General features: G+C 34.0%; 11 protein-coding genes and 2 non-coding genes across 68 annotated transcripts; 8 read left to right on the top strand and 5 right to left on the bottom strand.

Annotated features, from left to right (window-relative positions):
- Positions 1–1003: 1003 nt before the first annotated feature.
- LOC112751035 (probable glutathione S-transferase) lies at positions 1004–4303 on the bottom strand. Its single transcript, XM_025800013.3, has 2 exons — positions 3840–4303; positions 1004–1601 (listed from the first exon to the last, which is right to left on the bottom strand). The coding sequence occupies exons 1-2, from the start codon at positions 4155–4157 to the stop codon at positions 1233–1235; spliced, it is 687 nt and encodes a 228-aa protein (XP_025655798.1). The 5' UTR covers positions 4158–4303; the 3' UTR covers positions 1004–1232.
- Positions 4304–13872: 9569 nt separating this feature from the next.
- On the top strand, positions 13873–18731 carry LOC112751036 (cyclin-dependent kinase D-3). Its single transcript, XM_025800014.3, has 7 exons — positions 13873–14682; positions 14980–15278; positions 15362–15470; positions 16786–16911; positions 17390–17625; positions 17719–18033; positions 18198–18731. The coding sequence occupies exons 1-7, from the start codon at positions 14578–14580 to the stop codon at positions 18256–18258; spliced, it is 1251 nt and encodes a 416-aa protein (XP_025655799.1). The 5' UTR covers positions 13873–14577; the 3' UTR covers positions 18259–18731.
- A 1328-nt stretch (positions 18732–20059) lies between these two features.
- Positions 20060–24892, bottom strand: LOC112751037 (protein DETOXIFICATION 16). Its single transcript, XM_025800015.3, has 8 exons — positions 24262–24892; positions 23010–23554; positions 22373–22459; positions 22204–22260; positions 21776–22014; positions 20689–20807; positions 20505–20591; positions 20060–20421 (listed from the first exon to the last, which is right to left on the bottom strand). Exons 1-8 carry the CDS (start codon positions 24532–24534, stop codon positions 20362–20364), a joined length of 1467 nt encoding a protein of 488 aa, XP_025655800.1. The 5' UTR covers positions 24535–24892; the 3' UTR covers positions 20060–20361.
- Positions 24893–44763: 19871 nt separating this feature from the next.
- On the top strand, positions 44764–44959 carry LOC112752399 (U2 spliceosomal RNA). The gene has a single exon (XR_003176838.1). It is a non-coding gene; the product is annotated as a U2 spliceosomal RNA (small nuclear RNA).
- Positions 44960–59724: 14765 nt separating this feature from the next.
- On the top strand, positions 59725–61657 carry LOC112747209 (phosphopantothenoylcysteine decarboxylase). Its single transcript, XM_025795181.2, has 3 exons — positions 59725–59858; positions 60367–60740; positions 61274–61657. Exons 2-3 carry the CDS (start codon positions 60387–60389, stop codon positions 61523–61525), a joined length of 606 nt encoding a protein of 201 aa, XP_025650966.1. The 5' UTR covers positions 59725–59858; positions 60367–60386; the 3' UTR covers positions 61526–61657.
- A 1172-nt stretch (positions 61658–62829) lies between these two features.
- Positions 62830–66841, top strand: LOC112751038 (probable protein phosphatase 2C 8). Of its 3 annotated transcripts, none has more exons than XM_025800017.2 (10): positions 62830–63178; positions 63390–63498; positions 64274–64310; positions 64450–64494; positions 64825–64877; positions 65009–65170; positions 65717–65800; positions 65924–66013; positions 66111–66158; positions 66461–66841. In XM_025800017.2, exons 1-10 carry the CDS (start codon positions 62931–62933, stop codon positions 66569–66571), a joined length of 987 nt encoding a protein of 328 aa, XP_025655802.1. In that variant the 5' UTR covers positions 62830–62930; the 3' UTR covers positions 66572–66841. The 3 variants fall into 3 exon arrangements, 2 of the variants coding, with proteins under 2 accessions (XP_025655802.1, XP_025655803.1); XM_025800018.2 differs by having other exon boundaries at positions 63390–63490; XR_003176163.3 differs by having other exon boundaries at positions 62844–63178; positions 65009–65195.
- Positions 66842–68824: 1983 nt separating this feature from the next.
- LOC112751040 (WAT1-related protein At3g18200) lies at positions 68825–70914 on the top strand. The gene is made up of 7 exons (XM_025800019.3): positions 68825–69064; positions 69148–69210; positions 69313–69429; positions 69575–69809; positions 69893–70051; positions 70142–70293; positions 70541–70914. Exons 1-7 carry the CDS (start codon positions 68874–68876, stop codon positions 70704–70706), a joined length of 1083 nt encoding a protein of 360 aa, XP_025655804.1. The 5' UTR covers positions 68825–68873; the 3' UTR covers positions 70707–70914.
- Positions 70915–71007: 93 nt separating this feature from the next.
- On the bottom strand, positions 71008–71203 carry LOC112752515 (U2 spliceosomal RNA). Its single transcript, XR_003176949.1, has one exon. It is a non-coding gene; the product is annotated as a U2 spliceosomal RNA (small nuclear RNA).
- Positions 71186–73363, bottom strand: LOC112751041 (phosphopantothenoylcysteine decarboxylase). The gene is made up of 3 exons (XM_025800020.2): positions 73184–73363; positions 72110–72499; positions 71186–71648 (listed from the first exon to the last, which is right to left on the bottom strand). Exons 2-3 carry the CDS (start codon positions 72470–72472, stop codon positions 71406–71408), a joined length of 606 nt encoding a protein of 201 aa, XP_025655805.1. The 5' UTR covers positions 72473–72499; positions 73184–73363; the 3' UTR covers positions 71186–71405.
- A 17838-nt stretch (positions 73364–91201) lies between these two features.
- Positions 91202–97186, top strand: LOC112751042 (uncharacterized). Of its 42 annotated transcripts, none has more exons than XR_011872421.1 (9): positions 91202–91493; positions 91608–91893; positions 93309–93402; positions 93867–93967; positions 94561–94636; positions 94711–94770; positions 95629–95758; positions 96492–96618; positions 96749–97186. XR_011872421.1 is itself a non-coding variant. In XM_025800021.3 (7 exons), exons 2-6 carry the CDS (start codon positions 91686–91688, stop codon positions 96606–96608), a joined length of 519 nt encoding a protein of 172 aa, XP_025655806.1. In that variant the 5' UTR covers positions 91202–91493; positions 91608–91685; the 3' UTR covers positions 96609–96618; positions 96749–97186. The 42 variants fall into 42 exon arrangements, 6 of the variants coding, with proteins under 6 accessions (XP_025655806.1, XP_025655808.1, XP_025655810.1 ...); XR_011872427.1 differs by having other exon boundaries at positions 94570–94636; XR_011872437.1 differs by having other exon boundaries at positions 94570–94636; positions 96780–97186.
- A 7827-nt stretch (positions 97187–105013) lies between these two features.
- On the top strand, positions 105014–108869 carry LOC112751045 (uncharacterized). Of its 3 annotated transcripts, none has more exons than XR_011872453.1 (3): positions 105014–106843; positions 107693–107931; positions 108444–108845. XR_011872453.1 is itself a non-coding variant. In XM_025800031.3 (3 exons), the coding sequence occupies exon 2, from the start codon at positions 105338–105340 to the stop codon at positions 106835–106837; it is 1500 nt and encodes a 499-aa protein (XP_025655816.1). In that variant the 5' UTR covers positions 105055–105195; positions 105290–105337; the 3' UTR covers positions 106838–106843; positions 108444–108869. The 3 variants fall into 3 exon arrangements, 2 of the variants coding, with proteins under 2 accessions (XP_025655814.1, XP_025655816.1); XM_025800031.3 differs by lacking the exon at positions 107693–107931 and having other exon boundaries at positions 105055–105195; positions 105290–106843; positions 108444–108869; XM_025800029.3 differs by lacking the exon at positions 107693–107931 and having other exon boundaries at positions 108444–108869.
- Positions 108870–110208: 1339 nt separating this feature from the next.
- LOC112751047 (uncharacterized) lies at positions 110209–114564 on the bottom strand. 11 transcript variants are annotated; one of them, XM_072217083.1, is made up of 11 exons: positions 114043–114564; positions 113676–113791; positions 113518–113577; positions 112685–112804; positions 112301–112599; positions 111993–112072; positions 111662–111723; positions 111496–111564; positions 110995–111299; positions 110751–110905; positions 110209–110552 (listed from the first exon to the last, which is right to left on the bottom strand). In XM_072217083.1, the coding sequence occupies exons 2-6, from the start codon at positions 113781–113783 to the stop codon at positions 112036–112038; spliced, it is 624 nt and encodes a 207-aa protein (XP_072073184.1). In that variant the 5' UTR covers positions 113784–113791; positions 114043–114564; the 3' UTR covers positions 110209–110552; positions 110751–110905; positions 110995–111299; positions 111496–111564; positions 111662–111723; positions 111993–112035. The 11 variants fall into 11 exon arrangements, with proteins under 11 accessions (XP_072073184.1, XP_072073185.1, XP_025655825.1 ...); XM_072217084.1 differs by having other exon boundaries at positions 111496–111567; XM_025800040.3 differs by having other exon boundaries at positions 111662–111787.
- Positions 114565–128823: 14259 nt separating this feature from the next.
- On the top strand, positions 128824–132525 carry LOC140179380 (uncharacterized). The gene is made up of 4 exons (XM_072218243.1): positions 128824–129177; positions 129632–129697; positions 130757–131201; positions 131549–132525. Exons 1-4 carry the CDS (start codon positions 128824–128826, stop codon positions 132523–132525), a joined length of 1842 nt encoding a protein of 613 aa, XP_072074344.1.
- The last annotated feature ends 11200 nt before the right edge of the window (positions 132526–143725 follow it).

Below are 143725 nucleotides of genomic sequence, written 5' to 3' on the forward strand. Positions count from 1 at the left end.
GGAGAAAGGATTTATGTAGTATTGAGTGTATTCAAGTTATTTGGAATGATACAATATAAAAGGGTATTTATAGGTACTAAGAGAATCGTAATAATAAAGACTTAATATTCTATAATAAATATTCAAATATACTAAATAATTCTAATGAATGCTAATTGATCCTATTATATTCTAACATTACTCTTGAAAGACTCATCCATTGAAGGAAGTAACCAAGAGATGATGTTATAATCCTCTTGTCTCAATCTTCTGTAAATTGTTGAAAGATCTTCATCATTTTAAAACTGTAATAAAACTTTTTCTAGATCTAGATGATCTTAAAGATCTTGTCCAAAGATAGCTGCTAATGCTTGTTGCTGCTAGGTCTTATGATTCTTTTCATTGAATTTGTTTCCAATTAGATTATCAAAAGAACATAGGTTGAAAACAGCAAGTGAGGACGATGAAGAGAGAGATGAGTTTGAATTTGCAATACTTAAAACCATGGATCATCAAAATAACAAGACTCTTGATACCATGAACTAAGAATGGTATGAACCATAACAATGTACTGAGAATTTAGAACAGTAGCACAGAATACTAAGAGAAGAGAATACTGATATCAATATTAGAAAAAGAATTTTACAATAACTCACATATCAAGTAACCACACTATGCTATCAAATATATAGTACTCCCAGTGAAAAAATTATATCAAACTTTCAAAATCAACTCTGCACATACACCAATTAAGTGTAACAAATCTTTAAAAATTAAACTAGAATTCAGACTTTTTAATTTCAGCTCTATCATCAATTTTTTTTTTTTTTTTTGCAGATATCTACTCTCTTTTTTACATATAAGAACAAGTTAGATGCGTGATTTCAATTTCTTCTAAATTATCATATTTTTGTGTAAATGTATGTCCACCTCATCATACTTAAATTTTAGTAGAAAATTGCTAGATAGCGCAAACTAACTACCAGAATTTATGCATTGCTTAGTATTAAACAAGTAAACAGCATTACCAAAGAAAGAAAAAGTGGCACATTAGTCTGGGACATTGTAATTTCTTAGTACAATCATACTCCATCCAACTCTCAAATTTAATAACACTGAATCACACCTTGGTGGAATTGAACAATAATCTACCCATCGTCATAGCATACAACTTTTACTACTATTACAATACATAATATCAACAAAACCATACGATCAAATCAATGCATTATTTCTTCAAAAGTTTTATACCATCATGCTTTATTGGCTGCCATGGAACGCACATAATTGATGCCAAAGCTGAAATAAGCAATCACATCTTCTCTGGGTGGAATGCAATCTTTGATAGGTGAAGTGTTAATGAAATTCTTTCCCCATTCATGAAGACATGGGAACCTCTCAGCATTAACAAGTTCAATTTCTCCAAGTTCTTCAAGAACACTTAGCCAATAGGATAACCAACCAGCTACAATATCAAGGTACCCTATCTTCTCTCCACCAAAGAACTTCTTCCCTTTGATTTGCTTCTCAAGATGTGAAAGTGTCTCAATGGCACCTTCTACAGCTTTCTCTTTCTCTTCTCCTTCTTGGGCCACACAAGCTCCCCATACACTTATCACACACTGTTTTTAAGCAAAATAATAACAAGCTTATATATTAAGGCCAATTCTCTTGTGTCTTATTATTTGTGTGTCAAATCTGTCCAACTTATCTTTTAAAATAAATATTAAATATTTAAAATTTATTAGTTTTGTATTTTTGAATTAAACATTACTATTTAACCTTTTTTAATAAATTAAGCACTATATCTTTAGGGATCATAACAAACACCAAATATTAATTTCACATAATAAGCTAAAGTCATGCATGCATCATATAGTTTATATAACAAAATTTTTAATAATTTTTTGTTTAATTATTCTCTTCATTTTTATAATTTCACTGAATTATTTATTAATTAAGTACTTATCAGTAATTATCTTTGAGAAAAAAAAAACGCAAAAAAATATTAGAGTATTCACTTCTAAAATATTTTGTGATCTATTACATCAAATACAAAAACGATTAACAAGAAGCTAATAATAAAAAGTTTTATCTATATAAAGATTTAATTACAAACTTTAAACAATCAAATAAAGCTAATAATTAAACCTAATTTATCATCATGATGTTGTGACCAAACAATCAAATAAAAATAAAAGTTAAAAATTCACATACAGATATTTTTTGTGTGAAATTAATAGTTAAAAATTATTAGATAATTTAACATATTTAACTAAATTATCATTTAATAATTCTAAATCATTAACTCCACATTAAAATTCACGTGAGTTTTTACCAAAATAAAATTAAAATACTAACAGACATTTATGTATTATAGAAGTAGAAATAAGGGAAGTTCTATATATGATTTCTTATGGCAAATCCATATATAGGGTGGCAACACCACCCGAACTCGCGGGTACCCACCCTGTTCCTATCCGTTTGGGGCGGGTAATTACTCGCCTCCTGCACCGGGGCGGATTCTTGGGCGGGGCGGGACAGGGTCAGGTTTAGAGTAAACCCGTCCCTACCTGCCCCGGTATATATAATATATATAACATATATAAAATAATTAATAAATGATTAATAATATTATATCATATATAAATTTTTACTTTAATTTATGTTATGTATGTAAATGGTGGTTATATAATTTTTAAAATTTTATTTTATTTGTTGGATTTAATAATTATAATGGCGGATAGGAGCGGAGCGGATACCCGCAGGAGCGGGTTAGGATTTAACATTTTACTACCGGCGAGTAGGACGGGGCGGGTTTCATGCAGATTTTTTGTCGGACGGGGCAAGATCGGGTAGAATAAAAACCCGCCCCTACCCGCCCCATTGCCACCCCTATCCATATATATTGTAATATCAAAATTTGACATTAAATTATTTGGTTTGCCATTATATACAGAAGGGGAAAGAAAATGACTAGTTATTGATTTCTTCAGAGCTTATGTTTTGGAGGACGTCTCTGGTTTGCTCTAAATGAAAAACTGGAAATAAAACATTATAAACATCTACTGATTTATGATTTAATTACTTTAATAGTATATAATTAATTAAGGATAAAGTATATTTTTTGTTTATGAAGTTTGGCAAAAATTTTAAAAATATCCCTAAGTTTTATTTTGTTTCAATTTTATCCCAAAAGTTTTTTATTTGCATCAAATAGATCCTCAACGACTAAATTTTCAAAAAATTTAAGATCAATCTAACAATAATGCATAAAAAGCATGCTTGATTTGCTTGTGTTGAGGAATTATTCTTATGAAATTGTTGTTGAATCGGTCTTAAATTTTTTGAAAAATTAGCCGTCAAGAGTATATTTGATGCAAATAAAAAACTTTTGAAATAAAATAAAACTTAGAGGTATTTTTAAAACTTTTGTCAAATTCTAGATAAAAAAATATATTTTATCCATTAATTAATTATATATTTTTATTTAAGAAGCAAGCAATCAAATTTCATTCAAGTAAAAACTTCTTTTTCTTATTAATTAGAGAAAAAATCATTGAAAAAGAAAATCCATATATAAGAAATATTGTATGATAAATGAAAATCATCTATTAAATCAACTATTATATATGTCATAATAAACAAAATAAATAATTTTTTTATAATAGATAATATCAAATATATATCATTAAACCAATTATTAATACATAATATATATTAAAATATAAAATATACATTAAAAATAAATAAAATAATATATTTATTTATACACAAATATTTAACGACAAATTTAGTAATTAATTAATTTTGAGTGACACAATAGCTAGTTAACAATTGATTTGTGTGTGAGAGATTACCTTCTCATCAATAAAGCGAGCCCAGAAGCGTGCGAGTGCTCTCTCATAAGGGTCCTGTGGTAGCAAACAGTGGCCGTTGTTGTCCTTCCATGTTTCATCTATGTACTCAAGAATCACAAGTGATTCAGCAATTGGCTTTCCCCTGTGAATAAGAACAGGGACTTTCTTGTGAACAGGATTTGACTGAATAAGCAAATCACTCTTATTAGACAGATCCTCTTTTAAGTACTCATATTCTACGCCCTTTATCTTCAGACCCCATTCTATTCTTGCACATGGGAAGCTTTGGTGTGTGCCAATCAGCTTCACTTCTCCCATTATTGTGTTTCAGATACATGTACCTTTGTCATTCACTTCTCCGTTGACTTTTTATAGGGATTATTTCTCTTGGGGATTAGTTATTCATTGAGAAGCAGTCAAAGATGGTAAGATTAGAATCATTTTTTTATTATAAATATATAATTATTTTGTTAGCAAGGAGATTTAGAATCTATTTATTGAGGTAAATTTGAGTTTATACTAAATAAGTCTCTAAGAAATTTTTTATTGGATGTTTTCAACTTTTGTTTTTAAAATTTTTTTATTACATTGATGTTTTTATCTATAAAAAATAAGTCTTATTTTTATAAAATTTAAAGATCTCAATGTAATAATTTTTTTTAGAACGAAAATATTTAATGCCCAAACTTTATAGGAACCTATTTAAATATATACTCTAGATTAAATGTGTTTTCTTTAACGGATGATATTTATCTTTTTAAATTTTAGTGATTTTCAATAAGAAAAATTTTAAGTAAATAATTATATTTATGAATCTAAATAATTTTGGTTATATAGCAAAAATATATAAAGATAATTTTGTTTAGTATACATATATTTAAAATTTGAAACTAAAACTATATAAATAAAATTTTTGAAAATTTATTATTAACATAATTAAATATTATTTTTTATATATACCCTCAAATGAAGCAAATGAAGAGGATAAATGGCTAGATTTCGTTTTTTGAAAAAAAGAAAATTGAATAGTATTAATTTAAATATAAAATAAAAAAATATTAGTTATTTAATCGATTTAAGTGATAAATAGATGCAATACCATCATTGCAATTATAAAAGTATTCATAGTTGCAATAATATATATTTTTTATTTTTTATTAATAATTAGTTAATAATATTAAAATGTATTAACTAATAATATGGCTTTTTTATGAAAATAAATACAGAATCATTTTTATTTTTCAAAATATGCATAAATCAAGTCACCAAAAAAATACGCATAAATCAAAACCTTTTTTAAAATGTGCAGCATTAAATAATGGAAATCACCTACGAATTAGAAATAGCCTATATTTTAATATTGGCGCCCATGAAATGGTGGCAGAAATTTATCTTGTATATTTTGATTCCTGCCACTATTTTATGGACACCAGCGTTGAGATGGAAACTATTTTCAATTTGTGGATGCTTCTCATGATTTAGTGCTGCGCATTTTAAAAAAAAAAAATTAATCCATGCGTATTTAGAGAAATAATGATTTTTCTATATTTATTTTAATAAAAAATCCTAAAAATATAATATTAAATTATTAATTAAAAATATTGATTAGTATAAATTAAATTTGCTGTACTTAAAGTAGATATATATATTAAAATCAAGCTAGCTAATTAATTCCAATTTCCAACCAAAGTTGGTCGTTGAAATGTTCTCTGCATACGCAAATGAAATAATCAACAATGATAAAATATCTTTGAAGTTTTCCGCTGACTTCTAAATAACACATCAAATTGTAGTTGTAAAAATCGAATTGATTTAGTTAGTCACATTAAAAAATTAGTGAATTAATTAAAAATGTTTAAATTTAAATTAAATTATTTATCCAATTCAATTCAAATTTAAAATCGATTAAAATGGTATTAGTTTGGATTTGATTGTATTATATTTTTTACAAATCGCATAAATTAAATTGAATTTCGGATCTATTTTTCAAAATCGATCCAATCTAATCTAAACCGCACAATGTGTTATAATATTATCATTTTATTATTATATTTACAATTTTGTTTATAATATGTTAAATTTATTATACATTTTTATATTATTCATATATTATTATTTAATAACTATTTTGTGTTCAAAATATTTTTATTTATTTATTTTAATTAACTTATACTTTTATTTTTATTGTTATATTATTGTTGATTTTTCAAGATATTGTTAAGATTTATTATGTTATTATTGAATTAAGCCTTAAAGTGGTCTTTGAAATTGCACTCGAACCTTAAAGTGGTCCTTGAAGTTAATAATTACTCAATTTTGTCCTCAAATTTGCACTCTGAAACTCATATTAGCCCCTAAAACACTTTCCGTTCATGGAAACACTGAAAACGACGTCGTTTTGTATTTATTAAAAAAAAAAAAGTGGTCCCCTTCCCCAACCCGAGGCCCTTCTCCTTTCTCTTTCCCTTCCCCTTTTCCTTTTCCTTCCCCAACTTGAGGCCCTTCCCTTCCCCTTTCCCTTCTCCTTCCCTAACCTGAGACTTTTGCCACTGCCTTTCGCTGGCTTCCGTTACGGTGCCACGCTACTCCCCCCCCCCTTTTCAACCTAGTCTCTCTTCTCTGTCTTTTCTCTTGTATGGGTTCTTTTTTTCAATTTTTTTTACTGCAATAGAGTTTATTCTGTCACTGGTTGCATAAAATTTTGAACTTGATAAATGAATTTTGTGATTTTAGTGGAAGATGATTTTGAATTGAGTTTGTTGAAATGGTGTGTATTGATGAATAATGAAAATGTTTAGTTAATTCATCTGTGAAAATTGATAGTTGGTTATGTATAAAGAAAAATAAAATGCGGTAATGGAAAAATTAATTTTGGGATCAGGGAGGCAGAGGGAGACAGAGAGGAGACAAGAGAAGAGGGAGAGGCAGAAAGAGATAGAGAGGAGACAAGAGTGTAAGAGACTAGGTTGAGGAAGGGGGCATGCGGCACGGCGCCGTGACAGAGGCCGCAAGAAGCGGCAATAGAGAAAAAGGGGAAGGGAAGGGGAATGGGCTTGGGTTGGCAAAGGAAAAGGGGAGACTCAGGTTTTTTTTATAAATATAAAACGACGTCGTTTCAGTGTTCCGATGAACGAAAAGCACATTAGGGACTAGTATGAGTCCCAAAGTGCAAGTTCGAGGACAAAATTGAGTAATTATTAACTTCAATTACCACTTTTAGGCTCGAGTGCAACTTCAGGAACTATTTTGAGACTTAACTCATTATTGTTGGTTATTTAAAATTTAATATTGAGACTTGTTATATATATTTAACTTTTTTTTAATTTACAAAACAGCAAATCAAATCCAATCCAATCCAAATTGCTTGAAAATTGGATCGGATTTCTTTAAAAAAACATCCAATCCAAATCGCACTGTAAGTAAAATTAGTATTCGGATCGGATGAGTTTTTGATTCAAAATCGATTCAAACCGCACCACGAACACCCCTAAAACTAATCATAAAATCAGTCTGAGTAGAGTATAAAATCGGATAAAGAGAAGAACCAGTTTATTGGTTTGATCCAGCCAATTTTGATAAAAATCGGTGAACCGACGGGTTAAAAAATTTGAACCGATTCAATTTCTTTTTAAAACTCCCTTCAAAACGACATCGTTTTGAATTTAAAAAAAATAAAAAGTAATTACCCAAATCAGTTCCTGAGATTTTTAGAATCAGATACTTTAGTCCCCCAACTTTTAAAATACACAAAAAAATTCTCCCACTTTTAATTTCGGTAGATAAATCAGTCCCTAACTTTATTTTTCCATCGATAACAAATGAAAAAAACTAACATGGAGGTTTGGATTAGCACACGTGGCAGTCAATTGTCCACATGTGCCAAGAGGACAAATTAGTCCATGTGCCTTGAAACCCTCAAAACACAGGTGAAGGTGAAAGATGGATTCCTTTTTCGCATGCCTCCAAAACACTATTGTTTACTCACCATGATTTCTAGATAATTCTAAAATATAGAGAGGACATTATGGTCACAATGTACCAAGTATCTCCCTCCTAAAAATGCATATTCTAGTTCTTCACCCTTTCACCTATGTTTCAATTTTTTCCGTTCACACTCAATCCTCGCCAATTCCAATTTTCAATCCCAAATCCCTAATTTCTTGAAGCCCATATATTCCATTCGCATCACGTAGTAGCTTCTCCAATTTTCATTTAGTGTGAATCCATAACCGCTGGAACAATGGCCACTTTCGTCGGAGCTGTGATGCTCATGTACCTCGTGCTCAGCAAAAAGCTCATTACTAAAAGAAAGAAAAAGGAGGAGAAGGAAGAGGAGGAGGAGACATGGATTTGTTGAGACCGAGTAGATCGATAAGGAGGATGTTTTCTTGGAGGCCAGCTCAAGTACCAATGAATCTCTTGGAGTCGATCGTGACGCTGTCAGAAACTCTGAGGTTCACGTACTCAGAGACTCTCGAAAAGTGTATATGGAGGGAGTACTATGTGGAACTGAAAGAGCGTGAGATAATTGAGTTGAATGTGGGTGACGTCGGAGGTGACACGGTTGAATGTGGGTGACCAGGGGGGTTTGAAGGTGACACGGATGAAAGTGGTTGATGGTGATGATGTGGTTAATGAAGTGGGGGTTTAACGTTGCAAGTTGTTAGGGAAGTCTGTAAAATGAAGAAGATAGAACAAGGTTTTGTATACATGGTGGGTAGTGCATATATACAGAGCATTCTTAAAACGCTGCGTTTTGAGGGTTTTAGGGCAAAGAGACTAATTTGTTCTCTTGGCACAAGTGGATAACTGACTGCCACATGTGCTAATCCAGGCCTCCATGTCAGCATTTTTCATTTGTCATTGACGAAGAAAAAAGTTCAGGGACTAATTTGTCTACCAGAGTTAAAAGTGAGGGAGCTTTTTGTGTATTTCAAAAACTAGGGGACTAAAGTGTATTGTACTGAAAATCTCAAGGACTAATTTGGGTAATTACTCAAAACCAAAACACCCCCTAATCCCAGCCTAGGATCCCCCTCCCCACCCACTCTCACTCTGAAAGTTTGAAACGGGTAAGGTTGGCAAGAGCACCCGAATTCGTGGGTATCCGACCCGCCCTACCCAGTGTAGAATGGGTACTAACCCGACCCAGTGCGGGATGGGTTTTGTTCAGGACAGGTGTTCGAGCGAGACGGCATGGGGTCGGGTTTATGGTGTACTTGCCCCTAAGGTTTGACTCATTTGTGCCTCCATTGCAGATCATAGCCTCCCCTGAGTCCATACCTGGAACCAAAGTCTCCTTCTTCTCCGCAGCCCAGTCTGGTCACCGTCGCTTAGCCCCTTGCCAGTTGTTGTTCAGCCCCTCGCCGTTGCTGTAGTGAGCCCATTTCCTCTAACTGTGTCTATGTCTTCCTCCGCGGCTGAGCCCCTTGACTTCGCTACTGAGCTCGTCACTGGTCCTTGTCGCTGTTGCTGTTGAGCCCCTTGCCATCATCATCTGTAAGTCCCCCTCTTTCTCTCTCTCTTTCTCCCCCACACTCGTTCACTCTCTCCATGAGTCTGTAACTCCCCTTTTCTCTTCTTCTTCCAAAGAGTCGCCGTGGCTGTGTTGTTGCAACTTCTTGTGTCACCATCACCGAGGCTCCTTTCCTCTGAGCACATCTTTGTCTTCCTCCTCTCTCTCTCTCTCTCTGTCTGTGAGTAAGTAAGTTCCCCCTCTCTCTTACATTATGAATGACACTTCACTGAATTTGCACTTTGTGATTTTGCTTGGTTTATATAATTGCCGATGTTGGGAGTTTGCAATAGTTTATATATATTGATTGAGAATTCTTTATTATTTTTCTTGGTTTATATATGTTAATATGTGCAGTGTCGATGTTGGGAGTTTGTAGTAGTTTATATGTGTTGATTGAGAATTAGAGTCTTTGTGATTTTGCTTGGTTTATATATGTTAATATGTACAGTGCTGATGTTAGGAGTTTATGATAGTTTATACATGTTGATTGAGAATCAGGGTCTTTATGATTTTGTTTGGTTCATATATGTTAATATGTGTCGTGGGTCTAATTGCTTGTTGATGTTGCAATGATTTGCTCAGTTTTTTTAATAGGTGATTTATATATAGTTTGCTTAGTTTTCTCAATTTTTTCAATATAGATCCTTTAAGATTATTTCATGACTAGTAGTGTTAGAGAAGACGCACAAAACAACAATGTTGCTTCTAATGATAATGGGATTGAAATTGAGAATAATGCTAATCCAACTTCAGAAATTCCACAAGCAACGGATATATTATCTTATCTTCATTTACGTTAACTTTTTACACAATACTTTAAATTGTTTTTTCTTTTGATTTTCAAGTTTAAATCTTAACTCTTTGACTTTTAATGATGACAAAGAGTTGGAAAGTTAAGAATAAGGATTGAAAACTTATTTATATCTAATGTTGTATTTTTTTTTATTATATATGGTGTTAAATTTCTAGTGATGAGACATTAGTTTTTATTTTAATTTCATGTTATTTGATATGGTATGAATTTTATGTTTGTATCTTAAATTATATATGAATTTTACATGTTTATCTTAATTTATGTATGAATATGCAAATTTTAATGTGTTATTTAATTTTATAGGGGAGGGTAGGGATAGAGTATTCTACTACCCGGGGATAGAAGTGGGGTGGATAGTAAAGAAGATGAATGAGGGCGGGGCAAGGGTCGGGTTGGGCGAAAAATCGCCTCTACCGACCCCACTGCCAACCCTAGAAACGGGTAAAGGGGAGAACGCGACGCTTCGACCTTCTCCCTCTCGCCGCACGGTTGCCATCTCGTCGCCGACTCTTCTGTTTCCGCCAGCTCCTACGCCTTCAGCTTTACTGATATCACGTTGTCTGTATCTCTGTTTGCGTCGCGTCGTCCTTGTGCCTTCATTACGTCTGCCAGCTCTCGTGCCTTCACTGCAACCGGATCCAGAAGCGATTCAAGATGGAATAAGAAGATGGCCAAGCAAGCAAAAACGAAAAGGATTAGCATGAAGTCAATGGCCTCGACTTCCCCTGTTTTCGAGGTCAGTTCCCCTTCTTTATTCAATTGAGGTTTGAGGCATGCTCCTGATTGCTATATTATAAAGAAATCATCATAAACATAACCATTTGAGACTGGAAAATAAATGATTTTATGGTTTGAAAGCTTAATTTGTTCCTTTATTTGTTATCAGGCTATTACTAATTGCAATTTTTTAACTCTTTCAATTTGTTGTCTCATGTTTCTGATTCTTTTTTTTTTTTATGATTGTCACTGTTTAGGGTTGATTGATGTTGTTTAGGGTTGATTTGTTTTAAGTAGTTGCTATTTTGTGGCCTTGTAAAAATATTGACTATTGATTGATACTTTTTTTTAGAGATGTTAATTTATATCTTACTTGATTGGAATATGCGATGGTTAGATAAGCTATGAATTGTTTATTTACATGAGATCGAGTCAATCGATTCAACCCATGATTTACCAGTTGAACTAATAACCTAGTGATCCAGTAGCCTAACCTATTCAATTATCAGTTTGATTCTGACAATTATGCATAAAATATATATTTTCATTAATAGTAAGTAAGAAATATTATAAAAACAAAATAATAAAAGAGATGGCGAATTTTGATTTTAGTTGTATAAATAAATCACATTTCTTTTATACAAATTCGCTCTTGATGAAATTATATTATTTATAGTTTTCCAAAGGAACATTTTAATTTATTGTGGAGCTACCAATTCCTAAATTCTTGCCCTAAAATCCTTTCTGGATGATAGTATATTTTGATTGTGTCTTTACCATATATGCTGCCATATTAAAATACTCTAGTATGACCTTTTACTTTGTGTTTGCAAAACTTTTATAAATTATTGAGAATAAAATAGCATTTCAAATTGTTTAAATTCTAAGATTTATCCTCATGATTTTAGCAGCTCTCGGACCTTGATATGCATTCTAATTGCTTACCGTTCATTTCTCTAGCAAATTAGTTATCTTGTCATACCTTAATTTTTTTTATTGTCTATACTCTATGGCCTATTCCTCCTTAAAAATTCTTTTTCTAGATCAAACTTAACTATACTTACTAATAAATTGTTGCTCAAATGTCATATATCCTTCTTTTTTAATAAGAGATTTTGAATTTGAGTATTTTCTAATGTAATTTGACCTCCAAAAAGAAAAAAACTATGCCAATGATAAAATGCTTACTGGCATGGCGATGGAGATAGGGAATGGGAGGAGTACCCTGTTTTGGAAAGATGACTGGCTGCAAGGTGGTCCATTGAAGGTGACATTTCTAAGACTTTTCTCAATTTCTACTCAGCAAGGATCGAAGGTAGGGGTGTGGATTTTGGGATGGACTTGAGTGGATATGGAACTTCCAGTGGCGGAGAGAGTTGTTCCAATGGGAGCTGGAACTCGTCCACCAACTTCATGAGCGGCTTAGGCAGGTGAAATTGTCAGAGGATAAACATGATAATTTGGTTTGGAAGTTTGATGGTAAAGGGGTATTTTCTACCAAATATGTTGTGCAGGTACTACAATCGGAGACTCTGTCGGATGAGATAACGAGCTACAGTTTCACAAGTTCTATTTGGAGGGGAGTGGTACCGCCGAGGATTGAGCTTTTTGGGTGGTTTGTACTTATTGGCAGAGTAAATACAAAGGAGAGATTGATTAGACTAGGCGTTCTTAGGCCCAGTGATAATATCTGTGTTCTTTGTAATAAGGAGGTAGAGTCGGTGGAGCATTTATTTCTTAGGTGTGAGCTAACATGGAAGGTGTGGTGTAGTTGTTTGAGGTATATTGGGGAGGTGTGGTCTATGCCTGGAACCATAAAGGAACTGTTTGAGCAGTGGGCCGGTAGGCATAAGCGGAAACATGATAAGAAGAAATGGCTGCCGGGGTTCTTTGCAGTTATTTGGAACATTTGGGTGGAACGCAATGCGCGGATCTTCAATAAGCAGAACACAGATGTGGAGGTCGTAATAAGAAAGACGATTCTGAGCTACAACGAATGGACTACGAGTGTTCCGTAGGGGTTGATGGCATGGCTGGAAGTTAAAAAGTTTTATGTAATTTTTTAAGTACTTATTATTTCTACTGTTGCTCCACTTCAGTGTGTTGAACTTACTTTATTTAAAAAAAAATGATCTTTTTCTATTCTTTATTCTAAAATGAATTGTTTAAAAAGTGAATATCCAATATAGTTTACAACCAATGATCTTTTTTTATTATTTTTTTTTGGATTTTCCACAGTATTTACAACCAACTCGACAGGTCAAAAGGTTGCTGCATGCACAAGGCGAGATTCAAATCCCCGTTACTTGCTTAAGTGGATAAATGAGTTGACCACTCGACCAACCCAAGTTGGTTGATATTTTTGTTATAATTTTAAATCCTAACTAATGGATTAATAACCCTTTAGTGGGCCTAGTACAAATAAAAAATTGGGCTTTGAGTTGCATCAATCAAATATTCAACGTAGATTCAAGAAATTCGAAAAAAAAAAAAAAAAAAAAACGTAGATTCAAGCCGCGGAGCGTTGTTAAAGTGGAAGAGGAGCTTACTTGAAAAGTGAGTTGTTTTAAAGTTTAAACATATATGCCCTATTAAACGGATAAGATTATATTCTTAATTAATTAAATATTAGATATTACTTTTCTAAAATTAGCGTGATTCTTTTGAAAATTTATACAACCTGTATCATCCACACATAATAAAGTTATATGCCATAGTGTTTACTATAAAATTATTTTATTCACCACATGCATATCGATGGTTATGGCGAACATCACGAAAGCTGAGAAGTGAAGGCAAATTTGATGATTTTCGGGGAAAATAAAAGTCTGTAATTAATAACAAAAAGCCGAAACCAAAATAATGCATGTGGAAACCCAAGTGGATCACATCAATTAATGGCTAATAATAAAAGGACCGAACCCAACCTCATGATAACAAAAAAAAAAGTTAACTCATGCCATGGACCACAATTTTCAGTGGTCAACATTAACATTATTGATCAAACAACATTTAATCTAATACTAATAGAATATGGAGGATTAGATTCTTAGAATAAACACCCAAATCTTTATCCATGTTAAATTGTTAACTCTATAATTATTCACCATTATTATTTAGTTTTTCAATCTTCCTTTTCAAAAATCTTAAATTCTTAATTACATTGAGACTTAATTGACTAATTAAGTTTGACTCATATTGTGAATAATAAACATACTCCAACCTTGATACTATGATAAGCGTTAGACCTACTTAAATTTGTAATAAAAAATACAAAAAATAATAACACCAAAAGCAATTTTGTGAACCCAGAAAAGAAAAAGAGGAAAACAGTGTTATTAAGGTTGTGGGCTTCTATAATTCTAGCCGTTGCGTTTCTCTCTCTCTCTCTCTCTCTCTCTCATTGGAGCATACGCTCCCTGTTCCGCTTTCTCTCTCTACCCCCACACTCAGATTAGAGCACAAATCTCTCCTTTTTGATGAAGCATTCCAAATCCCAACCCCTTTTATAAACCCTAATTGGTCCCGTAATACTCCACTTGCGTGAAGTCTCAATCTTTCTGTTGAAAGACTAAACCCTAACCGTTTTTTTTCACATGGAAAAATGGTAAATTTCCCAATTCTTTGAGCTGAATTTCAGCAGTCAATAATTGATTGGTAACATCACAGTATCAAAATTTCGGAAGAAAATGGCAGAGCTTGATCCATCCAAGAAAGTAGCTGATAGGTATCTCAAGCGTGAGGTTCTTGGTGAAGGTACCTATGGAGTCGTTTACAAAGCCATTGATACACAGGTAGGTGCCCCCCAACTTTTTCTAATTATACTGTGTACTTGTTCTGGTTTCTACATGTGTGTATTTCAATTGTCAACAGAATCTTGTGAAAAAATGCTTCTTTTTTTTTGGGTATATTTTCTGGGTTTTTGAGAATTGAGTCTGTAACTAAAATATGAAACTTGGAAGACTAGTTTCAATGTTAAAGAAAGTAAGTTATAGGATATAAATTTAGCTTCATAATTTTCATGCTTGAGTATATTCCTTGATGATATTGCTCTAGTGGTTGTAATAAAGATGTGTTCTTTGCTTGGACAGACGGGGCAGACGGTTGCGATTAAGAAGATTCGGCTTGGTAAGCAGAAAGAAGGGGTGAATTTTACAGCACTTCGAGAAATAAAATTGCTCAAAGAGCTCAAAGATCCAAATATTATTGAGTTGATTGATGCATTCCCACACAAAGGGAACTTGCATCTTGTGTTTGAGTTCATGGAGACTGACCTTGAAGCTGTGATACGGGACAGAAATATTTTTCTTTCGCCGGGGGATATAAAATCTTACCTTCAGATGACACTAAAAGGTCTTGCAGTTTGCCACAAGAAATGGGTTTTGCATAGGTAGAGTTGCTGAAATTATCAATATCCCTTTGTTATTTGCATTATGTTCTGACTGCTGAGCAAGTTTACTTCTATGCTTTCAGGGATATGAAACCAAATAACTTGTTGATAGGGTCTAATGGACAGCTAAAACTTGCAGATTTTGGCTTAGCACGGATATTTGGAAGCCCAGATCGCAGGTTCACACATCAGGTTTGCTTTGTTCTGTAGAATTCTTCTAGGTATGTGGGAGCTAGCGCTTTGATTTAGAGGGCGTCCAGAAATGAACTCATTTATTTTGATAAGCATTCGGATTAGGCTGCGAGTGCTCATTAGGTTCCTTTCCAATAAAGTGAGCAAACTTTCCTACAAGTTTGATTGTTGGATTGCAGTCTGAAAGACTAAACATGGACGTACCATGGTACCCTAAATTCTTTTATTGTCAGTTTTTCTCACACAATGGATGTCTAACAAACTAAGTGGATGAAATGGAGAGTGCCTCCGGTGTTATTTGTGATAAAAGAATACCATTTAAGCTTAAGAGAAATCTTTATTGCATGGCTATAAGACCAACAATTTGTCTAAAGACCAGATGGTAGTGATAAAAGGCCAATAAAAATGTTAGCTCAATGTTGCGGATAATGATGATGTTGCATTGGATAAGTGGACACATTAGACAAGATATGATTAGGAATGAAAACATTGTGAGAAAATTGTAAATGTCCCTACTCCCTATTGTGGAAAGCGTAATGTATCTTGCATTAAATGGTTTGGTAATGTCTAATGTGTAAAGAAGAAGGTCTATAAAATTAAAACTCCCAGTAAGGAAACTAGATCAGGTGAATGGTAGCCCAATAGTTAGAGGCAGAGGGAAATGCTGGAAAACCATTATAAAGAATTAAGTTTTAATGGTTCCATGTAGACATGGCTTACAAGAGGATATTATGGTATTGCCTAAGCCACACATTTGGTACAAGGCTTGGTTGTTGTTGTTGACTTACTAGGTTTTAGCTTCAAATATTTGTTGTTGTTTCCTGATCCTGTGCCAAGCCTAATGAGAACAAGGAAGAAAAGAAAATTTTGTAGTACATACTTGAGATTGAAATAGAACTCCGCCGAGGTTGAGTGTGTGTGGACTGTGGTTCTCTATGATAACCACGTATTATAATGACTCGGGAGTATATTACAATCTGTTGAACCACTTGCAGCTTACTTAGGACTTAGAAGTCTTTCCTCCCTTTCAGTTGAATAGTCTCTTCTAGAAGTTGGCTTCTGCATATTACTGAACACGAATGTTTAATCTTTGTGTTTTGCATTTTGCACTGTTAGTTGATCTACACCGTTGACACTTGCTAATACATGAGTAGGTATTTGCTCGGTGGTACAGAGCACCCGAGTTATTATTTGAAATAGTCTCTTCTAGAAGTTGGCTTCTGCATATTACTGAACACGAATGTTTAATCTTTGTGTTTTGCATTTTGCACTGTTAGTTGATCTACACCGTTGACACTTGCTAATACATGAGTAGGTATTTGCTCGGTGGTACAGAGCACCCGAGTTATTATTTGGTACCAAGCAGTATGGGGCAGGGGTAGATGTTTGGGCTGCAGCTTGTATTTTTGCTGAACTACTTCTTCGTCGTCCCTTCCTCCAGGTAATCAAGATTGTCATGGTGACTAAGTTACACATGGATATAATTATAACTGTGGCAAATTGTGGAAAGTGGTTTTAATTCTGAAATAGACAAGATCTCCCCCCGCCCCCCCAAAAAAAAAACCACCAACGAAAATAAATGACCATTTATTTGGAATTTTAACCATTTAATCCCCCCAAACTCCTTTTCTTTGTTGACTTTGTGAATGAAACCATTTATTTCATTTATCTAATCCACCCTTCAAATCTGTTTATAGAGCCAGATGAACACTTCAGAGGTGTTGACATTATTAGCCATCGATTTTTTTTTTCCTCTTCCATATTAAACCTGCCCTGGCCCTGATATGTTTTTGTGTAGCTGTATTTGTTTTATAATTTCTAGCAGTTTAGATGCTATCTATTGCATTGGTTATTCATTTGTTTGAGTGCTGAGACTTTATTCTTCTGGTGTTTTATTGACTGTTGTTCACATTTTGTAGGGTTCAAGTGATATTGATCAATTAGGGAAGATTTTTGCAGCATTTGGAACCCCATCACCTGCTCAGTGGCCTGATATGGTATATCTTCCTGACTATGTTGAATACCAACATGTTCCTGCTCCACCTTTGCGTTCTTTATTTCCAATGGCAAGTGATGATGCTTTAGATTTGTTGTCAAAGATGTTTACATATGATCCGAATGCTAGAATTTCAGCTCAGCAGGCATTAGAACATAGGTATGTTGCTTCGGCATTCCATTCAGAAAGGGGGGGGGGGATGCTATTTTTTATTCCTTTCTCCCGCATTGAATCTCTGCTATTCCTCTTCAGGTATTTCTCTTCCGCACCTCTGCCTACAGTTCCAGAGAAGCTTCCACGACCTGCCCCTAAGAAGGAATCTAAAGCTTCAGATGTCGATTCACAGGATGGTCCTACTGTGTTATCACCTCCGAGAAAGTCGAGGAGAATTATGCCGGGGCGTGATGGATTTGAAGGAAATTCTTTGCAGGAAGATAAGTTTGATGACAATGCCGGTAATTTCCGGCAAACAGTAGCTGATAATACAGGAAAGAATGGGCCAGCACCGATGTCACTAGATTTTTCTCTCTTCGGATTAAAACCTCCTAATAGACCTACAATTACAAGGTAAAATGAGGATATTGAACCAACTCATCTTTTCATATAGCCACAGTTTCCAATAATGGCCAATTTGACAATAAAATATACAAGTTTGCATATTGATAACCTTACCAAATATTAAAATTCTGTTTGTAAATCATGTTAATTTAGTTCTTGATTTTGCTACGCAGTGCTGACAGATCGCATTTAAAAAGAAAATTAGATTTGGAATTCGGCAACCAGAATGACTAATCCAACTTGACCAACATAACGAGTGGTCCGATGAATTTGAGGACATGCGGCGAATGTGAATCTTTTGATTGTGTTGTTCTTCCTCGAATCTGCCTACTCCATATGAAGCTACTACCGATGTGTAGATGTTTCCGAGAGTGAAGAAGTAGTAGTGGCAACACAGAAGATTAGCATCTCACTATTGTAGTTCAAAGACAAAATAACTATTATAGGGGAAAAAATGATTGTTTTATAATAACCATAATCTCTCTGTATTTTAGTTCTTAATTCTTTTGTCCACGGAAGGCCTTGAATGTGAGGGCATTTTCTTGAGCCCTTGCTTTATCTGAATGGAAAACACTAATTTGTTATATTCAACATAAATGAAACTATTGTTGTTTCACACACTTTTTGTATTGATATGTAATACTTTAAGGAGTGATTCAATTCTAGATGTTTTAGTATATACTTGATATTGTCCTTGTTTCATTGAATATTTGGTCTGCAAGTTGGTATTTTTTTTTTCTCTTCCTTTGCATAGTGTTTGCCGAGCAGTTCCTTTTTTTGGTGTGTGTCAAATTTTTGGTATTTCTTTTTGGGTAATTCACAAAAACAAATTAAATAACCCTCAATATTACACCAACTTCCTGAAAAAAGATTTGCCCCCTAAACTAGATTGGTCTAGTGGTTAGCTCACTAACCCGCTTAAACAAGTGTTGGGAGTTTGAATTCCGTCTTATGCATGCAGCAACTCATTAGGGGTTTGAATTCCGTCTTGTGCATGCAGCAACTCATTGGCCAGCGACAAACCCTTAAATGGAGCTCAATATCGCGGCGAATTAGTTTTTGACCTGTCGGGCTAAGAAATACCATGAGAAATCAAAACAAGATTTGCCCCCTAAATAAATCGGGTCTATGATTCGATTTACCTTGAAAACGAGCCAACCATACAATTTAAATTTAACCAATTGGATTTACCTAATTCATTCATTCATTTTGTATTCAAATATTGTTATAATTTTTAATTATACAAATAAAAAAATGATTTAATTAACATATGTTCTTAATGACTTGCATCATTTGCTGGAAAATATGAATCTATAAAAAATACACTGCATTTTTATAAAGTTTAAAAATTTTTATTATATAATAGATACGTAACAAAAAAATTTTATAGACTCATTTAAACTATAATGAAAATTTTTTAAACTTTATAAAATGCAATGTATTTTTTATAGACTCATATTTTCTATCAAATGATGCGAGTCATTAAGAACATATTAACTAAATCGTGTTATTTTATTTGTATAATTAAAAATTATAACAATATATGAATACAAAATGAATGAACGAATTAGGGGACAACACGTTCAGTAAATCGAAACAACTTGTTTCGAATGACATGGTGTATGATTCTCCTTTAGTTAATCGAATTTGCTAACTTCGATTTACTACTGCTTCAGCTAAATTGAATTCGATATACATAGAGTTAGTTTAAATCGAGTTTCATTCATTCGATATACATAGAAACCATTTCGGACATGCAATCTCATTTCGAACATTGGTGTAATATTGAGGGCCACTTAATTTATTTGTGTGAATTACCTATCTTTTCTAGGATAAAATGTTTTTTATCCCTAAAACTTTTTTTAAAACTAAACATTTAATTCAATTCTGTTTCTGACAATATTTGAATAAATTTTAATTTTAATTTTATCATTTAATTTTTTTTTTAAATTCTAACTTTGCCCTTATCTTCATCTGTGTCTTTTTTTTTTTTTTTTTTCAATTCTGGAGCAATGAAGAAAATCAAGAACGTTGCTAAATATAATAGGTCATAGATGTATATAACCCTTGTTTTTAGCCAAAACTACAAACCATTAATCCATTGGAATAAAATTCTCTAGAGTGAGAAGGTTGATATATAAGAAAATAAAATCTAATAATTTATTTGATTATTTTATTAATCTTTCACTTTGGAGAATTTTTTTCCAACTCAACCATATATAATTGCATAGTGAAGCTAGAATTTTCTTTTCTAAGAATGGTAACAAAGTTTGCTTTGCTTTCTTCCAAAAAATAGAACCTACAGAGAGTGTGCGTGGATATGACATTATTGCAGCTTCATGAGACTATACTGTCTGGTGTGATTGAATCAAAGACTCTATCTGTAGCCTTCTTTGCCTATAACAAATAGTTATATAGCCACATCAGCACCCATCATAAAATAAATAAATAAAAAATGAAAGGATGAAAAACTACTTAACCTCTTGGTCCCAATCAGTTCTTATAGTAATGGTCAGTAGAGAAAGTACTTGAACAATTAGTGCACATATGATCCCTAGCCATAACCCCTACACAGTATAATAAAAATCAGGTGATTAACTGATTATACATATGTGTGACAAAGGAATGAAACTTGGGTTTTTTTTTTTTTAATTTTTTTTTCACCTTGCCGCCAATATGAAACGTAAAAGCCAAGAGAATAGCTGATGGAATCCCAACTAAGTAGTATGATCCCAGATTCACATATGCGCCAATTTTCTGCCAACCACATCCTCTAGCAGTGCCTGCAATTATACAAGTTGGCACAATGAATCATTCTCCTAACTCAGGCAGTTATCATAGACTCTGTCGATTCTCTTCTAGGTAAAGACTCACGTGCAGTTGTTTTTATGTGAAGTTGATAGTTGAAAACTGTTAGATGATAATTTAGTCAAATTTGTCAAATCATCTAAAGTTCTCAAATATCAACTTCATATAAAAACATTTGAGTTTTCACCTCTCTTTATGATTTTATCTATCATTATCATTTTTTGGTATATCATTGGATCATTTATCTTGATATCTTCTATTTAGATGCATTCATCTAAGGATGTACAAAAAAAAGGGAATGCTGATAGAGCACAGTCTCACTAAAGTTGCATTCTTAATTAACATTTCACTGTAAGTTTCTTTTCAAGACTTCCTTTTTAGAAAAAATTAGATCCATTAATTTCCATTTTCTTTTTTCATAGGGAATAGAATGTGATGCCATTCATATATTTTATGCAAAATTGATTACAGAATCAAAAGAAGATCAAGTCCTAGGATTGTAGTTGGTGTTATCATCTTGTGTATTACAAAAATGATTTCGTATACCAAAATCAGCCATTAAAATTAGCCACCAATGTATTTGTGTATAAATACATGTGTGATATAATTTATTTTCAATGTGTATTCATATTCCAACATGTATTTTATACTGGTGGCTGATTTTGGTGTACACGTAGCATAGTCATGTTTATTAAAATACAAAATCACTGTAGTTTACATCTTCCTTTCTAGAATTGGTTGTTTCAAATCAAAACTTCCTTGTCCTGTTTCATTACTGAAATATGCCTCGGATTAAAAAGAAAAAAATAAAAAAATCCTAAGTGAAAATGTAAACTAGCACATGGTGCAGAATATTACTTCTTTCTTGCAATTTTCTCTTAAAAAATGTTGGGAGTCATTGACTTGTATCAACAAGATTTGGCCAAAAGAATGAGAAAAAAACCTGAAAGAACACATTGGAGCCCATCAAGAAAGTTGGATGTTGCAAGAATTGGCAGCATAACTGCAACATAATCGACCACTTCGCCTTCGTTACTATACGCATAGCCCCAAACGTGGCGAATTAATATTAGTACTAATCCAACTATGAGTCCCTCAATGATGGCCATTACTAACACAACACACACTGCTAAGCGTGCAGTCCTGGGATTACCAGCTCCAAGTTCATTCGAGACGCGAGTGCTGAAACAATCACACAACCATTACCAGGAATACATAATATGTCACGAAACTAAAAAGCTTAAGCTGATAGGAAGAGGCAAACGAAGAGTTATATCTGTAACAGTATATTAGTAAGTTGAAAGATGAGTATTTGAATATTAGTAAGTTGCAATTATCATGTGACTGTGAGATTTCATAAGAAATACTAACCTTACAGCTCCACTGAGTCCAAAGGGTATCATCCAAACTGCTGCTGCTGTATTCAAGCTAAGAAAACAAACAATGGGGTGGTCAAAACAATAATTGTTACAATAGTTAATGCAAGTTATGTGTAGTACTGTAGTATGATTGAGAAAAGTATCTGAAATGAGAAACCAACCAAATAGAAAGAACTGATGTCTCCAATTGTGGATTTGGAAGAAGACCGGAAAGGAGAACCATCATTTCAAATGACCACATTTCCAAGCTGTTCACCATAACAATGGTAACAAAAAATTGGAGTCAATAAGATCTCATCAAGAGTCAAAACTTTAATGTTTTGAAAAGGTAACAAAAAATGCATTTGGTTTTGATTTAAAAGTGTATTGTTAGAAAACTAACTTTTTCCGGTCTATCTCAGTCAATTATTTTAAAATTATTATATCTATCTTAAATTCTAAATCATAAATCATAAATACTTAATCATAATTCTAAATTATAAACCTAAATACTAAAGTCGACTAATGTTTGCTAACTAGAAGTTAGTTCTTGTATTTTTTCCTTAAAAAAATTATAAGGAATCAACTTTTAAATAGTCAACATTAGTCAACTTTTTTTCTTTTTATTGTAAATTATTTTTTTTAATCTTTGTGTTTAGAGAATTTAAGATTTAGAGTTAGAATTTAAGATATAAAATTTAAAATTTAAATTTTATGATTAAAAAATGTTGACTGATGTTAACCTAAAAAAGTTGGTTCCTTAATTGAACTACATTGAGTTATGAATGTACACAAATTCTAAAGAGTTGGATATTTTACCAAACCATAACAGCTGAAGGAATTGCAAGCCTAAGAAATGAGGGAATATTTTGAAATGCCTCTTTAGAAAACCCTGACCAAGTCCTTGCACAAGAAGGAGAAAGCTTGACATAAAGTGAGAGCAATAAAACATTGATCCAATAAGATATAGAATTTGCTATGGCAGCTCCTCTACTCCCCAATCCAGATTTGAACACCATAATCCAACAAATAAGGACATGTAGCAAAGTAGTGATTCCAGAGCAGAACACCATTGGAAACACTATGTTCTGTGTTTGCAAGAATCTGTTTAGGCACTGAAGAAGGCCATAAGCAAACAGGCTTGGAACCATTAACTGAGCATAGCTTCCTGCTTCTGTAGAAATCTCAGGATCTTGGCCAAGAAACATCAGAATTGATCTTGTGTTGATCCAAATAACCGCGAGCGGAACGCTGACAATCATGAGAATCAGCATTGCTCTCTGCATGTGTATGCCTAACATTCTGTGCTGTTTTGCTCCATATGATTGCCCACATAAGGTGTCCAAGGCACTAGCCATTCCCACCTGTTTAAAACACAAAACCAACTATGATCCATTCTCTATCTTCATTACCATCCGCAAATTTCATCCGTTTACATATAACTATCAATTTAGATAAAATATTACCTTAAATTCCTCTATCAGTCTATATAGTTTTAATAGATTTGTAATTACAAATAAGTCCTTTAGTTTAAAAATTAATCCTTAGCCTTATGCTATTTAAATTTTGTAGTTAGGTCTTTGCCGTGCTAAAAATATTAAGAGTTATCAGAAAGGAAAGGGCGTTCAACTTAGCCCGGGACAAAACGGCATAGAAACTCGATTGAAAGCTTTTAAATTAAAGGAATGCTAGGAGACAGTAACTTTTGTGATTTGTAGCCATCCATCAATGATGGTTTTAATGGTGTGAAATTAGTATGAGATTTCATCCAATGACTCACTTTTCTTTGCTGGTTGCACGCTGGCCAGATTTTAACAAAGTTGCTGGCCCATAAACTTTTCCTTTAAATTACAGAGACTTATTACAAATTTGGTGAAATTACAGGAAAGGACAGAGTAATTTAACCTTAATTTGCTAATGTACCATTTTGTAACAGTACTTGATAGACTAAGTTTGTAACACTTGACAATGTTTCTGCTTCATATTGAATCAATTTATGATCAACCAATAAAAACATAGGATCCAATTGAATATATCATGATATCAAAGATGAAAGGGAAAGAAGACTAACCAATAAGCTAAAACCTGTGACAGAGGCAAAAGAAGTGGCCATTGAAGCGCCGGAAAGCGGCAACTCGCCGAGATGACCAACAAACATGACAGATATGACTTGCAGGCAATAATTGAGCAAGCTCACAGATACCAAAGGCCCTGATAGCCATAGCTGCTTCTTCACTTCTTCAAGTACCTCACTCTTTTCTATTGATTTTGTTTTGTCCTGCTCTCCCCAATCTTGAACCAAAGGAGAATGGAGAGACGCCTTTTGGTGTTCTTCTCTCTCCATTTCCCTTTCTTGTGTCTGATGACTTGGTTACTCACTTACTTGTGAACTCAATTATATTTTCATAGAAAATCTTTGATTTTTAGAGACATTTAATTTATAGTTGGAAACATCATGGGTCCAAATGTCACATGTGGCAGAGAATAACTTTGCAGAAGATCATCATACACATGCACAAGTTTCGGTAATAGTTTACTACTAGTACATAAAAATACAAAAGTGATTATATGCTTTATTGAAAATTAAAATTCATATAAAGGACCTTACACTTTTTTTCTATGTACTTAGAAAATCTGCTCAGGTCATTAATAAAAAGTTATTTCTCAACGATTCAGAATAAAATCAATAAATGAGTCGTCATAATTTAAATTTGGGTTGTCTATTTTATATGTTAAAGATACATGTTAATATTATAAATTGAGAATATTTTTATTAAAAATATAAAAATATAAATTTTTAATGTATTTATTAAATAAAAAATTTTAAAATATTTTATTAATAATATATTTATCATGTATTTTTAAGACATATTAGCTAAATATTTTAATTTAAATTTAAATTTGGAATTTAATTTGTTTAATCTTAGTTTATTATAATCATTTTAATTTTTAAGTGAGTTAGCTAAATTCTAATTATTATTATAAGTTAGGAAAAGTTGACTTGACTGTACGTGATTTTGAAACATTTAACTAGGAATTTGTATCCACGGAAAAAATTCTCAATGCATCCATATATACTTCATAAATATTCTTTCAGCCTTTGATATTTGTTTGTCATGTTTCCTTGATGTAACCTACGCAGTAGTCAACAAAAGAGAAATGTCTATGGTATCTTGTAGAAAGAAAGATCGTTAATAGTATAAATAAATAGTATAAATGTGTAATGTTGTATGGCTGGCGTGGATTTGTGTTACATGGATGTGCCTAATACGACAAATGTGGATTAGGAAAGCCAAGTCATAGACGTATCTGTGTCGAAATGAAAAGGGAGATAATCATAAAACAAGGCATGCTTTTATTGATTAAAAAGAACCATACAAAAAAGTCCAGCACTTGGAGTAAACAAACTTGGATTTGGGTATTCGTCATTTTATTGAGAATCAGAGTGCTGACCAGATACCCTTTGTAATACGACATCTTTTGTTACTCTAAATTCAACCAAATTCAATATAATACGTTAATTCTTGGGTAAGCTATGTTAATAAACTAAATGACTCCCAAAATTAAAGATGTAGTTTGAGATTACGAGTCAACTAAGACATTATGTAGTGATAGGTATAATATGAATTTTATTAAAAAGTGTCGGGAGAATGTTGGTGAGGAGTTCAATGCAGTTGTGATGGAATTTTTTCAGTCAGATATTTTACCTAGGAATGTAAATGTTACTTGGGTTAAGGATAGAGTTAGATAAAATATTAGAGAGGGACAAAAAATATTTACACACTAAAATAAGACTAAAATAAAATTTTAAGGGTGACTAAACTGAAATTTACATATAAGTTACATGTAAAAAATTAAAATTAAGGGGGCATTGCCCTCCTTTCCTACAATGTAGCTCCGCCTCTACTTGGGTGGCTTTGGCACTAAAGTTTGTCGGAGCTAAAGATATCGAAGACTTTAGGCAAATTAGTATGGTGGGTTGTGTTTATAAGGTTATATCAAAGATCCTGGTACGGAGGATGCGGAAGATAATGCCAGGGTTGGTAGGAGAAACACATAGTGCGTTTGTGCAGGATAGAAAGATACATAATGGAGCTTTGATTGCATGTGAAACTGTGCGTGTCTGAAGTTGAGGAAAAAGAGCTCGGCAATTAGTAAACTAGACTTCCAAAAGGCTTATGATCGAGTCAAGTGGAGTTTTGTGAATATTGTTTTGCATAAGATGAGGTTTGGCCGTAGATGGAGGGAGTGGATAAAGGAGTGTGTGTGTGTTCTGAGTCTATGTCGATCCTAATAAATGGCTCTCCCTCTAAGCCCTTCAAAATGGAAAGGGGTTTACGACAAGGGGATCCTCTTTCTCCCTTTCTATTTGTTCTTGTTGTGGATGTTCTACATAGGATGATTAGAGATGTGGTGTGGAATGGACGTATTACTCCATTGTTGGTTGGAAGGGATAACATTGAATTGTCACATTTGCAGTTTGCAGATGATACTATATTTTTTTGCCCTTCTGAAAAAGACACGATCAGAAACTATAAGCGGTTGCTGCGCTGCTTTGAGATGATGTCAGATTTGAGTATCAATTTTGACAAGTACAGCTTAATCCCAGTTGATTGTGAGCAAAGTTGGGCACGACAGAAGTGTCGATTGTTGGGGTGTAAAGAGGCGTATTTACCTGTCAGATATCTTGGCATTTCTCTGGAAGCGAATTTGAGGCTGGTCAAGACATGAAAATCAGTAATTGATAAGGTAGAGGAAAAGTTAAGTCTATGAAAAGCAAAGTCTCTGAATAAAGCGGGTAAGTTGGTTCTCATTAAATCTATTCTTAATAGCCTGCCTATTTACTATCTCAACTTGTACAAAATGTCGAAGGCAGTAGCAGACAAAATAATATCCTTACAGAGACGCTTTTTGTGGAGCAAGGAGGAGGGGAGGGACGAGATGCCTCTAGTGAAATGAAAAGTTATACAGGCCCTAAAAAGGCAGGAGGTTTGGGAGTTGGTGACGCAGTAATTTGGAATACAGCGCTTCTGTTCAAGTGGTGGTGGAGATTTTCGAAAGAGGATTGTCCACTTTGGAAGAAAATTGTATGTTCTTGTAATAACATGAATCCTTCTAAAATGATTTGTGATAAGCTTGTACCTACAAGAGGGGGTCCTTAGAAGGATATTTGTCAACTATAAATCAGGGAGTCACAAGTGAGAGAGAAGATGATCAGAGGCTTGGCTATGGAACTAGGGGATGACAGGATAATCCACTTCTGGGAGGATAGCTGGTTACCTTGTGGTGTTCTGAAAGTTACTTTTTAAAGATTTTTTTTGGTCTCAAATCTTCAAGGATCTGTCATCGGAGATTGTGGGTTCTGGGATGGGTTAGAGTGGATTTAGAATTTCTAGTGGCGATGAGAGTTATTTCAGTGGGAGATAGAACTAGTAAACCAGTTTCATGCGGTTATACAATCAGTGAAACTAACAACTGAGAGAGAGGACAGAGTGATTTGGAAATTTGATAAAAAAAAAAAGGTGGTTATTCTACTATCTCCTTTGTGGAGGTATTGCAGGCAGAGGTACTTCTGGCAGATATCACAAGCTATAGCTTTACTAGTACTATTTGGAGAGAATTTGTCCCACCAAGGGTTGAGTTGTTTACTTGATTTGCACTGGTTGGTAGGGTGAATACAAGGAAAAGACTGTGGAGATTAGGTGTTATTGACCAGAATGATAACATGTGTGTTTTATGTCATAAATATGTTGAAACTGCTTTTCACTAGTTCATTAGTTGTGAGCTCACTTGGCAGATGTGGTGTGCTTGATTGTTCACTCTTGAAAGGATGTGGACTATTCCAGGTACGCTCAAGCAACACTATAAAAGTTGAACGGATATATCAACAAGAAAGATGGAATGGAAGCGGTGGTTAGTTGATTTTTGTGCGGTCATCTGAACAATTTGGCTAGAAAGAAATGATAGAATCTTCAAAAATCAAGGTTCAAGTGTGGTGAATATTATTAATAGGCCAATTCTATGGTGCCTTTTGTTTGGTGCCTAACTTTTGCCTAAATTACTTTTTATAGTAACTTTAAAATATTTAAAAATTTTTAAATTTTATACTTTTAAATTTAAAATTAATTATCTTACCTATTTTAGTAATTAGGCCATACTTTTTAGGCACTATAGCAAACACCTTATTAATATATCCTTTACAAGTTATGATGAGTGGATTGGTGGTGAACCCTGTGATCGTTGATGGCAATGGCGGAGATGGCTAGGGGTTGTTATTTTTAGCGTTATGAGTTTTTGTTTCTTTTCTTTTATTTCACCTTGTTTTGAGCTTTTTTACTTCAAAAAAAAATTACTCAAATTCCCAAAATGAAAAAGGTTACCTGAATGTCCCAAGTTGTATTTTTATATAAATTGAATTGATTAAATTCGATTTATATAAAATGGTACTAAATCGAACCCGTTAGATTCAAATTACATGCAAACGCAAATTATCTATCATCGAAGCTAATGGCTTCGAATTCTATACAAGCACTAAATCGAAACAATGAGATTCGATTTTTCTTTGCATGTAAATCGAACCAATTCAGTTCGATTTACACACGTAAACAGCAGACCATACTAAATCAAAGCCAATTTAATGGTTTATGTAAATCGAAACCCACGATTTACCATACTAAATCAAAGCCAATTTAATGGTTTATGTAAATCGAAACCCACGATTTACAAGCAACATCTCCCTCAATAATTTTCAATAAGCATAACTAATAATCATTATATTTAATAAATAATTTTTTAATTTTAAAATATTATAATAAATATAAATATATAAATTTTAAATAAATTTATATATTTATTAATATATAAAATTATATTAAATTTTTTTATTTTAATTAAAACAAATTATATATTTATTAATGACTTAGTCACTCAACATATTCTTTTAATACTTTTTTTAAATATTCTCAATATTATTATTATTATTATTATTATTATTATTATTATTATTATTATTATTATTATTATTATATATGATCAATTTTTTATTTACTTTGTCCAAAAAGAATCAATAATTCATACATAATAATCTTATTATTGAGAGTACCTAAAAAAAATACTAAAATATATTATTTTATATGTTAATTTTAATTTAATAAATAAATATTAATTTAAAAAAATTTCGTAATTAAATATTTTGTTAGTTTATTTTTTTTAAGGCATGGAATAAAATATTTTTTAATTTTTAAATTATTATTGATTAGAAAAGTATTGTATTTGAAAATTGAGTAAATATATTTTTTAATAAATTTATTTATATTATACCACAAGAAAATATTTTATTTCATGCAAAATAATTTTAAAAAAATGACTTAAGAGATGTTAGTACTATAAAAGACTTAGGTAAATATACTTTTCTGGACAAAATAAATAAAATATTTAATTATGAGATTTTTTTAAAATTAATATTTATTTATTAAATTAAAAATAACATATAAAATAATATATTTTAGTATTTTTTTTAAGTACTTTCAATAATAAGATTATTAGGGTAAAAAACAGAAATAAGCTAAGGGATGCCAGAAATTACCCAAATTCGCCAAACTGGAAATTGCTTCAAGAATGAGCCAAAGCACATTACTATATAATTCGAACCAAGGTAGCTCGAATAATGATGGAACAAGTGATGAATGTAATTCGAACCTAGTTGCCTCGAATAGTAATTCGAATTGGGCTGGTTCGAATTACACAGGTCTCCGCTATATAAGGAGTTCGAATCAGCCTCATTCGAACCACGTTTCTATTCTCATACCCCACCAAATCCCAGAGAAAACGACCCAGATTTGATCCGACAAAGACTCGAACAGAATACTCAGCCGATGGGGGACGATCCGGAAAGGCTATATCGGTTGGACGGAGTTGCTCATATAGCCGGGGTCATCAATGACGAGGTTAGTTGATAGAAAATTTTGTGGTAGTGGTTTATCTAAGTTAGTGATTTTGCATGCGGTTTTAGTAGCGGTTTATCCTAGTGGTATTGCTAGTGGTTTATTTGAGAGGTTTTGTATACGGTTTAGTTGGTGGTTTAGTCGGTGGTTTATGTTAGTGGTTTTTGTTAGTTGTTTAGCATGCGGTTTTAGTTGGTAGTTTAGTTGGTGGTTTATGTTAGTGGTTTTTGTTAGTTGTTTAGCATGCGGTTTTAGTTGGTAGTTTACTTGGTGGTTTATGTTAGTGGTTTTTGTTAGTGATTTTGTTTGCGATTTTGTTGATGGTTTATGTTGGCGGTTTATTTTGGTGGTATTAGAAGTGGTTTATTATGTGATTTTGTGTGCGGTTTATGTTAGTGGTTTTTGTTAGTGGTTTTGTTTGCGGTTTTGTTGATGGTTTATGTTGGCGGTTTATTTTGGTGGTATTAGAAGTGGTTTATTATGTGATTTTGTGTGCGGTTTATGATAGTGGTTTTGCATGTGGTTTTCGTAAGTGGATTAGTATGCGGTTTATGTTAGCGGTTTGGGCATGTGGTTTTGCAGCTAGTTTGTTATATTGGTTTTGCATGTAGATTCTGTTAGTGGTTTTCATTAGTGGTTTCTGTTGTTGGTTATTTTTGTCACTGGTGTTCTACGTGGTTCTAATAATGCGGTGCATGTAATGCGCAGCCACAGCGATGCATCAGGAGCATGCGGCGGCAGCAGGGCATGCGACTCGATGAGCGGTATGTTCCGTACTTGCAGATGGCCGGATTATACCATCTTGCGAGGCTGAACGATAGATGGTTCCGGTTAGATGAGCCCCCTTGTCAGTGCCTTCGTCGAGCGGTGGCGTCCAGAGACGCACACCTTCCATATGCCGTTCGGAGAGTGCACGATCACACTTCAGGACGTGGCGTACCAGTTGGGGTTGCCAGTAGACGGGCGTTATGTCAGCGGTTGCCTTACAGATTTCCAGATATACATCCAGGGGGCTGTCTAGCTTGGGTGTGGTTCCAGGAGTTGCTTGGAGTGATTCCTCCTCCGAGCCAGGTTCAGAAGTTCGCAGTAAACTGCACCTGGTTCCAGGAGACTTTTGGAGAGTGCCCTGAGGGAGCCGATGAGGAGACTATGCGACGCTTTGCACGTGCCTACATCATGATGTTGTTGGGCACTCAGCTGTTTGCTGACAAGTCCGGGAACCGCATTCACATCAGATGGCTTCCCTACGTAGCTAGGCTTGAGGAGATGGGGACCTACAATTGGGGGTCTGCAGCACTGGCATGATTGTACCGGTGCATGTGCCGAGTGGCGAACAGACATGTGGTCAAGTTAGCAGGCCCACTTCAGCTACTTCAGTCTTGGATCTTCTAGCGCTTTCCTAGGTTTAGGCCTGCTGGGCATGATACATGCAGCTAGCCGTTGGCCTCGAGGTACTTTAGTCATGCTTCTCTATTTCAATTTAACATAGTTAAATCCATGTACGCTTCTAATGTATTACAAATCTGTCACACTTTTAATTAGCCGTAACACCCATGTGAGATGTAGGTGGTCAGGTTACAACCCTTCCGGTAGTGAGAAGGGTCCTAGAGTGCAGAAGTGGAGACTGAGGATAGACATGTTACAGGACAGGGATGTGAGTATACTACTGCCTAAGTTTGTCTAGTAAACCAAACTTTATGAATTTGTTGCATGAGTTAGCCTGACAATGTTTAGTTCTTTGTGCAGTTTATCTGGATGCCGTATAACTTCCCCGAGGTACTGCAGGTTGTGCATCCGGAGGCGTTGGAGCCTTGGCATACGGCGTTGTGGCGGTCTGTGACGTCATTGATATACTTTGCCGTCATAGAGTGGTATCAGATAGATAGGGTTCTACCGCAGTTCGGCGGAGTCCAGCCCCGTCCGCATCCCGCCCTGAACATCGACTTTCTGATGTTGAAGGATGGCAGAGGCGGTGATCGTTGGTTCCCGTACGCTTTGCAGTCATGGCATCTCCATTGGGAGACTCGTGCGGACCACGTGCTCAGGTTCGATGTTGTTGCAGACCCTGGACCGTCACATGAGTTCCTGGAGTGGTGGGGTCAGCATAGAAAGAGGTTCTTGTATCCAGAGATGTATTTGGGAGATCTGAGGGCCGTTCCTATTCCTGTGGAGGCGTCACAGACGGGTGCTAGGTGAGTTCCTGACATGGATCGTGTTGACGACGTGCCGGACAAGCATCGGGTCGAGAGGAGAGCTCGTGTGGGAACACGACGGAGCCAGCGTGAGTGGAGGTGGCTGGACTAGGCTATGGACGAGGCTGACGGGGGTGGTCGACGTGGAGGTGGACGACGAGGGCATGGAGGGAGACGGAGAGGGCGTGCTGCGGCAGACGAGCATGGTGATCATGGTGACGATGACGACGATCAGCACGGGCCCGCGGGGAGGGTTGCTGCAGGGCATGTTGCAGTTGGTGGTGTTAGTCCCCATGATGGCGGACATGGAGGCAAGTGGTATGGGTCAGACATGGGTGACGGGGCTGACTCTAGTGATGGTTGACTTGGTTCAGGGCCGCTTGGAGATTACTTCGTTGGAGTACCAGCCCATGACCAGACCCTTCAGGAGAGTACGCCATGGCTTAGTCTGGGGACGATGTTTTTAGACTTCCTTGCATTAGATGGGCTTGATGCGGACTTCGGCGGGTCACACTTTCTAGACGAGATTACTGCCATCATGCAGGAGGATGTGGCAGCCCGTAGGCGTGGTCAGAGCTCCGGCACACAGGCACCTTTAGATGTCGATCTGCACGAGCCTCCAACGATACCTGTTGCTGACCATTTTGCATTGGGGGTACCCCTCCTTCCACATTCACTGCTGCGTCACATTCAGTTGCCGAGCCGTCTGCGGCCCCCGTCCAGCTTAGGCCACCTGCACAGCCTGTCCCAGATGATGAGGAGGATGAGATCGAGGACGAGGAGCCGCTTATCCGCAGAGGTCAGAGGACACGGGTACCCCGTCGTTGCTTCACCGGCTCGCATCTGTTTAGATGATTCATGTCTCATGTATGTTGTTTGTTCATGTTCATTGTTGTATGTTAGCCAGGTTTACTTTTGTAGTTGATGTACTCTTACGATCGAACATGTAGGAAGGTTATTTATGTTTCAGTTTGTTGTTCCGAATAATGATATTGTACTTTGAAAACGGCTGTTTAGTTTCCGCATCATGTATCTATTTAATATGTAAATTTTTGTATTACCGTTTACATTCAACGGACTTTTCGGTCAAAACTCCGGAAACAGAAAATATTCATTAATTCATGCACCATGCATAGTACAACTCATTAACATTAACAAATTAAATGACTTATCAACTACAAGTTCAGAAAGGCGTAACAATGGAATCTAAACTCGAAAGTTAAATAAACTAAGTACCAAACCTAAGAATAAACCTACTCATGGCCCGCTGTGTGTGCTGCTCCTCCGACCTGTGGGCAACTCTGACGTGTGTGTCCGGGTTGACGACAGAGGCCACATCTCTTTGGCCGGTTCGGATCTGCTTCGTCCATATTGGTCCGTATCCTAGTGGACCTCGGACGACCCTCTCTCGCACGCCTCTTGTTAGGATCCGGGATCACAGTCGACCCGTCATATGGTGGTCAGAAACCCTCCGGAATGGGTGGTGTGAATCCCATCCGATACACATTGAACACCGTACTAAGACGATACACCCGGTGGACGTAAGCGGTCCAGGTAACCCGTGAGTAGGCACAACATGCCAATGCGTGCGGACACGGGAAATGAAGTGCCTGGAAGTATCCGCAGTCACATGTCTGAGACGCAAGCGATACTCTGTAGCTACCCAATGAGAAAGAACCAGTCGGAGTGGTCTCTGCTACGGTGAACTCGGAGTTATCCCTGTCGTACAAAGTCACCGTGAAGCACCTCGCCGTCTTCAAGTTGGCCTCAATACACTTCACCAAGTACTGACTAAATTCTTGTCCGGTTCCCAACTGAGCCTCAGCCTCTCTCCCCTTGCGAACAAACAGTTCGGCAAGCCTTCCATATGTTGCCTTCACCAGCGAGCACACAGGAAGGTTTCTGACACCTTTGAGGATTGAGTTCACACACTCGGAGATATTCGTCGTCATGTGCCCAAATCTCCGCCCCTCATCACAATGCTGAGTCCACAAGGAATACTCTATCCGATTCGCCCACTCACAATCGCCAAGTCTTCAGACCGCAGAATATCAAACCAGTAATCAAACTCCACCTCGGTCTTAGCGTACGCCGCGTTAACAAGAAGCCTCCGTGCGTCTTTGCCCTTGAAGGTTAGGGTGAAATTTGCCGCCACATGTCGAATGCAGAATGCCTGGTATGCAGAAGGAGGTAACCAGCCTCCGTTAAGAGCCTCAAGCGCGGCCTTGATTCCGTTATGCCTGTCCGATATCACCAGTAGACCCGGCTGCGGTGTCACGTGCTGACGCAAGTGGGAGAGAAAGAATGACAAAGACACAGCATTCTCACCCTCGACTAGTGCAAATGCAACAGGGAGTATGTTGGAATTGCCGTCCTGTGCAATCACGACAAGCAACGTTCCCCCATACTTGCCATACAGATGGGTGCCGTCAATACTAACCAGCGGCTTGCAATGACGGAATGCCTTGATACACGGTGGAAACGTCCAGAACAGTCTGTGAAAATAAGCTTGAGACTCGTCTAGCTGTCCACCAACTCGAACAGGGCTCGTCCTAAGGACTGCAACAGTACCAGGCATCGTCAACTGGACTCCCAACACCCACATGGGGATCTCGTTGTACGACTCATCCCATTCACCATAGATGAGGGCAATAGCCTTCTGCTTCGCCAACCAGGCCCTCCTGTACGTCGGCCTAAACCTAAAGTGTGCGGCCGTGGCATTAAGGAGCACCTTGATGATGACGGAAGCATCATCCCTAACCATTGGCATAATGAATGCCGATATCACATGATAATCCAAACTTATGTGGTCGCTGGAGATGGAGGTGGCAAGATAGGTATGAGGTCCATTATACCGTTTGACCTCCCAAATGCCCTTGCGCTGCCGGAGACTCAGCCGAATCAACCATCTGCACCTATTCCCGAACTCAGAACACTTGCCCATATACCGGCGATAGTCAGACTCCACTACCTTGTACTGTACCCTTCGGCGAATGCTGTAAGTCTTCACACTTAACAGGGCCTCATCTTTATCCTGAAATTGCTGACCAACCTGAAACTCTGTCAGACCGGCAGTCCCTTCCGCATGTCTAGCTCCAAATCCAGCAGGCTACCCAGAAACCCCCTCCTGCCTCATGGCATCCAAGTCCAAAGAGGAAAAATGTGGTGGATACTGCTGTGTGCCAGAGCTAGAACCACCTCCCATCCCGGCAGGCTCACTCGCTCCAATATCATCGCCACTGTCATCATCAATCATATCCGGTTCGACATCATCGTCCTCTGGATCACCCAACAATCCCTCTCCAACCCCAGGCGGTGCAACACACTGTAAAGAGGTCGGCAGAAATTCCCCTGTTCCGACCTCATCCCCTATATTGCCATTGAGATCAACAGCGAATGAAGGGGAGGCGACAGGTTGGACGGGTGGCTCGTACGCAGGGACGGAAGAAGAAGCAACGGCAGATCTGGAGCTAGAACCGGCTGCCGTGGCTAAAGTGGTGGTATTTCGGTTCAAACCCCCTGAGATGGATACCACATCAGCCAACTTTGCCAATAGTTCTGGTGTCCTCACTTCTGGAAACTGCCGGTGACAATGAAACATAACCTGCAAGTCCTTATCACTCCCGATCGTGAAACAATCATACTTCACAGTTTCCTAGAGCACCGTGATTAGAATGCGATAGAAAAATTTTTTAACCCGCTTCACACCATCTAGACCAAGTTTCTGCAATATAGAGCTAACAAGGTCATCATAGCTCGTCGTAGGCCTCACGATAATACAGAGAGAATCCTTATCGGTGAACTTCACACCGGAACGAGTTTTCCTCTTAATCGATCCTCTGTAGTGAACCAACACTACAAAACTCTCCTCACTAGCCATCTTACCCCCTCTAATGAGAGCAACTCACGTTTACAACCATATATATACAGGTCTGGTGCTCACTAATTCGAACCAGCCTGGTTCGAAATATGGTTTGTGTAATTCGAACCAACCTGGTTCGAATTACTTTGGGAAGCTTCCACCTATATAATTCGAACTCATCTAGTTCGAATTATGTATGCTTTTAGTTCGAACCAAGCTGGTTCGAATTAGTTAGAATTTCGCTGAACAATTCGAGCTAATTCGGTTCAAATTATATACAAATGCAATTTGAACTAAGCTGGTTCGAATTGCATAGAGAAGTGCTTTGGTTGATTGATGAAGCAATTTTCAACTTGGCGGATTTGCGTAATTTCTGGCCTCCCTTGTCTTATTTCTGTTTTTTACCCAGATTATTATGTATGAATTGTTGACCTTTTTAGACAAAGTAAATAAAAAATTGATCATATATAATAATAAGATTATTAAGAGTATTTAAAGAATATGTGGAGTGACTAAGTCATTCATAAATATATAATTTGTTCTATCTTTTTTTTTGAAACAAAAAGCTCAACACAATAAGGTGGAGTATCAATGAAAAAGTACTAAACAGATAAAATAAACTAATTTCTAATTATCTTCGGCAAAAGCCATCAATAACCCAAAAGATCAAATATCACTCTACTCTTTGTAACTCCTAATCGACCTGATGACTACTCCTGCCACACCTATTTCTTGATTTATGAAGATTCTGACATTCTTTTTAACCAAGTGCTCCAAATGATAACAATAAAACCAAATTCACCAACATTCTATCAATTCGACTACACGATTGACCCATAACCCAGGATTTAGAAAGTTGTGATAGTGAGGGAAAAATATATATAAAATAATAATAATTATTTGGGTTTAAGTAACATGTGTCCTAAGGGCACATGACAAGTTTACCATTAACGGAAGGTTTTAAAATTTTATTTAATAACTGCAAAATAAATACATTAAAAATTTAAATTATTTGTATTTTCAATAAAAATATTCTCCATTTATAATTTTAATATGTGTCTTTAGGACACGAGATAGATAAGCTCTAATAATTTTTTAATAAAAATATTATATGTGCATAAAAATCAGTTATCAAATTATTCATTAATCATTATGTATTTGTGTATAAATATATTTATTGTTTAATTCATTTTCAATGTGTATTTTGTATTTCAATATATATTCTATACGAGTACTCGAGTAGTTACTTTTTATGTACATATAGCATAATTATTGCTATAATTATATTTTATTATTCTAAAATATGATTAGTCTTTAAAATATATAATTTATAAATTAAAATACTAAAATATTAATTTCAATAATAATATATAATTTAGAATTTTATTTTTTAGGTTCCATATTTTTTAAAAAAATGGAGTAATCTTTTTTTAAACAATACAATCAAAATGTCTCTCTTTCTATATATATCACTAAATAATTATTTAAAAATTCTCTTCTCACACAATCAAAAGTCAACTCTCAGTGATATTCATAGTTAAAAAAATTCTTTCAGTTGATGTAGTTGTTATAGAAAAAAATAAAACTAATTTTAGAAAAAGATAAACAATATCTTTTGAGTTTATTTTTAAGAAAGAACACCAATTTCATTTAAATTGAGAATTGATCATTCTAATAAACATCTAATATGAAATTCTTAAATTGACTATTAAGTACAAAAAATTGAGTAAAAAATTATTGTGGGGTCAAATTCAATAATTTAATATGGGCAAACAAATATTATTATCATATACTACTCAAAAAAATTTTAAATTGTAGTGGGGGCATTTGATTGCTTCGTTACCGATTGTTTGACATCCCATAGATTATGCACTCACCATAACTGCCGGATACACCAAAGGATTATCCATTCGTGTTTTCAAAAAATTCTCATGCCACTCAACCAAATCCTCAACAGCAATTACCTTTTTATCCTTGTCATGCTCTGCCTCCCGTAGCCCTTGTGGCATCATTACCACCGCATTCCATCCCAACTCCAACGGTTTCCTCTGAGCTTCTAGTTCTTCACTTCTATAGTGTTTCAAGACAATCCCTTTCTCGTTCACCTCAATATCTTTTTCTTTAATTTTTTTTATTTTGCATCAGGAGACACCTGGCACCTTCATCGTGCCTAGTGATTTTTTCTCGAACATCAATCCTCTTATATTTAGCCTCACTCACAAGTGATTCTTTTTCGGACATCAATCCTCCTATACTTAGCCTCACCCACAAAGATCTCTTTACTCCTTAATCACATTCCATTCATCTTCTTGATGGCCTTTAATGCCCCTCCTTTTGTAGTATATCTGATAAAAACAAACAGATGGATCCGGTCATACTTCTCCTTATGTGCCAAATAGATGTCATTTATCCTTCCTATCTACTTGAACATATAAAACAATTCATTCTTTGAAACATTGCCTGGTAAATTATCCACAAAAATGGTGAATGATTCACTCTCCAATCGGAGATACGCTTTCCAATTCCAAATCTGTGATCTTTCTCAACATGGGACTATCTAACTTTATCCCACTTTACATTAGATATAATTTGTTCAAATTAAAATAAAAAAATTTAATATAACTTTATATATTAATAAATATATAAATTTATTTAAAAGTTATATATTTATATTTATTATAATATTTTAAAATTAAAAAATTATTTATTAAACATAATTATTATTAATTATGCTTATTAAAAATTATTGAGGGAGATGTTGCTTGTAAATCGAATCTATGGGTTTGAATTGACATAAACTATTAAATCGAAACAATTGGCTTCGATTTACCATGAACTGCTATTCACGTGTCTAATAAATCGAAGTGAATTAGTTCAATTTACATGCAAATAAAATTCGAATCTCATTGTTTCGATTTAGTTCTTATATAGAATTCGAAGCCATTAGCTTCGATTTATAAACAATTTGCGTTTGCATGCAATTCGAATCTAATGGATTCGATTTAGTACCATTTTGCACAAATCGAATTTAATCAATTCGATTTATATAGAAATGCAACTTGAGACATTCAGGTAGCCTTTTTCGTTTTGGGAGATTTGGATAATTTTAAAAGCTAATTGGTTTATTATAATAATTTATCCTTAATTTTTTGTTTTGTATAATAATAATAATAATAATAATAATAATAATAATAATAATAATAATAATAATATGAACTTCATAAAGAAGTGTTGGGGGGAGATTGGTCAGGAGTTTACTGCAGCTGTATTGGGCTTCTTTCAGACTGCTAGGTTACCAACAGATGCTAATGTCACGTGGGTGGCGCTAGCTCCAAAATTTGTGGGGGCTAAGGAAATCAAAGACCTTAGACCGATTAGTATGGTTGGCTGTGTTTATAAGGTGATATCCAAGGTGCTGGTAAGAAGAATGCGGTTAGTGATGCCATAGTTAGTGGAGGAGACCCAGTCTGCGTTTGTTAAGGGCCGCAAAATACATGATGGTGCTCTCATTGCTTGTGAAACGGTCCAATGGCTGAAGTTGAGAAAGAAGCATGCGGCTATTGTTAAACTAGACTTCTAGAAAGCATACGACAGAGTGAGATGGAGTTTTGTGGATATAGTGCTGCAGAAGATGGGGTTTGGTATTACATGGAGGACTTGGGTGAAAGAATGTGTGACTACAACGTCTATGTCGGTGTTGATCAATGGTTCACCATCCAAGCCTTTCAAGATGGAGAGAGGACTCAGACAAGGAGACCCCCTATCGCCTTTCCTATTTGTTCTTGTTGTTGATGTGCTACACAGGATGGTGGGTGAGGCGGTAAGAAATGGAAGAATTTTCCCACTGTTGGTGGGAAGGGACAATATAGAACTGTCGCATCTTCAGTTTGCAGATGATACGATATTGTTTTGTCCACAGGACACGGAGACGCTTGTGAATTATAAGAGGCTATTGAGGTTCTTTGAGTTAATGTCTGGCCTGAGTATCAACTTTGATAAGTCGAGCATAATTCCAATCAACTGTGAGAAGGAATGGGTGACGAATGTGTGTGGTTTGTTGGGATGTGCCGAAGCTGTGTTACCTGTCAGGTACTTAGGAATTTCTCTTGGTGCTAATCCTCGGCTGGTAAGGACTTGGAAACCAATCATAGACAAGGTGGAAGAGAAGCTGAGTTTATGGAAAGCTAGATCTCTTAATAAAGCGGGTAAGTTGGTCCTCATAAAATCTGTTCTCAATAGCCTACCGATTTACTACTTAAGCTTGTATAAGATGCCAAAGGCGGTTGCAGAAAAGATAATTGGACTGCAGAGAAGATTCTTGTGGTGTAAAGAGGATGGGAATAACGGTTTACCCCTGGTGAAATGGGAGGTAGTTCAAGCTCCAAAAAAGCTAGGTGGCTTGGGGGTGGGAGATGCTTTACTTAGAAATGCGGCGCTTCTGTTTAAGTGGTGGTGGCGCTTCTCAAAGGAGGAATGCCCACTGTGGAATAAAGTTGTATGCTCTTGTAATCAGTTGGACCCAACTGTAGTGCTGTCAAACCAAACTTTGCCATCAAGAGGGGGCCCGTGGAAAGATATCTGCCAGCTTAATATAAAGGAGCAACGTGTCAGAGATATGATGATTAGTGGTTTGTCTATGGAGGTGGGTAATGGTAGAAGAACTCGTTTTTGGGAGGATACTTGGTTACAAGGTGGTTCATTGAGAGATAGTTTTCCGAGACTCTTCTCTGTTTCAAATCAACAAGGGTGTGTAATAGGGGACTGTGGGTTCTGGGATGGGTTAGAGTGGGTATGGAACCTCCAGTGGAGGAGAGAACTGTTCCAATGGGAGTTAGAGTTACTCACCCAGCTTCATGATCGACTTCGTGTTGTGAGATTGTCGAGTGATAGAGAGGATTCAGTTATTTAGAAGTTTGACAAAAAAAAGGTGTTTTTTCTACTAATTCCTTTGTGCATGTGTTGCAGCAAGAGACTCTCTCACAGGACATCATGGATTATAGCTTCACTAGCTCCATTTGGAGAGGCTTGGTGCCTCCAAGAATTGAACTTTTTGCATGGTTTGTTCTAATAGGCAGGGTCAACACCAAGGAGAGGCTAAGTAGGCTCGGCATTATTAACCATAATGACAATATATGTGTTTTGTGTAAAAAGGATATAGAATTTGTGCATCATCTCTTTTTTGCCTGTGAGTTTACGTGGCAGGTGTGGTGTGCTTGGTTAAAGTATGCTGATAGAGCTTGGGCCATTCCGGGGACCGTTAAAGAGTTCTTTGAGAGTTGGACTAGTGTACGAAGATGCAAGTCTGAGCAAAAGAAATGGCTGGTAGGCTTCTTTGCGGTTACTTGGAACATTTGGTTGGAGCGGAATAGCAGAATGTTTCAGAACTTAGAGACAAGTGTTGAAGGAGTAAAGATTAGATCGTTTTTGAGTTACAGGGAATGGTGTGGAGTTGATCCGTTTGGTTGTTGATGGCAATGCCGGAGATGACTACGGATTATACCGTTTGTGCTTCTGTCGTCCTTTTTATGCTTTCTTTTGCTCTACTTTATTGTGTTGAGCTCCATTTGTTCAAAAAAAAAAAATAATAATAATAATAGTTTTTTTATATTTATAATCTTAATTAATTAATTAATTTTTATACGTCTAATTAGTGGATTTATAGTAACAATATTCCCGTTAAAATAATTTTATCCTCAAAATTAATAAAAATAAAAATAAATAATTAAATTTTTAATTATATTTATCAAAAAATAATTATTCAAATCGATCATTAAAATTTTTAAAAGCGAATGCTATAATTTTGTAGTTTTAAAATATATAAAATTTTTTAAATATTTACTTTCATTAGACAATATTGTCTTTTTTTATTAATCATTAACGGTAATTACTGACATAAAACATTAACTCGCATACATAATTGATAAATATTCATGTGTGAGTTAGACAAATCAATTCCAAGTAAAATATAAAACCTTACTCGAAAAATTTATAAAATTTCAAAACAGTTTCTTAAAAATTTAAAAAAAAATTAAAAAAGGTCTATTATAATATTTTTAATCTTTTTCAAAAGGCAACACTTATAATATTTTTATTAATCAAATTAATAAAATATTATTAAAAAATATATAATAAATAATATATATATATATATATATATATATATATATACTATAAAATAATTTTATTTATTAACACTAAAATATCATAAAAAATAATATTATTTAATAATTAACTTATAATACCTACACTGAGATGATGTAGAAACCATAATAATAACAACTAAATTTAAGAGGTCATTGCATGATAGAGGCCATTATATACCTAAACTCCTAAAATATTGACACCAAATAAACTTAAAAAAATATTTTTAAGTTAAAAAAAATCTTTTTTTTGATATAATTATTAATTATGGTACCACAAACAACTGAACTACAAGACTTTGTGCGATATTACAACTAGTGAATCCAAAATTTTTCTAAAAAATATGAATAAAACACTTAAATTTGTTAAGACATTTATTCTTCATGTGTTTCGAAGTATTAAGAGCTTCATATTGGAATTTTGTAAATGATCCACATTGATTTTGTGGTTGACTAAAATTTACAAATTTAACTTCATAGATGACTTATTTTGCATTGTATACAAGTTTCAAAGTGTTATCTTCATAAGTATTTATACAAATATTCTCGATTGTTTATGTGAAAAATTTTATGTTAACTGAGAGCTCTCTTATCTCTTTAAACAACATTAACTTATTCTCTTCTTTATTATTAAAAAATGACAATAGAATATGATATCTACAAATTAAATTAAATTAAACTAGTATCTTGCATAGTAAAAAATAAATACGGGTCCATTTGTTTTAAAAAAAAATTTTGAAAAAAAATAGTGCCTTTTCAAAATTAATTTATAATTTATTTTGAAATTACATAGAAAATTTTTGTGTATATAAATAATCAAATTTGAGATAAATAGACCAAAAGTTTTGAGAAATTAAAATTTATTACTTTAAAAATAATTATATATAAAAATTCTAAAAAGACTACTTTAAAATTTTGAAAAATGTTCAGAAATTATTTTGAGATATTTTAAATTTTTTGGAGACTGTTTTATACTTCATTATGGATATTGATTTGTCTAACTCGTATATATAGACACTTAACTACTAAGTGTGCTAGTTAACATTCTATGTCAATAGTTATTATTAGTGACTAATGAAAGGAAATGATATTGTCTAATAGAAGTAAATGTTAAAAATTATTTTGTATATTTTTAAATTTAAAGGACTAAAATGTCCAATTTTAAAAACTTTATAAACTAATTTAAATAATTACCTTTATTAAATTTTTAGAATATAAATGAGACAACTAAGTAATCTATTCTAAAACATATTTTTACTAAAAATCCCATTGATAACGTTTTTTGTGATGGGCAGGGCCTGGAGACCCGACCCGATCCGGGAATAGACTCGAGATCACCCACAAAATTCAAACAAAAAAGCAAAAACCAACTCCCTCCCAAAAATCCCAACCACGCCTAATCATAGTCATCGCGCACGAAGAACTTCTACCTATACCACTTGCTGTAGCTGCCATTCCGGCGAGGACAGAGACGCTAAGGTCGCCGGAGTTGATGCCAGCCTTCATGACCGCTTCGATGGTGACTTGTCTCATATGATTCTCCTCGAACGATCTTCTACCGGGAAAGGGGAGCGGCTGACTGACGCTTCTGAGCACTCCTTTCCGTCGTCAGCGACCAATCCTGGCCTTCCCTAGGTGCTGACCAATCTTTCTGAGTTTTGACTATATTAAAAATAATTTATAAATAAGTTTTGAAATAACGACAATACCAAATCTACCATTAAAAAAAAAAACTTTTGAAAACAATGACAATACCGAATCTAACGTAACTCTCGCATATGCAAAATGTAATTCTTCCATATGCGAAATGTAATTCTATATCATAATTTGAGTGCAACTTTATTATTTAACTTTGTAAGCATAATTTAATTTATTTTAGTGACCAATTTATTTTTGAAAATGAATATATATTTATGTTGTCCATGAAAGTACACTTCTTGTTATAATTTTGTTTGCTCAATCCATATATAGAGAGTTTATTCGTGAAACTTTACTCACATTTCATTTCAGTTAACATGAAGGAAAAGTTTAATTTAGTTTACCCTTTTGCCTCCCATTATGACCAAAACATAAGAAAAAAGTAACTGCAGCACGTTCAAGCGCCACGGGGTCTATAAATATTAATTTAGTGTTCTTGGATATAAAGTTCTATCTTCATGGATAATTTCTTCTTCCTCAGATCAATCAAGGCTTCATAATGAGGTGTTTTTAGTTACAAGTGCCTCACCAAATATCTTGATTTTCTTCATTGCATAAATTTCAGATCCAAAAGAATGAACGATGTTGTAGATTCTTCTTCGGTTCACACATATGTATGTGTATATGAATGAAATAAGTTTTGAAGTTAGTTTAATGATAGAGTCTCACATCGATGGGTCAAGGAAGCAGTGTTGCGCAAACTGAATATAAAAGGCTAAGTAAGCAACGTTAATAAGCATACCTTTCTCGGCCTTTTGGCTAAGATCAAGTGTAGTATCTGTTCTTATCAGTTTAATATCTGATATGTGGGCCATTGGCCCACACGATATTAAATTTATTTTTTGAGGGGGATGGGCCATCACGGTAGCTTGCTACTGGGCCTGTCAAGCGTCGCCCAAGCCTTACACTGTTGCATGGGCCTGGCGCACCCCACCAAATTAAGTCTAAAATTTTTCCGTAATTCTTAATTAATTAAATGATTTAGCTTTTTTTCCTACTAAGTCATCGTTTAAAATTACTTATATTTGTATTTACTAAAAAAAATTTAATGTATGTGTGTAGAGTTCATACATATTTTAAAGAAATAGTTTTTATATTTAATTTATAAAATTAAATGATAATTTTGTGGCCTAGTTCGAACTCTGACGCACACACCCAACAGTAATTACAACTGACCAGATTCGAATGAATTACTCCCAACTGATTCGAATTTCACTGATTCGAATTTCATAGGCCAGATTCGAAAGAATTCGAATTACGGTAATTCGAATCTCTTACACACAGTAATGCTCATTTTTTTATTAAAAAATTAATAATTGATTAAAAAATTTTAAAAAATATATATTTTATTTCATACATTAAAAAAAAGTTAATAAGATTTTTTTAAAATATTAATGAACTATTAATTTAAATTTTATACAATATTTTTTTCTTCATTTTTAATAGTTCAATAGTTCATTAGTTCATGAATATTTTTCTTAAAATTTTTTAAATAAATTTATTTAAATTATACCACAAAAAAATATTTTTTTTTATATAAAATAATTAAAAAAATAGTTTAAAAGATGTTAGGAGTACTATAAAAATTTGTAATGTAGGACACTAAAGAAATACTCTACATAGTCAATAATAATTTAGAAATTAAAAAAAATATAGTTATAACCAGTATTTACCTAAATTACTAGAATATTATAAACTTTTATAGTACTCCTAACATTTTTTAAACTTTTTTTAAAAAAAAATTATTTTGCATAGAAGATGGCTTAAAATGACTTAAAATGCCTTTTATTTGCGTAAATTTTTCCCCTTGGCTTAATTGAGTGTTTTGCCCAAAAATGGGCAAAAGAGTATTGTATAAAATTCGAATTGAAAGCTCATTAATATTTTAAAGAAGTCGTAATTAAATATTTTATTAGCTTTTTTAATGTATGAAATAAAATATATATTTTTTATTTTTAAATTATTAATTTTTTTAATCAATTATTAATTTTTTAATAAAAAAAATGGGCAAAATTAAATCATGAGTAATTCGAATCTGGCCAATTCGAATTACTATGTGCAGCGTGTATGAGTGTAATTCGAATCATCCTGATTCGAATTACTGTGGGTGTAATTCGAATCAGGTTTATTCGAATTAGTAGGTGTGTGCGTGTGTGAGTAGTTCGAATCAGTGTGATTCGAATTACATGTAATTAGAGTTCAAATTAGGCTGATTCGAACTATATATAAATGACTCTTAATTGATTCATGAACCAATTTTTGGTTTGGCAGATTTCTGTAATTTTTTTCTCCCATTGACTTAATATAGTGATTTGTCCTAATTTTGTTGATATAGTATTTTAATTAGAACAAAAACCCAAATTAAATCAAATGGGCCAAAAGTCAAAGCTAAATTATTCGTGACATGGATCACCAAGCATAATTCAAACTAAGAGCTAATAAACCAATAGTAATTCGAATTATTGGTCAATTAGTTTCGAAACCAATTATTGGTCAATTCAAACTAAGAACTAAAAAACTAATAGTAATTCGAATTAACTCAACTCATTTATTTTGGAAACCAATAATTCGAATTAAGTTTGGAAGTGTAATGCATTTGAATTAGAGGAGTGCTAGGGGCCAGCAAGTTTTGTGTTTTATAACCATCAATTGGCCATCGATAGTATTTTTAATGGTGTGAGATTATATCTAATGGTGAGAGATCACTCACTTTTCTTTTGATGGTTAAGTGCTGGCCAGATTATTAAAATAGTGCTGGCCCCCTAGACTTTTCCTTTGAATTAACCCAATTCAAATTTATTTTGGAAACCAATAATTCGAATTAAGGTTGGAAGTGTAATTGAATTATGCATGCATTATGTCCCAGGTAATTCGAAGGGATAATTACTTTTTTCGTCCCCAAAGTCTGGGGTCAAAATCAAAATCGTCCCCAAACTTTTTTTTTTATTAAAATCATCCTCAACGTTCAAAAACACTTTAAAATCGTCCTTTTCTATTTTTTGGACCAAATTACCCTTAACTATTAATAAAAATTAAAAATAATATTAAAAAAAATAAAACCCCACCCCCACCCACACCCATTTCTTCGTCTCTCTCCTCTTCCCCTGACCCCAATTTCCCTTCCTCCTACACCCACCCCCAAACCCTCACTCCATCACTCCATCACACCCTCACCCCCGCCGCCCCGCGTCCATCCCGCCCCTGCCCCGCGTCCATCCCGCCGCCGCTTCTGCTTTTCTGCTTTTGCTTTCTGCCTTCTCCTTCTTCTTCTTCTTCTTCTTCTTTTTCTTCTTCTGTGAACTGGATTTTTGATGAAATTTGTTGTTGTTGATGAAATTTGTTGTTGCTGAAATTTGAATTTCTAAATTTTTGATGAAATTTGTTGTTGTTGATGAAATCTGTTGATGATGATGATGATGACCATGAAGAGAAGGGCATGAGGAAGGGAGTTGGAGGTTACGGTGAGGGAGTGGGGTGAGGGGGTGGGGGGTTACGATGACGGGGTGAGGGGGTGAGGGGTGGGGAGGGTTACGGTGAGGGAGGGGGTGAGGGGTGGGGGGGTTACGGTGAGGGAGTGGGTGAGGGTGTTGTTGCTGTTTGTTGGTGTTGGTGTTGGTGGTGGTAGTGGTGGTGATGGTGATGGTGTTGGTGTTAATGGTGGTGTTGATGGTAGTGTTGGTATTGATGGTGGTTGTGGTGGTAATGTTGGTGAGGAAGGTGAAGAAGAGAATGATGATGAGGGTATTTTGGTCCAAAAATTCGGGAAAGGATGATTTTAAAGCGTTTTTGAACGTTGAGGATGATTTTAATAAAAAAAAAAGGTTGGGGACGATTTTGATTTCGACCCCAGACCTTGGGGACGAAAAAAGTACTTATTCCTAATTCGAATTATACATGCATCTTACGTTAATGTAGTTTGAATCATACTGATTCGAATTATGCAGCAATCATATCTAATAGTTTGAACCCGGTTGATTTGAAATATGTATATATATAGTTCAAAATTGGTTGGTTTGAATTATGAAGCCCCAAACGTGTATAAGTATGGTGTGAATGTGAATTCCTCTCATTAGAGTGAAACGCAATGGCTAGTGAGGAGAGTATTTTAGTGTTGGTGCATTATAGAGGGTCAATTAAGAAAAAAACACGTTCTGGCATTAAGTTACTGATAAGGATCCCCTCAGTATTTTTTTGAAACCTACGAATTTTGCTGACTTCCTGAATTCCATAATACGAAAACTTGGACTACAAGGTGTGAAACGGGTTGAGAAGTTATTCTATCGCATTCCGATCTCAGTGCTGCGAGATGACGTGAAGTACGATTCGTTTGTTATAGGAAGTGACAAGGATTTAGAGGTCCTCTTCCATTGTCGTCGGCAGTTTCCCGAGGTCAGGACTCTTGAGCTGTTGGCAAATCTGGTTGATGTGGTCTCTAGCTCAGGTGGTTCGAACATGAATACCTAAACTGCAGGAACGGTAGCCTGTTCTAGTTCGAGACCTGTTGGTGCATCGTCATCCGTGCCTGTGATTGCACCTTAGGATGAGAATGTGACCTCCCCGTCGTTCGCCATTGATCTCAACCGCAGTGGTGGTGGTGGAGACGTCGGTATCATTGAGAGGGCGCCGATGTCATTGCATTGTGGGGCATCGACCGGTGTGGATGATGCATTGCCGGATGATGATGTCGCTGATGATGTGGAGCCGGACATCATTGCTGATGACGTGGAGCCGGACATCATTGCTGATGACAATGGTGATGACATAGCAGCGAGTGGTCCAGCTGGGGCTAGCGGTGGTTCCAACTCAGGGACTTAGCAATACCCCCCGCACTTTTCATCTCTGGACTTGGATGCGATGAGACAGGAGGGGGTTCCTGGGGAACCTATTGGATTTGGTGCCAGAGATACCCAGGGTATCAGAAGTCTATCAGAGTTTCAGGTTGGTCAACAGTTTCAGGATAAAGAGGAGGCTGTGTTGAGCGTGAAGACGTATAGCATCCGACGCGGGGTACGATACAAAGTGGTGGAGTCCGATTATCGCAAGTATCTTGGAAAGTGTATTGAATTTGGCAACGGGTGCACATGGTTGATTAGGATCAGTCTCCGCCAGCGCATGGGTATTTGGGAGGTGAAACGGTATAACGGACCTCATACTTTTCTGGCCACGTCGATCTTGAGCGATTACAGGAGTCTTGATTATCACGTGATCTCGGCATTCGTCATGCCAATGGTTAGAGCTGATGCATCCATCTGTATCAAGGTACTGCTGAATGCGACAGAAGCACATTTCGGGTTTAGGCCGACTTATAGGAGGGTTTGGTTGGCTAAGCAGAAGGCCGTGGCACAAATTTACAGAGACTGGGATGAGTCATACAACGAGCTGCCGCGGTGAGTCTTAGGTGTGCAGTTGACGATGCCTGGTAGTGTTGCAGTGTTGAGGACGAGTCCTGTTCGTGTTGGTGGTCAGGTGGATGACTCGCATGCCTAGTTTCATCGACTTTTCTGGACATTTCCACCGTGTATAGAGGCATTCCGTCATTGCAAGTTGTTGGTGAGTATTGACGGGACCCACCTGTATGGTGAATACGGGGGTACGCTTCTTGTTACGATTGCACAAGACGAAAACTCGAACATCCTGGCTGTTGCCTTTGCACTCGTGAAAGGTGAGAATGCTGAGTCCTGATCATTTTTTCTATCCTATCTCCGTCAGCACGTGACCCCGCAGCCCGGTATCCTGGTGATATTAGATAGGCACAACGGCATCAAGGCCGCACTTGAGGCTCCTGACGGAGGTTGGCTACCACCTACTGCATTCCGTACATCCTGTATTCGACATGTAGCTGCAAATTTTGCTCTCACTTTTAAGGGGAAGGATGCACGGAGACTTCTTGTGAATGCGGTATATGCCAAGACTGAGGTTGAATTCGATTACTGGTTTGATATTCTACGAACTGAAGACCCTGCCGTGTTTGACCCAGGTTGGGTGACCACCCTCGATGTACGTCTTAAAATCTATAAGGCAACCCCTAACATAATGTCCATCGATCGATAGCCTTAACTGGTACGCCATGTCCTACAATGTGATCGTGCACTCCCCGAACAGCATATGAAACGTGTGCATCTCCGGGCGCCAGCGCTCCACGAATGCACTAACCAGGGGCTCATCCAGCCTAAACCATCTCTCGTTAAGCCTCGCTAGATGGTATACGCCGGGCATCTGCAAGTACGGAACGTACCTCTCGTCCAGGCGCATGCCCTGCTGCCGTCGCATGCTCGAAATACATCGGTGGGCTGCATAAAGAATGTATCAGATTGTGTCTCGGCATCGGAACATATTGACACAACATCATTCACTAATGCATATTGTATAGCAGAACATACAACTTGTATTCTACCAAATCATGTTACACATCAAACTCTGACTAATGAGAAAATATTTTTAAAACATTTTCGTAAAAAGAGTGTACTTAATTACGATAAAAAAATTTATCCTACGAGGACTAGTCAAGTAAGCAAAAAAACATTTTCTCTAGATAACTTTTTCTACTTATTTGTGTTCACCCATAAACCACTAATATAACCACTTAACAACAATATATAATGACTACCATTATAACATACAAAAGGTCAAAATATAAAAAATAACACATTAATTCCTACTTTAAAAGGAAAAATCACACTAACCTGTTCATTGATGACACCAGCTATATGTGCGACCCCATCCAAACGATAGAGTCGATCCGGGTCATCCCCCATCAGCTGAATATTCTATTGAACACTTAGTTGGGGTCATTTTCTCTAAGATTTGGTGGGGCAGAGAGTTTGGAATAGTGGTTCGAATGAGCTTGACTCGAACTCTATTTATAGGGCAAGCCTTTGTAATTCGAATTGGGTTGTTTCAAATTACTAGGGATAGCCAAACAAGGGGTAATTTGTACCATGTTAATTCGAATTACTAGGGGCTTCAATTCGGTGTGCTAGTTCGAAACAAGCTTATTCGAACTAGTATGCATCTTATTTGTATGTAATTCGAATCTAGTTGATTCGAATTACCTTAGGAGCTCATGCAGGCACAATTCAAGTCATATTGATTCAAATTACTAGGGGTTTCTATTGCTTTGTGTAATTCGAATTAATTTGATTCGAATTACTATTGATTTGTTTAATTCAAATTTGGTTGATTCGAATTACAGAGTATATTGTTCTTGGGAGATTCACGTTGCAGTTTTGGTTTTTGTTGAATTGTGTAATTTTTTTCTCCCCTTGGTTTAGTTACATGATTTGCCCTTTTAATTATTTAATTATAATCTTGTATAAATATAATTGGTTATTTATATTATTTTAAAAAATTTTAATTTAAATTCTTATGTTATCTGTGAGAATTATATTTTATATTAAATTTTAATTTTAAAAATTCTGATAATGAATTTTTGGAGGCTAATGAATTAAAAGATGATTTTTAATGAATTTTTAGAAATTATTTATTATTCTTTTTTAAATTCAAGATCAAAAGATGATTTTTGAAGGGCTATTTACCTATATAAAATGAATGGAAGAAAAGTTTACTCAAATACAACAAATGAGAATCCCTTATCTCTTCGTGTCCTTTTTCATTTTTATGTAATCCGTGGTAACATGCCACATTTTCTCAATTGTACATAAACCGTGGAAAGTAATCACGGATTAGGCATTGAATATTATGGGTGAAAATCGTGCTAAGTTATCACGGTTTAAGAAGGAATTTTGGTCATAAAACCTGGTAAGCTACCACGGTATATGAGAGCCTATATATATACATAATCCTCGTGAACTCTTGACAAATTTCATTGTGGGTGGGCAAAAATTTTTGTGGTGAGGAGCTGAGAGAGAATCCGGGGCCATCAAGACTCTAGCGCGGTGGAGCCATGGAAGACGAAGCTCACATGTACCGATTGAATGGCGTTGCGCACTTGGCTGGAAACATCGACCAAGAGGTTAGTGAACCATTTTTTATTCTAATTTGAGATGTGTTGAATTAATTTTTTCGGAAATAAATTCTATATTTTTAAAATTTCATTAGTGTTGACATAATGTTGTCTTCCACATTTGCAGCCGACTAGGGTTATTTCATGTGTTAGGAGACAACAAAATATGCCTCGCACGAACAGATTATACCGTATTTGGAGACTGTGGGTTTGTATCACTTGGATAGGCTGAACAGTCAGTGGTTCTGGGTTGATGAGGCTCTAGTTAGCGCATTCGTTGAGAGGTGGTGTCCTGAGACGCACATATTTCACATGCCGTTTGGAGAGTGCACTATCACTTTGTAGGATGTGGCATATCAACTGGGTTTGCCCATTGATGGAGAGGCCGTTAGTGGGTGCCTCATTGACTTTGAGAATCTGACGGACAACGGAAGACCAGCATGGGAGTGGTTTCCGGAATTGTTTGGCGAGCTACCGCCACCGAATAAAGTCAAGCAGATGAAGTTTCACTTCACATGGTTCCATGAGAGGTTTCGGGTTCTCCCAGCAGATGCTAATGAAGAGACAGTGCATATATACGCGCGTGCTTACATTATGATATTGCTGTCGTCTCAGCTATTTGGGGACAAGAACGCGAACCGGGTTCACCTTCGTTGGTTGTCATATCTGGCATCGATGGACAAGTTGGGAAAATATAGCTGGGGCTCGGCTGCACTGGCCTGGTTGTATAGATTTCTGTGTCGTACGATAAACAGAAACATTGTTAACTTGGCCGGACCACTTCAACTACTACAGTTTTAGATTTTCTGGAGGTTTTCCACTCTCAGACCTAGTGGTTTTGATGTGTTTGGATTTCCGCTGGCCTCCAGGTATGGATTATTATTTTGTATGGATTACATGTGTATTTTGATGTGGAATCGTTTCTATTGAAATGCTCACAACGACATTTGTAGGTGTGCAACATATCTACCTACAACCAATGTCGGGGAGCAAAGAGTGGTGTCAGCACGCCTTTCATTGGATAGATTGCGTGATTGCGACGTGAGTCATTTCTAATTTGATCTTTGTTTAATTCAGTGCTCATACGATGCTTACATTGATGGTGTTATCTAACATTAGCTTGTCCATCACAGTTTCTATGGGAGCCTTATTCTGCCCTCGATGTGGCAGCTATTGTTCATCCGGAGATACTTGTTGTGGAGCACAGTAGGCTATGGAGGGCGGTCACATGCTTGATATATTTTGCCCCGATAGAGTGGCATCAGGTGCATAGAGTGGTACCGCAGTTTGGCGGGGTTCAGCATCTCTCCCAGCTGGCTCTGAACATAGATTGGCTCCATGCGAAGGATAGTAGGGGTGGAGATCGATGGTTTTCCAGTTATTATCAGGAAGGGCATCTGCACTGGAACAACAGGCTTTATTCAGTCATCCAGGTCGATAGAGTAGCTGATCCAGGTCCATTAGTGGAGTACCTGGACTAGTGGCATCGTGTGGCCCACAGATTGCTGTCCCCAAATGCTGCATTTCATGATCCTAGGCCGATGGTTGTGTCGGAGGAGGCTCGTCACAGAGGATCGTCCCAGGCACCTCCCAGGGTGCAAGTACCGGACAGACCTGACAACAGGCGTGTTGAGAGGCGTCAGCGAATCGGCACACGTGCCACCGACCGAGAGTGGCGATGGCTCGACGTCCTTATGGATGAAGACGAAGGGTGTACTTATGATGGAGGCCAGGTGGATCATCGTGTTCCTCGACGTCGAGCCGGACGGTATGGTCGGAGGGATGGTCGTGGACGAGCTAGAGGTAGAGGTATCCCCACTGGTGATGAGCAAGTTGAAATTTCTGCGGGTGAGGGTGCCGAAGGTTTAAACACAGGGATAGCTCATGCCACCTACGAAGTTGGTGGTAGCTCTCAGTTGTTCAGGGATGTCGGGACACATGTATTCACTGATTTGCCTACCGCGGACGTTGGCATGGACATCGGGGATCATGTCAGTGAGTCACATTTCTATATGGACATAGCAGACATGCTGAGGGACGACGATGCTACCATTATAGGCCACAGATGTCAGATGGACAGTCCCAGGTTGCCGAGTACCAGCCACAAATGCAGGATGTTCAGCCACAGATGCAGGGTGTTCAGGCTTAGTTTGGGGTGGATCTCAATAAGTCTGCAGCATCTCCATATGACCCATGGTTCACTATGGGTGGGACTCCTGCATCAACATTTAATGCCGTTTTGCCACATACATCCCCAGCAGGGCATGGTCAGCGACCGACGAGGGTGCAGCATCCTGCTAGATATGGCACCGGGTCTCACCTAATCGGTGGTTTCGACGTTGATGATGATGATACCATCGAGGATTTGGAATAGCATTCGGATTATGTATGTGTGTCTTATTATATTGTGGTATTGTGTGTGTGTGTGTGTGTTACATATATTTTATGATATTTGCTTATGAACACCTTTGTAACAACTTTTTAGCTCTTTTATGAATCTGTCATCATGCTTTAATTAAACATCATATAAAATTAAACGACTTAAACATACGTAATACAATGAACTCAACAACAACAACAACCATGAAGTCAACATCTAATATTAAACAACTTAAGCATTCGTAATATAATGAACTCAACATTAACCGTGGTAAGTCACCAAGGTTTATGTTCGCAAAGCTCTCTTGAATAAACCGTGATATGTTACCATGATTTATGTTCAAAAAGCCCCTTTATAAACCGTGTCATGTTATCACAGTTTACGTGTAATTCACTAAAACGTGGTAAGTTACCACGGATTACATAAAAATGAAACAGGATATGAAAGTAAAGGATTCTCAATTGTTGCATTTGAGTAAACATTTCCTCAATCTATTTCATTTAGGTAAATTGCCCACTTTTGAATTTTTAGAAATCCTTTATTGTCCCGTTTTAAATTTATTAGATTTTCTAGAATTTGAACTAATTTTTTTTTTGATATTTTATTTGAGTCCAAATAAGGATATTACTTTATTGACATTTATGTTTTAAAGTTAATATAGAATAAATAAATAATTAAGGTCAATTCACTTAAATAAAATATTTGTTGGAGAAGAATATTACTCAAATACAAGTGAAGGTAAGTCAAGTGAGCAATTCAACTTGAGTTCACAAGTCCTAATCAAAGACTAGAGTTAGTGAAGCTCAACCTAACTAGCAACTTTCAATCACAAACCAACAAGAGACTTTGACAATTCAAGAGTTTCCAATTTACTCAATCTAAACTAAGAACATAAAAATCTAATGTAAAATCCAACCAAACATTTTATCAAACACTTGGAAGGTATAAAATAAAAACATGGAAACTAACAAGATATAGCAAAATCTAAGACTAACAATTGCAAGAGGAAACAATAACAACAAAGTAAAGGAAGCAATCATAAACATAAAAACATAAATTGCATTAATATGGATTAAAGGAAACAGAAGAGTTCATAAACTAAATTGGCAACATAAAGGAATCAATGATAGAAGTAGACAAACCAAAGTACTAGAACAAATAAAAGTAGAAGAAAACTAAATAAAAGTAAGGTAGAAATCTGAATTTGAGAAAACTACATCTAAACCTAACTAATGTGAAAGAATGTGAAGTAAATGATTGATTCCCTTCTTCCAGCTTCACTCTACAGCCTCTAATAAGTATTCTCGGGCCTGAAACTGGGTCCAAAGGAGCCCAAAAACCGCCCTCAGTATTTTTTGTAAGTTGTAGCACGTGACGCTCTGTTACGCGTACGCATCGCTGGTCTTTTTTCCTATCCACGCGTAGGCGTCAGCCACGCGTGCGCTCGTATGCCTGCTGCGCTGGTCATGCGTACGCGTCACCCATGCGTGCGCGTCGCTACCAGATTCTGAAATACTTCAATTCTTGTATTCTTTCTACTTTTGCATGCTTCCTTTCCATCCTCTAAACCATTCCTGTCCTATAAATCCTAAAAATACTTAACAAACATATCACGTCATCGAATGGTAATAAGAGAGGATCAAAATTAGCAAATTTGAGGCCAAATAAGCATGTTTTCAATCATAACACAAAATTAGGAAGGAAAATGTAAAATATGCGAATTATATACATAAGTGTGAGAATAATGGATAAAATCCGCTCAATTCAATACAAAATAAGCCGTAAAATAGCGGTTTATCAAAGCCAGCCGCGGATTCCTCATTTGGTGTGGAGTTAGAATTTTGTTAGAGAGAGGAAATTCTAGAGAGGGAGGAGCACTTTGAGAGTGGATTCAGATTTTCTCAGCACTGACCTTCAATTGGACATCATGGCAGACAAACAGAGCTTGTACCGACTGAACGGTGTTGCCCATATTACCGGTGCCATTGTCGACGAGGTTAGCTTTGTTTTATTTTTCTGAGTAATAGAATTTTTTAAATAGAATATAGTATGGAGGGTATACTAGAATTTATAATTTAACCTTTATAGTTGAGTATTAGACTTTGCAATTTAGGATGTAGAATGTAGTAGGGGTATACATCCAAAAACCAAAATATCGTTAACTGGTTAAAATATCATAACCACATTTTGGTTAACTAACACAACAAAACAAATTTAAAACTGTATCCATGTTTTTCAAAATTGGTTAATCAGAATCAAATTTAAAAAAATCGTTTTTTAACCGATTAAACAAAACCAGAACCAAATTTTAAAAAATTTTGATTTCAAACTTTTATTTTAAATATTCGATTTTTAAAAAAGGTTTTTTTTTTAAGAAACTGGTTTTTTGATCTAGAAACCGGTTTTTGTCCAAAACGGGTTTATTTTTTATAACTGATTAAAAACCGATTTTTAAATTTTATCACCGATTGATAAGTAGTTTTTAAATTTAACAATTTGATTTCTTAATTAAATAATAATTAAATTTTTTAATTATTTCATTGTTTAGTTATGGTATTATTTATTTATTTGGTGTAATTAGTTAGGATTTTTCCGTGTATCAAGTAGAATTTAATTGTTTTGTGTATATCTTTTCTGCATGGTGCAGCCAAGTAGGTGTATCTATAGCATTCGGCAGAAACAAAATATGTCTATGCTTGAATAGATCATATCTTATTTAGAGAGGGCTACTTTGTACCACTTGGCCACGCTAAACAGTCGTTGGTTCTGGTTGGATGAGCCTATGGTCAGTGTGTTCATTGAGAGGTGGCGTCTCGAGACGCACACTTTTCACATGTCTTTTGGAGTGTACATGGTGACGCTGCAAGATGTGGCGTTTCAGCTTGGGTTGCCTGTCGACGGGAAGGCCGTGAGTGGGTGCCTGGCAGAGTTTGAAAAATTTATGGAGGATGGCCGACCAACTTGAGAATGGTTTCAGGAGTTATTCGCTATAAGACTCATTCCAATCGCCGTAGATCTATGCTACTGCCTTCTTCTTGGCCATCCAGACCTTCCTGTAGCTAGGCGTAAAACCATAGGTTGCTTCAGTTGCTACCTGCAACACCTTAATCGTAACTGACGCATTGGCTCTGACCAACAAAAAGATCCTCGTATGTATGACATGAAGCAGAATAAGTAATAAATTGAATCAAGCTGATTCAATTTACTATATATATGCTGCAGAAGTAGTAAATCAAATAAACTTGATTCGATTTACATGTAAATAACATAATATAGAGATGTTCTAGGACATGCGTGTAATAAAAATTGATTTAAGACATTTGTGTAATTTTGAACCTCGTTCAGTTTATTAATGTAAATGACCCTAGTAAATATAAGAGGTAAATATAAATCAGTATTCAAAAGATTCTGGCACTGATAAAATAGTACCTAACTTTTGTTATTAACAAAATAGTCTCTGAATGATTTTAAAATTTGACAAGCGTGTCCCTGAACTCGCCAGAGTACATCTTTGATGAGAATGCTGTTAAGCTAGCCACTATATTTTGCTGAGATAGCAACCTTGTTAATGTTAATGTATATACTTAATTGAAATTTTTAATTAAACACCCTAATCCAACCTGAAAAATCAAAACATCAAAATCCCATTTTTTTTGAAACCTTAATCCGCTCCCTCCCCAATGCACTCACTATGAGTTGCCCAAACCTAAAAAATCCAGCGAAGGATTCCCCTCTCCAACACACTAAGTTTACCTTAATTTTTCCAAATCTCTCTCCCAACGCACTCATTTATAACCATAAACCATACTGATAACCACAAACATAACAATATAAAAATTCATATTCCAATCAGGTCATCAATCTTGGTATCAAAATCACAACATTCATTAAAAAAATTAGAGAAAGAGAATGAAAAATGGAGAAAGATAGATTGATTCTCTAAGAGAATGAAAATCAGAGAAAGACGGAATGAAAATAGATAATGAAAATTTATGAATTGGACACCACAATAAAGCTTCAAGAAGAGGACGGTAGAGATGCTGGCTAGACAAAGGTGGCGAAACACGAGAAAAAGACAAATTGATTCAGTGAGAGAAACGGAGTCACGGAAACAATTCGACAACACCAGAGAGACAGACCCACAAAGACGAACTCAAGGCGGAAGAGAAGCGGCACGTAGAAGCAGAGGCGGAGGCCGAGAAGGCGAGTCACGTCGGAGCCAAGACGACAGCTTTAACACTGGCAAAGGAGGCACGGAGATGTGGTGCAGGGATGGCGCTGAGAAGACATTAGCGAAGATGCAGGGATGACGCGACGCAGAAGACCCGGCGATGAGTCGGCGACCGTGCAGTGTCGGCGACAGAGAGTGAGAAGGTTGAGGCGCCATTTCAAAGTGAGAGAGCGAGAGAGTACGTTGGGGAGGAAGAGAATTAGGGTTTTAGAAAAGGGGGTCGGTGTTTTGATTTTTCAGGGTGGAATTTTTAATTAATTATCTACGTATTTCACATTAATAAGGTTGCCATATCATCAAAATATGATGGCCTTCGAAATGAGGCGGTTTTAGAAATGAAAAGATATGTAATGCGATTGAAGCTATTAGAGAATTCTACACCCATTTACCTTAGCATCGTTCTCGTCAGAGATGTACTCCAGCGAGCTCAGGGGTACACTAGTTAAATTTTAAAATTATTTAGGGACTATTTTATCAATAACAAAAATCAGATACTATTTCATCAATTTTAGAATCTTTCGAATACTAATTTGATATTTACTTCTAAATATAAAGTTGAAGCTTTTAATTATTCTTTTAAAATTGATCGAGTTAAAACTCAACATTCTTTTGTGCAAGCTCATAACTTTTTTTTTTTTTTGGTGGATTGATCTTGTTATTATTAACAAAAATTCTCCACTAAAAAATCAGCACCCACAAAGACATTGATTTCTAATCAAAAAATAATTTAGCTTTAGCATATGCAGCACCACAAACTTCCTTGATTCACATCACCGTAGCAAAGTCTTCTTTAAGTTTTTTATTGTAATTTTCTTTTAAAATCTAAGCAAGGTACAAACCTGTAAAGTAATCATACGACAAAACAAATTTAGAATTTAAATAAGGGAATATAAACATTTTTTAACAAGGTAAAATTGATACCCGAAATGGAGTATCCATTTGGGGTTAAAATTTCTTTCTTGTGATTAAAATTTCTTTCTTGTGATTAAAATTTCTTTTTAAGGTTAATTGAATTTAGTTTTGTAAACAAAAACGTTTCTTCTTGTTTAATAAAATAAGGACCATAGTTAAATTTTTATTGTGAATTCAGCAAGCAAAGAACCCTCTATATAAACCCAACTAACTCACCATCATTTCTAATTTCTCTGTTACGAGAAAAAATATTCAAGAAGCTTATGCTGGCGGGTTTTCAATTCTCTGTTCTGTGTTGTGTTGCTTCTGATATTCAATCACCATTCCCCAACGAGAAAGCTCGGAAGGTGATGCAACTAATTCTATTATTCCTTTCTTAGTTTCATTGTTTTGAAAACTTCTTTCTTTTTCCCCCGTTTTTCTTCCGTTTGATTTTTGCATCATTTGGTGATGAATTCTCAGAGCACCCCATCAACAATGAAGCCTAAAGTTTGAGTCTTTTTATGTGAATTTTCAATCTTTTTGTATGTTGAATCGTAGGTCATCCATTTCTTGCAACGTTTGAGAGAATACGTGCCTTCTGTTTCAAGATTCAGTTATCTTTCTATTCTTCTTGTGAAGTGATCCTGAAACAGTTCATCACTTCTTTTAGCTCTGAAGTGAAGCAACTACTATTGTGTAACTAAATTTGCCTTGATTCCTTCTTATGCAAATCGAACTTTGACTTCAAATAATTTTCATCCCCCCCCCCCCCCCTCTTCGAAATATTCCATTTGATTATCATAAGGCCGTGCTCATGAACTTGTTACAAGAATCAATAAAATCTGATATTGGAAAAGATATTGTGCCTTGCAGAACAAGACTCAGATAGTGTGATGGCCTCATCATATACTGTAAGGGGAAAAACATACGCAGATGTGGTGGCACTGCCTCCAGTGGCACCGCCAAAGAAGAAGCAAATCCTACTTGCCATTTGTGGATGCCAGAGTGCTGCGAATTTTGGACAATTGATCCAAGCTTTCTTGACATGGGCCAAGGTAAAAGTCATTGTCACAAAATCAGCAAAGAAATTTGTTAGACTACCAATCCAATACGAGGTGGACGTGTATATGGACGATGATCAGTGGATCTTGTGGGAGAAAAAAGAGGATCTATGCCTTCATGCTGCGCTTTGTATATGGGCTGATGCCATGGTCATTGCTCCATTATCTGTACATGCCCTTGCAAAGGTATCAATAAGCTGCTCAATTTTTCAGATTTTATATGTAATTTAGATGAATGTGGATGTGCTATATGTGTTCTCCTAGTGTTTTGGTTGGATTTTGGTTTCGACTTCAACAGGAATGTCGATCAATCTTGTATCAAGATCTCGATTCGGAGACACGCTTCATGCTGTCCCCTAGTTGCTAGCATTCTAATTTGCTTTGACTATCTGTGTTTGGTCGAAATAATTTTCACCTCTACACCTAGTTACTAAGAATCATGTAATGTTAAGTTGGTATATATGTTTGTGTGTAAAGTTATCGTCATGTGTAGTTGATAGTTAAAAACTATTAGATGATAATTTAGTCAAACATATCAAATTATCTAACATTCTCATGAATCTTTACCATTAGTTATTTGCATGTTCTATCTTTATTACTTGTATAAAGTTGAGTTGTTATGTTAATTGTATGCATCTTACAAAGAGTTATTTGCATAATTGCATGTTTCATTTTTAACTTCTATATATAAAAGATGTGTGATATTGCTGTTGTTGTAGATTGCAGAAGGGTTTTGTGACACTTTGCTAACAAGTGTTGTGAGAGCATGGGACTGCGTAAGAAAGCCATTGTTTGTAGTACCATCCATGGATCCTTTGTGGAAGGAAAATTATACCACATTGAGAAACTATATTTTCCTTCACGAACTTGGGATCCTTATAATCACACTGTTAATTCAGAAGCAAGATGGGAAACTGCCTGAACCTGATGAGATTTCCAAATTTGTGAGAGATAATATATGGTGCATTTGAAGAATGTGAGAGTCAAATTTCAGATATATGTACTTAGAGACAAATCTAATGGATTTAGATTTGAAAACTGTAACACGTGATATGCATGTAAGCAAGGTAGCTGAATTCAATTGTTTGATGCATGGTGGATAACACATTGTTTGGGAAAGTTTTTCAACTTTCTAGATTTTACTTTGTTAATACTTCCTAGAACACATGTTTTGAACTTCCTAATCGATGTTTTTATTTCTTTGGTTGTAATCGATTCTCTTCTTATTCATTAGTGACAAGGGGATTTAAATCTAGAATTTTGCACATGTTGCCCAAAACTTTTATGACCAAATTACTTTTTAGAGGACACGTTGAACTTTTTTCTTAAAAAGAGTTTCAAATAAGGACAATAACAATAATATATTGTCTATCAACCATGCAATTAATTACTATAATTCTACCAAATTTTTAGTTAGATTATATATTTGGAGATTTATAATTAAATTCTTGGTTTTGATAAAAAAAAATTTAATTAAATCGTTATTAAAAATATTTATGCACTATAAGAATTCAATTACAAAATTTTAAATAATAAAAATTTAATTAAAAATTTGATAAAATTATAATTAAATCTTATTTTTTGTATTTTATTTTTTTAACAAAAAAAAAGAAAATTTTAAGAAAATTTTATTTTAAATGGATTCTCTTCAATTTTTCTCTCCATTGTTATTATAAAGTATGATCCTTTATTACATATTTTTTAAGTAAAACTAAAAAAAATATATAAAAAATATTAAATGATAAAAAAATCATATTTAATAAAATAATTAAAACAATTGAGAGATCCATTTTCAAATGTTATAATTTTTTTAGGATAATCCTCGAATATTATGGAGCCATCCAAACAAAAAAATCTAATAAAAGCATTTAAACTTTTAGGAAAAAAATAATATTTTCTAATTAAGTTCTAAATTATTTTTAATATCAAAATGCTTCATTCAAGAAAATATTAGAGGCTAGACTCTTTTTAGTCATTATTTTAGAATAGAAATATAAAAAAGAAAAAGTCTAGGGCCAGCAATTTTATCAAATTCTGGCTAGCATGTAACCATCAAAGAAGAGTGAGCCATTGGATGAAATTTCATATTAATCTCACACCATTAAAAGCTTTATTGATGGCTATTTGATGGCTATAAATTCCAAATGTTGCTGCCCCCTAGCATTCCTCTATAAAAAAATTGAAAGACAAAAACAAAATTTTAGAAGAGATAAATATTATTTAAAATTAAATAAATTTTAGTATTTATTTATTAATTATTACTACTGTAGACTATAGGTGAGTAGGAGAGATTGGAGATCATTGTAGTAGGCTTAGGGTTTTCACTTTTCAACGATTTTAACCTTCAAGTCGTGATTGGAATTTGTAAGAGCGAAAATGGACGAAACCACAGAGGGCAAAACCGTCACGGTGGAAGTTGAACCCAAAAAGCGCGAAGCTGATTCGGAAAGCGACGATCTTGTTGATGTTCCCTCGAAGAAGCCAAAGACGGAAGATTCTTCGGTTGTCGAAGCTTCTTTCGAAATTGATGCTGATGCAGCTGAGGATAAGGGTTCTAGGCACACAATGGAAGATGCTTCGGTTGTTCTCTTAGACGCAACTTTAGATTACCCTGGAAAATTAAGGTTATTATGATTATTATTATTATTATAGATGATGAATAATCATTTTGATTTATCACTAGTGTTTGTTCCTCTTTTATTTTCTAACAAATAAATGGTGTGATTTGTGGAAATAGGGTTGTGGATAATTTGTTGCCTGTTCCTGAAGTCAAATTCATTTCTTGATTTTTTGCTTTCTGTTCTCTACTAATGATTATGAGAGCTTGGTTTTCAGGTGTGCACATTTTGCAATTTATGATGGGCATGGAGGACGGTTGGCTGCAGAATATGCACAGAAGCATTTGCATGGGAATGTTATCTCAGCTGGATTACCACGTGAGTTGGTGTGTTTTGCTTGGTCTAATTTTATGCATACTGTAGCAAAATAATAGTTGTTCTGTATTTACTTTCTAGACAGTTAAATTAGTTACTATATGTACAGATACTAGAATCTATTAGTTCACTTAGTTAGGCTCAGTTTCTTAGATAGAGTTAACACTACATTACACACAGGGTAACTCAAACTCTTCTATTCATTTATTACAAACTTCTATGATCCTCATCAGGCCTCTGTTCTTTCTCGATTGTCATATGAGATACAGTTGAAGTTAACTACAGTTAAGGGAAACTATGCAACTGCAACCATTCTTATTGTTGGTTGACTGAATCATCAAGGAAGATGGTTATGAAGTAACAAAAATATCAGTATCATTTTGCAAAGTTTTGTTGAAAGCTGTTGAACCGTAGGGTGTGTACCCTTGTTCTAACTGAGATTTTATTTTGAAGAACATGAGGGGGCACGAGAGGAATCCATATATTGTCTGTTAGGCCTTTTACAGCAGATTTGTATAGTGAGTTGATGAGATGAGTCTCCATAGTCAATAAAACAATTAATGGAAACATGAAAGCCAGTTTTCTTGATCATAAGCTCATAAGTAAAATGGAAGTTTCTATCAAAATGAATTCTTCTGGTCTCCTTGGGAGATTTCTTTTTCTTCTTTTTCAAAATAAAAAATATATTCCTTTCAACTTCCGTATTCTTTGATATCTTTGCCCTCTATTGCTCTCAGTTTTATGTACTTTTGCCTCTAATATCTTGGTTGCTTTGCTTTGTTTCAGTTGGATGTAAAGGCAGCTAAAAGAGCTATACTTGATGGTAAGCATTCAAGTTTATGATTTTCGTTATTCAATCCCTCATTTGTATATTGCGAAACTGAATTGTGGATGAATACTTATATTCATCTATTTTTTTTGGTTACAGAATGTTCTCATATGATGTTTTTATTCTGATTTAGGTTTTCGTAAAACCGATGAGTCTCTTCTTCAAGAAAGTTCTGAAGGTACAGTTTGATTGCTTCGATTTGTTAATCTCTTGTTATAGGTGGCTGAATTGTGCTTAAATTTTGATGTTAATCAAGTTTTTACTGGGGTTTTAAAGTTTATTGGTTTGAAGTCCATGTGATTTTTTGTTTTATAATTGGTTAACAGTACAATGTACTTTTTCCCCCTTGGTATTAAAAAAAGGAAATGTATCACACTATGCTGCAGGCCACTTGCCTAGGTTTTTGAATTATAGATTTCGATACAAGTTAATTAATAATAATTAATATAATCTTTAGAGATTTCTTTCATGTTATTTATATCTTTATGAGTCTATGTACTGCTACCAGGGGGATGGCAGGATGGTGCCACAGCTGTCTGTGTCTGGGTATTGGGACAAAAAGTAAGCTTGTGTTTACTTATTCTCTATTTGCCATCCAAATAGGGTCTGCTCGTGGTTTCTCAGTATTCTGCCAAGTCATTCATAACCTGTTTTTCCCCAATTTTTTAACACTGTTTGACGACTGTTTTTAGGTTTTCGTTGCAAACATAGGAGATGCCAAAGCAGTTTTGGCTCGGTCAGCTATAAGTGATGGATCCCAAGGTAATTCTGATGGAGCCCATGCACTAAAGGCCATTGTTTTGACGAGAGAGCACAAACCTATCTTCCCACAGGAACGTGCACGCATTCAGAAGGTTCAAAATGCTTCAATGATGATTGGTTAGATCTTTGGATTTATATATAACTGTTACTTGACAGTTCTCAGGACGTGCAGTTGATCTATAACTTTTGGCTCTATGCAAAAAAACTTAAGTTACCATTTCCATCTCTTTATATAAAACTTTCCACACACTTCCAACTAATGTACCTTTTCACACATAATTGGACACAGCAACATTCTGGTATAAAGTTAAGCATCCATAATAAGAATTTTGATTTAGCATTCAGTCTTATGTTGCCAGAAGCTTTAATAACTCATGATTCACAATCTTATTAGGACCAGCTTATCTAGTAAGGTGTCAAATTCAAACTAGTTCGAAAATTGAATTAATGAGAAGCCCATGACTGTATGTCTATGTGTCTGTATATAGCTGTGCTTTGAAGAACTTTCATTAGTCCCTTGAAGCATTCATTATCTGTGATGCATTACATTTAGAATTGTTGGTTACGTGACTTATCTATGTAGGCCTGGTGTTGAGTTTCATCAATTGGTTCTCTATTCTGATCACTTCAATTTGCAGGCTGGTGGTGTTGTAAGCTCAAATGGGCGATTGCAAGGGCGTCTAGAAATTTCTAGGGGTTTTGGAGACCGGCAGTTCAAAAAGGTTTGCTGCTAACTTAGAAAGGCTTCCTTGTTCTCTTTGTCAGTTAGGCAATAAAATTTATCCATACCATGAAATAGGCCTAAAACAGGAGTTTAACGTTAAAGAAAAAAATACCATTTGCAGGTGGGTTGTAGTGCAACCCCAGATATCCATTCTTTTGATCTTACTGAGAGAGAGCATTTCATCATTCTTGGCTGTGATGGCTTGTGGGGGGTATGTTTTCTAGGATCCATCATTGTCCTATTTAGTTGTTTTGCTGGTTTGATTAACTGTTATGAAATGAAATGAAATGAGATTTTCCGGATGTCAGGTATTTGGTCCCAGTGATGCTGTTGATTTTGTTCAGAAGTTATTGAATGTAAGGAGTTTCTTGTTTGTTCTGACAACTTGCAATCTTGTACTAGTTATAACTTATACGTTTACATTTTAACTGGTCAAACTATTTCCATTAATATATGTGCCTTGCTGTATACCTGATTCTTAACATAGAGGTGTTTTAATTTTAACGTTTATCGCAGTGGTGCTTGTCTAATGTCTAATACACACAACACAAATAAGCTGGGTCACAATCTTTAGTTTCCACAATGTTCTTATTACTGCTTTTATATTTGATAAGGATTTTGTCTTACCTGAGGAAAACATTGAATTGAGCCTTTGTAGGAGGGGCTTAGTGCTGCAGCTGTGAGCCGCCGTCTTGTAAGGGAAGCTGTACGTGAGCGTCGCTGCAAAGATAACTGCACCGCAATTGTTATTGTATTCAAGCGCAGTTAACTTACTGATGACACCATCTCCATGTGTTACAATAGCTGAGGCTCAAATGGAATCGCGGTTTGTTTAGCTAATAGCTACAGCTTGAGAGTGTACAATGTGTGAATTGCCTACCACAATGCATAAGTGGTGGCTCACAAGGCATAAGTGTGCAATGTTTTTAGCTTATGCTTATGAAACTGATGCATGATTGTTGTAGTTGTGGTCATGTTTGAAGCAATGGATAATTGTGATATACATGGTTGAGTAATGGTAGTTAGTTTCTTTGTTGAACATCATTTTGTTTTGGACTCAAATGAGATCTTCACACTATGAATTTTCAAGTTTGAAGCTGATAAGTAATTTTTTGTGCAGAAGTCCATGACCATCATCACTGAAGTTACTCAAACCAAGTACAATTCAGCATGCTGAGCTTGGGAAAAATAATTGCATTAAAAATGCGTTTACAATTTATTTTTTTTTTTAAAAATGTTTAAATTAAATAGGAGAATGTGTCTCTATAAACCCCCTATCAATCAGTGAATTTATAATTTAGCAAATAAAAAATGTTTCCCCAACTGCACACAATGTATCTTCCACAAGCAGCCACTTAACTACGAATATTCTCACTTGCTAAATTTCATCTTTGCCATTTTCGTAAATTTATTTAAGACTCGTGAAACAATCTAAGGTTCATGCATATGCACATTGAGTCAATAATTTTCCTGTCACTGAGGCACTAAGATATTCCTTTCATGTTTTTTAGGTGAGCTAAGATATTCCTTTGGATGAATGTAAGATATAAATTATAATTAATATATAGTACACATGTTAAGGTTTATAATTCAAGATTAGCTTAATGATTTACTATCAAATTTACAAAGTAACATTTTGGCTCTTGAATTTGAAGTTATATCTTATTGAGCTATATTATCGTTATTGATGAGCATTTATTAAGTGGCATTTTAAGAGTTGAGAGTTGAGACCTTGAGGGGGGAAAAAGAAAAGAAAAAGAACACATTTCTCTTTCTGAATCGGTCAAAACAAAGAAATAACTAGACTTAAAAAAAAAAAAAAACTCACTTGCAAATAAATGGCAATAACCTTTTTTTTTTTTTTATGGCAATCACTTTGCATGTGCTAATGTGCTATACGCCATTTTCACTTCTAGAGCATACCCGATTTCTTTATGAATCATAAAATATGCAAAAATTATAAAGTCTTGCCTGTTTGATTCATGTTTTTATTGAATGCATTCAAAATAATTATTTGAGTCCGAAGCAGACAATGTCATTATATTATCATAAATATGTGGATTAGATTTGTGGAAAAGTAATCAAATATTCTTCTATAATGATTATTAATTTATTATGTACAGAGACTGAAAATTGTGACAACGGTCGCATTAGACATAAAGTCAGAAGTGAGATAAAGGGCTAATGGGAACATGGTAATACAAATGATGAAGGTTGGTCACTCTCTAACTGCCTGGCTAACATGATCTACCTATAATTTGTCTCCCTAAATTATTCAATCTAAGGTCAACGAGAAAAATATGAAAAAATAAAAAATTTTATGTATGCCAAAGTAAATATCAATAACTTAGGACATAAGTTTTTCTATAATTTTTTATTAAAATAATGTTCACACAATTCTTTGTGTATCTTACATATTTTTTTATGGTTCAAAAGATAAATTTTCATGGTATAAAATAGAAAATATACAAAAAAAGGTGTGTATAAAAGTAATGCATCATGTAACGTTTCTCATTTTTAAAAAAACTTTGTAAATTGCTTTTAGGCAAGTTTAGTTAGGAAAATAGAATAAAAATATAGAGATACACAAAAAGAGTGTGTTAAGTGTTAGTGATATGAGAAAATTAATAAAATAATAAAATAGATGTTAATGACTCTTGAATTTATAATGTTTATAATATGTAAGCTTCATTATCTTAATTCAATGATAATTAGATATTTATTTTTTTTATTTTACCAATTTTCTCACTTTAAAAAAATTTGATCCGACAAGATGCATTATGGGACAAATCATATTTATATATACAAATTTATGAAATGTGGATAAAATACTAAAAGATTATTGTATTGTTTTTTCGTTTCTTTTTATTTATTTTGTCTTATCTAAAAGGTCTAATTTAGACACAATCTTACTAATTGCTATTCTAATCATCAAATAACGTGCCTAACTACTTACACTAAAAACTTAAAATAAAAAACTGTATAATTTTAATATTCCTTCAAGATTTCAATCTATATATAGACAACTGCTCTATATTGTTGCCCCCATAACAAGTCTAAAGCAGAGAAAAATGGGAAGCAATATTGTAAGAGAGAAAGTGAAGCTTCTTGTGGCATTACTTGCACTGCAATTCTGCTTTGCAGGATTTCACATTGTATCAAGACTTGCACTAAACATTGGTGTTAGCAAAGTTGTTTACCCTGTATATAGAAATCTAATTGCTTTGATTTTGTTGACCCCATTTGCCTATCTATTAGAGAAGTGAGTTTCTTCCAATTTTCCTGCCATAATATTCTTTATGTTAATCATTTTTCTGACTCTTGTTACATATGTTTTGTAATTAGGAATCAAAGACCATCTCTTACACTATCTCTATTGGTTCAGTTCTTCCTATTAGCATTATTGGGGTAAGCATGTATAGATATAAGATTATATATAGTCATGATTGTTGGATTCCTATTAGTTCCAATAGTTCCTTCTGTTCTGTGATTTTTCATTGGATGTTGTAGGATCACTGCAAACCAAGGCTTTTACTTGTTGGGATTATATTATGCTTCTCCAACTTTTGCCTCTGCAATGCAAAACTCAGTTCCTGCTATCACTTTTATCTTGGCCTTAACTTTAAGGTAATCAAATCAAATCACCTCATCACATTTTACGATTAGCCTCCTCTATAGGGAGGTCAATGTAAGCGTGACGAATCAAGAGGATGCTGTGTGTAAGATCAGCTAAGCTTCTCAAAACCTTTATAGCTGTTGATTTCTTTGCCAGGCTTGAGAAAGTGAACATGGCAAGGAGAAATGGATTAGCAAAAGTTATAGGAACCATTGCAAGTGTTGGTGGTGCTACTATTATTACTCTATACAAAGGTCCTCCTCTTCTTCAGTTACAAAGCCATCAAACACTTGGAGATCATAATTCCGAAGAAATGCAACAAAATTGGAGATGGGGTTGCATATACTTGCTTGGACATTGTTTTTCATGGGCTGGTTGGATGGTTTTTCAGGTCAGATCATAATGATCATGGTTTTTTATTGGTTGGACATTTGTTTTATATATCTCATAAATGCAATAAGAATTTCTGTGCAGGCTCCTGTGGTGAAGAAGTATCCGGCGAAACTTTCGCTCACCGCGTTCACATGCTTCTTCGGATTGATCCAATTCTTGATCATAGCAGCCTTTGTAGAAACTGACTTGAGAAATTGGAAGATAGTATCATTACAAGAGCTTTTCCTCATTCTATATGCTGTAATCAATATTCCTTAACTTCCAACTCTCAAATATTAAGTACTTCTATCTATAAAATGTGAAAAGTTAATTTCAATTTTGATTACTTAGGGAATTGTATCATCTGCAATTGTCATCTTTCTTCAAACATGGTGTATCCAAAAGGGTGGCCCTGTGTTTGTTGCTGCCTTTCAGCCGTTGCAAACAGTCCTAGTAGCTCTCATGGCAGCAATAATTCTTGGTGATCAGTTATACTCTGGAGGGTATGAACAAAATTTAATTTGTTGCACCAAATTTTATTTTTATATGAAGGAAAAAAAGCTACATAAAATCTAGCTCTAATTGTAACATTTAATTCTGTGTTTATGAAAAATTTAAAATCGAATAATATTAATGAATGAAAATGGAGTGATGTGAATATTTTGAGAGTACCAATTAAATGTGTTCTAAGATTATATAAATGTTTCTGTTGAAAAGGAATGATTCATTCAAGTTTTTATTTGATTACAGGGTTATTGGTGCAATCCTCATTGTGCTTGGTCTCTACTTAGTCCTATGGGGAAAAACCAGTGAAAAGAACATTACTGAACCACCATCATCATTAACAAAGCCCTTGTTGCTGAATGAAGAGGAAGAGATTAAAGTTGATGATGCAGCTTCAAAAGACATACCATGAGAATGAGAGAGAGGGGTATCTGAACCACCAAATCAATGGTTATTTGGTTAACAACTTAGCATCAACAATATTGTTATCACATAATTATATTTATTTATGCGTAGCTGGCTAAGCTGGATTATTAATAATAGCACTTAACGTGATGATGACATTACATTCACATGTATATATATTATGAGCTTTATATATGAAAAGCAAATTTCCTACATTATTTGTTCATGTTTTGATACCATTAAATATAAACAAAGAAAAACAATTAAAAAATCTGGTAAACAATTAAAAAGATTTTAGACTTAATTTGGTGGGGTGCGCCAGGCCCATGCAGCAGTGTAAGGCTTGGGCGACGCTTGACAGGCCCAGTAGCAAGCTACTGTAATGGCCCATCCCCCTCAAAAAATAAATTTAATATCGTGTGGACCAATGGCCCACATATCAGATATTAAACTGATAAGAACAGATACTACACTTGATCTTAGCCAAAAGGCCGAGAAAGGTATGCTTATTAACGCGGCTTACTTGGCCTTTTATATTGATTCACAGAACATCACTTTTCACTGTCCAATGATGTGGTACTCTTCTTATACAACAAACAGCACAATATCAGTCACTCTTTTTTCTTGTTGATTCACCAAACAAAATGAACTCAGCTTACTGCATACCACAATTATAGACGCGTAATCTTTCATTCTTCTCAGTCTTTCACTTGATATTTATTTTCACAAATTCAGAAATGATTTCAGGATCAGGCATTTGCTTATGAGCGTTGTCTCCAGCTAGTGTGATTACATAGGGACCAAGTACACGAAGGGAATGAAGCTGTCTCTCTGTTAAAGGATTTGCCCCCATCAAAGGGTCCATCGATGGCACGACATAGAGCCTCTTTTCGTAGTCCCATACTCTTATGATAGTTGTTAGCAAATTGTCGCACATCCTTCCAAGAATCTGCAACCATAAACATGCAAATGAAACAACTCTTATGTAAGATGCAACTTAATAACAGAACATTACATTTCTTAGCAATAAGTAGGAATATAAACTAAATAGCATGATGTAGATTTATTTGAATTATTACAAAAACATCCTTAAAATTGAGTTGTTTAGTAAACAAACAAAAGGGGCATTGTTGTAAGCAAGATATGAGTTCTTGTACACATTAGTTTTGATCATATAACGCAGCATATGATTGTTTTATACACAAGTCAGGTTCCAATCATGCGAGTAATGCAAAAGTAGAACATGTAAATCACTCTAAATAAGATGCAAACATACCGATCGAAACATTACATGATTTTTAGGAAGCAGGAAAACACATATATAGTACATATAAACTCTGATAAGCAAGATCTAATTCTTCTTAGTACAAAGTAATGTTTCTAATCCTATCATGTGAGTTTATTGATTACCTTTGCAATGGTATTTGCAGAAATTGGAGCAACGACCATGACATCAGCCCATTTAGAAAGAGCAGAGGGTAAAGGCGAACCGAGTAGAGGACCTGATTCTGACCAAACCCTCCCTTGATCTACATCGGAAAACATTTGCACATTATGTGGAAATGATGATTTATCAAGAAAAACCCGTGCATTTTCTGTGACCACAGTATTTATATCTGCCCATGTCAAGAAACATTGGCAAATCTGTCCGAATTTCGCAGCCGATAGGCATCCACAAGCAGCGAGGAGAACGCGAGGCTTCCTTGGAGGAGGACAAGGCTTCGGCCATGTAAAATTTTGCCCTACACTTTCCTCAGGTAATAATGAAGCCATCACAGTTTTGTTCTACAGGTACAGTATCTGTAAATATCAGAATTGCTATTAGACTTAATAAACAAAATGCATAATAGGAAAGAGGATTATTGATTCCTATAAAAATATCATAAGCACAGCCTCATAAATATGAAAAAGAATGATCAAATGGAAAATTTCTAATGGGTGGGAATGGGAATTACTTCAAGTCAAAGTTCAATATCACATTTCCAGCACCAAAACAAGAAGAGAAAGAAGCTTGAAAAGAGACATATATCAGAAATTGTAGCATAAGCCTGTTTCTAGTTTCAAATCTTCATGCAAGAAAGAAGACAAAAGACACAAACAAATGCACGATGAGAGAGAGAGAGAGACGTTGATAGCATAATGAAGCTAAAAGAAACCAAAAAACCAAACCAAATTTGGTTACACAATGCTACGTTATAGTAGTTGCTTCCATTCAGAGCAGAAAGAAGTGATGAACCGTTTCATGATGACTTAACAAGAAGAAGAAGAGAATAACTGAATCTTGAATCAGAACGCGCTATTCTCTCAAACATTGCAAGAAACGCATGACCCATGATTGAAGATACAATAAAAAATGAAAATTCCCACAATAATAATAAAAAGCCTCAATAATGATAATCAGAGATATCATCACCAAACCAAAGGGAAGAAAGCAGAAAGAAGAAGCAAAGAAAAGAATGAATTTAGAAGGAACAGTTGTATCACCTTCTGAGATTTTTTTTTTTTTCTCTGGTGAATGAATATACAGTGAGTAGAAAACCCGCCAGAATAAGCTTTTTGAGTTTTGGCAATGGTGATGGCTGATGGGTTTACACTTTACACACTGAGTTGGTTTTATATGGTAGTGGGGTTCAAGCTTTTCATGATGAATATGAACCTTGAAACAATAACCTTTTAATTTGGAAAATTGGATTAAATTCACAGTGAAATTAACTGAATCTTATATTTATTACCTTTTACCGGATCGTCATTTTCATCGTGTCAAAAGTTTTACATTATAAACTTAAAAAAGCATTTTAATTAAAAAAGAATAATCCATTTTCATTGATCAATTTTAGCTAGTTGCAAAGGGGAAAAAACTTGTAGAATTTAATCATACTCGCTACATAATCATTCTATTAAAATTTTACTTTTGTCACCCTTACAAATTTATCTTGTCATTTTGAGATATAATTTTGGGATTTTATCAGAAATAATTATTTTTCTATATCTGATTTTGTAAACCTAAATTTAGTAATGTGATTTGTCATGGTTAATAAGTATTTGCTTCTAATTAATCTTGGTGTCTTTTTGAATATATGTGTAGCTGTCTCTGATTGTTTATGATCATTTAAATTCTGTTGATTGGCTTTAAAAATGAATTACTTATGGTTCTGCTTATGAGTTGCTGTGGTTTTGTTCTGCATATATATGGCTGCGTATAATTAAAAATGCTAATTTTTCATAAGCTGCTTATGAGTTGTTGTAGTTTTGTTGCTGGAAACAAAACTATTGGTGCTTATGAGCTGTTGTGGTTTTGTTTGCTTGTGACTTCTTCTCAATATTTTCATGAGTTTTGTAAGATTTTGCGAGTGTTCAAGGCTTCTTGTGGTAGTCGAGATCCATTACTTGGGAGTATGGCTGAGAGGATGAAGCTTAAGTATGAAAAGTACTGGGGTAACATAAAAAATATCAATATGATGATTTTTGTTGCTGTGGTTCTTGATCCTAGATACAAGTTGAAGTTTGTGAACTTTAGCTTTGAAAAGCTATATGATAAGGATGATGCTGATTTTTTGGGTGCAAAAGTGAAAGAGACCTTCTCCAAGATGTTCGAATGCTATGTGAATGCAAATAATGGGGGTAGATCTTTTACTTCAGCAACAATAGATGGTGCATCAGATGTGGGAGTACCTGATGGTGACATGGCTGGTGATTTTTTCAAGGAGGTGCATTTTCATGAGATCATCAACAAGAATGAGGTGGATTTGTATTTGATGGATGGTTTAGAGAAGCCTCGTGATCAAAATACTTTTGACATATTGAATTAGTGGAAGGTAAATTCTAGCAAGTATCCTATCTTATCACAAATAGCTAGAGATGTCTTAGCAATGCCGGTCTCGATTGTTGCTTCAGAATCAGCTTTTAGCACTGGTGGAAGAGTGCTTAACAACTATAGGAGTTCTTTAACTCCAAAGACAGTTGAGGCATTGATATGCACACAAAATTGGCTTCGTGCTTCTCCAATGACAACCGATTTTGAGGAGCTTATTGAAGAGTTTGAGAAACTTGAATTAGGTGTGCAAAAAAGAAATTTGTAGTTCCTTTCATGGTTTATGTTTATAATTTATAATCTATATTATGTTTATCATCTATATTGATTTTCTTGTTTTATTTTTGTAGAAATTGCACCAACCGGAGAAGATGAGGATGAGTCTGGTGTGGATTCAGATTAAGCATGGTGGCTGTTTGGTTTTTATTTGTTTTAAAGTGACTGTTTCGGTTTAAAGTGTGTTTATTTTTGTTTTTCTGCTAAACATTTTTAATTGTCTTTGTTTTATCTTTAATTAAGTTGAATTTGTATTGGATTTGGATGTGATATACTCTTGTTATTCTAGTTTATTAAAGGTTTTAAACTTTATTTTATGGTATTTTAAATTCTGATTATTAGGTGTAAGAAAATCGAAAAAATCGACCAAACCAAACTGCTATTGGTTCGGTTCGGTTGTTCAAACAGCAGCCAACTGAATGGTTGGTATCCTTGTAGAACCGATCAGGTCGATTCGGTTAGTTTTCGGTCCAAAACCGAACCGAACCGAACCGAGCCGATTACACCCCTAATATCGGAGAATATAGACAACAAAAGAAATTTGGGAGGCACTCACTAAGTTGTACGAGGCAAAATCACTTCATAATAGGGTATTTATGAAAAAAGGCTCTATACTTTTCGTATAAGTGAATCCACATCAGTGACGGATCACGTCAACATTCTTAATACCTTATTTTCACAATTAATAGTCATAGAGTGTCAGATTGTAGAAAATGAACATGATGAACTTTTTCTCCAAAGTTTACCAGACTTGTATGATCAACTCATCATCAACATCACAAATAACAATATTGCTGATCAACTTTGATTTGATGATGTTGCTACCGTTATTCTTGAAGAAGAAAGTAAGCGCAAAAATAAAGATGATCAAACAAAAAATTCAAATCAAGCAAAAGCTTTGTCGGTGATGAGAGGTAGATCAACAGAACGTATCTCTAGTGAGAGTCAAAGTCGTGGTAGATCAAAGTTTCGAAAGAAGAATATTATTGTTTACAATTATGGCCAAAAAGGGCAGTTGAAGAAAGATTGTTGGTTCAACAAGAAAAGCATACAAAAAACTCCTGATGCAATTACCTCACATGGTTGTGTTGCAAACACCTCTAATGATCGAGATGTTTTGTGTGTCGAAGCTGCAATTGGTCATGAAGGAAATAAACCCTAGCTAATGTCTGGCTATTGGATTGTGTAGCAACATATCACATTAATCTACATCATGAGTGATTTAGCACTTATGAAACTGTTTCAAAGGGATTTGTACTCATGGAAGATGATCATGCCTTTGAAATTGTGAAAATTGATATCATTAAAATTTAGACGTTTGATGATTTCATCCATAAAGTTCAAGGTGTAAGATATGTGAACGGCCTGAGAAAAAATTTGTTGTCCGTTGGACTGTTGGATTCTCAATGGTACAAGATCAACATTGAAAGTGGATCGTTGAAGGTGACTAATGGTGCTTGTGTGATCATGAAGGTAAAATGACTAACAGCTAATCTATACTTGCTCTTTGGAGATATAGGTCGGGACGCAGCCGCAGAGGCATTAGTAGAATTTGCAAATCAAGAAGATACAATGATGTTGTGATATCAGAAATTAGGCCACATGTCAGAACGAGATATACAAGTTTTACAGAACATAATCTCTTTCCAGGGATCAAAATGATGAATCTACCTTTTTGTGAGCATTGTGTGACAAGCAAGCAGCATAGATTGAAGTTTGAAAGATCAACTGCTAGAAGCAAACACATACTAGACTTGATTTATTTTGATGTGTGAAAAATCACCAGAATTATCACTAGGAAGAGCAAAATATTTTGTTTTCCTTTATAGATGATTACTCACGAAGAGTGTGGATGGGTATTCCCTATTAAGAAGAAGTCAAATGTGTTTCCAGTATTCAAGGAGTTTAAAGCATGAATAAAGTTTAAAACTGCGAAGAAAATAAAATGCTTGAGGATAGATAACAAAGGAGAATATATTCATGGTGATATTATTGCATTTTGCAAGCTCAAGGGTATCTAGAGACAATTCACAGTTGCATATACACCTCAACAAAATAGTGTAGCAGAACGGATGAACATAACTCTTCTAGAAAGAACCTGAGATATGTTGCGATATGCAGAATTAGCCAAGTATTTTTGTGTAGAAGCAGTTAAAACAGCCTACTACGTGATTAACTGATCGCCATCAACAACAATTGGATTAAAAATACCAATGGAGATGTAGCAAGGTAAGCCACCCGATTATTCTTCTCTACATGTGTTTGGATGTCTTGTTTATGTGATGCTCAATTTCTAAGAAAGAACAAAGCTTGATCCTAAATCAAGGAAGCGTATCTTTTTGGGATATGTTGATAACATAAAGGGGAATCGTTTGTGGGATCTCACTGCCCACAAAACTATTGTAAGTAGAGATGTTATATTCGTTGAAAATCAATTGCAAAAGGAGCATGAAACTAATAGCAGCATTGAAGAAACTACTACAATATACATGAATGACAATTCTGGAGAAAAAAGACTCTTCTAAAGCAGAACCAGAGCAAGTTGAACAAAAACCAACTGAAACTCACAGAATAACATGCGAATTAAGAAGACCATCATGGCATGCCGACTATGTCATGACTTGCCACGATGTATTTTATTTTGTTACTGAAAGTGGATAACCATCAACCTCTAAAGAGGCCATAGATGGTTCAAATTCTTCTTTATGAATGACAGTCATGCAAGAAAAAAATGGAAGCACTACACATAAAACAAGACGTGAGAGCTTGTCCCACTCCCAAATAGAAGGAAAGCCATTGGTAACAAATGGGTCTACAAAATCAAGCGTGACATTCATAACCAGATAGAACATTATTGTGAAAGATTAGTGGTGAAGGAATTTGCTTAGAAAGAATGTATTGATTTCAATGAAATATTTTCTCCTATAGTCAAGATTTCTACAATCAGAGTAGTTCTTGTTATATGTGTTATATAGGATTTACATCTAGAGCAACCACATGTAAAGACTACTTTTCTTCATGGTGAAGTTGAAGAAGAAATAACCAAAAGGCTTTGAAGAACTAAGAAAAGAAATCTTGGTTTGCAGGTTAACCAAATCTCTATACGTTTAAAGTAAGTGCCGAAATGTTGGTACAAGAGATTTGATTCTTTCATTATTATTCTTGAGTACAATAGAGTTCAGTCAGACTATTGTACTTATTACAAAAGGTCTAGTAATGATAATTTCATCATTCTATTATTGTACATAGATGACATGTTAGTGATAGGTTCCAACAGTGATCATGGCCAAGAATCAAATGCTCTTGACGAAAACAAAACCTAGAAATTGACCTCTTTTCCAGTTGGTAAGAAGGTAATAGGGTGCAAGTGGAGTTTTTGAGTAAAATACCATCCTAATGGAAGTGTTGGAAGGCATTAATAAAGCATGTCTTATGGCAAAGGAATTCGCTCAAGTTCCTGGAGTCGATTACAAATATACATGCAGCCTGATTATCAAGTTAGGTACCTTGCAAGTTGTTTTGGCGCTTGCAGCGATAATAGGTTGGCATTTAAAGCAAATAGATGTAAATATAATATTTTTGCATGGCGAGCTTGATGAGGAGGTCTATATGGGAATGCCACAAGGGTTGGAAGCAAAACCAAGACAAATATGCAAGCTTGAAAATTCATTGTATGGTTTAAAATAAGCAAGTAGACAATAGAATTGAAAACTAAAATCTGTTCTTGTAAAGTTGGAATTCAAACAATGCAAGTTATATTAAAGCTTATTCACAAAGATAACTACAATGGAATTTACTAGAATTTTAGTTTATGTTGATGATTTAGTCTTGGCAGGAAATGACCTTAGTGAAATTGACAATTTAAAAAGGACACTTGATGAAAGGTTCTGAAGTAAAGACATTAGAGATCTTAAATATTTTCTTGGGTTGGAGGTAGCAGGATCAAAGAAAGGGATTGCTGTATATTAGCAGAAATATGTTCTTGATCTTTTCAAGGAAACATGATTTAAAAATTGCAAGTCTGTTTCAACTCCAATGGAGTATGGAGTGAAGCTGAGCAAGGATGATGGGAAGCTATTGCCAATTACGACTCAATATAGGAAGATCATAGGAAAATTACTCTATCTCTCAAATACTAGACCTGATATCATCTATGTCATAGAAAAATTAAGCCAATTTCTAGATTGCCACTATTGAGCACATGCGAGCATTACAAAGAATTTTGAGATATATCAAAGATTCGCCAGCTGCTGGATTTTTTCTGCAAAGTCAAATTTGAACATCACAGGATTTTCATATTCTAATTGTACAAGTTGTCCCGATTCTAGAAGATTTATCTCCGCATATTGTTTCTATCTAATAACATTACTTGTTAGTTGGAAGAACAAAAAACAATTAACCGTCACAACATTATCCTCCGAAGCAGAGTATCGTCCACTGGCCATAGCAACTATAAAAGTGCAATGGTTAAGCTATGTTCTTCAAAATCTTGGAGCATCCATTCAAAAGGTTGCAAGCATTTATTGTGACAACAAATTAATTATGTATATTGCCACCAATCTTATTTTCTATGAGTAAATTAAGTATATTGAGGCAAATTGTCACATTGTGGAAGACAAACTACTTGAGGGATTAATTCATTGGTTGTTAATATCAACTCATCATTTGGTTTAAGACATTCTAATCAAGTCTTTAGCACCTAGTTCCTTTAAGAATATCCATAGTAAGTTTAGATTGTTGGATATTTTCATAGCCAAACTCCAAACTTAAAAAAGAGTATTTCGTGATATCCAATTTTTGTTAATTTTTAGTTAGTTGGTAGTAGTAGTTAGTTAGTAAATAGATATTTATGATACCATCATAAATATTTTCTGTATTTAATAGCTATAGCAACTAGTACTAGTTGAGTATAAATATGAAAAGTTATTAGCGTAATAGTTGAGGCTCATCATGCAATGCAAGTTTTTCATCAATTGCTCATTCTTTTTTCTAATTCTTTTCTGGTTTCTACACTTTTCGAGCACTCACATGCAATCTTCAACAATAATTATTCTTAAATTAAAAATTTAGGGTAAAAAACACAAATAAACCATGGGAGGAAACTTGTTACATGAATAAGCCAAATGAAAAAGTGACTCACGAATCAGCCAAAGCCTATTTTTATATAATTCGAACCTATTTGGTTCGAACTCCATTTGAACATAAAACGAACCTATTTGGTTCGAACTTCACAGTTATAATTCGAACCTAATTGGTTCGAATTACTCTTGATTTCGTGCCTCAACTAATTCGAACCTAATAGGTTCGAATTACTTTAAATGCAAATTGAACCAAGATGGTTCGAATTAGTAAGGAACAGAGCTGAATATGTTACGTGCATGAGATCGGAATTGATGAATATGTTCCGTTTAAGGAGTTTTAAACGAAATGTATGTTGAACACGCATGGGAATAAATTAGTCTACGAGTTAAATTAATCAAGACATGATGCGGCAATTAAATAACATCAAAATGCAAAGTACAGATGTGTTCAGAGTAACACACACATACATCTAAAGGTGGATACGAAGTAACACTGGTAACAAAATACATAGACGAACATAGGTAACATACGACTCGGCACAGAAATCATCTAAAAAGGTGCAACCCCGTGAAGCAACGACGTGGAACCCGTGTCCTCTGACCTCTCCGGATAAACGGCTCCTGATCCTCGATCTCCTCGTCCTCGTCCTCGTCCTGCGGGGCTGGCTGTGTAGGCATCCTAGGCTAGACATATACCGGTCGGGATGAGGACGGCCCAGCAACTGAATGTGACCCAGCAGTATGTGCCGAAGCTGGGGTACCACCCAAAGCGAAGTACTCAGGAGGAGGCACGGAGGGCGGCTCATTCAGATCGACATCTAACGGTGTCTGTGTCCCCGTCGTCTGACTCCGCCCAGGGACAGCCTCATCATCATGCATGATGGCACTGATGTCATCAAAGAAGGGGGATCCAAGATCCCATCAAACCCAACACCGGCAAGTAAGTCTGAAAACGTGCTGCCTGGACTCACCCATGGCCTACTCTCCTGATGTGTGTGGTCGTCAGGGGGAACTCCAACAAAGTAATCTCCAAGCGGCCCCTCCCCAAGTCCAGCCTCAGCATGGGTAGTGGGATCTCCGGTGGCGTACCCCTGTCCACTAAGGCCACCAGCCTCACCATCATCCTGGCCTGCAACGGGTGCCCTCCGTCTGCCTCCACGCCCTCGTCCTCGACGACCACCCCTACCCGCGTCATCAGCCTCGTCGATAGCCTGCTCTAGCCACCTCCACTCACGCTGGCTCCGTCGTGTCCCGACACGAGCTCTCCTCTCAACCCGACGCCTATCAGGGACGTTGTCGACTCGATCCATGTCAGGAACTCGCCCAGGACCCCTCTGTGACGCCTCGACAGGAATAGGAACGCCCCTCGGATCCCCCAGATAAAACTCGGGTGACAAGAACCTCTTTCCATGCTGACTCCACCAGTCTAGGTAGGCGTGCGAAGGTCCAGGATCGGCAACAACATCGAACCGGAGGACGTGGTTCGCACGGGTCTCCCAAAGAATATGCCAATCCGGTAAAGCGGACGGGAACCAACGATCACTGCCTCTCCCGTCCTTCGACATCAAAAAGTCGATGTTCAGGGCGGGACGCGGGAGGGGCTGCACACCACCGAACTGCGGTAGCACCCTATCTACCTGATGCCACTCTACGACGACAAAGTATATCAGTGACATGACAGACTGCCACACCGCCATGTGTCGAGGCTCCAACGCCTCCGGATGCACAACCTGAAGTACCTCGGGGGAGCTATACGGCATCCAGATAAACTGCACAAAAAAATACCGATGTTATCACGCCAACTCCCTCTACAGAAACATCTGATGTCTAGTTATTCAAATAAAAGTAACCGGAATAACACTCACATCCCTGGCCTGTAGACCCCAACTGTAGGAACCCATCTCCTCAAGCCTAGCTACGTAGGGAAGCCATCTGATGTGAATGCGGTTGCCGGACTTGTCGGCAAACAGCTGAGTGCCCAACAACATCATGATATAGGCACGAGCAAAGTGCCGCACAATCTCCTCATCGGCTCCCTCAGGACACTCTCCGAAAGTCTCCTGGAACCAGGTGCAGTTTACTGCGAACTTCTGAACCTGGCTCGGAGGAGGAATCACTCCAAGCAACTCCTCGAACCACACCCAACCTGGACGTCCACCCTCGATATACACATGGAAGTCTGTAAGGCAACCGTTGACATAACGCCCGTCCACTGCCAACCCCAACTGGTACGCCACGTCCTGAAGCGTGATCGTGCACTCTCCGAAGGGCATATGGAAGGTGTGCGTCTCAGGACGTCACCTCTCGACGAAGGCGCTGACAAGGGGCTCATCTAACCAGAACCATCTATCGTTCAGCCTAGCCAGATGGTATAACCCGGCCATCTGCAAGTAGGGAACATAACGCTCATCAAGTGGCATGCCTTGTTGCCGCCGCATGCTCCTGATGCATCGCTGTGGCTGCGTATTAAACGGACCGCATTATTAGAACCACATACAATACTGCTAACCAAAAAATAAACTAACACAATAAACCAATTACATAAACCACTTACATAAACCATCAACACAACCGCATATAAAACCACGTACAAAAAACCACTTACGCTAAACCACCAACTAAACCGCATGCAAAACCACTAAAATAAACTATTTGCAATACCACTACAACCAACCACTAACAATACCACCTAACATAAACCACTTACATAAATCATTAATAGAAGCGCATATAAAACCACTACAACAAACCACTAACAATACCACCACGATAAACCACTAACATAAACTGCCACTAAAACCACATGCAAAACCACTAACTCAGATAAACCGTGTGCACAAAGTTTTCTATCTACTAACCTCGTCATTGATGACCCCGGCTATATGAGCAACCCCGTCCAACCGGTACAGCCTTGCAGGATCGTCCCCCATCAGCTGAGTCTTCAGTTCTACTATTTCTCGAATCGAATCTGGGTCGTTTTCTCTGGGATTTGGTGGGGTATGGAAAAGGATAAGTGGTTCGAATTTGCTTGATTCGAACTCCTTATATAACCCAATTGTTCATAATTCGAACCAATTAGGTTCGAATTATTGGAGGCAAGTAATCAAGAGTAATTCGAACCAATTAGGTTCGAATTAGTTGAGGCACAAAATCAAGAGTATTTCGAACCAATTAGGCTTGAATTATAACTATGAAGTTCGAACCAAATAGGTTCGATTTATGTTCAAATGGAGTTCGAATCAAATATGTTCGAATTATATAAAAATAGACTTTGGCTGATTCGTGAGTCACTTTTTCATTTGATTTATTCATGTAACAACTTTCCTCCCATGGTTTATTTGTGTTTTTTACCCAAAAATTTATATTGAAAACTAAATTGAAATCTTTCTATATCTATTAATATATAATAAGAGAATAGTAGTAGGTTCAGTGCTTGACAAGTGTATAGGCTAAGAGAATAGTAGTAGGTTCAGTGCTTGACAAGTGTATAGGCTGATTGATCAACAAGTGTCTTATTTAAATAATTGACAAGTGTCTTACTAATTCAAAATACAAACATAAAATATAATAAATAATAAATATAAACAAAAAGCAAGCAACACAGCAACTTCTTCACGCAACTCTCACCTGCAAAGCTGCAAAAGTAATAGAAGTAGATTTGTAAATCCAAATCAGATGCATGTTGAGTGCGTTTTTTCCTTTTTAGGATTAAAATTTGAACTTGCATTGAAACCAGAGCAAGAGTAAACAAATTTCAAATCAGGATTTTAAAAATCAAATCTTTCCTTGATTCTCTCTCTCTCTTCTTTTTCGCGCTCTCTCTCGGATTTGTTTTTTCTATCATCTTCTTCGTCTGTATCGAGGAAGCTATCGAGCAGTGGTAGAAAGTATTGATTAAGTGAGAGTGTTAAAACAAACGAAGAAAATGAGAGCAAGATCTGAGAGAAGAGGAGACAGACAAAGAGAATCGAGCTTCAGGAGCAGAGGCGAAGAGAACTTTCACAGTGGAAAAGAAGCTCTCATGCCAATGTCAAATATGGTTACTGCGGTATGTGTTTCTTCTACTGCTGTTCGGTCATCGTTCTCTTTTACTATGTTATTCTTATTTAGAAGGCTCAACCAATTTGGATATAACTATTTAGGTTTCTTTTTTCCTGACCGTTGTCGATTTCAGATGCACTAAATCTTGCTGCTATCAGCCAAGAGGCAGCAGTTCGGTAGCAAAGTGGTGACGCCAGAAAGCTAACCGGTGGATATTCACCGTTGGAGATGGGAGAGAAGAATGGTGATGGATATCTTGCCATTGAAGATGTTATCGGCTGTGAGGCAAAGGTAAGCCTTTTTTTTTTTTAATTTCAAAATAAAAAACTACTGTATTTTTTTCTAATCTTCTTCTGTTTTTATTTCAAAACATTTGTTTCCCTTCTTTTAGTTTGTTTCGTGTATGTGTTTTTGGGTTTAGGTTAGATCAAAGCAAGAGCTCTTTGCAGAGGCAAGCCACTAGAGAAGTATATCTATGTCTTTTTCTTATTTCTTATGCTGATGGGATATAATGCACTGTTATTTCTTCACCTAAAATTTTATTTTGACTTTTTAAAGCTTATTTGCTTCATTTTATCTTTTCGTTTTAATTTAATTGTTGTTTTTGTTCTGAGAACGTTGCATATGGCTATGTTGTTTGCTTGCTTTATTAGTTGGTTAAACTATAAATTGTAGATCTAGCATCATATGGTTATGTTACCTTAGCTTCCTGATAATTGTGGTTAACGGATTATAGTTGTGTCCTACTTATTGATGGAGGGAAAGAACTTTTAAGATTTTCAATTAAAAGATAAAAGAACTTCTCAATGTGTGGAAGAAAGATGCTCTTTTTATTCTGTGTTTTGCGTTTTCTATCTACATGGTCGTTTTTTGTGCGAGGAAGAGATTCTTTTAGGATTTATGAGTGAATTTTGCACATGGATGATTTGAATAAACTGTGAACTATAATCTTGCAATCGTTGGGGTTTTGACCACTTCCTTTTTTGTGTATTTTGTGTATCTCTATCTGTAATTTCGTGATCACATGATTCTATTATCATTATTAAAATGATTCACTTTGAGCTTCTCATTAATAGAATAGGAAAAGTAAAGCTTGATGTACTATTAGATTTTCAAGTAAAGAAAAACCTATTGGTAGAGAGAATATTGGAGAAAAGATATTATTTGACATTGAAACTTTGTTTGTTGAAGAGATTGCTTTTGTGGTAAGTTCATTACTTTTTTAGATCCAACAATGTGTGAGCTTCTTTTTCAATCTTTGAATATTGATATATAAAAAATTCATTTTATCATTGTACAATTTCTGTAGGACGCAAATACTCAGATGTTGCATATTCAATTAGTAGAAAGTGTTTCTTGGAAAGATCTAGCATTTTTTAAGTTCTTCCATTTCTTCATGCAGAACATATTGGTGATATATCGAAAGGACTGAAGGCATATCGCAAGATTATTTTTAAAGAGGTATTATTCAAATTTTCTTCTGAACTATGGATGTTGAAAGGGTTAGACTGATATTCATTATTATCTTTATTTAAGATTAGATGTATTCGATAAAGATAATTGCACTATAATTCACTCTTCAAAAGTGAGGATCACAAAGTGGTACTTCCCCGTACTCTCAAAAGAAAGTATCTAAGAGACACACTTACCTTAAAGTATTTTTTTATTTCCTCTGCACCACTTCAGTTTATGAATGTAAACATGTAATACCTGAATCTTAATTTAAAAGAATTAAAAAAACTCAAACTACAAGTATGCATATGCAGTGAATTAATTATTCTTTTATCTTTAAATATGCATTATTTAATTAATTTCATTCAAAGAATATACACAGATAGTGATCAATAGTGAATTGCTTTATATTATGGCATTTTCAAAGAATTAGCTATTAATAAATTTTTTGCAAAGTTACCATTACAAATAAATCATTCCAATAGGCAATAATATTGATGTTTCTTAAGGTCCTTTAATGATTTGCTTTAATAAGCATTCCATACTTTGTTTGCTCTTAGCGTAATTCTAAAATTATTATTGAGAAGTTTGACTAAAGGAAACACATACACGTTTCTGTTGTTCAATCTGGAATTTCGATTTAATAGATTACTTAGATTTATACATGGTCATGTGGGAACTTCATCATGATTCGGAAAAGGCTTTATCTTTATTTGAGCAAGTGATTTAGTGTGTTTGTTGCTGTTTACTGTTTTTGTTGTTGGCAGTAGTCGCATCTCCAAACATGTTCTTGACATAAAGAAGTCAGTATTTTGGCTTGGTTGTGAAGAAGAACTTACGACAGTGATGAAAGGAAGCTCCATGGAAGGAGAAGAGGGCGGCGATGATGGAAACTGATGGAAACTCAGCTAACGCTGTCCAGTCAAATGCAATTGAATATAAATCATATAAAAAGCTCCCCATAGTATTGTACCCAAACAGAGGTATTATTCTATAACAGAGGTACTCCTGATTATTCTATTTATTTAGGTTTGATGCATGTAATCAGCAGCCCTTATTTTATAACATATAGAGAATAAATAATTTTCTATGTGACTGTTGATGCAGCTGCAAGGAGAAAGAATAGTGCCACGGTGAGTGGTGTTACGACCGTCACTAAAGAAGGAGCAGTTGGCAACAAGTTGAAACACCGGTCAAAAGAATGGAGAGTTCTGAGATCCTGTCATCCGATCCGCAGTGTGGGTAACTTTTCTTTTTTAAAAGTAGAAATTTATTTTTATTTTTCTTTCTTTTAAAAAAACGTTACAGAAAATACCATTAGGGTTCGAGATTCAAGCAGAGAGAAATCTATAACTATAACAATTTGACAATTGTATAGATTTTTTTTCACTCATTTTGTAAAACAAATAATTTTTTCCCTTTTTTTAACTTCAGAATGGGATATTGATTATGTGATGGTGCTCAATCAAGTCCTTCAAAATGATTTTTGCAGCTTATGAGTGCTCTTCCAATACTCTCATTATCCTCCAACATAAGTCTATTGTAGTTAAAGTTTCACTTTATCAGTTTGAGACACTATTTGTTCTGTTTTTTTTCTTTTTCTTTATCTGACATTGCATATCTGAGTTTGATGTGATGATATTGGGTTATTGTCAAGGTATTTTCTTTACTTTTCATGTGAGTTGTTCTTCTTTCAGAGACTAATTTTTTTCTTTTGCAACCAATATGCATATATTGACTTTGATTGCTTCAGTAGTGCAACTATACTTAACTCTAGGCATTGATTCATATTTTGACTGTGATAATTTGAGATTCTAGCATTATGAAGTGTTAAAAATGCATGAATTAGAGTATGTATTATAAGACATATATTCTTATACTGTTATACAGTGTCATGATTTATTTGTCCTTAGAAAATTGGTTTTATTTTTGTGTAATATGTTTGGGATATTAGTGTACTTTTTTTTATGGATAATTTTTTATAACTTGGAAGTTGAAATTGTCATTCTAAGAAATAGTTGCCAATATTGAACCTAGCTGTAAGTGATGGCATGCAGAAAAATTATTAAGAAATCAAATTCAATTTTAAAATACATTTCTCAAAATTTACAATTGAGGGATTAATTTCATGTTCCTTTAAAAATTGAAATGAAAAATTCGGTAATAAACTTTATGTAAAAAAATCATCCAATTAAATATTCATTACCAAGATTTAAAGGGATAGCTGACTTTATTATTAGCTTTTTACTTCTGCCAAGATAGCTATTTTTATTTGTGATTCTTTAGTGTGTGGTTTTAAAATTATGAAGTGTAGAATATGGAGGAGGGCAGCAGTTTAAGGGTCATTTGTTTTACGACGAAGGGTTTTAGTGTGGATCACTTTTTGTAGGTAAGTTTAAGTTTCACCAGTTCTGTTTAATTTTTAAAGGTTAGTTTTTAGGACTTGTTTTTTGGCTTTGCTCATTTTGGTTTTTTCTGGCGTTTTGTTCCAATTAAAGGATTAGTTTGTCTATATGGAATGTTCACTGTTTTTTATTCATATTTTCTAAAAGGATTTATTATGTTATTCTTCACCATTCAAGAATTAGGTTGAATAAGTTTTGTAGGTTGGGAATTCATAGTTATGCATGTGTCGGATGTAGATTAGATGAAATATTGTTGTGTTTCTTTTTTGTTTCACCTTTTGTTTATGTATTTTTGGTATCTTAAACATGTATTGTGGAAGCATTTTTATGAGGTGACACTTTGTTTGATATCGATTTTTATTGGTTTAAAGTTGATCAATTAAGTTATTGTAGCATATTAGGGATTGGTAATTGATCTGTAAATTTAATAATATTTAATGTCTATGACCAATTTGAGTCTAAGAAAATAATCTCACTTCATATTATAAGCATTAGAACTAATAATATTGTCATAGATAATTGGGTATTAGGTAAGAAAGATGTTATATTTTTGCTCCATTTACATTCAATTTTGAAATTGGGTTACTATCTTTTATTGCGTTTATTGAACTTAATTTTAATACTTTTAAATAGTTATCTTGGATGTGTCTGCATATTTTAGCTACCCATAAACCTTTTGAGCTTGATTTTCACATGTCTTGCAGTTTTCTTTATTGGTGGTAAATAAAAAGATTCTACTAGCTGTATTGTATTATCGGTTGTTATTTAATTTTATTGTTTTCGTCTATATTGGCTGAATTGATTATGCTGCACAAGTGTATAACTCATAACTTTTAGACAATTAAATACCATTATATTCATCATTAATTTTTGTTCTTTTTTAGATCTATATTTCAATTTGTGTCTTTTCTTTGTGGTATATTGATCTTTTGTAACAAAAATGATTTTATTGAAATGGTAGTTTATTTAAAACTGCTGTGAACATTTTTTAGATCTTCTTAGGATTTATTTATTGTTGCTTTGTCTTTTTAATAGGCAAAAAATTGACATATTCACGTGGGTGGTTGAAATAATTTTGGATAGAAAAATTATAAAGGCAAGTTGTTGTTTTATTAAAATTGATATTCACGTGGGTGAAATTTTACTACCAGTTATTCTTTTATTTAGATTTGTTAATAATTTTTTTATAATTCCTATTCTTTACAAATTCTTTACAAAAAAGTAAATTGTTCAACTTGCAAAAAGTTTATTTTTTGTACACTCATGATAGAATGTTTAGACTTTATAAGATGCATTACTTATTTTGATTTATCACTACTCGATATTTGCAAGTTCTGTTATCTATTTTTTCTATCTATCACCATACCATTTTCATAAGGGTAGTTGTCATATTTCTTCAAAGTTCCAGATAGTCGTTCAATTTTAAATGGAAAGCATATTCATATCATAAGATAAATAATTATTTTTGTGATATTTTCAGTTACATTGGATCTGAGCAACCTCCGGTGAAGTATCTAGAGCTAAGCAACAATGGAGAATTTAAAAATATGAATGTTACCGAGTTTCCAAGTTATTGAAGTGGGTGTCATACATTGTTATTGTGCTTTCTTTTCTTTTTTAGTTTTTATTCAAAATATGAGAATTCAAAGCATTGTGGTATTAGAATGTGTAACATCTTTTAGGATTCTTCTTTTCTCAATATTTTTATGTTCAAATATCTTATGTGAAACTAAATAAACCCTTTTTAAATAAGAAAAAAAAATCATATTTGTGCCATTTAAGTTGGCATTTCATTTTAATATCAAATGGTTGAATCAAATAAATATCAATTTAAATATGCGATTGAGAAAGACTATATATTGAAGTGAACTGATAAATTTATAAAACAGCAAACCAAAAAATTTGATTTGTTGCATTGTGTTTTGAGAAGGTATTAGTCTTTAAAAGATGATATCTCAATTTTATTGTTTTCTGATACAGATGAATTGTTTTATATTATGAAGTAGAGCAATTGAAAAGAAATGTCTATTTCACATAAGAATTTGTCTCTTTTATGTTATGTTATTTTATCAATTGCTATTCTTTATCATCTTTTTCATAAAATTGACACTCCTATATTAAGTTTCTCTTTGCCTATGACTTTAGACTCTAGCTGAGTAATTTTACTTCTTTATCATGTTCTAAAATAATTAACATAAATCACATTCATAGATCGTCAATCTAATTAATATAATAACTTAAAATTTTATTGAAGATCACTTAACATCAAATAAATAATGTGACTATGCTCCTATTTTATATAGATATTTTTTTAAGATGGTACAAATGGTAAGTGTTTCTCATGTGGTATTAATTAAAGGATAAAATTTTAAGATTTTATTTTTAAAAAATAAAAACTATTTTAGGTTGGTAAAATAAATAAATAATTATATCTCATTTAACTCACAAAATACTTACCATATAATAGTAATAAAAAATATTAACTATCAAATAGGTAAAAACTCAAAATATATTTTTCAAGTAAAAATCCTTTGTTGAATAATTAAACAAATAAATAAAATTTATTGTCTTAACTTATTATGGTAAATAACAAATCAAATATATTTTTTATTTTATTCAAAATTTAGGTGGTGGAGGATATATTACAATAAAAAACAAGATATATTTATGAATTTATTAGTAATAAATATTAAAAAAAATAATTTAAGTGATTAATTTTTGTTATTTTCAATATATATACATCTTTATAATAAATACTATTTTGACACCAGTATTTTTTTAACAATTATACATATATTTTCTTTGTTTTGTTAATTAAAAATAATTTAATTATGTGATTAATTAATTATAAATATATTGTTGTACAGGTATAAAAAATATTTAGTATATAAGTAATATTTTTTATGTATTTATATTTTAATTAATATAATTATTTTTCTTTCATCATTAAAATAGAAACCTCTTTAAAATGATATACAATTTATTATATTTGTTGTTTGTGTGATTAGAATATAAACTATTTTGATTAAAGTTTTACTTTTTTTAGATAGTATAACAGGAATTATGTAACCATATTTATTTAAATACTCAAACACAGACTTTTATATTTAAGTGAAGTTTACTAATATAAATAAAAAATAACAAAATTATTTTAACTTTTATAAATATAGAATAAAATAGTTTTGTACACTACATAATAAATTTTTATATATGAAAACTTTTTTTAAGTTAAAAATAATAACTATTAATATTAATAGTTTAGTATCAATAAATTTTTATAATAAAATAACATTTGTCCCGGGCGTAGCCCGGGTTGTACACTAGTTCTATATATAATAGGAGAGCAGTACATGGCTGGTTAGCTGACAAGTGTTAGGTTTCATTATGTGACAAGTGGCACTTGACTTTGATATCAAAGTGTTGAGATAAATTGGTTGGGCGGAATATTTGAATTTTAAATCTATAATGTAATATATAATTAAGTGTTGATATTTTGTGTTTTCTCTTTCTCCTCTCTCTTACTCACACTCTATCGCTCTCTGATTGAGAAAGTAAACACAGCAAAGATGAAGAATAATATCGGTAGCTGTTGATGCAGCATTGAAGAGGAAGAATAGCGACAGTGGTAAGTGATGTTGCTACCGTCAGTGAAACAGTAGCAGCTGGCAGCAAGTTGACGACACCGGTGAATAGAATGGAGATCTCCTGCCATCGGTGCTGTCGCGGAGGTAATTCTTTTAAAATTAAAAAAAATCATTTATTTGTATTTAATCTGCTGCTTCTTTTCTTTTTGGTGATTGCGACGAAGATCTTAGGACTGATTTCGAAGTTTCATGCGCCAGTGAACCGGTGCCGGAGCTTACTCGGGTTTCGAGAGTGAGTGACGGCGCCGGATGGGAGGCTTTTGGCAGGGAAAGTGAATGAGACAGAGACACATGTGGTGGTGGTGCAGGACGGAAGCGGGGACTACACCCCCACCATGGCGGAGGTGTGAAGCCATGAAGGCCTCGGAGAAGAAGAGCTTGAAGAGGACAGAATTGGAAAGATTGGAACAAATTGTGGAATTGTACCTTCAGCAGCGAAACCTGCACAGCTTAAACATTTATGGAAGGCACCTCACAACTCAGGGTATGGCAAATATTTTCATTGATTTTTTGACATTATATTAGGGATGATAATTTCAGTGTTATTTTTTAAAGTTTGATTAGTTTAAAATCATATGCATCTTTTTGAACCTTAAAATCATATGTCTATCTAATTGCCCATTATATATTAAATTGCGGTGATATTTTGAAAGGGAACTATTTTACAATAGTTTTGCTTGCATTTTTCAATAGATGTTGCATAAAAGGGCACTGTTTGGGGATTTATAAATCTGGATACAATTATGTTAGTATGAAGCTTAAGCCATTACCCAAATTCCAACCTGCAATTTAAAGTAGGAATAAATTCAATTAAGGGGATTTGGATTTGTGTAGACACGGACCAGTATTAGTTGCTACATTGTTATTATTAACTGATTTAGAGTTTCCACTAGCATTGAAGTAAGAAGTGTAGAGTGAGTAATTTTGAATATTTGAGACTCGAGAGAAGTTGAAACTGTTGATATCTTTTATCTAAGGTTTTTAGTATATAGTAAGTAGCTGCAAAATGGGACATGAGACAGTGCATTATTGGTTATACTTTGAGCTCAGAAGAGAAGCATTTTCCAAATAATTGATAGATTGAATAGTTGCGTCAAATAAAAAGTTTCTGCTATACACAGGTTGCTTTATGTATAAAATATCAGTCTATCAATTTTGGAGTGGTAATATAGCCCAATCTAATAAATTTAAAATTATGATTTTGACTTTTTGATAGCCATTTGTTCAACTTTTGTCTATTTGTTAGGAATCTCTTATTGAATCTGTGACCAGTACCAAGAATGAAACTCTATCCATAACAGCTAATGAAGGTTATTGTTGATTTAGGATAGAATTTTAAATCAGTTGTTCATAATTAACTTTGCACAACTAAGAGTATTAGAGGTACAAAGGAAGGAAAAAGTGCAGGTTAGTGGGAGTGCATATGAATGACTTCTTAAAAATGTGTTTGAAGTTGTAAAATTCATTCATCATATCTCTAAAGCAATCAAAGTAGTTTTGCTATCTTATGATCAAATATATGCTTCAAGTGGATCCTTTGTTAAGTTACTGCACCATTTGAAACTGCTTTATTACAAATATCAAAATTTTGGTATTTAGTTAATGGAAAAAATGGTCTTCAAATAGAATTTTAGTATTACGCATTATACCATCAATAAAATAGAAAGCAGACTATATATATAAAAGCCCCAACATGATCAATGTACAGTATTTGTAATACTAAAATTTTTGTAATACTATTCTTAATAAAGTATCTTGCCTGATATAAAAGTCCCAACATGATGTTAGAATAAAACTGATGTAAGAATAAAACTGTTGGATCCGCAGAACCATAAATTTCCCTTTTTTTTGTTATACTTTTTTCGCATTTGGAGTTGAATGTTGCTGTCTTTCCTGCAGTCGTGCATCATACTAGGGGCTGATGAAAATTGATAAAATAGGACGGATTCTATAGTTTGTAGAAAAGTCAAAGGGATCTGATCCGAAGAAATTGGTATGTTAATGGTATCAAAAACCTCAAACTTCTAACATGTTTCTTTACAACTGCAGTAAGTTGACACTACTGTCCTAGGGTTATCTACAGAAGAAGCAAAGAAACATCCTTAGATTGCGTCAATGAGTGGGTTAATAATAAAGTCCAAAAATGAAAGATTATCATAAATTAGTTTTATTTTCAGTAATTAATTGTAGGTTTAATTTTTTTTTCCTTTCAAATGATCATAGGTAAAATCACCTAAGAAGTGAATTTTTTTATGGTAGACTGTTTGGATTGTGTTAAAAAAAATTCAAATTACTATCATCATGTTTATCAGTATAAGAATTTAAATTTTCGTTCTTTTCCTTTTGTTTTATTAATCTGATTTGTGTAGTGTGTTTTTCTAAATTTTTTTGTCGTGGATGCAACCCATATCCTTTGCAATTACTGTTCTGGATTTTCTTTGGTTTGATGATTTACAGGTATTGATGACATCCTTTATGCTTACAGTTCTGGATTGTCAGCTAAAATTGCAAGGAATATTATTGGTACCAGATTTTTAATTTTAGAGGTTTTCATTCATGTAAGGAAGCAAAGTTTCTTTTTGACATTTTTGGGAATAACATTACTTATTTGGCATACTTTTGATGCTGCACATGCTCTGACCAATGGTGTTCTTCTAACTGATATTTAAAGGGATTGAGATGCATTCTTACAGGGTTTAGCCCTATATATCATGGCTTTACTCTTCCATATTTGAAGGGATATTTTATCCCAATTTAGTTTTAATATTTCTATACATGTCAAAAGTTTTTTCTTCTTTTCTAAACAAAAAGTTCTCTCTTCATTCATGTGATGGTAATGTGTCTTTGTTGAGGAAATTCTAGCTTACATATGCTTTTTCTTTCTTTGGATGCATGCAGTATTTTTACTTTTATGTTGAAATGTGCTATATATTTAAGTTAAGACGTTATAAGTTTGTTGGTGCATGCATTATAGGCACAATTTTAAAATGGTATTCTAGGCTAAGAAACAATGATGCATTCAATCATGTGCAGGACCTTGACATTATGGTAATGAAATATGATATATATGTTTTTTTTCTGATACATAGTTTCAAAAGTTTGCTACAAGATACTACACAATACTTTCCTATACTTAACTCTCTTTTTGCAGGGACTTCAGGCGAGCCAGGGTTCAGGAGGAGGAGATCTTCTCCCTTTGGGAACAAGTTGATATTGCCTGTATGAATGTATGGAATATACAGATATCAAATATGTATCTAAATTTAACTCCATGAAATTAAATGATTTTATTTGGATGTAGGAACTGCAGATGTTGAATGAGAAATGCAATCTGGAGAGACAATTCTCTGAACTAAGAATGGTTGGTTGAAGTCTTTGTTATTTATAGTTTAATTTCAGCAGTTTGTTGAATTAGAAGAAATTTAAAATTAGTATAGCTGATCGATTTTCAATCTTTTGAATTTGTTCTTTATTGATTATAATTTGTCCGGAATTCTAAAATATTGGTTAATCTACCATAATTTATTTTTTCTTTTAAACGAATGAAGTGGCTTTAGAATTAAAGAAATAACTAATGAGAATTGTAAATAATTTAAGGTGTCTTCTTTAGGAAGTTAAATGAGGTGTTAGTGTGTTACTTTATTTAGTTTCAATATATGTGAGGCTTTCCAAAATAAAAGGATATCTATTTAGTATTTTAGGGGTTTTAAATTCTTTTATTGCAAGCTTTAAATTGCATATGTGAATAGTGCTTTTGATGATTTTGAAGTTTAATTCTGCAAACTAAGATTAAGGCATGAGTTTTGCATATTAACATAGGAAAAATCTAGAGCTGATTTACTCTCCGAGACAATCGTTGAGTAAGAGACCAAGGTTAGTGCCTACATCAAAATTTATTAGTTATTTTACTTTGATTTGCACTAATCTTAGACTACTCATTATTTAGTGTGCTTGATTAGCTTATTTCTATTTATTTGAGATTGGCCATTAGATGAAATAATATAAATGTAACTTATCATCAATTCATAAGTCGTATAATAATTGCATAATAACATTTTGAATTTGATCGGGTATTTTTTGTTTTCTGTGAATTTTTGTGATATTAGATAGTTAACTCAAATGATTATTTAATAGTTACAAAAAAGTTAAATGGGAACTATACAAGAAAAAAAAAAGAAACAGCGTTTACAAGATACTATTTTTGTGATATTATTTTCAGATACATTGGAGCTGAGCAACTTCCCAGTGAAGTATAGAGAGCTAAGCAATGATGGAAAATTCGGAAATATGAATGATGTTACTGTGTGTTCCAGTTACTGAAGTGGATTTAATGCATTATTATATAACAGGTGGAAAGTAATACAATACCCCATAGAATATTAAACTATGAATAGTCATTTAATATAGTAAGCAAAGGATTTGCAATCATGAAAAATACAATAAACTTCTTTAACATTATTAGCATGTTTAAGTTTTGCATTTTTATAGAGTTGAAGCTTGGAATATGAGCTCAAGTCTAAAAGACGAAGAGTAAAAACTAAAAAGTAAGATCAAATTCAGTTGAACTATACTAAAAATGTTTTACTTAGCATATGTTAATTTTTAATACTAACTTTACTCAATTATTTACACTATATTTATGGTGAGGTTTGTTATTATTTATTTATGTTGAGTTGTTCTTGATTTTGTAATTCTTCTTTCATAAAGGCTGTTCTGTTTTTTTTATCTACACCTTTCTCCAATAAAAATGTTCTTATTAGTACCCAGATGAGCAGCACATATGAACAAGGTAACATGACTGATATATATACAATGGATCATATGAGCAGCTCGTGCGAAGCGCGGGAAATACTAGACAAATGGGGTTTACAAACTCTCTATCTCTCTATATATATAATAGGAGAGCAATACATGATTAATTGATTGACAAGTGGTGGTCCTTATTGTATGACAAGTGACATTCTAACAAAATAAGTTGAATTTTGAACCACAACATTGGGCGTAAATTTTATCTCCATTTCCTTTCAAATCAGTTCAAAACCATTCACACTATCTCTTATGCTCAACTTTTTTTTTTGTCAGGTATATGAAGCATTCAAAATACAAATAAAGAGAAAACATTTTGTCACTATATCAGTATATCGTCTAATTCGGGTCAAAGGTTCCTCCTCTGAAATCCTCTCATTATTGGAGACGTGATACTTACACGGTATATTGTTCACTATATCTTCGAATTTGCGCAGTCAGAATTATTTGGTATTTTTTACATTCTCTGATCGTGTGAGTTCCAATTTCCTCTAATCTAACTGTATATTCTTGCACGTTTGATAAATCTACAGTCTATGTGATGTATTTTGGTCGGTGATGTAGTTGCAGCGGTGGAGTTGCTATTAAATAAGCGACGGTAAGGGTGGCTACAGGTTACAGCGAGTTCTGTGCCTCCTAGCTCACTTGGAGTTATCTCTGTGCCTTTAAAAGCTAGATCCATGGCTAAAAGAAAGACAACTTAGGGTAAATTCCTCCCCAGCTTACTTTTTGTGCACCTGGATTCCATATCTTCGTTTAAGAGTTCAATTAGTGTGGTTATAGTGACCTACATTTGGAACCAGATTGTATCTTAATGCTGCAAGTTAGAAATAGAGACTTTGATTTAGCACACTTAATTCTTGTCAATTGTTTTTCCTGAGATTAATGATTGTGAAGGTTGGAATTACCAAATTCGATTATTTTGTGTAGGCTCCTGATTATGCTATGTCATCTATTATGGTTTCTATTCCTGTCTCATCTCTTTTTTTCTTCCATCTTTTTGGCTAAGACTTTTTTTTCTTTTTGCTTTTAATGTGTAATTATGATTTGAAAGTAATTGTAAAAATTTGGTAATTTGAATACTATTGAATTTCTATTAAGTATGTATGATTTTAAATGGTGATGATATTATTCATCATTAAGTGGGAGTGTATAGTATTGGACAAATATATGTGTATTTGTGTGTTCATAGAGGATACAAGACAAGGGTAAGAAATTTGGTTCATATGTGAAATCTGAAAAGCTAAAATGGTTTGTGAGAAAAATTGGTAATTGTCATTTTTCTTGCTGAGAAATCTTTTCAATTGTCATATTTTGAAAATCATATTTTGTCAATTTTAAAATACTTTAAATTGAGTTATTTCTTTATAAAAAGTTTAAATTTGTATATATTCATATACATTTAATTATCTTTGTTCAAGCTTAAATTTTTTGTTAAGTATAGTCATTATTATCTACAAAAAGTCAAAAATTATGATTTTTGTAGGAAAGTTGTGAATCATTTCGAATTGAATCATTATTTTGTAAAAATAGTATTCAAATAATAATAAGAGTTAAAATGTGTTGTTCTTTTAATAAGAAGTTATCAATTTAGCATGTATTATCTATTTGAAATTAGATGTAATTAAAAAAATTTAATTAATGTGTTGGACCTTTTATCTAACCAATCCTAATTAATAGTTTTATAATTAATTTTTTATTGTGATTCAATTGTATTAATATTATATTATTTTATCCTTTATATGATCAATTTTTTGAATTTTGGAGACATAATTATTAAATTTAAACTTTATTCCAATTGATTAAAGGAAACTCGTGTGTAGCGCGGGTTTTACAATAGTATCCTATAAAATTAAGTTCCCCTTTCCCCACGTGTCGTTTCCTGCTTTCCCTTCTTCTTATTCCCTTTCACGTTCCTTTACTTACCACTCATTAAACGCTAGTACATACATACATCCATCAATCAATCTATCCCAATGGCTCATACATATAATACATCTATACATCTATCAACCTATTCTGATATCGCTTTTCCTGTGTCTACTGACCCTACTCTCATCCTTCTGCCGAACATGTGTTTCTTATATTGTTCTTTATTATCTACCTATAAATTCTATTATTTTACTCATCTATACAACTCTTAATAATCTAATATTTTTTAGTCAATTTTTCTCAATTATCAATCAGTTAAATTTTAGGGGTTACGGTTTATTAATTTTTTATATTTTTGTATCTCAATTAACAATCATTTAAGTTTAGGGTATAAAGATTAGAATTTAGGGTTTATTACTTTTTTTATATTTTTATTTTATTTTACCAATAATTTATGATCTAAAATTTAATATTTAAGATTTAGAATTTAGGAAAGGTTTATGAATTTAATGTTTAAGGTTTGGTTTGTTAATCGTATATAAATTTCAATTTATAATTGATGGTTAAAGGTTTATGGTTTAAGATGTAGAATCTAGGATTTATGATCTATTAATATTTGTATATAAATTTTAACTTATAATTGAGAGTTTAGAGTTTAAAATTTAGTAACTTTTGTATATAATTTTCATTTTTTTTTCTCAATGTTGCATACAATTTTTTATTAATCTATGTATATTTTAGTAATTATTATGAACGGTTTAAGGTTTGCCATTTAAGGTGTAAAGTTTAGTCATCTTTGTATATAAATTTTATTATTTTTTCTCATCCCTCCATGCAATTTTTATTAATGTATGTATAGTTTAGTAAGTATTATCAATTGTTTATATAATAGGGTTTAGAATTTAGGGTTTATTAATTATTATATATAAATCTCAACGTATAGTTGAGGGTTTATGATTCAGAATTTAGTATTTAAGGGGTAAGATTTAGAATTTAGTAATTTTTTTATATAATTTTTATTATTTTTTTCAGTGTTGCATACCATTTTTATTAATTTATGTATATTTTAGTAATTATTATCAATGGTTTAGAGTTTATAATTTAAGAGTTAGGGTTTAGTAATCTTTGTATATAAATTTTAGGGTAAAATACTAAAATAAAATATTTGGACTCCAAAATTATGAAAATACAATTTTTGCAGTTTGGATAAAAAAATACAACTTTTTACAAAACTATATAAACCATTGATGGGTCCCACAGCTTCTAAATACATGTAAACCGTGGTACGGTTCTCCGGTTTACGTTCAAAAAGAATTTGCAAAGAAACCGTGGTAGGGGTTCCACGGTTTCCATGTGAAGGATTTTGTGAAAAAATCGTGGTAGGAGTTCCACGTTTCTGTGTGTATAGCAATGTGCATAAACGAAGGGTTCCAGCGGTTTATACTGGAGAAGTCTTCAACTATGGGTCTGCGTTCACGTTGGGGAAGGTTAATTATCTTTGAGAAATTAGGTGAAAAATTTATTCTATTTCTATCAATTCTACCCTTTATTTTCTTCTATAAAAAGAATGCAAGTAACCATATAACTTTTACAGTAGTTCTTTGTGTATGTTCTTGGTTCCAATTTTTTTTTTCATCAAAATTTTTTAGATTTATTTCAATCATTGCCAATATAAATATTTTAATTTTTTTATTATTTTTAGTATTTTTTTTCATATTTTTATTTTTATATTTTTTATTATATTTTTTATTTATATGATAAATATTTTTTATATTATATTTTTAGTATTCTAATATTATTTTTTTAGTGTTCTGATGTTATATTTTTATTATATTTTTTTATTCATATGACAACTATTGTTGATATAATTTTATTTTTATTAATTTTTATGATATTTTAATTATTTTTTGTTTATATAAATTCTTTTTCTCTATCTTTTATTGTACTATATTTATGTTGTGTATAAAATTTTTTTATTTTTTTATTTGGTTTTATTTATATGAATTTTATTTACTTCTTATTATAATTTTTTTATATGATATATGCTATTGGTTGTAATTATTATATACTATGTTTGTATAAAATTTATTTTCGTTTTTATTGTACTTTTTACTGTACTTTATTTTCATTTCTATTATATACTAAGTATAAGTAACAAAAGACTTATAAATAATAAAAATTTATAGTCTAAAATGATACTAAATTAAAGAGTACTAACAATACTAAAAAAATTATAGAATATTTTCTTTTTATTTGACATTATAAAATGTATAATACTTTCTTTCATATTTTTATTTTTTATTGTATTTATTTTATTTATATGATAAATATTTTTTATATTATTTTTTTTAGTGTTCTACTTCTTCATGTATATTATTATTTCTTATTAGTTTTTAGTTCATAAAAAAAAAAAAAAAGAAAACCATGGAACCCTTCCACGGTTTATGCCTATTTTTCATCCTCACAGAAATCCTGGAACCCCTACCACGATTTCTGGCCAACCAAATGCTTCCTTAACGTAAACCGTTGAATCCCATTAGCAGATTCTGTGTATTTGAAAATCGTAGAACCCCTTCAGTGATTTACATAATTTTGTAGAAAATTACATTTTCGTATCTAAACTGTAAAAGTTGTATTTCGGTAAATTTGATATTCAAATATTTTATTTTAATAATTTACCCTAAATTTTATTATTTTTTCCCATCGCTCCATACAATTTTTATTAATGTATGTATAGTTTAGTAATTATTACCAATTATTTTTGTAATATGATTTATTGTTTAGGGTTTATGGTTTAGGTTTAGAGTTTAGCGTTTATTAATTGTTGTATATAAATTTCAACTTATATTTGAGGGATTAGGCTTTAGGATTTAGTAAATTTTGTATATAATTTTTATTATTATTCTTTTTCAGTGTTGCATACAATTTTTATTAATCTATGTTTATTTTAAAAATTATTATCAATGATTTTGAGTTTACGATTTAGAGTTTACGATTTAGCAATCTTTGTATATAAATTTTATTATTTTTTCATCGCTCCATACAATTTTTATTAATGTATGTATAGTTTAGTAATTATTATCAATTATTTATGTAATAGGATTTATGATTTAGGGTTTAGAATTTATTAATTATTGTATATAAATTTCAACTTACATTTGAGAATTTAGACGATAGAATTTAGGGTTTAGTAATTTTTGTATATAAATTTCATTATTTTTTCTTATTGTTGCATACAATTCTTAATAATCTATGTATATTTTAGTAATTATTATCAATGGTTTAGAATTTGCGATTTAAGGTTTAGATTTTGGGGTTTGGAATTTAGGGTTTGAGATTTAGGGTTTATGATTTGGAGTTTATGATTTAGGGTGTAGGATTTAGAATTTAGAATTTATTAATATTTATATATAAATTTCATCTTATAGTTGAAGATTTAGGGTTTAGTAATTTTTGTATATAATTTTTATTTTTTCCTCATGTTGCATACAATTTTTATTAATCTATCTATATTTTAGTAATTATTATCAATGATTTACAATTTGCAATTTAGGGTGTTGGGTTTAGTAATCTTTGTATATAAATTTTATTATTTTTTTCTCATCACTCCATGCAATTTTTATTAATGTATGTATAGTTTAGTAATTATTACCAATTATTTATGTAATAGGATTTAGGGTTTAGGATTTATTAATTGTTTCATATAAATTTGAACATATAATTACGGGTTTAGAATTTAGAATTTAGTGTTTAGAGTATAGGATTTAGAATTTAGTAATTTTTGTATATAATTTTTATTATTTTTTATGTGTTGCATATAATTTTTATTAATTTATATGTATTAGTAATTATTATTAATGGTTTAAGGTTAGCCATTTAGGGTTTAGTAATCTTTGTATATAAATTTTATTATTTTTTTCATCACTCCATATAATTTTTATTCTTGTATGTATAGTTAATAATTATTACCAATTATTTATGTAATATGGTTTATGATTTAGGATATATGGTTTAGGGTTTATTAATTATTATATATAAATTTCAACTTATATTTGAGGGTTTAGAGGTTATGGTGTAGGGTGTATGACTTAGGGTTTAATAATTTTTGTATATAATTTTCATGATTTTTTTAAAGTATTGCATACAATCTTTATTAATCTATGTATATTTTAATAATTATTATCAATGGTTTAGGGTATGTGATTTAAGAGTTTAAGATTTAGTAATCTTTGTATATAAATTTTATTATTTTTTTCATTGCTCCATACAATTTTTATTAATGTATGTATAGTAATGGACAAATGACTTGATTAAACCTAATGTATTTTAATATGTCCTGAATGTCCCAAACCAAAAAATGTAATGTTAAAGTCCCAAACCACATTTCTATATAAATCGAATTGAGTGAATTTGATTTAGCGTAACACGTAGTAAATCGAATCTAATTGATTCGAATTAAGTAAAAAACGCAGTTAAAATGTAATCGAATCAAATCAATTCAATTTGACGTTCTCCTACTAAATCAAAACAAATGGCTTCGATTTACAGATGAACCTAAATCGAATGTAATAGATTCGATTTATAAACGAACGTAAATCGAATGGATTAAATTCGATTTACACATGCACCAATGTTAGGGTAAATCGAAACTAAATGTTTTGATTTACAAAGCAATGGAGTATATAAAAACGAGCTTATACACGAAATTTTATAGAAGAGTGAGATTCAAAATGGCTAGTGATGAGAGTTTTGAAGCTTTTGTGCACTATAGAGGGTCAATTAAGAAGAAAACGCGATCAGGAATTAAGTTCACTGACAAGGACCCGATGAGTGTTTTTCTCAAACCTTCGACCAGTTTCGCTGAGTTTAAAAATACTATACTCCAGAGACTAGGACTGCATGGCGTGAAACGGGTGGAGAAGTTATTCTATAGAATTTCAAGCAAATCGAACCAACTAGATTCGAATTATGCTCAACCCCAAGTACATGTAAATCGAAACAAGTAACTTCGATTTACAAAATCATCAAATTGAATCAACTGATTTCGATTTTCGTTGGGCTTGAATTCCGTTGACTAAATCGAACCGTGTTAATTCGATTTACATGTATTTAAAAATCGAATTCACTAAATTCGATTTATTCAATTTCTTACCATGAACGTAATTCGAATTGATTTGATTCGATTTTCATTCAAGTTCCTTTTTCACTTAATTCGAATTAATTGGATTCGATTTACTACGTGTTAGGCTATATAGAAATCTTCTTTAAGACTTTGATGTTGCATTTTTTGGTTTGGGACATTCAGGACATATTAAAATGCATTGGGTTTATTCAAGTCATTTGTCCTATAGTAATTATTAAATTTAATAAATAAATATTAATTTTTATTATAAAAAAAGTATTTAAAATGTATATAAATTTATAAGTTTATAAGTTTTAAATTAAATCAATTCGATTTATATAAATATATGTATCGAGGCATCTACGTGACGTTTTTTTATTTTGGGACTATTGAGTAATGGTTTATTTAGATGTTTTACCCTTAAAATAATTTAATATATAATACAATTTTTTTTAAAAAAAATAATAAGTCAACCTTATATTAGTTTTGTTATTGCTACCTTTAATTTTGTTAAAAATAATAATTAAATCATTTTTGTTTTTCAAATTTCATCATATATTAATAACTTTATATTTATTTTATTTTATTTTTAATTTCCTCAAAAGAATAATAGCAAACAGATAAATCTATTTTTCTCCAATCCACTCTACCAAAAATTCGTAAAAATTTTCTTAAAAAGGTGCATTTTTGTTATAGTAGCAAACATATAAATATTGCATAGTGCCTTATATTTTAAAATATGTATTTACAACTTCAATTATTTAACAAGGAAACAAATAGTGACATCAATTTCCAAAATATTTTTATCATATCAAATATCAATAGATAAAGCAAAGGAAATAAATAGTGATATCAATTTCAAAATTTTGAGCCTGGATATATTTTTAAATTAATTGACAATCCAAATCGAATATACATCAGACAAAGTGCCACAAGAATAAAAATTAAAAAAAAAAAAAAAATTAATAGAGAGTAAAATATTACCTTCCATGCATTGCCATTCTTGCCCATATAACATTAGGGCTCTTAGAAACAAAATATACTCTATTAAAAGATAGTCCAAAGTTAGTTAGTTTAGTTATGACTTATGAGTCTATAACTAATAGATTTTTGTTTAATTAGTTTTGTGTTTTGGTTAGTTAGTTAAAGCTTGCTCTTCTTGGTTATATTTTAGAACAGTCAGGCTCTGAATCATGTGTATATATAACAGTTGTATTTGTCATTAGTGTGAAAAAATAATTATGATTTTCATTCAGCTCATTTTCATTTTCTTCTCTAAATAAGTAACCAACTTTGTTCTTAATTTTCTATATTACTTTATTTAACTATTAATTTAATTTATTTAGTCTAATTTTTATAGTTTAATAATTTAATAATATACTTCATTCCATACTTTTAAATTAATAATTAATTAATAATAAAAAATAATAAATTTTGATAATTTTCTAACATTTTTCACATTTAATTAAGAAAACATTTTACAACATATAAATTATACTAATTTATACTTTATATATAATCAGTCATAATCTTAATCTATTTATATATTTATAAGAATATTATGTTTTTTTTTTTTAATTTAGTGGCTCTTGAAAAAAAAATTATATTTTACTATTTTTTATCCTTCTGATTACTCAAGAATTTAATTAAATTTTTGAATTTAAAATACAATTTAATTTTAACATATTTTATAAAATTAGCTTTTACTTAGAATGAGTTAGACACAATAGTCCAATAAGAAAAATCACCACCTCCTTAACCTTCTTTTTCCATTGACCATTCAGACAACAAAAAATACAAAATTATCTCCAATTTCATTAACATGGTTCTTTGCTTTGGTTTCAACTTTCAACTATCAAGTCTCAACCTTTGTTTCATGACAGTGATTGTTTCCACCATTGAATTCACTCTTTTCTCTTCCAACTCCTTCTCATTTGATCGGATTTTATTTTACACAAACATGTTGCGTGCAGCATCATTCTCCAGGTTCAGCTTCTCTCTTCATATTGTGCCCTATGTTTTCCCTTTTCGCTTTCCTTCCTGTTCATGTTCAATGTCACACCTTCACTCTCATTCTCAGCTCACATCCCCTCGCCATGTTGATGAAGCTGTTGATTCCTTCACTCGCATGCTCTCTATGCGTTGCACTCCATCCATCATCCAATTTAACCAGATTTTGGGGTCTCTTGCCAAGACGCACCATTTCCCCACCGCCATTTCCCTTTTTCAGCAATTTCAAGCCAGGGGAATTGCGCCCAGCATAGTTACTCTGAATATTTTAATCAATTGTTGCTGTGGCATGGGTCGGATCACTCCCGCTTTCTCTACATTGGCCAAGATTTTCAGGATGGGTTTTCAGCCTGATACCATAACGTTGAATACACTCGTTAAAGGTCTCTGTCTATGCGGTAATGTTGAAAAAGCACTGCACTTTCATGACAGAGTGTTGGCTCATGGATTTCAATTCGACCAAGTCACTTATGGGATCTTGATTAATGGACTCTGTAAGACCGGACACACATCTGCTGCTATTCAACTGTTGAGAAAGATCCCACAGTATGGGATTGCTCCTGATGTCGTCATGTACAGCGCAATTATTGATAGCCTCTGCAAGGTTACACTTGTAAGTGATGCTTTTCATTTATACTCTGAAATGCTTGCTAAGGGAATCTCTCCCAATGTTATCACGTACAACACTCTAATTTATGGATTGTGCCTTGCGGGACAACTTCAGGAAGCCATTGATTTACTAAATCATATGATGCTGAAAAACATTACTCCAAATGTTCGTACCTATAATACTTTGATTGATGGACTATGTAAGGAAGGAAATATCAAAGATGCTAAGAGTGTGTTGGCTGTGATGACAAAAGATGGTGTGAAAACAGATGTGGTTACTTATAATTGTTTAATGGATGGGTATTGCTTGGTTAACGAATTAAACAAGGCAAAATGTATATTTGACACAATGGCCCAGATAGGAATGGCTCCTGATATCCAAAGTTACAGTATTGTTATTAATGGCTTGTGCAAAAGTAAATTGATTGATGATGCCTTGAATCTCTTTGAAGAGATGCGTCGCAAGAACTTGGTTCCTAACACGGTAACTTACAATATTCTAATTGATGGCTTGGGAAAATCAAGGAGAATCTCTTGTGCTTCAAAGCTTCTTGTTGAGATGCATAATAAAGGTCAACCTGCTAATGTAATCACTTACAATTCCTTGTTGGATGGGATGTTCAATATCAAACAAGTTGACAAGGCACTTATGTTATTTAATCAAATGAAAGAGAGTGGCGTTGATCCAGATATATGCACGTATAATATACTTATTGATGGCCTATGCAAAGGTGGAAGACTTACAGATGCAAAAGAGATTTTTCAAGATCTTTCCATTAAAAGCTATCGTCCAAATGTGAGGACATATACTATTATGATCAATGGGCTCTGCAAAGAGGGCTTATCTAAAGAAGCATTGGCCCTGCTGTCGGAAATGGAAGACAACAATTGCTTACCAAATGCTATGACTTTTGAAATCGTTATTCGTGCTTTGTTTGGAAAAGGTGAGAATGACATGGCGGAGAAACTTCTTCGGAAAATGATTGCTAGAGGCTTATTGAATGGATGAAAGAAAGTAAGATACATCAACTCAAATTGAAATCACATCTCTATTGTTGCTGAATATGTATCATAGTTCTGTAAATTCTGTATCTGTTGGGTCAGAGAACTTTGGCAATGTCATAACATCAATACCACTGATGTCTTGATTTTCTCATTTTTATTCAGTTAATTTTGAACTTTCAATTTTTGCAATTGCTATCATCCTTTTTAATTCCACTATGCTTTATTGATTCTTTTAGAGGATATTCCTAGTTGTAGCTTACAGTTTAGTGTTTAAGATCTCTTTATAGTAATTAATTGTTCTTTACTGTTATCCTATGAGATCATGTAGATAACTATTATCATGCTACAAACTAAGAAAAACAAAAGAGTGTTATATAAACATTTGCAAATCCATGGCATTCTGTATAAGGAAAATTACATTATTATGAAAAATATGTGGTTCTAAAATATGAGTGTGTTAATATTTCGGTTATGGTTTCCCAACTTCAAATTTTATTGTTAGTTTGCTTGTTGATCAATGACTTCTCTATGGAGATTGCCAAGATTTGCTTTTCACTGGATTTTGACCTTCTTAAATGAGTGTGTGGTTTGGCCACCTAAGTATTTCAAAGCAGATATATTTCTGCATCGATATTTCTCTTGCCTTGTTTTTATTTTGTAGTTTTGTACATCTAAACTTGTGTCCTCTCAACAATTGGATGCTTTTTTTTTTGTCCAGGTGTCTAACACTAATTTGGTGCTTAAAGTTTAGTTTGTTTTTTTGTAGTAGGCTGAAAATAAAGTTTTAATAATAACTAAAAATGAACCGTTGGATGGTCTATCCATAATCATGACCATCATTTTTTTTTGGTACGATCAGATCATGCAGAACATTCTTCAGCTTTGGCTTCTTTAATCATTACATGTGGTGTTTGGTCAAAGTTTGACTGTTCAGACAACAACAGAGTCATAGACAAGAAGAAATAGAGTGAATAAGAAAAGAGCAGTTTTCTTGTAAGTGATAATAATAATAACAATAATAATCAAGGCCAAGAAAGTGTGGGGTGAAAACTGAAAACAAACTGATAGCTTGAACCACTCAAGAGTTCAGGGAGAAAGGTGAACTATCCTTTTTATCATTTTCTCTTTTCCTTTCTTGAAAAATTTTAAGAAACGTGCATATAATTTATAATCCATATTCCTGTATGGGAAGTTTTAATATTTTGAAACAATGAAATGTTACAACTCTTCTGCTGGGAAACAAAAAGTCCTAGTTAATAAGCTCAGTAGAAGGTTGTGTTTTTCTTTATTTGTTTTATTTAATTTTTTCTAATTTAACATCAGTGTATTCTAAACTTCTGATGTAAAGGATAATGATTTGAGAAAAAAATTTCCAATTTCATGATGCATGAGTTCTCATGAACGAAGCCATAGACAACTCTTGTACATTAATTGCTAAGGAGAGGACTTGACTAATTCCTCACTAATATATGGAAATGTATTCACTTCCTTTTTTTATTTTTTATGATTTATTTTGAACTGATAAGCTAATAAGTAATGTTTCTGAGTTCTACATGGAAAACTTCAGTTATATTCCTTTAGCCCTTGTAACTTTTTATATTTTTCTTCAGGCATATAAGTAGTAGTGATGCACAAAAACAAATTACAAGAGTATCTTCAGAAATCTGGTTTTCCATATCCCGTTTATCGAACAGACAACGAAGGATTTGCGCATGCACCGAAGTTCAGGTCGACAGTAGTGGTGAATGGAAGGGAGTTCAAGTCGAGGCTCACATATTCACATCGAAAAGAACCAGAGCAGGATGCTGCAGAACTTGCACTTAAGATAATTATCTATGACACAAACAATATTGAAGAATGTACTGTTCTTCCTGTAAGTTACAATTAAGGTGGTTCCATAAATTTTATGGACAAATTTATCAACTTAGGTTTGAATTTGTATATAGCTCAATGCATAGTAATTCGAATCAGTCTGATTCGAATTATATAAGAACAAAATCAGGGATAAATCGAAACAGCTTGTTTCGAATTATTAGGGACTTTACATGCATCCATAAATCAACTCATGCTGCTTTGAAATTACATAAATCTGACCAATTCGATTTGTGTGTATCTCTAGTAATTCGAATTGGTCTGATTCGAATTAGTGTTGGAATGGAAAATTTGAATGAGGCTGATTCGAATTACATAAAACTGTGCTTCTGGTAGAATGATGTAATTTTGAACTACATCTAGTTTATATGTGTGATTTATCCTTGTATATAAGATGTAGAGAGGCCCTCATCACCGCTGTGTCTAGTATGATTCTTATTCTACAGTTTCACTATATATTTCACTACAACTTCCTTACTACCTTTTATCCTTTCCATACCAGTAAATCGTCTTTTTTCTTCCAACTTAATACATACATCAAATGGCTCCTTCCATTTTTTCCAAGGTTTTTACTCCATGCTTCGGTGATTTTGGCAGGTATTGTCTTTTTACCCCATGTTTTATTCTCTGTGGTTATTATCCATACAGTTCATCTTTTGCTGTTTATTTGACTTTTTCATTTTTTTTTTATTTTTTTTCAGGAGATTATTCGATGAAACTGTTACCGTGGATAACTTGGATCTCGATCAGATTTTTTATATATTCATTGATATCAATGTTGTGAGTTTCTTTTTTTTTTTTTTTTTTTTTTTTTTTTTTTTCAGTTTGCTTATTTATAATGTTTGTTGGTGATTCATTATTTTCTTCTGATATAGTTCCTTTTGCATGCACAAGTGCACTGAATGATGAAAGTGATATTATTTATAGGGGCACATTTTTTCCATATTTAATAATGTGTTTTCCATTTTTATAGCTATAGATACATTTATTGTCTTATTTATAAAATAGGAGTTAATAGGGTGTACAAATATTCATCTTTATCCACTACAAGAAAACAGCTCTATTGCCACGCTTTTAAAGTGTGGCGAAAAGCTGAAAAAAGCGTGGCGATAGCTTTTTGCCACGCTTTTTGAGCTATCGCCACGCTTTTGAAAGGGTGGCCTATCAAAGGGTGGCGGTTGCTCTATCGCCACGCTTTTGGTGACCTATCGCCACGCTTTTGCAAATTGCCCCGCTTAAAAAGCGTGGCCATATGCGAGAGTTACAGCCACGCTTTTAAAGCGTGGCCATAGAGAGATACGGCCACGCTTTTAAAGCGTGGGATAGCGGGAGATGCGGCCACGCTTTTAAAGCGTGGGGATAGCGGGAGATGCGGCCACGCTTTTAAAGCGTGGCGATAGCAAGAGATACGGCCACGCTTTAAAAGCGTGGCAATAGCCTTGTCAAATTTAAAAAAAAAATCTTTTTTTTTTTATTTTCAATCCTTTTTTATTACCAAACCTATAAATATAATATGCAATTTTTATTACAAGATAAATTAAACAGTAATTAGTGACAATTTTTGGTATAATTATTTTATACATTAATCCTTATACAAAACTTTCCAGGTTTTTTCAGTAACAAAAAACCCTTCAACCTCCTATCCAGCCGAAATTCACTAACTAAGCAAAACGCATGTATAATTACAAAAGCAATGAAAAATTAATAGCAGTTCTGGGGTCTCAAGATCACGTCAGGGTCCCTCATTTTCTGTATTTTATATTTTTCTTACAACCTTGTGCCCAACAAGTACATGACCGAGCTCAATATCCCCTTCTCAGAATGATTCCCAGCAATGTTTGGTGGAGCTGAAAAATATAACACCAACATCAACAAAATGATTTCATTTCCTTTTCACAGAACATAATAATGAAAATGCTGACAATCACCGACCAAAGACATAACAATGAAGAAACAAGGAATAACCCCATTGGCAAGCAAGCTTAGTGCTTTTTTTCCTTTTGCAAAAAAGAAACAAAAAAAGGCAAAAGGAACCATTGAATTACCATTAACAGATTTCTTCAGCACATGCTGTTGTTGAACCATCTTTCTGGAATGCAGGCTTTAGCTTTGCTAGATCCATCAAAGTTGAGTTAGGCCGGATACCATCATCAGCCAAAACTATAATTTGCTTCTCCTCTCCAGTTTTTGGATCCACAATCTACAGAAAAATCCATTAATAGTTTAGTACAATAGTACTATAACATTTCAAAATCTGCAATGAAACTTACATTGGAAGTTAGAACTTACCTTGGTAGAAACTGGTATAATTTCATCTTTGAATTTACAAGATATTCAAAGGCCAATGCAGACGGATTCATCAGCCAATTTGACATGAAGTGCATCCTTGTCTATGGTTGAGTACACAGCCACACAAGGTATTCCCAATTCATGAGCAGTGCGAATAGCACGAATCGGGATTTCGCCTCTGTTAGCTACCAGGATCTTGTCACCCTGGCAGGTAGCATGGAGTGCCCCAGAAATTTTACCTTAGTTGCACCTAAGAAACTGCATTGTGAATTCTTGATTCCTCTACTTGTCCCTGCATACATGCCCTTTATTTTTGTTTCCCATTCAAGAACAGATTCAGATTTAGAAGGACGCAAAACATGAAAATTAAATCTAAGTAATCAAACAATGATGCATTTAGTTCAAGTAATTGGAATTTAGAAGCATGGAGAAGTGGGTGCTTACTGGGATATGGTAAAGAACAAAAAAAGAAAGGATGTGAAGATAGGGGCAACCACTTACCATACCACTTGGCGAGTTCATCATTGGCAGGAGTGACAGCAGTAGCAGCTTTCTTTGAAGGAGGAGCTTCTTCTTACCAAAGAGAGCCAGTGGAGAGTATAAGTACTCAAAACTCGAAAGAATTCCTATCTTACCACTGAGAAAGATAAGAGAGAAAAAAACAAACCTTGCCCTTCAATATCACGACATTGAAATTGCTGCCGGTCCTCCTCAAAGGAAGCGGTAAAGCTGATCATGTTACACCAAATCAAAACCGACCAAATCCATAATTTGATAAAGAACAAATAAATCTCTAAAACAGGTCAAAATTTGCACAATTAAAATCAGAACCAAATAAGGATAACAAATCAGCAATAATCAGAACATGTTTCAATTAAAATTAGAATAAATAAAAAACAAACAAAGAGAACAAAGCAACAATAATCAGAACATGTTTTAATTAAATTCAGAACAAATCAGACCCAAACTTGGAGAACAAATTCAAAAAAAAATCACACCACAAAATCTTCTCAACAATATGAAGAAAAATTCTGGTCTTGATCAGCTTCCAGATGGTGTTTGTGTGTTAGGGAAAAATCTGAAAAGAAAAAGACAATGAAATATTGAAACTTTTGGGAAATCTATCTATCTCATTACAGCATATTTTTTCAACTTAGTTCACAACATTTATATTGTTAGCTTCTAAAATAGTTTCATTGCTTCTAATATTATAGCATAGTAACTACACATGTTAAATCACGAATGGGATTTCAATGAAAGAAATATGCAAAGAAAGCAACAAACGTTTGCGGAGAAGAAATGGTACCTGATGAAGAGGAGGCGGTGGAGATGGAGGTGAGGCCCGCACCAGGGAATGAGGTCATCAAAGGAGAGGTGATTGGGAACGGTGAGAATGAAGACAAGAGAAGAGCGAAAGCTAGGGCTTGGGATCGAGGATTGAGACGAGCTCCGGAACAAATGGAGAACCCCGCTTCGCTCCCTGAATTTAGGGCTCGAATCTTCATCGTTCTCGGAGAAGAGAGAGAGAGAGAGTACTTGGGTGAATTTTGACTTGTAGTTATTCAAAATAGTCCTTTGAAATGATCTCACTAGAACATCAAATACCTAATTAAGAATTTAATGAACATATAGAAGTTAAGTATATAGTACAAAGTAATCAAAGCAAATATATGCAATGTCTGAAAAATACCTCAGACAACCTCAGACAACAGGACTCAAGATGCAAAAAAGTCAGCTCAATCAAGCTATCTAATTTCTCAGCAATTGTGTTTCTCTCCAAACTTTTCCTATTTAAATATTCTGCAGCAGGCTGTAATAAAATAAAAAACAACCATGAGATAGCATATAAGATATGTGAAACACACGAAAGTGAAGACAAAATATAGACCACATATTTCTGTTGATAAGATGATATATAGACTGGCAACTAACATACTTAGTAAATTTGAAGAATTACATAATGAATAAAGGTTGGAAATATATTGCTCATAGATGAGCCAATAGCCTAATAGAACCTAACTATATTCATCTTTCAAAACCTGCAACTAATTCTCATAGAAGTTGGCTGAAAAATTAACAGTAAGCTGACTGCAGAACAAGGATTCAAATATAATGCATGAGCAAGGCTTTGCCATGACAGGAAAGGAGTTTCATCCATGATCACTGCTAAAAGAAAAATGATGAACCGGCCAAACTCTAATTATAAGTGAGCCAATATAATAAGAGTGTGTTAACATTTCAAGAAAAACTCAATATAATCAGTGAGCCAATATAATATATAAGTGAATCAAGCAAGAATCAGTGAGCCAATATAATAAGTAAGACTTTATTCTTTATTACTTAATCAACTATCTTGATACATAAACTCGTGTTGACAAGTGAATCAAGCAAGAATCAGTGAGCCAATATAATATATAAGTGTGTGTTGCTGCTAGACAAAAATATATCAAACCTGCTGCAACAATTCTAAAACTTAATTTGACCAAACATTGAACAAGGTCAAACTAAATATTAAATAGTTACCTTCAATGGCTCAGGGGAACCCTCTGCAACAGGAAGATTTTGACGGCCTGCGATCTCACACTATCCTTTTTGCGTAGTGAAAACACAAATCAAGAACATGTTCAAGAAACATTAAAAAAAGGTGTTATTATCATGGAAAAACTGGAAGCGACACATACCAAAGACAAAGCATTCTGGATGGCATCTGTGGTAGCAACATTACCAAAAATGGTGGTAAAACCCAGCAACTCCACCTCAGGGCATTGAAATGGCATCATAATCGCCATGCCATCATCTGCATAACGATCAAAAGACTAATTCCTTTTCTAATTTTTCACTTCATAAGAATTATTAAACGCACATATATCCTTCAGCACACCAGATTGAAGAACATTAAAAATTAATTTTCATACTTCCAATCTAAAGCATGATAATAACGTAATCTATAATCTAAATTACGTCAAAAACTAATTAGCGTTAGAAAATTAAAAAGAACAAATTAAAAAATTCTAGCAACAAATTAAAAAGAAAGTAAAATTTTGTTACCAGTTTTTGTTGTTCGCGTAGGTTATCAGCATCAGACTAGCGATCTTCCATGTACTCCCTCCTCCCTCTCTTGCAATAAACTGAGAAGGCATCACGCTCCTCCTCCACAACATCACGCGACGCCGCAGCAGAGGGTGTGGGCGGAATCCTAAATGCCTCTTCCACTTCAAAACGGTGCCGTTTGGTAACGTAGCGGAAGCGGAAACGGCAGCAACACCGGAAAGTGAGGCGGGAATAGGTGGCTTGGGAAGACGAAGACGCAACGGCGAAGAAGGAGAAGAAGGAGAAGGAGAAGAAGAAAAAGCGGGAGAAGAGCAAGGCAACGCCGTAGATGGGACTCGCGAAGGCGCCATGAGAGGGACGACGAACTCACCACCGCTGCTGCCGTCCTGAGTGTCTGCGTGAGAAGGATGGAGGAGGAGTGCTCCAACGAAGAAAACGAGCGAGAGAGCGAGGCGCTGCTGCTGCGTGAATTAGGGTTAGGGGAATGGGGGAACAAGGGTTTTTAGTCCGTTCTCACTCATACACGCCAAAATTTTTTTTTTTTCTTTTGAAACCTTTTGGCCACGCTTTTGAAGCGTGCCAAAAAAATTACAAGAAACGGCCACGTTTTTAAAACGTCACTATAATAAAATTCTATCGCCGCTTTAAAAGCGTGCCTGTTTCTCTCTATAGCCACGCTTTTTAAGCGTGGCAAAAAAAAACGTGGCTACATCTCGAATCAATTGCCACTCTAATAAAAGCGTGGCCATAGACCCTTTTTGCCACGCTTTTTAAGTGTAACAAAAAAAAACGTGGCTAAATCTGTAATTAATCGCCACCCTCATAAAAGCGTGGCCGTTGACCACTTTTGGCCATCCCTTTTCTTTTGAAAAAAAACTCAACTCATCTTTGTATAATCACGAAGGGAGATATCTAATCACAATAAATTGCAATGTTCCTTCATATTTCTCTTTTCACCAACCTAATTTTGATATAATCTTTAGTGTTTATATAAGATGCACAATGCTCAACACCAAAGATATATATATATATATATATATATATATATATTGTCGCACCTAAAAAATTTGAAGAGTGGAGCCAAAAATATATATTCTAAAATAAATTTTGTTGAATATTATTAATTATATTAAAATATAATAGAGATATAAAAATTAAAAAGAGTTAGTAAACACTTTTATTCTTAAAATACTATTTATTATATATAATTTATAAAAAATATTATTTTATTTTTAAAATTTGAATTTAAAAGATTTTAATTAAATTATAGATAATTTATCATTCTAATTAATTTTATTTTTATTTATTTTTATATACATTTACTAATAAAAAACTAAATCAACTAGCACGTTAGCACTTATTAATATACTAGCTTTTATAATTTAAAACTATACCATAAAAAAATAAACCTATATATGAAAAATATGTTTATATCAAATAATAAAAATTTAATTTACAATTATATTACTCTCTTTTTTTTAAAATAATAAATTTTTATATATTTTTAATTTAATTTTAATATACTGTTAGATTAAAGAATTTATGCATCTATTTAATTATGTATTGTAATTAAAAAATACATTTTACATTCATCATGTAAATAATTATCTAAAAAAATAAATATAATCAAATGACTATGTAAAAAAAATATACATATTTTAATATATCAAAATTAACTTGTATGCTTCTAAATAATTATTCTACTATCCATTATAATTTTTAAATATTAATTATCTCATATTCAATTAGAAATTTTATTTGTTATAATATTTATGACATAAAATACTTTTTAATCCAAAATAATTATTACAAGCAAGATTATTTAAGAAATAAAATTAAAAAATATTATATAATTTTAAAATAAAAAATATTAATTAATAGATAAATAATATTTTTTTATCTCAACTAATTTTTTAAGGCAAAAAAAAAATACTGATAATTTTACGTATATTTAGAAAATTGAGATTTAGTTTGGTAATTAATTAGTTGATTAGATTTAAAAAAATATATTATCACTGTTTATTAATTTTTTTAGAGTTAATTTATTTATTTATTTTTAATTTTGATATTAAATTAAATTTAATAAAATAAATATTGTTACACATTAAATTTAATAAAAAAAATATTTTTAACATGAATCTCAAAATAAAATTTTGTATATTTTTATAGGCAAAAATATAATTATATTAGAATAAATATATTGATTTATATAAAATTATTACTTTTTTTTTTTTTAATTTAGTGGGGGGGGGGGGGGGGGGGGTAAGTGCCCCCTCTTCTTATACCTGGGTCTGTCCCTGGCTATCATCCTTTGTAATTCCACTGCTTTGTTGATTCTTTAGATGATATTCCTAGTTATAGCTTACAGGTTTAGTGTTTAAGATCTCTTTATAGCAATTGAATGTTGGCCATGTTGTTTCCCCTCTCCCCTCCCATTCTTCGTTATTATTGTGGATATCTGTGTTTTCCCACCATATAGGCCTTTTTATTGTTACTTATTTTTGTTTTTTACATCAAACCGACTCATGTCTTTCCACTGTTGGGTTGTGCACACTGCATCCAACAATTGAGTAGTTGAGACACTTTTGTAGATACACAGTGCTTAACAAGTATACACATAATTTTCTCAAATATACTTGACAGAGCGAGTGTAAGAAGTGTATGAAGTGAAAGATTCAAGATACTTGGGCCTTTTAAAAAGATTTAGTCTTGTTTATACCCTGAGATTGTCACATTCCTTTGTGAGTGTAGTATTGTTGGAGGATCTTTTCCTTCCATCATAATTGAATTGAAGGGTTGAGTTTTAAACTTTTAATTATTACTAATGACTCGACTTTGATTAAAATAATCAAAAAAATAAAAAATTATCTATTTGACATCTGAAAATAATTAACATGAATAAAGCACTCGGCGTATATAAATGGAAGACTTTCAGCTCCAATTAATATATGTGAAAACCTAAAGTTGAGATAGTTGACTGTTCATCATCTGAATAGCCAACTATCTGTTGCATAACGGTAGAATTTTTAATTTTGGGAACAACCAACGAATCTGAAAATTTGGAGCCTTTGAGATTGAGGGCCACTTATTTGGTTTATTTATCACTCAAGTTATAAGTTTATCACCATTATACAAATTAGTAGTTACATTTTTCACCTTTTTTAAGAAATAAACTGCAGAAATTAAAAATTCCACGTTAATAATGCTCCTATCTATATTTTAGAAGAGATGAGTTCAAGCAAGTTGTGTACTTGTGTTCGAGTGATGGTTATGTAATGCCAACTAGCTAGGCCTAACTATTCACTACGTTGTGGTGTCAAAATGCTATTAGAAAACATTATGCACCTAAATTCCCCAAAAGATTTCGAAACAGTTGACAGATTTTTCTAGAAAAAAAAAATTCCTACAAAAAGTCAAAAATAAAACACTTAACTTTGTCCTTATTAGTGTGTGTTTGGATTACAGTTTGTAAACGGGAGTTTGCATAAAATTGATTTTGCAAACTTAATTTTGATAAAAAGTAAGTTTGTGTTAAAGTGATTTATGTTTGGTAATTTTTGTATCAAAATTGATTATAGTAAAATAAATGTTGTTTGGCTTATACCATTTAAAATCACTTTTAGATAAAAAATTACTAAAATAGACCTCAACTTAAATAATTTTTTTATATTATCTTATCATTCTAATTTAGATATTTAAATAGATCTTATTAATTAATTTTATAATAAAATTAATATTTACTTACTAAAATAAAAATAACATATAAAAATAGATAAAATATATTTTTAAATAAAAATAAAACAATATATATATATATATATAAAAGAATATTTAATCAAATATGTTATATTTTTTTTAAGTATTAACTAAGAATGTTACTTTAGTATTTTTTTACATCGTACTCTTATTCTAGTACTCTCAATAATCTTATTCTTAATATTAATTTGGAATCCAACGTTTATGATTTTATTATTATCTACGATTAATTTTTTATTTAATTTATTTTTTTAATAGAATCATAATTTATGTTATAAAAAATTACACTAAAACATAGTATATGAGAATTACAATTATAACAGAGAATACTAAAAATAATAAAAAAATTAAATATTTACTTTATAGTAATTAAAACAAATCTGAAAATTTTTTATGATCTTTTTATATAGTATATTTTTAGTATTTTTAGTACTCTTTTTTTAGTATGCTATAATTTTTTACTATTATTATTATTTATAGTTAATTTTTTGTTTAATTTACTTTACCTAATAGAATCAATAAATCATATTATAAAAAGATAATAACAAACATAATACACAAGAATCACAATTATAAAAGTGTATAATATCAAACAAACAGTTGAAAAAAATAAAAATAATAGATAATAGAAAAATAGAGCTCATATAAATAGAAATAACAAGAATTTTATAAATAATATAATAACATACATGAAGGATAAAGTTGGTAAAAGATAAATAAATTGTTAGTATCCATGGCTAAAAGCTCGTTAGGAAAACGCAGAAGTTAAAAATAGTTGCTTCTTGTAAACGTTGGTTTTGGTAGTAAAATCACTTCTGCGTTCATCAAAAAAAAATTTGTCAAACCAAAAGTTAAAACTTTTAAGAAGTCTAAACGTGCTTCTTCTCTTCCAACGAGTTTCCAAACACACCCTTAATAATTATATTTTTAGGAGTTACCAACATTTTTGGCCTTGTAAGATTTAGTTTTCGATAGAAATTGCTTTCTAAAGAAATACATCATATTATTGTATCCTAAAAATAAACTTCATCCGACAAAAATACCCTTCTTTTCATGAATGGCATATGATTTATGTACTTAATCAATTTTTTGTTAGAACATTTGAATAATTGTTTATTGAGCAATTTATTTAAATAAATTATTTGAAAGCAAATTTTATTCAAATACAACTTTTGATATGGAAATACGTAAATGCAATTTTTCATATCTCTATAGAAATCGCTATTGGTAGTAGCGACTGAGGAATATAAATCGCTACTGGTAGTCACAGTTTTCGTGGGTTAGGATTTTACACAGAAACCGCTATAAGCAGCAGCAGTTTCTATTGAGAGTGACATGTGCATAAACTGCTAGAAGCAATAGCAGTGTACGTTGATTCGCATTATAAAACCATGGAAGGCAGCTGCGGATTCCTCATTTGGTGTGGTTTTTGAGTTTGGCTAGAGAGAGAAAATTATGGAGAGAGGGAAGAGCACCTTGAGAGCGGATCCGGAATATCTCAGCATCGACCTTCAACTGGATATCATGACAAACGAACAAAGTTTGTACCGACTGAAGGGTGTTGCCCATATTGCCGGTGCCATTGTCGACGAGGTTAATTTTATTTTTTTTCCTTAGCATTTGTTAATTAGAATATGGTATGCATAATAGAGGAACTATAATTTATAGTTTAACTCTTATAGTTAAGTAAATAACTTTGCATGTTAGAATGTCGAATGTAGTGAGGGTGTACATCTTAATTGGCAAAAGAAAATGAAAATGGTTTGAAAATCGATTGTTGTATGGTTAAACAGATTCACAACCAAATTTTGAAATATTTTATTTTAAAAGATTTTATTTTAAAAGTCTATTTTCAAATAATCAATTTTTATCAAAGGTTTCTTTTAAGAAACCGGTTCTTTGAATAAGAAAATCGATTTTTGTCGAAAACGTGTTTAATTGTTATAATCGATTAAAAATCGTTTATTTAATCTTATAACTGGTTTTTTAATTAATTAATAAAATAAGTATTTAACAATTTGATTTGATAATTGAATAATAGTTTAATTGTTTAATTATTTCATTGTTTGGTGATGGTATAAGTTATTTAGTTGGTGTAACTAAATAGGATTTTTTGTTATAGAAAATAGAATTTAACTGCTTCGTGTATATCTTTTATGTTGGGTGCAGCCAAGTAGGTGTATCTACAGTATGAGGCGGCAACAAAATATGTATATGCATGACAGGATCATCCCTTATTTAGAGAGCACTGGACTCCATCACCATGTACTCAACTCCACACCAGATGCTGTAATTTTTTACACTCAACACAACTTCCTCCTTACTCTACAAAGATTGGCCAATCTGATATTCCGTCAAAGCAGTCGCATCATGTAGACCCTGGCCTGCAAAGGTTGCCTCTACATTCCGCTGTTAGCCGACGACTTCCAAGTTCAAGGTTGACAAGTGTAGAGGATACTGTTGTGTGCCGGAACCAGAAGCTCTGTGGGGTGTATGTGTACTGCTCGGAATAACATCATCACTGTTCCCACCATCGTTGACCGACTCATCGTCCCGCATTGCATTCTCAACTCGATCCGGTCCGGCCTCAACTTCAAAATCAGGAAGACCATGAGGCACACCATCAGTACCAGTCGCAACACGTGGAGGATCAAGGATCGGACCTGACGCTGTTACCACATGCATCGACGTCGATGCCCCGGAGCTGTCGACACCATCTTTCAACTTCGCAAGCAGCTCGGATATTCTAACCTCTGGAAAACTCCGCCGATAGTGAAATAAGACCTGCATGTCTTTATTGGACCCTATCACAAAGATCTCATACTTCACACCAGTTGACAAACGGCAATGGAAATCTTGTAGAACAATTTTTTTACCTACTTTGTCCCGCACACCCAACTTCTATAATATGCTGTGTTTTATCTCTGCTAACATACTCGACGACTGAATAAAAACACTGAGTGATTCTCTATTTGTAAATTTCACACCATGCCTTTTGGGTTTTTGAATTTTTCTGGAGCAACGCACTAGAGCTACAAAACTCTCCTCACCATCCATTTGTAAGAAATGACACTCTTCTTCGATCTCAATGCCTTTGAAGGGTATATATAGCCAACCATGCGCACACACACTCAACATAAACCGCTACTGTCTCTAGCGATTTACGTACATGCCCCCAAACACATAAACTGCTACTCTCTTTAGCGGTTTATGCATATGCCACTCTCAACAGAAACTGCTGTTGTCTATAGCAGTTTTTGTGTAAAATCCTAACCCACGTAAATCACGGCTGCCAGTAGCGGTTTACTTTTTAAGTAAACCGCTACTCAGTAGCGATTTCTATAGAAATCTGAAAAATTACATTTGATTATTCCCATTTCAAAATTTGTATTTGGGTAAAATTTGCTTCTAAATAATTTATTTAAGTAAATTGCCCCTGTTTTAAATTTCGAAAGTATTTTAAAATTTATATTAGAGTATAATTATATTTTAGAATGTTTATTTATAATTTATTTATGGAAAAGTCTAGGGGCCAGCAACTTTGTGAAATTCTGGCCAGCATGTAACCAGCAAAAAAAATTGAGCCATTGGATGAAATCTCACATCCATCTCACACCATTAAAACCATTATTGATGGCTATTTGATGACTACAAATCACAAAGTTACTGGCCCCTTAACATTCCTTTTTATTTATTATTCTATTTTAAAATGATTTGTTCCGTTGAACTATCGGTTAGACTAATTAGACTAATAAACTAGAATAATTTAATGACCGATCCGATTCTTAAAACCTTACTAAAGACTAAGATATGGAAAAGTGAGAGAAGAACCCAATAGAAACGAGAAAGGAAGAGTGGGGTGGGTGTTGCAGTGTAATTCTCATTCACAATAATCATTTCTTTGTCTCATGCCTTCTTCAATTTCTCTAATTCTCACTGCATTCATTCTTAATTATGTGTTTGTGAATTCATCTCTTGATTGCAAGAACGTTGTCATTGTTCTCATTCTCACTCTCTCGAATCATGTTAAAGTACTCTCCTTATTCTGTTCCCCACTCCACTTTCGCTTCCCTTCAACTTAAATTTCTACACTTTCGCTCTCACTCTCACTCCCGATCACTTGATAAATATGTTGATTTCTTCACTCGCTTGCTCCCTATGCGTCCTCCTCTATGCATCAACTTCTTTAACATGATTTTGGGGGTTCTTGCCAAGAGGAACGATTTCCCCACCGTCCTACCCCGTGTTCAGCTGTTGGAAGCCCGATTTCCCCACCGTCCTACCCCGTGTTCAGCTGTTGGAAGCCCGGGGATTTCAGTTTAATGAAGTGACTTATGTGACCTTGATTCAGGGACTCTGTAAGACCAGACACACATCAGCTGCTATTCAAGTGTTGAGAAAGATCCCAATGCATGGGATTGTTCCTAATGTCGTCATGTACAGCGCAATTATTGATAGCCTATGCAAGGTAGGACTTGTGAATCTTGCTTTTCGTGTATTCTCTGACATGCTTGCTAAGGGAATTTCTATTGATGTTCAAAGTTACAATATCATGATTAATGGCTTAAAAGTAAAATGCTCGATCAAGCCTTGAATCTCTTTAAAAAAGATGCTTCATAACTACTTGGTTCCAAACCCAGTAACTTACTCCATTTTTATTGATAGCTTGTGCAAATCAAAGAGAATCTCTTGTGCTTTGGAACTTTTTGTCAAGATGCATGATAGAGGTTAAACCGCTAATATAGTCACTTACAATTCCTTGTTGAATGGGATGTTCAAAAACAAACGACTTGACAAAGAGTGGCATTGATCCAAATATACACATACAGAGTACTTATTGATGGCTTATACAATGCAGAAGAGATTTTTCAAGATTTTTCCCTTATAGGCTGTCCTCCAAATGTGAGGGGATACAATATTAAGATTGATGGACTCTGCAAAAAGGGCTTATTTGAAGAAGCATTGACCCACGCTGTTGGAAATGGAACACAATGGTTGCTTACCAAATGCTGTGACTTTTGTAATTGTTATTCATGCTCTATTTGAAAAAGATGAGAACGACACGGCGGAAAAACTTGTTCGGGAAATGATTGTTAGAGGCTTATTGAATTTATAAAAGAAGGTAAGATACATCAACTAAAATTGAAATTACATCTCTATTCTTTAATTCGAATTCGAATTAGGAAAACGAATAATAATTCGAATCAGATCAATTTAAATTAGTAGTGATACTTGTAATTCGAATTTGACCAATTCGAATTATGCATGCATGTGGTCTTAGGATAATTTGAATTAGCTTGATTCGAATTATACATACATGAGTGTTAAAGTAGTTTAAATCAAATGTATATAGTGTTAGGGTAGTTTGAATCAGAATGACATAATTTAAATAAATTTATTAAAAAAATTAATAATTTAAAAATAAAAAATATATATTTTATTCCATGCATTAAAAATAAAGTTAACAAAATATTTAATTACGAGACTTCTTCAAAATATTTATGAACTACCAATTCGAATTCATACGATACTCTTTTGTCCATTCTTGATAGCTCATGAATATTTTGAAAAGTATCATAATTAAATATTTTGTTAGGTTTTTTTAATGTATGGAATTAAATATATATTTTTTAATTTTTAAATTATTAATTTTTTAAATAAATTTATTTAAATTATATCACAAAAAAATATTTTATTCCATACAAAATAATTTTAAAAAATGGTTTAAAAGATGTTAGAAGTATTATAAATATTTGTAATGTCCCAATGACTTAAGTAAATACATGATAATTTTTTTTTATTTCTAAATTATTATTGACTATGTAGGATATTTATTTAAAATTTGAGTACATGCATGCTTACCTAAATCACTAGTACATTACAAATTTTTATAATACTCCTAACATTTATTTAAGCAATTTTTTTAAGCAATTTTTTTAAAATTATTTTGCTTGGAATAAAATATTTTTTTGTGACATAATTTAAATAAATTTATTAAAAATATTAATAATTTAAAAATTACAAAATATATATTTTATTTCATGCATTAAAAAAAAGCTAACAAAATATTTAATTATGAGACTTTTTCAAAATATTCATGAGCTATCAAAAATGGGCAGAACCGCAAAAACGTATTGTATCGAATTGATAGCTCATAAATATTTTGAAGAAGTTTCGTAATTAAATATTTTGTTAGTTTTATTTTTAATGTATAGAATAAAATATATATTTTTAATTTTTAAATTATTAATTTTTTAATAAATTTATTTAAATTATGTCACAAAAAAATATTTTATTTCATGCAAAATAATTTTAAAAAAATGACTTAAAAAATGTTAGGAATATTATAAAAATTTGTAATGTCCTACTTAGGAGTACATGCATATATTTACCTAAGAGTACATACATGTATTTATCTAAGTCATTAGGATTTTACAAATTTTTATAGTACTCTTAACATCTTTTAAACTATTTTTTAAAAATTGTTTTGCATAAAATAAAATATTTTTTTATGATATAATTTAAATAAATTTATTTAAAAAATTAATAATTTAAAAATTAATATATATATATTTTATTCCATGTATTAAAAAAATAAGTGGCGTTGATTTAAGTATACGCAATTCAAATGTAAGAGTAATTTTTCAAGATGTCTTTGTTAAAGGCTGTCCTTCAAATATGAGGAGGATTTCGGTCTCCAATGTACCAAAGCCGCCTCAGCAACGCCTTCCCATCAGAGAAAATGTACGCTTTCTTTTTTAATGATTTAACATAGATAATTTTTGGGTTGAGAAAATTCTAACAAGTGGTATCAGAGCCATCTATGATTAAATCATTAAGAAATTATAATTTTTTTTATTTTATTTGAATTTGAATCTTAATTTGAGTTTGTGAAATTAGATTCAAATCTGTACTGCTTTTAGATTGTGTAGCACATGTTAATAAAACTGAAAGAGTACATAAGAAGTACATAAAGAATACATAAATAATACATGAAGAGCAAACTTACTATAAATAAGTTTTTTTGTTTGTTTATCTTTTTTTTATATCAGTCTATATGGATTCATTCTTTTGGTAAAATTATTGTTTTTTTGTTTTACATAGATTGAATTATAATGATTGATTTTAATCTTAACGGATCAAAAATTTTTGGCACATGAATTATAATCATGTTTTTCTTTAAGGTCTCAAAAGATACCATTAAGATTTAATTTTTTTTTAGGATTTAAGTATTTTTTTGTTGTTACATAAGAAAACTAGTAACAATTTGGATTATTATACCCATCTATTTTGTAAAGATTTGGTTTTGAAATAAATGAGTAAAGTATAGTTTTTGTCCCCAACGTTTGGGGTAAGTCTCAAAGTTGTCCCTAACGTTTCAATCGTCCTATTTAAGTCCCTAACGTTTCAAAATTGACTCAATGTTGTCCTACCGTTAGGGATCCGTTAATAAAATTGACGGCGGGACAAAATTGAGATGATTTTGAAACGTTAGGGACTTAAACAGGACGAAAACGTTGGGGACAAAAACGATATATAAAAATAAATTTTAATTTTATTCTTCAATAATATCAATTTTTTACTGTACATAGAATTCAATTATTTTTAATTACATTTACACTTAATCACATTACTTTAATTCTAAATAATTTTTTTTTTTTACTTTACATTTAAAGTAATGTAATTTTTTTATAAATAAATAAATTTTACACTTTCATTCTAAATAAATAATGTAATGTGATTAGAATGAAAGTGTAAAATTAAAAAAATATAAGTAATGTGATTAAGTAATGAAAGTAAAATTACATTATTTATTTAGAATGAAAGTATAAAATTTATTTATTTATAAAAAAATTAGATTACTTTAAGCGTAAAATTATAAAAAAATTAATTTATTTATAATGAAAGTGTAAAATTATAAAAAAAATATAAGTAATGTGATTAAGTAATGAAAGTAAAATTACATTATTTAGAATGAAAGTGTAAAAGTATAAAAAAAAAATTAATTTATTTTGAATGAAAGTATAAAATTATAAAAAAAAAATTATAAGTAATGCGATTAAGTAATGAAAGTAAAATTACATTATTTAAAATGAAAGTATAAAATTTATTTATTTATAAAAAAATTACATTACTTAAGCATAAAATTATAAAAAAAAATTAATTTATTTAGAATGAAAGTGTAAAATTATAAAAAAAATATAAGTAATGTGATTAAGTAATGAAAGTAAAATTACATTATTTAGAATGAAAGTGTAAAAGTTATTTATTTATAAAAAAAATTACATTACTTTAAATGTAAAATTATAAAAAAAATTAATTTATTTAGAATAAAAGTATAAAATTATTAAAAAAAATTATGAGTAATGTGATTAAGTAATGAAAGTAAAATTACATTATTAAGAATAAAAATGTAAAATTTATTTATTTATAAAAAAAATTACATTACTTTAAGAATAAAATTATAAAAATATTAATTTATTTAGAATGAAAGTAATGTGATTAACTGTAATTTAAAAAATAATCGAATATTATGTACAGTAAAAATTAATATTATTGAAGGATAAAATTAAAATTTATTTCTATGTATCGTTTTTGTCCTCAACGTTTTCGTCCTATTTAAGTCTCTAACGTTTCGAAATCGTCTCAATTTTGTCCCGCCGTCAATTCTGTTAACGGATCCCTAACGGTAGGACAACATTGAGTCAATTTTAAAACGTTAGAGACTTAAATAGGACGATTGAAACGTTAGGGACAACTTTAGGACTTACCCCAAACGTTGGGGACAAAAACGATACTTTACTCTGAAATAAATTGATTGAACATTATACTGCCAAAGTAGCCTCTTTTGTGAAAATTAATTTATTTAAAACATTAAGAATACAGTGATATATAATTCATATCAATATTGGTCGGCCCAAGAGAAGGTCTATATTTAGGGGTGGCAACGGGGCGGCAACGGGGCGGGTTTTTTCTCTACCCGACCCTGCCCCGCCATACAATAACCCGCATAGAACCCGCCCGCTTCTACCTGCGGGTAGTAAAACGTTGAACCCTAACCCGCCCCTACGAGTATCCGTCCCTATAATTATTAAAATCTAATAAATAAAATTAAATTTCAAAATTTATATAACCATCATCACATACATAACATAAATTAAAGTAAAAATTTAAATATGATACAATATTATTAACCATTTACTAATTATTTTACATATATTATACATATTATATATTAAAATTATATATATTATATATATAGCGGGGCGGGTATTACCTAAACCCGATCCCGCCCCGCCCCGGTGCGGGACGGGTAATTATCCACCCCGAGCCGGTAGGGGCGGGGTGGATACCCGCGGGTTCAGGTGGTATTGCCATCCCTATCTATATTTGGCCGAATTACATATGGTAAATACATGTTTTGGTAGCTAATTAAGAATAAAGTAATGCTTATTATTTATGCGGACAATAATCGGCCCAAAGGAAGTTTATTGTTTGGCCAAATAATAAGCATTGCACACTTTTGTTTATTTTCTATTAATTATGCGATCAATAATTGTCCAAAGGAATGTTATTATTTGGCCAATTAATAGAAAATATATGCGGTAATAAATAGGTTGCGAAGTTTAATTTTCCATGTGCGCATTCAGTTGGTTCAAAGAAAGGCTTAATGTGTGACAGAAATTTTGACAATATTTGATTACTGTGATGAGAGTATTACTTACAGTTAAGATGAACAAAGAAAGTTAAGATGAACGAGGAAGGACACGCGAACTATCACATGGAAGAGAAGAAGACCCTTCCAGAAATGTAGAAGAACAATGTGGTAGCAACACAAGATATGCAAGATGCTGATATGGTTTCAGAAACGTTTCTTCAGCAACCTCAGAAAGCTTCTTATAGAGATAGGTTGATGAATGATGGTTTTGAAAAATTAAATCCTGAAGAAATTGTTGAAATGGTGGCTGAAGAGTACCTTTCTGAAGATGATGTGATGGATCATGAGGAGGTTTCTAAAGTTCCTTTCAATCCAAAGCCAAATATTGAAGTTACCCTGGAAGAATATGATGAGTGGTGCAGGCCTTAGAAGCAATCTCTGATAGTAAAATCATTGGAAAAGAAGCTCAGCCTCCAAACTATGGAGAGATGGGCTAATCGAAGGTGGACAAAGAATGGCACGATCAGAGTTATGGATTTGGAAGGTGGTTTTTTTCTGATTCGTTTTTCAGATCAGGGGGACTATGGATATGCGCTTTTTGAAGGACCATGGATGATTGCAGATCACTACCTGCTGATACAGCGATGGTGCCCTCTTTTTCTTCCGCATGAGACTGAAGTCCAAAAGGTGGCAGTTTGGGGAAAAGGTAGCAGTTTGGGTGAGAATACCAAACCTTCCAACAGAGTTATATAATAAGTATTTCTTATGGAAGGTGGGGAAAAGTATTGGAACCATGCTCAAGGTGGATGAACACACCTCCATACACTCTAGAAGCAAGTTTGCACGAATTTGTGTGGAGGTTGACCTAAGGAAACAATTGGTACCGTCCTTCTCAGCACTAGGAAAGGATTTCTATTTGGTGTATGAAGGACTCCATCAAATTTGCTTCAATTGTGGCCGATATGGCCATCGGCTTGAAGGGTGTCCAGAAAAGGAGAATGAAGTGGATGCTACTAGAGGAAGAAAGGAAATGGTGAATGAACTGAACTACCATGAAGGGGTGGCAGCAGCCATCATCCAGAACCAGCCGGAATCTTGTGTTCCGACAAACCAAAAAGGGAAAGAAGTAATTACGGAAGAAGATCAAGGAAAGGATCAGCAGAATATGACCGTTGCAAATGCAAGAATTAATCAAACTCCAATTGGCGCAGAAAATTAGGACTTTGGAATTAATACGGAAGAGGGTCCATTTAGACCATGGATGATAGTCAAGAAGAACCAAAAAAGAAACAAACAGAATTTTGGAAAAGTGAATGGTGAGTGAAAAATCAGCACAAATGCTAACAGATTTGATGTGCTAATCAATGAGGAATCAAATGAAAAAGGAAAGAATCCTGAAAAAGGAAATAAATCAACAAGATAAGTCAAAGGAAGCAAGGATTACGGCTAAAGATATGCATTATTATGCTAGAACAGCTAACAGTGTGAAAGGCCAATCATCTGGAGTAAGAAAGAATCAAATGCTCAGATCCCAAAATGGAAAATCTATTGAAGTACTCAAGAAGAATAGTGCTGGCAAACGATATATGGAGAAGAAAGAATCAACTCAACAAGAGGGAGACTTAAAGGAAACTCAAAATCATAAAAACAATGACGAAAATGGAGATCAAAATGGAAAACATCATGAATATTGGGAACAGTTCAGCAGATTGTTGAAGGCATTCACCAAAGTTACCACCAAGGAAATTACCTTAACTTAAATAATCCTTTGGATCCCAAGATTAGTGAGCTTATCGCCGTAACTATGGGAGGAGGAATAGTGGAAGAAAAGAACAAAGATAATGGCAAGGATAAACCTCCAGAAAGAGATCTTTCTCGTATAAAAGATACTACCATGCTGGACAAAGAAAATAGCCAATCTTTACTTACTCCTAATGGAGGCGACATAGAGGAAGGGACTCCAAAGCCTATGGAGACCTAATCAGTTTTTTCTGAACAGACCAGGGAGTTCTTATCCTTAACTCATGATCCTTTATTATTTTATTTTAATTATGAATATTATTACATGGAATTGTAGAGGAGCTTCATCAAAAGGGCTTCAATCTATTATTAAATACATAACTCAAAAATACAGAAGTTACTTTTGTATCCTTCTTGAGACTCATATTTCAGGTCCTAAAGCAGAATCAACTATCAAAAGGTTTGGTTTCAATGGCTGGTGCATTAGCAAGGCGACAGGTTTTTCCGGAGGAATTTGGTGCTTGTGGGAAAAGGATGAATGGAATATTAAACCTCTCCACATACATAAGCAATTTATTCACCTTGAGGTGAAATGGAGGGATGAAGCTTGTTGGAACTTCACTGCCATTTATGGTAGTCCACAAGTTAGTAAAAGAATGGAGCTCTGGCAATGCTTGGAGGATATAGCTGAAAGCATAAATGGACCTTGGTGTTGTGGAGGAGATTTCAACTCTATTATCAATCTTAATGAAACAGGGGGTTCTTCTAACCTTTCTCAAGATACAAATAATTTTATAAATTGTCTTAACACTTGTAATTTACATGATTTAAATTTTTGTGGCCCTCCCTTTACTTGGCAAAGAGGGAATGTTAAAAGACATTTAGACTGTTACGTTGGCAACCTAGAATTCTCTGCGAAATTTTTAGATGTGGGAGTTAAACACTTACCTAAACTCAAGTCTGATCACTTACCTATTCTCCTTGATTTTCAAATGGCCGAAACCGAGGTTGGTCCAAAGCCTTTTAGATTCTTGGCACCTTGGATCCTCCACCAAGATTACAATAATATGGTGAACTAGTGTTGGGACAAAAACAGCTGTCTTTTGCAAAACATCCAGAGCTTCACTGACAATGCTAGAATCTGGAATAAGGAAGTTTTCGGTCACATTTTCCGAAAAAAAAAAACAGAAAATTTTAAATAGAATGGAAGGCATTAATAACAAGCTATCTTTCACTGTTAACCCTTTCCTTGAAAAACTGCAGAGGTAGCTCTGGAAGGAGTATGAAGCTATAAATATTCAAGAAGAGGCTTACTGGATCCAAATGTCAAGATGTAACGATATAAAGTTTGGAGACAAAAATTCTAAATATTTTCATCAAAAAGCCAATGGAAGAAAGAAGAGGAATAAGATTGTGGCTTTAAAAACAGAGCAAGGAGAATGGGTGGAAGATATAGTTTCTCTGAAAAATTAGGGAATTACTTTCTTTAAGGATCTCTACTCAGCAGACTCGAATGTCTCTGCTTTTCCTATTACTGGTTGCTTTGCAAAATTATAGGAAATAAATTACATGGATATTTCCAGAAATGTTACAGATGAGGAAATTAAGGATGCGGTTTTCAGTTTAGGAAGTTGGAAAGCACCGGGCAGCGACGGACTACCAGCAAAATTCTACCAACATTCATGGAATACTGTTGCAAACTCCATAATCGACTGGGTTAAGAAGATTTTTCGGGAACCGGATAACATTGCTGAGGCTAATAGGACTCTGATTGCTATTATTCCAAAAATTCTCTCCCCTGAGAACTTTGGACATTTCAGGCCTATTAGCCTCTGCGATGTGTGCTATAAATTTGTGACAAAAATTTTAGCGTCTCGATTGAAAAAATATATGCCTACTCTTTTCTCCAATACACAAGCTAGCTTTGTGCCTGGCAGGATTAGCGCAGACAATATCCTAGTAGCTCAAGAGGTGGTTCATACAATGAGATACAGGAGTCATGGTAAAAAATGATGGCTATCAAAATTGACCTAGAGAAAGCTTATGACAGATTGAATTGGAGTTTCATTATAGCAACTTTGGAGGATATAGGCATCCCGAAAAATATCATTAACATCATAAAATATTGTATCACAACTTCCACCATGAGCCTCCTGTGGAATGGCTCACCATCAGACGTTTTCTCCCCCACTAGGGGCATCAGACAGGGAGACCCTCTTTCTCTGTATCTCTTTGTTCTATGTATTGAAAGATTATCTCATCTCATAAATAAATTAATAGAAGAGAAAAAGTGGGAGCCTATTTCTCTCACACGAAATGGTCCTAAGATTTCTCATTTATTCTTTGCAGATGATATTGTTTTGTTTGCTAAAGCTGACAAGGGACAGGTGAAAGTAATAAAAGAAGCACTCCGTCTGTTTTGTGACAGCTCTGGTCAAAGGATCAGTTTCAACAAATCATGCGTCTATTTCTCAAAGAATGTAAACCACAACGTCATAAACCAACTTAGTCAAGACCTAGGTATTTCCTCAACAGCTAACTTAGGGAAGTACTTGGGGGTTCCTCTTATCCATGAAAGGTGTAGCCAACATCACTTCCAGCACATTATTGATAAGATGCAATTGAAGCTCTCAAACTGGAAGAAAAAGTATCTCTCCTTGGCAGGAAGATGCACTCTTGTTCAATCCGTCCTATCAACTATTCCGAGTTATTGTATGCAAACTATGAAAATTCCAACTGTTGTCTCCAACAAGATTGACAAGGTTTGTAGAGACTTCCTCTGGGGTAACAGTGAAGGAGAGAGAAAAATTCATCTGATGAACTGGGACAAAATTTGTCAAACAAAAGAAAAAGGAAGTTTAGGTATTCGAAAAGCACAGGAGACAAACCAGTTGTTTCTCATGAAGTTAGCTTGGGGGCTCACCCATAAGAGGCAATCGCTTTGGGTGCAAATTATGAGGGCCAAGTATGGTCGCGGAGAAGATATTATCCCGAAGGTTCGTATGAAAGCAAATAATTCAAATGCTTGGAATGGAATTGTTAAAGTTTGGGAGAATTTTAGTAGGAATATCATCTGGAGGATTGGTAATGGTCACAGGGTCTTGTTTTGGAAGGATCTATGGGTGCCAGGAATAGGTAAGCTGGAAGACTTAGCTATATCTCACCTGGATGAGGAAAGACTGAATGAGAATGTTGCTACCTATGTCACGGAGCAAGGAACCTGGGATTGGGACACTATTCGACAATATCTTCCTGAAAAAATTATTGATCATTTGCATATTCTTAAAGCGCCGAATGCCTACACTGGGGAAGTGATGAGCGGATAATTTATACGCTTTTTGGCATTATTTTTACATAGTTTTTAGTATATTTTTATTAGTTTTTAAATAAAAATCACATTTCTGGACTTTACTATGAGTTTGTGTGTTTTTCTGTGATTTCAGGTATTTTCTGGCTGAAATTGAGGGACTTGAGCAAAAATCTGATTCAGAGGCTGAAGAAGGACTGCAGATGCTGTTGGATTCTGACCTCCCTGCACTTGAAGTGGATTTTCTGGAGCTACAGAAACCCAAATGGCGCGCTATCAATTGTGTTGGAAAGTAGACATCCAGGGATTTCTAGAAATATATAATAGTCCATACTTTGCACGAGTTTAGATGACACAAACTGGCGTTTAAAGCCAGCTTTCTGCCCTATTCTGGCGTTAAACGCTAGAAATAAGTTGCAAAGCAGAGTCAAACGCCAGAAACAAGTTACAAACTGGCGTTCAACTCTAAGGAAGACCTCTACACGTGAAAGCTTCAATGCTCAACTCAAGCACACACCAAGTGGGCCCGGAAGTGGATTTCTGCATCATTTACTTAATTCTGTAACCCTAGTAACTAGTTTAGTATAAAAAGAACTTTTTACTATTGTACTAGGGGTCTCTTTTCCCTATTTTCGAATTCATATGCCATTGGGGGAGGCTGGCCATTCGGCCATGCCTGGACCTTGTTCTTATGTATTTTCAAAGGTAGAGTTTCTATACACCATAGATTAAGGTGTGGAGCTCTGCTGTTCCTCATGAATTAATGCAAAGTACTATTGTTTTTCTATTCAACTCAAGCCTATTTCTTCTCTAAGATATTCATTCCCACACAAGAACATGATGAATGTGATGAGTATGTGACGCTCATCACCATTCTCACTTATGAACGCGTGCTTGACAAACACTTCCGTTCTACATGAAAACAAGCTTGAATGCATATCTCTTAGCCTCCTGATTTACGATCAGAGTCTTCGTGGTATAGGCTAGAATTATTGGCGACCATTCTTGAGATCCAGAAAGTCTAAACCTTGTCTGTGGTATTCTGAGTAGGATCTGGGAAGGGATGGTTGTGACGAGCTTCAAACTCGTGAGTGTTGGGCGTAGTGACAGACGCAAAAGGATCACTGGATCCTATTCCAACATGATCGAGAACCGACAGATGATTAGCCATGCGGTGACAGCGCATTTGGACCATTTTCACTGAGAGGACGGGGTGTAGCCATTGACAACAGTGATGCCCAACATACAGCTTGCCATGGAAAGGAGTAAGGAGGATTGAATGAAGGCAATAGGAAACCAGATATTCAGAAGGAACAACGCATCTCCATACGCTTATCTGAAAGTCCTACCAATGAATCACATAAGTATCTCTATCCTATTTTATATTTTAATTATCTTTTAATTATCAAAATCCCATAACCATTTGAATCTGCCTGACTGAGATTTGTAAGAGGACCATAGCTTGCTTCATACCACAATCTCCGTGGGATCGACCCTTACTTACGTAAGGTTTATTACTTGGACGACCCAGTGCACTTGCTGGTTAGTTGTGCGAAGTTGTGAAGAAGAATTAAGATTATGAACGTTCGTACCAAGTTTTTGGCACCGTTACCAAGGAAAGAAACAATCACGATTTCGTGCACCAAATTTTTGGCGCCGTTGCCGGGGATTGTTCGAGTTTGGACAACTGACGGTTCATCTTGTTGCTCAGATTAGGTAATTTTATTTTAATTTTTAAGCTTTTTGTTTTTATTATTATTATTTTCGAAAAAATTTTTCAAAAAAAAATAAATAAAAATAAATAAATTATTCTATGACTTCAGAATTTTTAAGAATGAATTTTAGAGTTTCATGGTGATATGTTGAATCCTGGCTGGCTGTTAAGCCATGTCTAATCTTTTGGACCGAAGTTTCAACCATCCTTAGAAGAGCTTCTTTGTCTTTCTCAGCAAATTAGCTGTTGTATGCAATGATCTGCTAAAGCTTGGCTGGCCATTGGCCATGTCTAGTGTTTTGGACCGGAGCTTTCACTGAAAGCTTGGCTGGCTAGTAAGGCATGTCTAATTCCTGGACTGGGGCTTTAGACTAACATTGCATGATCCTTGGAATTCTCATTAAAAATTTTGAAATCCTTATTTTTCTTTTTCCAAATAATTATCGAAAAATACAAAAAAATTAATAAAATCATAAAAACCAAAAATAATTTGATGTTTCTTGTTTGAGTCTAGTGTCAAATTGTAAGTTTGGTGTCAATTGCATATTTTTTATTTTCACTAAAATTTTCGAAAACTCATGTGTTCTTCATAATCTTCAAGTTGTTCTTGATGATTTTCCCTGTTTGATCTTTAATTCTTCTTGTTTTGTGTCTTTTCTTGTTTTACATATGCATTTTTGAATTATTAGTGTCTATAGAGTAAAATTTTTTTTAAGTTTGGTGTCTTGCATGTTTTTTTTTTCTTAAAAATTTTCAAAAACATGTTCTTGATGTTCATCTTGATCTTCAAAGTGTTCTTGGTGTTCATCTTGACATTCAAAGTGTTCTTGCATGCATTGTGTGTTTTGATTCATAATTTCCATGTTTTGAGTCTTTTTATTGTTTTTCTCTCTCTTCCTTAAAAATTCAAAAATAAAAAAAAATATCTTTCCCTTATTTACAAATAAATTTCGAAAATTTGGTTTGACTTAGTCAAAAAATTTTAAAATTTAGTTGTTTCTTATGAGTCAAGTCAAATTTTCAATTTAAAAATCTTATCTTTTTCATATCTTTCTCAAAGATCAAATCTTTTTCATTTTTTTCTTTCATATTTTCGAAAAATTTAAAAATGATTTCCAAAATCTTTTTCTCAATTTCATTTCATAATCTCAAATTCTTTACTAACAATTAATGTGATTGATTCAAAAAATTTTAAAGTTTGTTACTTGCCTATTAAGAAAGGTTCAATCTTTAAATTTTAGAATCATATCTTTTAGTTTCTTGTTAGTCAAGTAATCAACTTCAATTTTCAAAATCAAATCTTTTTAAATTTTTTTAAATCTTTTTCAAAATAAATTTCAAATCACATCTTTTTCAAAATCAATTTCAAAATCTTTTCTAACTTCTTATCTTTTCAAAATTGATTTTCAAATCTTTTTCAATTAATCTTATCTTTTTGTTTGACTCTTATCTTTTTCAAAACTACCTAACTAATTTTCTCTCTCTAATTTTCGAAAACTCCTCATTTTTAAAAAAAATCTTTTTAATTAAGTAATTTATTTCAATTTTTAATTTTAATTTTATTTATCTTTTTAATTTTCGAATACTAACCAATATTTAAAATAAAAATAAAAATATTTTTATTTCATTTTAATTAATTTTCGAATTCTCCCCCCTCTTCTCTTCCCCTTCTTCTATTCTCCTCTTCTTCTACTTACATAAGGAATCTCTATACTATGACATAGAGGATTCCATACTTTCTTTGTTCTCTTCTTTTTCATATGAGCAGGAACAAGGACAAAAACATTCTTGTTGAAGTTGATCCTGAACCTGAAAGGACTCTGAAGAGGAAGCTAAGGGAAGCTAAAGCACAACTCTCTGGAGAAAACCTGACAGAAATTCTCGAAAAAGAAGGAGACATGACCGAAAATAATAACAATGATGGAGATGCAAGGAAGATGCTTGGTGACTATATTGCACCCTCTTCTAACTTCTATGGAAGAAGCATCTCAATTCCTGCAATTGGAGCAAACAATTTTGAGCTTAAGCCTCAATTGGTTTCTCTAATGTAGCAGAATTGCAAGTTTCATGGACTTCCAATGGAAGATCCTCATCAGTTTTTAGCTGAATTCTTGCAAATCTGTGACACTGTCAAGACCAATGGAGTTGATCGCGAGGTCTACAGACTTCTGCTTTTCCCTTTTGCTGTAAGAGACAGAGCTAGAACATGGTTGGATTCACAACCTAAGGAAAGCCTGAACTCTTAGGATAAGCTGGTCAGTGCTTTCCTAGCCAAATTCTTTTCTCCTCAAAAGATGAGCAAGCTTAGAGTGGAAATCCAAACCTTTAGATAGAAGGAAGGAGAGTCCCTCTACGAAGCTTGGGAAAGATATAAGCAACTGATAAAAAGGTGTCTTACTAACATGCTTCCAGAATGGAGCATCATATGTATATTCTATGATGGTCTGTCTGAGTTGTCAAAAATGTCATTGGACCATTCTGCAGGAGGATCTCTTCACATGAAAACCCCTGCAGAAGCTCAAGAACTCATTGAAATGGTTGCAAATAACCAGTTCATGTACACCTCTGAGAAGAATCCTTTGAATAATGGGACGCCTCAGAAAAAGGAAGTTCTTGAAATTGATACTCTGAATGCCATACTGGCTCAGAATAAAATATTGACTCAGCAAGTCAATATGATTTCTCAGAGTCTGAATGGATTGCAAGCTGCATCCAACAGTACTAAAGAAGCATCTTCTGAAGAAGAAGCTTATGATCCTGAGAACCCTGCAATAGCAGAGGTGAATTACATGGGAGAACCCTATGGAAACACTTATAATCCTTCATGGAGAAATCATCCAAATTTCTCATGGAAGGGACAACAGAAGCCTCAACAAGTCTTCAATAACAATGGTGGAAGAAATAGGTCTAGCAATAGCAAGCCTTTTCCATCATCTTCTCAGCAACAGACAGAGAATTTTGAACAGAGCCATTCTGGCCTGGCAACCATGGTCTCTGATCTATCTAAGACCACACTAAGTTTTATGAATGAAACAAGGTCCTCCATTAGAAGTTTGGAGGCACAGGTGGGTTAGCTGAGTAAGAAGATTACTGAAACTCCTCCCAGTACTCTCCCAAGCAATACAGAAGAAAATCCCAAGAGAGAGTGCAAGGCCATAACCTTACTTGGTGTTGCCAAATACCCAGAAGAGGAGGAGGACGTGAATCCCAGTGAGGAAGACCTCTTGGGACGTCCTCTGGACAGAAAGGAGTTTTCCTTTGAGGAACCAAAGGAATCTGAGGCTCATACAGAGACCCTAGAGATTCTATTGAACCTCCTTCTGCCATTCATGAGCTCGGATGAATATTCTTCCTCTGAAGAGGATGAAGACACCATTGCAGAGCAAGTTGCTAAGTATCTAGGAGCAATCATGAAGTTGAATGCCAGTTTATTTGGTAATGAGACTTGGGAAGATGAACCCCCCTTGTTCACCAATGAACTAAGTGCATTGATGAGGCAGACATTGCCTCAGAAAAAACCGGATCCCAGAAAGTTCTTCATACCTTGTACCATAGGCACCATGACCTTTGAGAAAGCTCTGTGTAACCTTGGGTCAGGGATAAACCTCATGCCACTCTCTGTAATGGAGAAACTGGGAATCTTTGAGGTACAAGCTGTAAGAATCTCATTAGAGATGGTAGACAAATCCATGAAAAGGGCTTATGGACAAGTAGAGGACGTGTTAGTAAAGGTCAAAGGCCTTTACATCCCTGCTGATTTCATAATCCTAGACACTGAAAAGGATGAGGATGAATCCATCATCCTGGGAAGATCCTTCCTAGCCACAGCAAAGGCTGTGATTGATGTTGACAGAGGAGAGTTGGTCCTTCAGTTGAATAAAGACTACCTTGTATTTAAGACTCAAGGTTCTCCTTCTGTAACCATGGAGAGGAAGCATGAAAAGCTTCTCTCAGAACAGAGTCAAACAACACCCCCACATCCAAACTCTAAGTTTGGTGTTGGGAGGCCACAACCAAACTCTAAGTTTGGTGTTGAGAGGCCCCAACATCGCTCTGATTTTCTGTGAGGCTCCATGAGAGCTCACTGTCAAGCTATTGACATTAAAGAAGCGCTTGTTGGGAGGCAACCCAATGTTATTTAATTATATCTATTTCTTTTCCATTGCTATTTTATGTTTTCTTTAGGTTGATGATCATGTGAAGTCACAAAAACTACTGAAAAATCAAAAACAGAATAAAAAATAGCATCAAAAATAGCTCACCCTGGAGGAAGAGCTTACTGGCGTTTAAACGCCAGTAAGAGGCATCAAACTGGCGTTTAACGCCAGAAAGAAGCATCAAGCTGGTGTTAAACGCCAGAAACAAGCACCAGACTGGCGTTTAACGCCGGAATAGAGCATGGAATTGGCGTTTAGCGCCAAGAATGGGAGAAAAGCTGGCGTTAAACGCCAAAAACAAGCAGCAAGCTGGCGTTTAACGCTAGACATACATTCTAAGGGCGTTTTGCACGCCTAAATGGAGCAGGGATGCTAAGTCCTTGACCCCTCAGGATCTGTGGGCCCCACAGAATCTCCACCTACCCCACCTCTTCTTCTCTCCTCTTCACACCTTCTCATAACACTTTTCCCCAAATACCCTTCACCAATCACCTCCATATCTCTTCCCCATAAACCCCACCTACCTCCAAATTCAAAATTCTTTTCCCTCCCACACCCAACCCTAATGGCCGAAACCTACCCTAACCCCCACCCCTATATAAACCCCTTAACACTACTCCATTTTCACACATCACAAACACCACTTCTCCCCCTTGGCCGAATACACTCTCTCACTCCATCTCTTCCATTTTCTTCTTTTTCTACTATTTTCCTTCCTTTTTTGCTCGAGGACGAGCAAACCTTTTAAGTTTGGTGTGGTAAAAGTGTAGCTTTTTGTTTTTCCATAACCATTAATGGCATCTAAGGCCAGAGAAACCTCAAGAAAGAGGAAAGGGAAGGCAATTGCTTCCACCTCTGAGTCATGGGAGATGGAAAGATTCATCTCAGAGGTCCATCAAGACCACTTCTATGAAGTGGTGGCCAAGAAAAAGGTGATCCCTGAGGTCCCTTTTAAGCTCAAAAAGAGCGAGTATCCGGAGATCCGACAAGAGATTAGAAGAAGAGGATGGGAAGTTCTCTCTAATAATCCTATTCAACAAGTCGGAATCTTAATGGTTCAAGAGTTCTATGCAAATGCATGGATCACTAGGAACCATGATCAAAGTATGAACCCAAACCCAAATAATTGGCTTACAATGGTTCGGGGGAAATACTTAGATTTCAGTCCGGAGAATGTAAGGTTGGCGTTGAACTTGCCAATGATGCAAAAAAACGCACGCCCCTACACTAGAATGGTCAACTTTGATCAAAGGTTGGACCAAGTTCTCATGGACATATGTGTGGAAGGAGCTCAATGGAAAGTTGACTCAAGAGGCAAGCCGGTTCAATTGAGAAGACCGGAGCTTAAGCCTGTAGCTAGAGGATGGTTGGAGTTCATCCAACGCTCAATCATTTCCACTAGCAACCGGTCTGAAGTTACTATAGACCGGGCCATCATGATCCATAGTATCATGATTGGGGAGGAAGTGGAAGTTCATGAGATTATACCTCAAGAACTCTACAAGGTGGCTGACAAGTCCTCCACTTTGGCAAGGCTAGCCTTTCCTCACCTCATTTACCACCTCTGCAATTCGGCTGGGATTGACATAGAGGGAGACATCCTCATTGATAAGGACAAGCCCATCACTAAGAAAAGGATGGAGCAAACAAGAGATCATGGACCTCAACAAGAGCATGAGGAAATTCCTCATCATGAAATCCCTGAAATGCCTCAAGGGATGCACTTCCCTCCACAAAACTATTGGGAGCAAATCAATACCTCCCTAGGAGAATTAAGTTCCAACATGGGATAACTAAGGATGGAGCACCAAGAGCACTCCATTATCCTCCATGAAATTAGAGAAGATCAAAGAGCTATGAGGGAGGAGCAACAAAGACAAGGAAGAGACATAGAGGAGCTCAAGAACACCATTGGTTCTTCAAGAGGAAGAAGGTGCCACCCCCACTAAGGTGGACCCGTTCCTTAATCTCCTTGTCTATTTATTTTTCTGTTTTCATTCTCTATGCTTTATGTTTGTGTCTTACTACATGATCATTAGTGTTTAAGTGTCTATGTCTTAAAGCTATGGATGTCCTATGAATCCATCACCTTTCTTAAATGAAAAATGTTTTTAATCACAAAAGAACAAGAAGTACATGATTTTGAATTCATCCTTGAAACTAGTTTAATTATTTTGATGTGGTGACAATACTTTTTGTTTTCTGAATGAATGCTTGAACAGTGCATATGTCTTTTGAATTTGTTGTTTATGAATGTTAAAATTGTTGGCTCTTGAAAGAATGATAAAAAAGGAGAAATGTTATTTGATGATCTGAAAAATCATAAAAAATTTGATTCTTGAAGCAAGAAAAAGCAGTGAATACAAAAGCTTGCAGAAAAAAAAAAAGAGAAAAATGTGAAAAAAAAAACAACAAAGAAAGAAAAAGAAAAAGCAAGCAGAAAAACCCAATAGCCCTTTAAACCAAAAGGCAAAGGTAAAATAAAAAGGATCCAAGGCTTTGAGCATCAGTGGATAGGAGGGCCTAAAGGAATAAAATCCTGACCTAAGCGGCTAAACCAAGCTGTCCCTTACCATGTGCTTGTGGCGTGAAGGTGTCAAGTGAAAACTTGAGACTGAGCGGTTAAAGTCGAGGTCCAAAGCAAAAAAAGAGTGTGCTTAAGAACCCTGGACACCTCTAATTGGGGACTTTAGCAAAGCTGAGTCACAATCTGGAAAGGTTCACCCAGTTATGTGTCTGTGGCATTTATGTATCCGGTGGTAATACTGGAAAACAAAGTGCTTAGGGCCACGACCAAGACTCATAAAGTAGCTGTGTTCAAGAATCAACATACTGAATTAGGAGAATTAATAACACTATCTGAATTTTGAGTTCCTATAGATGCCAATCATTCTGAACTTCAAAGGATAAAGTGAGATGCCAAAACTTTTCAGAGGCAAAAAGGTACTAGTCCCGCTCATCTAATTGGAGCTAAGTCTCATTGATATTTTGGAATTTATAGTATATTCTCTTCTTTTTATCCTATTTGATTTTCAGTTGCTTGGGGACAAGCAACAATTTAAGTTTGGTTTTGTGATGAGCGGATAATTTATACGCTTTTTGGCATTGTTTTTACATAGTTTTTAGTATGATTTAGTTAGTTTTTAGTATATTTTTATTAGTTTTTAAATAAAAATCACATTTCTGGACTTTACTATGAGTTTGTGTATTTTTCTATGATTTCAGGTATTTTCTGGCTGAAATTGAGGGACTTGAGAAAAAATCTGATTCAGAGGCTGAAGAAGGACTGCAGATGTTGTTGGATTCTGACCTCCCTGCACTCGAAGTGGGTTTTTTGGAGCTACAGAAACCCAAATGGCATGCTCTCAATTGAGTTGGAAAGTAGACATCCAGGGATTTCTAGAAATATATAATAGTCCATACTTTACACGAGTTTAGACGACACAAACTGGCGTTTAACGCCAGCTTTCTGCCTTATTCTGGCGTTAAACGCCAGAAACAAGTTGCAAAGCAGAGTCAAATGCCAAAAACAAGTTATAAACTGGCGTTCAACTCCAAGGAAGACCTCTACACGTGAAAGCTTCAATGCTCAGCCCAAGCACACACCAAGTGGGCCCGAAAGTGAATTTCTGCATCATTTACTTAATTCTGTAACCCTAGTAACTAGTTTAGTATAAATAGAACTTTTTACTATTGTACTAGGGGTCTCTTTTTCCTCTTTTCGAATTCATATGCCATTGGGAGAGGCTGGCCATTCGGCCATGCCTGGACCTTGTTCTTATGTATTTTCAACGGTAGAGTTTCTACACACCATAGATTAAGGTGTGGAGCTCAGCTGTTTCTCATGAATTAATGCAAAGTACTATTGTTTTTCTATTCAACTCAAAGCCTATTTCTTCTCTAAGATATTCATTCGCACACAAGAACATGATGAATGTGATGATTATGTGACGCTCATCACCATTCTCACTTATGAACACGTGCCTGACAAACACTTCCGTTCTACATGAAAACAAGCTTGAATGCATATCTCTTAGCCTCCTGATTTACGATCAGAGTCTTCGTGGTATAGGCTAGAATTATTGGCGGCCATTCTTGAGATCCAAAAAGTCTAAACCTTGTCTGTGGTATTCTGAGTAGGATCTGGGAAGGGATGGCTGTGACGAGCTTCAAACTCGCGAGTGTTGGGCGTAGTGACAGACGCAAAAGGATCACTAGATCCTATTCCAACATGATCGAGAACCGACAGATGATTAGCCATGCGGTGACAGCGCATTTGGACCATTTTCACTGAGAGGACGGGATGTAGCCATTGACAACGGTGATGCCCAACATACAGCTTGCCATGGAAAGGAGTAAGGAGGATTGAATGAAGGCAATAGGGAAGCAGAGATTCAGAAGGAACAACGCATCTCCATACGCTTATCTGAAATTCCTACCAATAAATCACATAAGTATCTCTATCCTATTTTATATTTTAATTATGTTTTAATTATCAAAATCCCATAACCATTTGAATCCGCCTGACTGAGATTTGCAAGATGACCATAGCTTGCTTCATACCGACAATCTCCGTGGGATCGACCCTTACTCACGTAAGGTTTATTACTTGGACGACCCAGTGCACTTGCTGGTTAGTTGTGCGAAGTTGTGAAGAAGAATTAAGATTATGAACATGCGTACCAAGTTTTTGGCGTCGTTACCAAGGAAAGAAACAATCACGATTTCGTGCACCAGGAAGACATGGTGGGGTGGCTGCCTACCCCAAGCGGGGAGTTCTCTATCAAGTCAGCTTATGAGACATACTTTAGCGGAGGTGGAGAAACTAAATATATTCACAAACAGGTATTGAAGATTAAAATCCCTCAGAGACTAAAAGCTTTCAGCTGGCTCCTAAGTCATGAAGCTCTCCTAAAAAATTCTAATAGAAGGAGAAGAGGGCTTACAGATGATGATAGATGTCCGAGGTGCAATGAAGAAGAGGAAACCATGCTCCATGTTTTGCGGGATTGTCCTTATGCTCGCAATACCTGGACCAGCATGGTAAATAGAGCTAATCAGACTAGATTCTTTAATCAGCCTTACCAAGAATGGTTAGAGAATAACTTGTTCAATGGCTCTCACCACCAAAATGGTTAGTCTTGGACCATTACTTTCGTAACCGCGTGTAACACCCTTTGGAGGTGTAGGAATGATTTAATTTTCAACAACCTAAATCTGCAGTACAACCAGGTTCCGTTCTTAGTGAATAGACTTGCAGAAAACTACAATTCAACGTTTTCAATTGTTAAAAAGAGTAGAAGGGTTCTGAGACATACCAGAGACGAGCAAGTGGGGTGGGAACCACC

This window comes from Arachis hypogaea, chromosome 15 (assembly GCF_003086295.3).
Source record: "Arachis hypogaea cultivar Tifrunner chromosome 15, arahy.Tifrunner.gnm2.J5K5, whole genome shotgun sequence".
Taxonomy (NCBI): domain Eukaryota; kingdom Viridiplantae; phylum Streptophyta; class Magnoliopsida; order Fabales; family Fabaceae; genus Arachis; species Arachis hypogaea.

Coding starts and splice junctions, on each gene's coding strand:
- LOC112751038 (XM_025800017.2), top strand. CDS start 62,931: ATGGACGAAACCACAGAGGGCAAAACCGTCACGGTGGAAGTTGAACCC. Junction 64,878..65,008: donor TCTGGGTATTGGGACAAAAA/GTAAGCTTGTGT, acceptor GACTGTTTTTAG/GTTTTCGTTGCAAACATAGG. Junction 66,159..66,460: donor TTGTTCAGAAGTTATTGAAT/GTAAGGAGTTTC, acceptor GAGCCTTTGTAG/GAGGGGCTTAGTGCTGCAGC.
- LOC112751042 (XM_025800021.3), top strand. CDS start 91,686: ATGAGACAGAGACACATGTGGTGGTGGTGCAGGACGGAAGCGGGGACT. Junction 93,933..94,560: donor AATTGCAAGGAATATTATTG/GTACCAGATTTT, acceptor CTCTTTTTGCAG/GGACTTCAGGCGAGCCAGGG. Junction 94,629..94,710: donor GGAACAAGTTGATATTGCCT/GTATGAATGTAT, acceptor ATTTGGATGTAG/GAACTGCAGATGTTGAATGA.
- LOC112751036 (XM_025800014.3), top strand. CDS start 14,578: ATGGCAGAGCTTGATCCATCCAAGAAAGTAGCTGATAGGTATCTCAAG. Junction 15,279..15,361: donor AAGAAATGGGTTTTGCATAG/GTAGAGTTGCTG, acceptor CTATGCTTTCAG/GGATATGAAACCAAATAACT. Junction 15,471..16,785: donor ATCGCAGGTTCACACATCAG/GTTTGCTTTGTT, acceptor ATACATGAGTAG/GTATTTGCTCGGTGGTACAG.
- LOC140179380 (XM_072218243.1), top strand. CDS start 128,824: ATGAGGAATCAAATGAAAAAGGAAAGAATCCTGAAAAAGGAAATAAAT. Junction 129,178..129,631: donor AGTTCAGCAGATTGTTGAAG/GCATTCACCAAA, acceptor CTCATATTTCAG/GTCCTAAAGCAGAATCAACT. Junction 131,202..131,548: donor AATGAGATACAGGAGTCATG/GTAAAAAATGAT, acceptor TATTCTTTGCAG/ATGATATTGTTTTGTTTGCT.
- LOC112751045 (XM_025800029.3), top strand. CDS start 105,032: ATGGTTCTTTGCTTTGGTTTCAACTTTCAACTATCAAGTCTCAACCTT.
- LOC112751040 (XM_025800019.3), top strand. CDS start 68,874: ATGGGAAGCAATATTGTAAGAGAGAAAGTGAAGCTTCTTGTGGCATTA. Junction 69,211..69,312: donor TTCCTATTAGCATTATTGGG/GTAAGCATGTAT, acceptor TGGATGTTGTAG/GATCACTGCAAACCAAGGCT. Junction 70,052..70,141: donor TTTTCCTCATTCTATATGCT/GTAATCAATATT, acceptor TTGATTACTTAG/GGAATTGTATCATCTGCAAT.
- LOC112747209 (XM_025795181.2), top strand. CDS start 60,387: ATGGCCTCATCATATACTGTAAGGGGAAAAACATACGCAGATGTGGTG. Junction 60,741..61,273: donor CTGTACATGCCCTTGCAAAG/GTATCAATAAGC, acceptor CTGTTGTTGTAG/ATTGCAGAAGGGTTTTGTGA.
- LOC112751047 (XM_025800032.3), bottom strand. CDS start 113,783: ATGGCGATTATGATGCCATTTCAATGCCCTGAGGTGGAGTTGCTGGGT. Junction 113,578..113,675: donor TCCAGAATGCTTTGTCTTTG/GTATGTGTCGCT, acceptor CAAAAAGGATAG/TGTGAGATCGCAGGCCGTCA. Junction 111,287..111,495: donor TGAACTCGCCAAGTGGTATG/GTAAGTGGTTGC, acceptor GCATGTATGCAG/GGACAAGTAGAGGAATCAAG.
- LOC112751037 (XM_025800015.3), bottom strand. CDS start 24,534: ATGGAGAGAGAAGAACACCAAAAGGCGTCTCTCCATTCTCCTTTGGTT. Junction 22,261..22,372: donor ACATCAGTTCTTTCTATTTG/GTTGGTTTCTCA, acceptor TTGTTTTCTTAG/CTTGAATACAGCAGCAGCAG. Junction 22,015..22,203: donor GGACTCAGTGGAGCTGTAAG/GTTAGTATTTCT, acceptor TGATTGTTTCAG/CACTCGCGTCTCGAATGAAC.
- LOC112751035 (XM_025800013.3), bottom strand. CDS start 4,157: ATGGGAGAAGTGAAGCTGATTGGCACACACCAAAGCTTCCCATGTGCA. Junction 1,602..3,839: donor CTCGCTTTATTGATGAGAAG/GTAATCTCTCAC, acceptor GCTTAAAAACAG/TGTGTGATAAGTGTATGGGG.
- LOC112751041 (XM_025800020.2), bottom strand. CDS start 72,472: ATGGCTTCATTATTACCTGAGGAAAGTGTAGGGCAAAATTTTACATGG. Junction 71,649..72,109: donor CTGCAAATACCATTGCAAAG/GTAATCAATAAA, acceptor TTATGGTTGCAG/ATTCTTGGAAGGATGTGCGA.